This window comes from Sceloporus occidentalis, unplaced genomic scaffold, assembly GCF_023333645.1.
Source record: "Sceloporus occidentalis isolate IW3139 unplaced genomic scaffold, rSceOcc1.0.p SCAF_117, whole genome shotgun sequence".
Taxonomy (NCBI): Eukaryota; Metazoa; Chordata; class Lepidosauria; order Squamata; family Phrynosomatidae; genus Sceloporus; species Sceloporus occidentalis.
Window position 1 is genome coordinate 357138 of NW_028317097.1, and position 144179 is coordinate 501316.

At 40.4% G+C, this 144179-nt stretch overlaps 3 protein-coding genes across 3 annotated transcripts; 1 reads left to right on the forward strand and 2 right to left on the reverse strand.

Annotated features, from left to right (window-relative positions):
• Positions 1-564: 564 nt before the first annotated feature.
• On the reverse strand, positions 565-12800 carry LOC149282378 (ankyrin repeat and SOCS box protein 18-like). Its single transcript, XM_089498258.1, has 6 exons — positions 12569-12800; positions 7194-7307; positions 5474-5741; positions 1886-2384; positions 1279-1392; positions 565-750 (listed from the first exon to the last, which is right to left on the reverse strand). Exons 1-6 carry the CDS (start codon positions 12798-12800, stop codon positions 565-567), a joined length of 1413 nt encoding a protein of 470 aa, XP_089354384.1.
• A 1766-nt stretch (positions 12801-14566) lies between these two features.
• On the reverse strand, positions 14567-68352 carry LOC149282379 (dynein regulatory complex subunit 11-like). Its single transcript, XM_089498249.1, has 19 exons — positions 68342-68352; positions 67109-67436; positions 66425-66544; positions 61269-61460; positions 59687-59758; positions 42811-43016; positions 33094-33178; positions 31613-31753; positions 28681-28756; positions 28354-28460; positions 28043-28135; positions 27733-27800; positions 26467-26549; positions 26276-26383; positions 23136-23335; positions 17622-17708; positions 15916-16093; positions 15166-15404; positions 14567-14689 (listed from the first exon to the last, which is right to left on the reverse strand). Exons 1-19 carry the CDS (start codon positions 68350-68352, stop codon positions 14567-14569), a joined length of 2517 nt encoding a protein of 838 aa, XP_089354375.1.
• Positions 68353-118655: 50303 nt separating this feature from the next.
• On the forward strand, positions 118656-119765 carry LOC149282380 (atypical chemokine receptor 3-like). Its single transcript, XM_089498288.1, has one exon. It carries the CDS (start codon positions 118656-118658, stop codon positions 119763-119765), a length of 1110 nt encoding a protein of 369 aa, XP_089354414.1.
• The last annotated feature ends 24414 nt before the right edge of the window (positions 119766-144179 follow it).

The window sequence follows — 144179 nt, forward strand, 5'->3', positions numbered from 1 at the left end:
TATGTCTAAAAGGAGTTTACAAATGTCCATGACTTACCAAACAAATTAACCTATGGTCTGTAAACAGCAACCGCACCTAATGCCAATATTTCATTGAAACTAGCTCTCTGCAATGTGACCAGTTATTCGATCCTCCTTTAAATCTAAAGGTTTAATTCTAGAGCTTTTGAATGTATTTGGTTTAGAAATGCCCAGTTCTTCTCTGTATTGGTCATATACATTTTCCAGCTGATCCGGCCCTAGGGTCTTGGACTCAAGATCCAACTGCATGCTGTGAACGCAGAAGTGCATTTTCAATTGTGTAAACTGAATGTAAATTGCTAAAGTGATGTAAAAGAAGTATTGTACAAGCTAAACAATAAAAGCATTCATTGGGATTGATGTTCTTCTATAGAGAGTATATAAAACAATTTAATTTGTATGCATAAAAACATGAAACAACAGGTACAGTAGCAAAAAAGCCTCAGACATCTCAGTCCACAGGTTACAAACACTAGCCACAAACTGCTTACAGGGCCCCTAACTCAGGTACAATATGTGGTGCACTATGGGCATTGTTGTCTCTCAGAGCAGACTCCCTTCATTGATCAGTAGCAGGTAGTCCTGTATCGGTTTGGGGATTGGTAAAAGGGGAATAAGACGATGACAACGGCTGCCAAAATGTCTACGGAGAGCAAAACGGCACAAGTGCTGGAGAGAACGAATGGAGCCAGAGAGGCTGAAGAATCTTGTGTAGAAGTATTGATGAGTCTGGTAGAGAAAATATAAAGATAAGTCAGAAGCAGAGCAGTTTAGTGAATGCAGGGACATGAACTGATGTGTGGTTGTTAGGAAAGCATTTAATAAGACGAAGGAAACAGTGAGGTCCCACCAGAGCTGAAGCTAGGGCTCCTGGGCCTGGGACAGGGCTGGAGATCCTGCCACTTGCTAATGTCACAGGCGATGCAGGGGCACTGCTACCAGTAGTGTTAATGAGGTTGGTCGCAGGACACAATTAAGATTTGTCCAAATCACCAACAATGATGGAGCCAACCTGATTCATATTAATAACTAATCTATTAGGCTCCATTTAAGGTAAAGATCACACTTTTAGGAGGACAGAACAATATAAAATATATTTTTGTAGGTTATTTTCTGATTAGCGAAACAAGGCAGTAGGAAAATCTGTACAGCCCAGCGCACTTACAACCATCCACTACATCAAGTATATATAGTGGCTAAAAGAGTGGAAAGTACTTTACAGGGTAGCGTTATTAAGTGTAGAGAAATCATACTGACTTGGATCACTTCCTCTGAGATCTCCTGCTTCCATTTGCTGCACACCTGTAGGCTGATGTATGAATTGTACAGCAGGGCAATGATTTCCGGAAGTCCAGAACAGTACCGCAGAACCTGTATGATTAAGAGAACGCTGTTAATACAGGAGAGATCTCAGATCTCATTCTTTTGTAACTTTTCCGTGTGCCCAGTCTTACTGAATTCGGATCTTAAACCATCTGCATGCTCTGTTTATTCTTTAGTTCAGCCACGAATAACCAAAGGAGCCACTTGAAGTGAAGTCTGTTTGTTGAACTGGTTTTAAATGTTTCAACCCAACAAGAGTCATATAAATGAATATGGTATACAACCCTTATTTATGGCTGAGGTTAAAGGAATTCATGTGATGGAAATATAATATTTGTAATAATTTCACATGATATAAATTCAAATATAATGGGTCTTACAATGGGTGTCCATGATGTAAAATGCTGAATATTGCGCCGTTGCTATGTATGGTTTATTCATATGATCCAATCCCAACCGTCCCAGTTCTCCTTAAAAATAACCATAGGGATGCCCACAGACACAGTCATGCAGATTTTTTTTGGTCGGTGATAAGCGTTACCTTCCCAAAAGCCTCTGGACAGACACAGCGTGCTCCATGATTGAGTAGGGAACGTACAATAATCTGAGGTTTCTTATCACAGTGTAGCTCAGCGCTTTGCAGTGCACAGCTCAGAGGTAAAACGCCGCTATAATCTGTAGCGTTTACGTCTACATTAGCAGCTAGAAGTAGTTCTACCAGCTTGTGTTTGCCCTCCCTGCAGGCATGGTGTAGGGGTCTCCTTTCTTGCTGGTCTTGGGTGTCTGGGTCAGCTCCCCTTTTTAAAAGAAGACGGCAGATCTCCAAGTAGCTGTCCTCATCTCCCCCTTTTCCCCGACAGGCTGCGCTTAGTGGAGTTTCACCCTCTTGGTTCTTCAAGTCGATCTTCGCACCACGAACAAGATAGAGCTCAGCATGGGATAGAAGGCCAAGTTGAGCAGCAACATGAAGGGGGGTGTCCTGTGTGTCTTCCGTGACCTGGTTTACAATGGCTCCATGTTGTAACAGCAACTCAGCACACCTAAAAGGGATACAATGTAGGAATTATCTGATTCAGTGCCAAGTTTACACAGTAGAGTGGATAAAGAGAAGGAATCTCTCAGGTAGCTCTCAAGCTTTTAATGACAAGCTGGACCCTTTTATGGAAACTTTAGCAAATATCACATTTTATACTACATCTATATCTATCTACAGGTAGATCTTACCAGATCACCCAGAACAGGGTGACCTCATACTATTTGTATTAGAACGTCACTCATCGTTCTAAAGGATAGGAAGAACCTCTGGAATTATACATCACGTTACAAAATGTGTTATCACAAATCTCACTTGATTTGCTAGAAAAGGCAAACAAGTAGTTTTCGAAAGCTTTTTCTACATAATTATGCCATATCCACCTTCATATTAAAAATATTTTTTCATTATTATCGGTACATAATCCTTGCTTTCCCATCTCTTCATGTCTCAGTCTCTTTTGCCAAATGTCAAACAAAGACAAAAGAGCTGAGATCTAAGGAGTCCTGCTGTACAAATCCAAGTTTAACTTAATGTCGCACCAAACAAAACTATAAATCAGGAAAAAATCGAATGTGTTTAGAATGCGCTTAAATAGCTATTGAAAGGTACCTGTAGTCGTCAATTCAAAGTAAAGAATATATCAGGGTTATAAAAAAGCTACTCAGCCCTTAAGGAGAAACTAACTGTATAGATTTTTCAACCCAATTTTTACAGCACAATTTTCTCCGCTACATGATAAAAGCATGTAGGAATGATTTAATTTCCCCATTTCTTTATTTCTATGTTTGCTAGACACCTTGAGCTACATTCCTACCACCATCTGATCAGTGGCTTGTTAAGCAGATGGATGTGAACATGTGCATTGATCCCTAGGAGATGGATGTACTAAGGTCCACTAATAACAATGTAGTGCTTCATTACATAATGGTTTAAATTTAAAACTGCCCTATTCCCCCACTGCATGCCTCTTTGGATAGCGCAATCATGAGTGATACTATAAAAAGGTTGGTGAGTTTATCCATCTAAATTTAAATTCTAATTCAATCTAATTCATTCTATTTAAATTAGGTAGTCAAAGTCACTTTATTTTGCTTATAAGCAAGGAAGGGGATGGATGATGGTGGAAAAGGAAATCTTTCTCTTTAAGTTACTGTTACTGATATAAATAGACAAGGACTTATTTTCTAGGATGTGTAGTTATGTCTAGTAGTGGAAAGACTGCAGAAAGGAGGGCTATGCTTTGCTATTGATGTAATGGCCAGAACAGAGACATCATCAGATCTTGGTCCTCAACAAGTAATAGCCCTATAGGTGAGAGTTACACAGCAAAATGCCCACTCTCCACCAGGAAGAGGGATTCCTATCCTATCCTGTGGACAGATGTCTGCAGCATTTGGCTGAATGTGAAACACTAAGGAGTTGTATACTTGGGAACTGCTGAACTGGGCCTGTGTCCAGTGATGTATTGTGCTGCCCTATGCCGGACTAAACATACACGTGCCACCCTTTCCCATCCAGGCCACACCAGTTCCTGTTTATGGCCCACCACTCCCACAGTAAACTCCACACCTTCTTCTTTTGGTTCCACCCTAAAGATTGAGCTACAGCATTTCCGTTACAGGCAATAAGTGTCTGGAGCTCAATTCTTACCCATTTAGACATTGTTTGTAAACATAAATAGTTTAATCTCAATCCATCTTGGACATAGCACTGTACTCAGGTGGCAGTAAGTACAATCTTTGCCCCATGCCAATGCCATGTTTGTCTACAAACAGCTTATCAGTGTCATCTTTGTCCACAAACAGCCTAACGGTGCCATCTTCCTCCCCAAATAGCTTCTGAGTGCCATCTTTGTCCCAAAAAACCTTTCCTGTGCCTCCTTTATGCCCAAATAGCCTGTCTGACATCTTTGTGCCCAAACAGCTTAACAGTGCCATATTTGTGCCCAGATTGTCATTGTACCCAAACAGTCTAACAGTGTTATCTTTGTGACCAGAAAGCTTAACAGTGCCATATTTGTTCTCAAACAGCTCAACTGGGCCATCTTTGCACCAAAAAGTTTGTCTCTGCCATGATTTTCCCTAAACAGCTTGACAATGCCATCTTTGTCCCCAAACAGCCCTTTTCTGCCATGTACCCAAATAGCCTGTCTCTGCCATCTTTGTGCCCAATCAGCTTAACAGTGCCACCTCTGTGCCCAAACATCTTAACAGTGCTATTTTTCTGACCAAAAAGCTTAACAGTGCCATCTTTGTGCCAAAGCAGCTTAACAGTGCCATCTTTGCCCCAAACCGCTGGTCTGCCATGCTTGTCCCCAAACAGCTTAACAGTGCAACCTTTGTCCTCAAACAACTTTTCAGCAACAACTTTATCTCCAGACAGCTTCCCAGTGCCAGCTTGTCGCCCAACAGTTTCCCAGTGCAAACTTTGTCTCCAGCTTGCCAGCTAACCTTGCTACTGGTTACTGGTTATGCAGTGCCCCTACCCACCCTAAGAAGAATTGAGCATGTCTGTTCAATAATTTTAATGGGCAGAGCCGCTCAATAATCTGTGTGGCCCTCCACTAAAACTACTGAGTGGACAATTTTTCTTCGACCACGTGGGTGTCCTAGCGGGCGGGGTGGTCGCTTTTTATGCCTCCCCTGTAAAGTGCCACCCTAAGCCTAGGCCAAGATACGGCCCTGCTTGTGTCCATTGACCTGGTGTGGAAGGTGGTGCCACCTTGAGGAGCCTGCCTCAAACAAACACAGTGACACTTCATCCATTCCAAATTAGAAGATGAACTTATCCAGACATCCCATACCTTCTATACACTGTAGCAAGCTACTCCCTATTCAGTACAGGGTAAACATGGGCCTTATGACAGTGCCAGCACTGGAGCGCTGACACCACTTTTTAGTCCCAATAAGCCATTAATTTAATTTAAGTGTTCTATGATTTGTTTCTAATGAAAATAAAGTTGGTGACGTGAGCACTTGAAAACAGGTGTTGTATAACAGTTAAACATTAAAGTACAATTAATTTTACTGCATTTTATATGAAAATACGGGTCACACAGAAAGGGAGATGTCAAAGTAGCTCCTCTTTCTGTACCGTAATGAGCCGTTGGTGTTGCAGTAATGCAGCGGACTCAGTCCATCTTCACTCTTTTTGTTCGCATTGGCTCCATATTCTAGTAGGAGTTGGACACAATCCCCATGTCCACCAATACATGCTTCCTGCAAAGGAGAGCGCCCTCCTGGTGCTGCATTTGCATCAGCACGCCGATGTAAGAGGTAGCGGGCACACTCTGTGTAGCCATGGGCACAGGTGATGCACAGAGGGGTGGTGAGTTCTTGTGTGTATTCAAGGGTCCACAGACCTGAGTGGAAGAAAAAGGGAAATTAAAAGAAAGCCAGAGACAAATAGCATGAGCGTGATATAGGAAATTAGGAGTTTTGTAGAACTGGACTGAAACACACTTTTCTCACATGCACTGACTAGTGAACTCAGTAGTGAATTCTATGCCATTTAAATCATTTCATCTCCCGGGCTTAAGGTGGCATTTTTTTAAGAATCAGTGAAGCTCGCCAAGAACTTCTGCCTGTTTACTTATCTGCCAGCTGCTTCCTTGCATCAAATAAGAGCCATAGGCTTTTGTACAAGAATGTAAGAGCTCTGGAAGTTCATTATTGCTATACCTTGTGACCGCGCTCAGTATTGCTCAAGTCGTCAAAGTGGCTTAGCAGCCCTGCAGAGGATTTCTCATTTAAATCCTTTCCCAGTCCCTCACCTTTTCTATCAGTCCCTCCCTAATAAGTTCTCCTTATTTACCAGTATGTCTTGGTATTGTTGATATTGTATTTTCCCTTACATAATACATCCATACATAATATATAATAATAATAATAATAATAATAAAAATAGGAATACTCATCAAGGTACAGGGCGGGTGGATTGACATTTTTTTTTAAAATAAAATTACATTTTTATATATATGTTCCAAACTTTCTCCGGTGGATGAATTTGCCCTGCATAAAGAAAAAATAAAGTGATACTAAATTCAAGAGACTGCATTTATTTATTTTAAATACTTTATTATATTATTTTACATACTAGACATACAAGAGGCAACAAAGTTCTGCTGCCCATGGAATGGTTACAGCGCCCATAACCCTCAGGCACCTACTCATAGTATGGGTAGTTCCCTAGAAGCTTTTCTCTGCATTTCATTACCTCTGCTCCAAACTTTAAAACAATTATTTAAGTAGTGAAGATATTATGTTTTTCTATAATGGCATCGTTAGATGACTAGTAACTGTTTGCTTACTGGCTGGTTTCCCCCTGATTGCCAGAAATGTCAGAAATTTGTAATACATACTGCCTTCCTTCATAAATATCAGCAGGAAGAGTATGGAAGTTAGAGGAATCCATGTACATTAATGGGAAAAATGGGATTCTAAAATACACATTGTATAACTTTTAAAAATAAAAAATATTCACTTATCCAGTTCTGAGTGCCGCAATAACATCTCCATCCCAAACGATGGGAGTTATGTATACAAAGTTATACTGGTGCAAAATTTGAAAAGGGTTCTTCTAACCATAGCAACCAAGGGACTGGACAGTACATTGATTACTATGGTGATAAGACCACATGTCAAACTTTGCACCAAGGCCAAAGTCATATTTTATACATAACTCCATGGCCTGTTCAGCGAACACACACAGCTCAGTGACTCTTGCACATACAAACACACACATTCTCCCTCGCATTGTATTGTTTACTGCAGCTGTAGCGGCGGATACAATGCACATGAATCGAGTTAAGTACCTGTCAGGCCAAACCTTGCTGGGGTCTGTGTCTGATAACACATTTCCCTTTCCCTGACCTCAAACACACGGTCCGCTTGCCTGGCCCCCAGGAGCTGGATGAGGCTTAAGTCTCCTGTCTCCAATGCTGCTAGGAAGATGTCCTCTGGGCGCGACAATGTCTGTGAAGTCATCTCTGTGCACTCATTCAGGACCTGCAGCTTTCTCAGAACCCTGTTCTTTACACCGTCCATCCCTGAAACACCTTCTACACACAGTGCTCTCTAAACACCAGTCTGTTACCTGTGGAGTATTTATAGGGTTGTGCATGTGTGGGAGACATGGAGCGATAAGTTTGACAAAGAACCGCAGGTCACATGCAGACTACACAAAGCTCGTGATTATATTATCGGCATTGTGCCCGGTTCTGAATTCCACTGTAGCTGCATTATAAATATATGTATAAATATACTGCATATAAACAAAGTGTATTGTCAACATGCACATAATGTGATGTACACCAAGAAATATGTATGTATCTAACAACCTGTCATCAAGCTGCAAGTCACAATTTAATCATAGTGGGGTATATTTAATTCATGGCTGACTACCTTATCTGCTGTCAAGTTCTATGTTTCTCTGTTTAATTGATAAGAACCATTCGGTTCATCTACTCTGCCTGTTTTTCCTACTTTAAAGTCCGAAACCTTATTAAATCGTTGGTCTTGTCTTAGATTAGGACAGCCATATACCTACCCCAACTTCTATATGTTACATCTGAATTAGGTATGATTCACCGAACACTAGCAATTAGGTGGAAGTGAGGAATTAAATAAGGAATAATAAAAGACACTATGTGTTAAAATATATTGCCAACTTTACAAAGCAACTGGTGAATATGTCTGGAAAAAGGCGATTTTGGTGCAAATTGTCTAAATGTGGTCTTCATGGTAACCAGCGGAACGGTCCAGTAAATAGAACATTTCATTGGTTGTTATGGTGATAACACCATTATTCATACCACAATCACTTTTTCATACACAGATATCACTAGTGTGTAGACAGCCGTAAGTGAAATTAAGCCAAATGAGTTTTAATACCGTTATTTAAATTGTGCATTTAATAATAAACTGGCAATTGAAAAAAAGCTGATTCCACTTCAATGCAGTGAAAATGTTAGGAGATACAAAGTAGTAATTAATTATATCCATTATCACTTTATGTGCTTCTCAGGTTTAGAAAGGTGGCATTGAAGGAGTGTCCACTGAATATTTTGTTATGTCTATATGATGACAGTTCCTAAAGCTAATCCATCCAATCTATACATTTCATCTGAAAAAGAGACCTCTGAGGTCCCCAAAACATATGTGAATCTACATTTTGCTACTTCCACCCAGTAAAGGCTTTAACTAAAGATTCCACAATATATGCAGGCACACAGGTGTTCACATACCATTGTTCTGGCAGACCCATCTCATCTCTTCTGCTTCAATGGCAATTGTGTGATTCACTATTTCCAGAGATTCCCTGAACAACATCACGATCCCCAACAAATCCCCCTCCATAAAGCAGCGGGAAACGTCAGCATCATCTATAGGGATGCCCCCCCACATATCTGGAGGAGCAACAACTTGCCTCCTTCTTCTTTACTGCCTGTGAAGGTAGTTCACCCTGACCGTGTACATGTAAAAAAAGATCACAACGGGACACATTATTCTAAGCCAGTGTTCCAGGGATAATCCAGGCAGCTGGAGCATTTTTACATACTAATCCACCCAGATTTATTTTTTTGTCATCAAAGTAAACGAGAGATATGAAGGGATGGTGGTGAGGGGGGTGAGTGAAGTCCATCAAGTTCAACCCTTCAACCTAACCTTCCTACTCTTCATCTAAAAGAAGGCAAAAAAAACTAAAATAATAATTAGATAATATAAATATAAATGTACAGGTGAAGGTATCCAACCAAAGGGCCATCTTCTCCTGATGATGTTTGTAATGTTCCAAATAATTTAGAGCTACAACTCCATGATCTCCATTAAGCCTCCATCCAGCTCTAGTGCTGACTCCAGAGGAGAGCTTTCCTGCCAGTGATTGACTACTTCAAGCAGCCATATCAGGAGCAAATTGCTGATTGGCTGGCGTGCTGCAGCTTTTATATAAAAACAGGATTTTTTTTGTGCGAAGTTTGAATAGTGACCTTATCACCATAGTAACCAAATGGAATGGCCCAAGCAGCAGTGAAACTTGACAGGTGACTGTGGCAATTAGAACATCATTCATACTTTACAACAGAATCAGTTATATTTAATGCTGAGTTTTCACCCTCTCCGATTCCAGAGAAAATGAAATGTTCCTATTTTACTGTATTTCATTAAAGTAACACTGAAATGATGAAATTTAGTTGCTATCATATTATAAAGTTTTTTCTTGGTATCTTTTTTGGGGTCAAGCATTCCCGAAAAAAAAACGTTTACATTGCGCGTTCTCTAGTAGATCAAATTGCTATCAAAATTACAACCCCGTTGCAAATATTTATCAAATGCAATTCCGGGGGAAGGGGGGCAAATACATTTTATGGGGCGATCCCTAGAAATACTTGGTTAGTTCCTTTGTGACTTTTCTTCAGGATTGATTTGAAGAACAGCCAAACATACAAAAAACGTGGTCAGGCCAGAATCTACTCAATATTTGGCAGGTCAGGCATCCGTCTGCCACTTACCCTTGACCTTTTAAGATGGGTTTTGCTGATCTAAGGACAGAACAAGGGAGAGTTTTGTTTTAGTCTACAAAGATCCTGCTCCGGTCTGCAATTAGAAATGGAAGGTCCTGAGATATGAAGTCATAGTAAAAAAGTGGAGCAGTAGATGAGTGATTTGTTGGCTGACGCACAGATCTCTCTTTGACCATCATAGTTACCCTGCTGTCCATAAATTTTAGCTCACAGGAATGGAACGCACCATCAGTATGATGAATGGGTCTGTGCACCTTAAGGAATGCTCCTTACATTTTATATTTTATATAACTAGTGTCACGGTAACTCCCTGAGACTTACCACATATGGGGTAGGTTTGAGTTTGGGAGGCGGGCTGTGGCAGATTCATGAGCTTCTCAGTCTCCTCGTATGTCTACAATCACCCTGTGCGCATGGGGGGGGCAGAGGGTGACCAGGAAACCCAGTCTGGTCTGCCCAGTCCAGACTTCTACAGACGAACCTGCTGTATGGGCATAATGCGCCTGTCCGGGACAAACCAAAAAACTTTGCGGATAGAAACTCTGCCCCACGCGTTTCCCCGCCACAACTTACACCTGACTGGAGGACAGCAGGATTCCACTGGAATATTTCGAGCACTTGTTGTTCTCCCATAAAGCCTCCGATCAGTATGCTATTTAGGGACAAGGGAGGCAATTGTGAGAGGCATTCGGGGATATATATAGGGTTTGGGGTCCCCCAGTAAGGGACCAGGGGGGCACCCTGGTTCCTGTACACCGAGACATTTCACAGCAGAGCGCTGGGGAGAGGGGCGCCAGGCAGATGGCCGAAATGTTTCTGTCCAATAAACTTGAGTTTTGTTTCCGATTGATGAGCACTCTGAGCACTCTGGCAGTATTGGAGCCCTGCCACAACTAGTATTTAATCAAAATATATCTTCTAAATATTGTGATTTTTAGTTTTTTAAAACGGTTCTAGGTTAGTTTGTACAATATAAATATTTCAACCAGCAGCATATTAGTCATTTGCGTGAGTTCTAACTCTGTTATCTGAGCCCAATCTACCAGACAAAACACCCTGACTCCTTATCACACTGCTTGCCGTAAACAATTCAATGGCTCAGTCTTAATCACTCAGCCAGACACTCTGACTAATGAATGTCAGAGGAACAGACCTCGGCAGCATTGCCATAAAGAATCCGTTCAGTGCAGTATCACCCAAAACATCACATGACTGACAACAATGGCAGCCTCCAGCTAAGAATGATCAAAATAAGAAAATCCTACCTTACATTACTGTATACAGCGCTGTATTTAGAATTCACTATTCACTGGTTCTAACATATTCTCCATTACACACACATTCATAAATTTTTTCCATCATATAAAGACATGGGGTGCACCTCCTGGCCCCCTTTTTTCCTACCCTCTACAACTAAGCCCTATAGAATAAAATTGGTTTGTATTCCCTTCATTGCTCTTCATAGTAATAGTATTTGAACATTGATGAATGGCACTATTCTTTTGTACCCTGACTATTAATATGGCGTTCTGCACTCTGGTAATCTGCTTTCAGACAAGTACTTAGCCCATTAATGTAGAGGTCCGCACACTAATAAAGCGCTGCGCATGCTGGTACGTCACATACTAATATAGTGTCCTGCTGCTAACATAATGCACAATGTAGATGATTGAAGATAACTCAGATCCCATACACCTCAGAGGCACCAGCTGAATTTATCTGGATTAAAGTCATTTCACGGGGTATATTCATTCCTGTAATGTATCGTATGTAATGATGTTGGCAGAAAAGCTCACACAGTGCCACTAAAACAGCGAAGAGGCGTGTGGCATGCTGGGTGCTGGAGCGAGGAGGTTACAAGAATACCAAGAATTTACAGACATTTGTAATCAGGAGCTGGAAACAGTGACCTCATGTCAAGCACCGTCCAGAGACCGCCGTCCGGCCCTGGGTATTTATAACAACTGGGGAGATGTATCTGCTCATGGAAAAGCTGGCTGGTCTCGGTCCAACTCATAAAGCCCTCCTTCAAAAGCCGGTATAATGTAAGCTTAGAACAGATGCATTAAACAAAAGGAGCAGTCCAATGTATTAAATGCAGACGAGAGCTTAGTTAAGGACATTAGAAAAAGAAACACGTCCTTTATTATATATATAGCCAATCTCCTGGAGGTTTCTAGAGTTAAAGAAACAGTCCTATCCCTAAAAGAATAAACTGTTGAAAAACCAAGCCTTATCCAGGTCCCTACTACAGAGAAAGCATCGATACATACATTTGCTTGTCTTGTTGTATGTTATCACACTTCATGTTGCTCATATCACACAATGAGGATAATGTCTAAAATATATTTCTGGTCAAAAGTTTTAAAAAAATGGTAACAGCCCAGTTGGCAGGATTATTGCCTTTGTTTCTATGGTGACTTTGCACCAGAATTACTTACATATAACCCCCGATATTTTAACCTTACTAGTATAATATACAAAGTAGCGATAATTAATAAGGCCTGTTTACTAAAGATGTCCAACCAGTTGAGGCAATCTCTCAAAAACAACCTTTCATCTTTGGTTTATGGCAAATAGTGTGATAGAGTTTGCATGCAACAGTTTTAAAATGGGCCTGTGAAAGATGATCTCCGTAGGGCCCGCTATGAACTTGGTTTAGTTACCCAGGAGAACGTGTGGTGGGATCCTTGCAGATGGCTCCTTCATCCAGTCATCGTTGTTCAGCTCAATGATGGCATCAACGTTTCTGATTTGTGTTCTGAGCAGCTCTGTTACAGCTTTCTCATCTCCAGAGGCCAGTGAACACTTAAGACTCCCGACAAACTGAGATGTTACGGCATGATCGGGCCTGCAGGCTTGTGGAATCGACTCACGACTGGGTGGTCCGCCATTCATTATTTAGAACTATGTTTGCTTTAGTAAACAAAAGCGATTCAGATTCTGTTTCTCTGATGGCGCCCAAACATGTAGTATGTGTTTATCATTGTGTGATCCTGTTCCTTGTTGCGTACCTATTAAATGTTTCACTTGAGTAAGCCAGTCTGTGTTCTGCTGGTATTTTGGATTGCTGTGTTTGTGTTCTGGCAAGAGCTCTTTTCTATAAATAGAATGAACCACATGACAACAGTACGAAACGGCACAAGGAGGCAGTCGAAAGGAGATGTTACAATGTCTGTTAAAGTATCGAGGCTCTGTTGTATATGGGTTTGGGTTCTGCAAATCCAGATATGACCAATTATGTGGTTCAGGATCAGCGACGGAGCTCTCTGAACTCTGTGCTAAGTGATCAGCGAATGGACTCCTACTCTTTGTACCGGGTTCATTGGTTGCTGATGTTCACAAAATGAAGTGTCCTTCAACAACTACACTGTTTTGGGTCAGTGTCTACTAGGCACTCCTTTCTGGTAGCTCATGTTAAACACCTGGAATTTGTCCTCTCTCTTACCTGCTTGTCCACTCTCCCCTCTCATTAGTGGGGCTGTCAGAAAAGGAGTTATGGGTACACCCATATTCTGCCAAATTACAAAGAGAAGGACACTGAACAATGTCGACAGTTTTGAATCCATATATCTTTGTGTCGGTTCTTCCTGTGCCAAGGGCACAGGGGAGGAAGAGGCAGCCCCCTGTAATCACATACCGCTTATCTCACAGTTCTAATGCAGACTGCAGCTGTTTAACACACAGATACATTCAGGGCTGTCACGGCACATCCATCCTACCCTGCAGCTCCCACCAGATAGACGATTTCTATAGTTGGCTCTTAATATATTTTAAGAAAGACGTTTAGCGATTTCATCAGGACAATGTATTATAAACAGATCTTCCTCGTGTTTCTACTTCTGAATATGTCAATGAAAAAAATCTTTACACCTTGTTGTTTCCAATGGTAACTTAAATAGTACAGGTGCCTTTCTGATTGTGAATACTAGGTTATCATTTAGTTCAAAATAATGCGTGAGAACAAATAACATAACCAATACTTTGTCTATAGCATCATATTTTGGCTACCAGAGTTTTGTTGCAAAGTGATTTTAATTCTGAATTCTCAATGTCCTTTCATCTCTCTTCCAATGTGTAGAGGACACGGTGGTTTTAGAGTGCTGAGACCAGGTTGAGTTAGCATTCTAAATTACAGCTTCTTAGGGATGTCATCAATATGCCTTTTCCCAGGTAGGACATTTTATTCAACACATTTTTTGTTTTCATAATTTGGAGAGGAACATTTATTTGACATTAACATAAAATAGGCAAAGACTGGGAAATGTTACTTGAGAATGTTGTGGAATACATGTAAGCTCATTTACTGAACATGAACCACCTAGCAAGTACACTGCTCTGAATCTGTGCCACTCTGTCAAACGTATATTTGTCAGTTGTATAACCAGATACAGAGGAGGAAATATGGACCTGTAGTTCTGGGACAAAGACATTTACATTTGAACTTCTGCAGAGTATCCCTTCAGACATAACACATTCAAGATCAGGTACAGAAGTACTACGGACATCCACATTCCATAGGGTTGAATCAGTCAATCCAAGAACAGACATCATTGGGCTGCAAAGTCAAAGGTTTAATTTACATTAAGGTATGAAGTTTATCACAGTTTGTCCCCAGATGGGAAAGTGAACGGTCTAATCTCAGGCTCTTCATGGTCAATAGCCTACTTCTTCTTTTTTCCTTTTTTTGCTCCTTTCTTTTTCCCACTGTCTTTCCCTGTCTCCTCCTCTCCACCTGACATTGCTTTGATTCTCTTCTTTCCCAGAGGTGTTTTAGCGTACCATGCCTGTAATCAATAAACAGTCCCAGTTTACATGTTTATGAGTCAGTTTACAAGTGTGGAAAAATGGAAGAAATTGTCTATTTGTCCCCTTCATTATCCTTCAAGTCAAGAGTAGTAGAGAGAATATGCACAATCTTCTATCTACTGGACAGGTACCTACAAAGGAGTGTATATATATATATGTCTCTTTGTCAGCAGTGGCTGAAGGTGTTGGGATATGATGATATACCGTCATTACTGCCCAGACTAGAATGGGAGGTGAGCTAGAGATATTAATACCATAGGAGACACAAACCTCACTGTTCCCTTCAGCTAGATGATAAAGTGGAGGACTTGACTACAGGCTTGGTTGTAGATGAACAACCTAATAGCTTATGTTGTTACAACTGGTTAAAAAAAACTGAACAGCTAGGAGATAGAATGCTAGATTTCCGAACACAGAGCAGGAACACCAGAGAGAATGGTTTTGAGGTCCATACCTTAAATGCTTCCTCCTCCTCCTTGTACACAGGCTCCTGCCGAGACAATGAACCAAGAAACTCTGATGCTACAAGAGGCTTGCGGGGAATCAGCCTTATCCTTCTGTCGTTCAGCACTGTCTCCACTGCTTGGACTATGTGGCTGGGAGTGAATCCATCGGTAACCTTTGCAAGAGCGCTGAAGTTCAGGGAGTTGGTGGCATTGTCCACTTTCTGTATAATCACGTGCTTCCACAAAGCTGAGGAGGAAAAATAGGTGTGAACACAGGGTGGCTTGGGATAAAAAGTTGGCAGAGGATTAAATAAGAGTGTGGCTTGCCTATGGTCAATTTACATTATTTTATAACTTTATTGGTAATTGAGTAATGAGAGCTATGTGGATCATATGTAATCTGGGTGCGTGTTCTGGCCAATAATCTAGTTTGTCTGTCAAGCGTGTAATGGATATAATTCAAATAGTAAGATATGTATCTTGAATACAAAAGATATATTTTCTAGATATTAGAAATAATGTGATTTTTGGTCGCGCTACATGTATTATGTATAATAGATAAATTATTTTCCTGGAGCAGACCCACAACTCAAGTCATCGAGGGCTGCAAACAGACTAGGAATTCTGTATCATTGTCTAAAGAAATCATTAAAGTACTTGTTTTCAGATACCTGTGCTCAGGCTAGCATATCCAAAAACTTGTTTTGCAGCCCTCTTAGAGTTGTGCCCCCCCCCCACGTCCAAGAGCATCTTCTTACCTAACCGTGCTGCATAATCTGGCCTTGGGATCAGAACGATCTTCTTGTATATTTTACAGAAAGGTTTGATTTCAGCATCAAATGGTCTCTGACTGGTTCCCACAATAAGGATACGATCCTCCGATTTTAAAGATTTCAGGATTTTTGGAAGATCTTTTTTCAGTCTCTTAGGGTCAAACTGTGAGAAGAGTAGGGTGGGTTGTGGGAAAGGGAAGAATATAAGAGAAAAAGGTATATTAGATACCATACAAGATGTTATTTAAAAAGATGAGCCAGAGCTCAATGGGCAGCAAAATCAATGCCTAATGAAGCTCACCACGCTTTGGAGTGCTTCCTTCAAGCACTCTTTTATCTTGAATATCTCTGTTTCTCTTGGTTAATTTAACCATCAGACACCAGAGGGCACCAAACCACTGAAGCAGAAAGAATGTCTTACATTGGGATATTTACTAGATTGTAACCCGTTTATGATTTAAGAAGCAGACAGCCTAAAGAACCGAATCAACAGTTTAGTTTGGAGCGGTTAGAGTTATTGGGCCAGAAGCAGTGTGGGTGCTTATATCACAGCTATCTCTACAACATCAGAGTTGTCGGCCTTAAAGCAGAGCAGTTACTTTCATGGGAAAATATTATATGGGTGACTTACCTGAATTAGAAGATCAATATTATAGCTAGCATTTGATGGGGTATTCACAAAAAGGGGAGAATATGGTATTTTTTAAAAACATGAATAAGGGCCACCTTGGCAAATCAAAATTTGGAATGAACCCTGGTGATTTAAATGCAAAACCTATGCTTAAATAACTACCAGTGGTATTAAATCGTTTTATTGTCTGTAGAGCTACATGTTGCACGGCACAAGATGGGAATAGCACACTATTAAGTGTGAACAGTAGAAGTGAAAATGTTAAAATTGAAGGATTTCATAAAACATTATTTTAAAGGCTTGTAGCATCAACACCTTCAGTGTAAAACTCCCTAATGAGCTCTACATAATGTTTCCACGTAGGGATATTAACCACACACCGTGCAAATAAAGGTATTTATGGTAAGGTAAGTATGGATAAGTATTATGTGGGAGCCGAGAAGGTTTATCTAACATTGAAATTGCTTTATTGAGTGACTTCTACCAGAACGGGCAAGCAATTTCCCAGAAATACATGAACGCCTATTTGAAACATTTCAAGAACCTGTTTTAAAAATTAAATCATAAGTATGATAAGATCTGGTTACCTTGGCGAAATTTTTACTCTGGTATGGTCTGATTTTAACTGTTTAGACTCCTTGGCAATTTTTTTTCTATCCTTACATTCTCTTTATATCTCTTGAAAGCCTCAACTGCCCTGTCTATATCTAAGGGCTGTAAGTTAGCCATCTAAGTCATGAATATGTATAGTAAATTCCATATCTGTTCATATATATTTTAGAATTTTTTTTCTTATATTAATGAGATTATGGTATAGTTTATGGAATGATTTTGCTTGTCTGTTTGTCTGTCTTGTACCTGAAAACTTAATAAATATTAATTAAAAAAAAAAATAAAAAAAAATTAAATCATACATGAACATGTATTATACTGGAATATTTACTAGATCAGAACCAGCTTTTAATTTCAGCAGGTAGTAGTCACTTGACAAGCGTTTTATTATTATTTCTCCATAACCAGTGCCCGATGATTTTACATATAGACAGTAGAATACCTGTACCTGTTTCTCTGTCTTTGGCACCTTCTTGTAAAAGGTTTTCTCTGCATCTTCAATCCATATCACTGATGGCTGTAGCTGGCGTGCCACCTGTATGGATCACACAATTACAGGGAACATTAAGCAGGCAAAGCAGCTAAAAGGAATTATTCATACAATACATATTTTGTAATAGAAACCATTATATTTTATTATCGCCTTGGTGGAAGAAGGGTTTGGCAACTGCTAACACCCATCTATTGTTTGACTACAACCCCTACCACTCACAACCTGCCAGAAGCTCACTGGGAGATGGAACCACAACTGAAAATACTGAACTATGTATTAAAAACAAATATGCACTGCTGTATATGACCCTCTTGCATAGCATAATGGTATTGCTAGAGATAAAAGGGCCCAATTGCTCTGCAACTCTTTTCCAGCAGGTGAGATGTAGTGGGTAGTCTCCTGAAGATTGGCTCCATAATGGGTAAATAATACTTTGTACAAGTATTAATTAGTAGACATACCTATTAGGATGTCTTAAGGTTTTGAAAACAAAAATCATAAGCATAACAGCAACCAGGATGTATCAGGAACATGATTCACTTTAAATGAAATTCACAAGAAGGTCCTTTTATAGCCATTTCAAGGTTCTCAGGCACATCATGAATTATAGGATCTGGACAAACGGAGTTCTGCTACTTATTCTTACCAAAATGACTAAGAAAGAACTTATTATATTACTGTAATATTGTAACAGAGTTAAAGTTTTGTCCATATACCTTATTATAGTTTCTGGGAACGTTACGCTCTTACCTAAAATCCTCCCAGCATGCTTTACACAAGTGTGACCACTAGAGGATCTCCTCCTCTCACTTCATTACACTGAACCTCAGAACAAGACACCTGCAACCATAGCCTTCTAATGCTGGTCAACTCTGCGAACCTATGGCACAGCATGGCAAACCAAAATCTAAAAAGTATATAAGAAGGTGTGCTCTAGAATTCATGCTCTTACTAACTAAAGGCTACACAAAAATGGCAGTTACTGATAATAACATAGCTTGCCTTCAATGGAGTGTCTACTGGCCATTTGTTTATGCCACCTCCATCCACTTCTGACACCTCTCCTTGCTCCCTCCACATTCTTTTTAGCTCATTCCTTCTTCATTCCTTTTAACCTCTTTTCCTATCTCACATTATTAACACGCAAAATAGGGTATTGTGAATATCACAGAAATCCATAATCGGCTAACAATCGGTTATATTGCTTTTGCACTCTTTCAAACAAAATTACCAGCTGTCTAAATTGCTTCGACAACGAATACTGGCACAGCGTTTGCTCCTAAGAAAACGTTGATGAGACAGCTGTCCTAAACGCAGATAACCCGAGAAGCCCATGTAGTTATAAAAAGCATGATACTGCACAAAGTGATATAGGAATTGTTTTCATTAAATACAAGTAAATATGAATTATGCTTGTAATATGGTGGCAATTTCAATGAAAACTACATTTTCTAAAAGTTATACAGTTAATTATTCCATTGCACTGGGGCCTGATAACCTCCAGAAGGCACAGTTTCTCATAATGTTAAGACTGGGCCTGACTGCAGGTCTCCCATACTAAAAGCCCAGGGTCACACTTCTTCTATGGTTGCGTGTCAGCAGTCATGACTCCCATCTCTTGTGCTCGATCACGCTTCTTCTTAATATGTCTGCATTTATGTCTGCCATGGACATAGACTCGTGAAGCAACTCTAATTTGAGGGTTGCAGTTAACTGGGCTCCATCTGCTAAGGGAACTGTAACCTCTGTTGCTGGAGATCTATAAAAATCCATTGGGGAGAGTTTCACTAAGGGTGTATTAAATAGCAAATTATATTAACTGTAAGTGGCCTCAAAGATAAACATACTCATACATTCACAAAGGAATACATTCTTCCTCACAGAAACAACCTCGTTGAAGCATTTGGGGCTGGTTGCATTGAATTTATGTCTGGCTGGGTCCCTCCCCAGAATTTTGGGGTTCCTACATTGATAGGTGTTGCCATAACACATCTACATCCCTTTCTTCATACACACACATCCGGGTTTTCCTGATACTGGCTGCTCGGTGTGTACTCTGAGAAACTGTTCATTTGGTTATGTAGCCACAACCGTGAAATGCCAATGGAGTTACAGATCACCTGTGAGTATGGGGCCTATGACACTCTTCTTCAAATAGGTGAATTCAGTGGGACTGCACAGGGATGGACCAGTAGTGATAGGTTCTCCTCCATCTCCTAGTTACATGTACTTGGGGTCTTGATGTCAAGAGGATTTGAGGGCACAGATCCTAAATGGTCCCAAGGGCTATATAATATTTTTCTGAGTGTGAGTGTCAAATTCTCTATGTTGACGGATTAGGAAAAACATTTAATTTTGGAAATGGAGCAACCAAATACATTGAGTTAAGTGGCATTCCTAATCATAGGAGCTATAATGTTGCATGGTTGAAAGATTTTTATGCTATTATTTCTGAATGATCCGGGTATACTTTGCCCCAAGGTAGTCATGTCTCAATATGTCGCACCAGATCTACAATTCCATTTGTACTTATGAATATTTTTCTAATGAAAACTACAATTAAAACATTTTGGTTTGTGCAAGTTTGTTTCTGCAGGGTCTGATTCATTTTTAGCACAGGCTCATAAAAAGAAAATCGGGCCTCCTAGCGAGAGGGCAGTTGTGCTCTTTGCACGAGATGTGACCTCTGGATAAGATGTACTAGGATCATAAAGCTTTCCCAGGTGCGCAAACTTCTTTGTTTGCTAGGGTCATGGAATGTAACCATGGTGCTCCAGGAATTTACAGATAATCTGCAAATTCTCAATACTCTTTACCAAAACGATGTCTTTAGTGCTATATATTTCAGCAGCCTAAATTCACATTTTATCCATGGAAGCAAACCTATGGAGATGTTGGCACTAAATATCTTGCTAGCTAGCTGCATAGATGCCGCTCAATATACTGTATAATATACTACAGGATTGTAAAGGCATTGAAGATGCTTGAGTGGACAATATAATTGATTATTGCTTCTTTGTACATAGATAATTTGGCGCATTCATTATTGCGATACCTACTGAGTGTTTGCACTAGTGTTGTGTGCACAGACTTTGTGTCTAGATAAGTCTCCAACTGAGTACACCTCACATACACACTTTAACTTGAACATTGTTCGAATTTTCATTTTTTTTTATGATTTATGGCAAGCGTGTATGCTAAGTGTTGTCAGATTTTAATTTTGTGTTATTAGAATAGTGTTTGGGTCATGGACATTGAGCAATGAAGGACTGCTAGAGGAAGAACAACAAAGTAAGCACAGATTGGGAGGAACAGAGGAGTAATGCAGGAGGAGGGATGAAGGAGTATAAAACATAATTAAGGATTAATGCTGAGGTGTGTTTAAGGGATAATGGAGGGTAACATGGACAGTGATAAAGGAAGAACAAATAAATTAGAAGATTAATCGGTGATGGAGGAAGAGGAATGAAGGAGTGAAGGAACAGAGGATAAATGAATACATAATAGATGAAAAGAAAATAAGCTGTGTCGGAGGAGTGAAAAGAGGCAGATGGAAGAGTAATTGAGTATGGATGAATAGAAAAAATGCAGAGAACAGATTAAGGAATAAAGCAGGAGATTAGATGATGATGTGACTGGGGTAAATGGATGCTGGAGTGATGGGAAGAAGGGATAAAGGAGTGGTTCAGGTGAATGGATGAAGGTGAGATGAAGAAGAAGTAAATGAAAGGCTGATGGGGCGAATGGGTGAATGAATGATGCAGGTGAATAAATTAAGGAGTGATGGAGAAAAATGATTAAAAATAGGGATCTAGGAAGAGGTCAATATAGGAATGCTTTCCCACATTCCTAGTTTGTTTTGGAATCCAAAATCAAACTATTTTCCCATAAGTATATGCAAGATAAGATAAAACTCCTATATTTTCCTTACATTATCAGTTTTAAATTCATTGCATTTTTTGTTGTAATATTCTCAGTCTTTGCCTGTTATGTCACTGTATCTCATGCCTGCACCCTGCCTGCTGTGGGATCACGTTCCCATCTGGCAGATAATAAATCAGGACTAGTATTTGCCGGTGATGAAGCACACATCTGCTCCAGGCTGTGTTTGGCTAATTAATTATCCTGAAATGTTATAGTATGCAAAACTGGGCATTAAATAAACATATCCCTCGTGTTCCGGAATACTTAGTAACAAAGATCCATGAACTTAAAGCATACTCTGCCTGTCCAGTCGGTGTCATTAGGTTAGGCCACCCCATTCATTCTAATGATCAGGTATGCCTGCCATGAGTGTTTGAGGTGTGTGTGAGAGGATGGAGGCTGTTGGCTGATGGAGGCTGTTCGCACTATTCTGTGTTGCTAGTGTGTAGGAGACATTGATTAGGCTGTACCTGTATATTTAGGTGTATTTATCGGGATCCTCCTTCCATGATATGTTGCTTGCATGCGTTCTAATGCTCATGTCTCTACTAGACTTCTTATCATACTGCCTTGCTGTAAACAATAGACTGTCTCAGTCGTAATCACCCAGACACTGATTCTGACTAATGAAAGTCTTTGGAGAAATGGATTTCCCTCGATAAACAGGACTTTACCATTGTTGTAAGGAATCAGCTCCGTTTGGTGTCTGAACAGGGAAAGTTGTATACATGAAATACCACATGACCGACAAGAATGGCAACCTCCAGGTAAAAGAAGTTCATTGTCTAATGTTAAAATACATTACTGTATACAACACTGTATTAAATGAAACATACTATATCTTTTCAGTTGTATACTATTAGTTGTGTGGAATTTTCCTGGGGGTGTTCGTGCTGTACATACAAATGTGGGTGAATTTAAAGCTTTGACATTCTCATACTGCCCAGGCTTTTACCTATTCTACCTCACATTGCTCAATGTGTAGATTTGTGTCTGTACTATAGCTTTCATATTAGTTATTTGTGGGAAATGATTGGTGCTGCTCAAGCCATACTTGTACTATTTATAAAAGATCCAAATTAATGTTAGTGTATTTAGGTGGGAGTTAAGAAAAGAATGGCTGTAACCAGCTTGTGTGCTTAGAAATGATGCATAGGAGGTTGGCAATAAACATCAGGTAACAGTTTTGTCTTGTTTTAATGTGGATGAATGAATAGTTACCTTCACTCACCAACTTGTGCATTTACATATGGGTAAACTGTTATCTAGAATTCCCATGTAGATATCCCATTCTGTGTTTACCTGTGTGTAAATGGGAGCCTGGCACAGTCTATGCTGGGAATAAGGGTGGGAGTTTACCATTATTATTGCATTGATCCCATATATTTAATAACCATATATCTTTTAGTGATCAAAGGAAGCTGGAGCTGCTGCCAGTATTTATCGGGTCTGTCCGCTTGTATAAGTACATTTTACATGATAGGATTTAGACAAAGCACTCTTTGAGGAGGATATAAAAAGGCTTTTACGCATCCTAAGACATACCTTCAGCACCATGTGTAACATCATCTGCAAGCCACTCTTCCCTGGGTATTTGCCTGCAATGTTAGCAGGTGACAGGTTAAATAGGTTGGCTCCGGTCTCATTACAAATGGCGTGTACAAGCATCTTCTTTCCCACTCCAGCTGGTCCTGCCAAGAGTAGGGCCTTCACCGGTGGAGCCTTCTCATGCACTGAATCACAGCCTGTGGCATTGGGAATAAACAAAAAAGAGACATCTTACAAACTCCCCCCAAAAAACATGCTTCAGGCAATGTGTCTTCACTCGAACAAGCTGTTATGACAATGCTTAGAAAGGTTTGGTTTAACTCTGATCCCCAAAGGAATGGAAGCAGACCACAAGCGTTGGATATCCCAGCTTGAACACAACTATCTCAATTCAAAATGAATTAAACAAAATCTGCAGCTACCACTACAGTATCACAGAATGTACCATTTTGACCAGAATGTTTTCTAACTACCCTTTCACTTTTAACTGTCATTTCGACACACTTATCTAATACAGAGGTATGTAGTCTATCTGCTTCAAAGTTTGACACATAATTTCAGTACTTATGGCCTTTGTCTCAGCTTTAACGTCTAGCCATTCTGGCTTATCTCTCATTAAAAATGTGTTTTCTCCCACAGAAATGCCGCTCCTGGATGTTTTTTTATTATGGTGCCGAAATCTATAGAGTGCGTGAACATTCCAGGAGGTCCGGTGTTTTGGGAAATGCTGGGTCCATCACAAGAAGTACAAACAATAAGACCATCAAGTCACAAGATCATGCATCGCCCCTATTCTGGTTGAACAAAAACTAAACCTCTAGGCCATGTCTGCAAACTTTTCATAATGAATCGCAGCCGTATTATTTGTGGTTTGGCTAATTGTGTTAATTGGCAGGTGTACCTAAGAAAGTGGCCACTGGGTATATGTAACGGGTACAGAAGCTATTGCTCTGACAACAACGTAGTTAAATTACCTCTCACCAGCAATGGGAATAGCAAGTCTCTGCATGTCTGTTGGTTGTAGATTTGTGTTTAATTATGCCTTCATTTTAAGTGGAGGGGTTTTCCTTCACCTTTACCAAACCACAACTCATGTTGTGTGTACTTTACCTATTGTTCTAAGCCTCAAGCAATAAACCAGTATCCAACCTCATGATGAAACAGCTGTCCATGAGTGGTGATCTGGCTTTTGCACCTCTGTCCTGAGCTCTGTTTAAAGGCCGTCTAGTACAGCGTACATTGGCTCCAAGGGATCCATGTATAAAGTGGATATAGAGGCAAAAAGGTGATCATTGTTGACCCAATTTGGGCACGCCTGCTCAGAATCCCTTGCAATGGTGTCAGCCCTATAAGATTTCTGTGGGCTTGTCTGGTGGTTGTAGATAAGTGTTTAATAATCTGCTACCCCCTTCATTTTAAAAGACCATCACCTTTACCACATCACAACTAATGTTGTATGCACTTCACATTCTAATGGAGAAAGCATTGTTCATGTGGTTCTTAGAAAGTGCATGTGTTATACAGTTGAAATTGCTTAACATATAACAGTTAATGCATCTAATCATTAATGCGGGTCCTCTCCTACAGAGCAGCCTGGTAACACCTCTGTTACATGATAAACATCCCGCTTCACATCTCATGTGTTTATTAGCTGCACTGGCTGACACCAGAGAGTCACATCTGCCTCTCATTATCTTGGAAATGTCAAACAGGAAAAATACACTAAGAACTGCTCTCTGATAAAGTATAATATCCTACCCACACCTGACCTGCCCTTCACCATCCACCCCACACCCATGACCCACCAGGAGAAGAGACCCCAAAGCATTCATTTATATAATGATTTGAGCCACGCGGATAAGACTTGACACTTTAACTAGGACTTCAACTGCTGTGTATCAAATAGGGTGTGTATAATGTCAGTACTGTGAGCAAGAATGAAATATTTTTTGGGGGAAAAACACATTCCTTGATTCAGCACATCAGTTGTGTGTGCCAAAATATGCACTTTCAATTGGAGCAGTATGTAAAAACAAATGCCTCCTCAAGGTAATAAATGGACCCTCTGATATGAAGTGGACCTGTTTCCCAGTAATTACCTTACATTACTTGGCAGAGCATAAGAATACTGTATGTTGGGTTTATTTTTTACTTAAAACAAATTTGGAAAATCACTAAAGTATTATATCAACAAGTCAGATCAAGTGGTTGGTCTTTGCTATCAGACAAAAGTGGAGACCTTTGTAGAGGGAGGGATAAATAATGTATCTGTACAAGAATACTGGTATCCATTACACGGTTTGTGGATGTTCTGGGTGAATAAGAAGCATATAGTTAAAAGTTCTGTTTCTAACACTATTGAGGAGTTTACAGAAGTCACTAAATGTTTTGAGCATTTTGTCTGATGAGCTGATGAGGAGATGCCTTGACGTGACATCATCATCAGTGATGTCACTGGCTATTACATGTTCATCCTTTAGATGTTGGGTAAGGAGGAAATACAATCAGAAGGTTTGGTCTGGGGTGACTGGTGTGTGTGTGTGCATTAGTATAGTATAGTAAAGTGTATAATCTTACATTTTTATTAGTATACGTGGGAACTTCCCAGGGTAGGATACCTAGAGCTCTCCGTCTTCTAAGGGATGGCTTCAGGAAGGTGTGAAGCTAATCACACATAGGCCAGGGCTAGCCCAAGAGCAGGGCTAGCCTTTAGTAGGAGGGGAGGGGCAAATAAACATAGGTCCTTGTCTGGAAAAAGGAGAAGTGAAGCCTGTGTCCAACTGAGAGAGATCCCACCCATGTTTAGCAGTGTAGAAAGATTAAAGGTGCAAGCGCCGCCATTTCGGCAGAATTTCCCACTGGGTTATGTCCGCGAAGATGCAGATAGATTGAAGACAGAAGAAAAGACAGAACAAGGTAGAAGATAAAAGATAGAATATGAAGAAGGAAAAGATGTGGAGGTGGTCAGTGGAGAGGGTAGAGAAAAAGTGAACGAGAATGAGAGAGAGAGACAATGTATTTCGCACAGAATTTTACTTATACCCAACATGTTTTCATGCTAAATATTATTGTGTGCCTTCCATAGTGGGTAAATGTAATACAATACTTGTATAACTTGCGTAACGTGTAAGGCTCACCTAGAGGAAGCACTCCGTATAAGATTAGCAGCTGTTTGACATCGCTTAGCGAAGGCATTGGTTCTATGTCAGCCAGGCGCAGGGTGGTGCCCAGGTAGCTGTATTCACCTGCAACAAAAACAGAAATGGTCAGTGTACAGGGAAGAAAAGAATTGTTGGCCGCTTAAACCGGTTGATCTTTTACTTCTTACCAACGATATCTGACAGCTCCACTGGCTTTGGTTTTATAAGAAGGCCTTCTGTGACAAGCTCCTCGTAGAGAGAATCAGTGGTCCTATGACATAAAAATATCACTGGAAATCATGTCAGATCATCTTTGTTTATCTTTATGGCAGGAAACATTTATGTTCAAAGCAGTGGCAAATCCTGGCATAGGCTGACTAGGCCTAAAGTGGCAGTTCCAGAGGGGCATTTCCAGGTGCAGATTACCCTATTGGGTTATCTGGCTCCATGTGCATTATTGAAGTCTTTGCCCAGCCAGCACAGCCTCTGTAGAAAACTTACCGTACAACACGCATGCTTAAAAATTTAAATGCAGCATGCCATATCCCGCCGCTCAGCATAGAAGACAGCAGCTGAGAAGATAAGTGTTCGAGGATGGCCAAAATATGCTACTGGCATGAAAATATTGATTGCTGCATTTAAATAAATTCAACCTTTGGGACATATATTAAGGAAGTAGTTACTAACCTGGGAGTCTGCAGGAGAGTTAAATATTTAAACATTAAGATGGGTCAACAAAACAGTTTGAGTTCACCGTGTACAATATCCAGCAGAACGTTCAACCTGACCTTCCAAACATCTTCTCTCTTTAACTGTGGATATCGTACGGCCAACATTGCTGGCTTTCTGGCATCCATGGCTTTGGTGGAGTGAAGCATGGCGCTATCAGGAGGTGGAAAGTTTCTCTCCTCTAAACTCTACAGCAACTTTGGGTTTAGTGAATACCTATTAAACTGTGTTTGGAATTACAAAAACATGGCTTTCGAGTTAGATTACACTGAATGTGCTCTATAATGGGTAGTGAATGATGAGAATGTAACTGGTCTTGGGAATGTTTGGTTTTCAGGTCAAAAGTGTAAAATATCCCATACTGAGACACAGTTGATTTTGCTACGGAGTTTTCAGCTGCATCAGCAAGCTGGCTGACAAAAGTATTACTTTTTTGCTAAACACAAATTCGACATTTGCAAACAATAACTGCATGTAAAAAACCCACTTTTTTTGTTTTTATTTAGGTCTGTGTATCTTTAAAATCGAATAATAAATGAATATAAATAAATTAATATATTCGGGGGGAAAAAAAGAAAGATTTAACAAGAGAAAAGTTTGAAAAAATTATTTACATGCCACTTGGTGGTAAATGGAACTATGAGAAGGTAATATTCAGCTCAGACTGTCATAATGTACTTATCTGACATTAAGATAATAATAATAATAATACTGTGTTTTTCTACCTGTCTGGAGTCAGATCCTTCTCCTTCTTTTTCTTCTTTTTTCCACTCTTTTTACCTTTCTTTTTTTTCTAAGAAACAAATTGAGACATAACGTTGTACTTTTCCTTTTTGTTCTAAAATGTAATAATATTTTATATACAGTGAAAACCATACTCCGACAGGTGAGATGGCTAGTCTGGTAGTTTCTGCCATCACTAGTGTTATATCAGATTGTGTAGGGGCCAGGCCCACAATAATATATACCTGACATATTTATATATATTATATATACATACACATGTGTACACATACACTGCTTCCTATGTCTTACCTTCCCACCTTTCTTCCCTTTTTTCTTTTTGTTCTTCTCCCTGTCCACTGCCAGCTTCAGGTTCTGCAGCTCCTGTCTCATCAATTCATCAACCTACAGAGGAAGAACCCAAAACTGATGATTATGCACAAGGTAACTTCAATATGCACACATGATTTTCATGCACACAAACTATGTGTATTGCACTTTGTATCATACATGCCATAAAAAAAAGAGGAATGTCAGAATAGAAAAGACGGGCCAAAGGGATTTGGATTCCATAGAAGAAACAGTGACATGTAGAAGACATGGGCTGAGTTCTTCTGGCACACCTGTATTCTGATTTCCTCCTCCACTTCCTTCCGCTTGCTCTCTTTGATGAGCTCCGAATCATGCGTCTGATGAAGGTTCCAGGATTCATCACGATGTTGCCACACATCTGAGGAGAAAGAGCTTGTCAGCATGGTGTATGGGGAACAACAAAGATGATGAATGAAGGAAAACAGAAAAATAGAAGATGAACACATGAGAAGGACAAAGAAAAATAAAAGTGAGAATTAATGAGCTTATAGTGTGTTCCATATTTTTCTATACAGAGCACAACTCCCTATCTACACATTAAGGTGTTTTACTTATGCAAGTATATCTTCTGCACTTACCCTCATATGTCTGGTTTGCAGATGTAATGTTGGGCAGAAATTGGCTTGGTTTCATCCTCCATCCTTCATCTGCTTCCTAGATGAGATGGACCACAAAAGGAAACTATCCAGTATGTAATTTTGTTAAATTGAAAAAAGTGTCCATACAAATTATCCATACAAACAGTTTGCATGTGTTCATGTGTTCACCAACGTGCTTTTGATCACGAAAACAAGCAGGTTGTAAAAACACAGACACATACTTGTACTCTACATACATGTACTGTGTGTCCGAACTACTATTCTAAAGAAATATTTAGTTTTACCTATGTATTAAGAATAGTGGCTTCAGAATTGTTGAAGATCGGTCCAGTAGTGCAAACGTCATGGTAACTCCCTGAGACTGAGGACATATGGGGGTAGGTTTGAGTTTTGGAGGGGGCGAAGCAGATTCATGGGGAAGCCTTTTTCTCAACTTCCTAGTTGCCTCTTATGTCTAAGTCCCCCTGTCTAACTGGCTATGAGGGCTGTTACGAGACTGTCCTTTTCTGCATTTCCCGCTTGCTGCAATTCTGGCTCCACCTGCTGGCTGTGTCGGGAATTGCAACTTACGCCTGACCGCAGGACAGCAGGATTCCCTTGGAACTCTCAGGCGGATTGCCAATCAGCTGCGGTCTGCTAAAACGTCGAGGGGTTGTCACTCCCCCCTTAAAGCCTCTGATTTCCAAGATGTTTGGGGACAAGAGAGGCAAAGGAGAGAGACATCCAGGGATATACAGGATTTTGGGTTGCCCCATTAGGGGGACTGGGGAGACCCTGTTTTCCGTATGGTGGGATAGGGGAGGGACAGATATTATATTTCACGAAAATGAAAGATGGAAAAGTGCTGAGCCTCTGCTTCTTTACTTTAGATATTATATTTCAGCACGGTCTATGTGTATAATGGCCTGGAACTCAATAAAGAGTCTTTGTTTTTACCCTTCATCAAGTCTCGACTGATGTTTGGGCGATGAGCTATTTTTCACTGAACGCTCTGGGCAAAAACGAGAGACTTTAGCGTAGACACTCTGCTTGGGTATTGGAGCTCTGCCATAAGTCATGACTGTGCCTGCCAATGAATGAACGTGTCTTTCAGTTATTTCTTTAAATATCTCTTAGCTTCACATGTTAGGATTGAGCAGCTCCTAGTGCCACCTAAGTGTCTCATTAATGGTGTCCAGAGAACGCTATAATTGCATGAGAGTCTTGTTTGGGTTCAAAATGCAAAGCAGTTCTGCTGAGTCAGCTCCTTGGTAAGCAATAACGCCATGAAAAATTAGATAGGACTCGCCAAGATTGGGGTATTTTGTCATAATGGCAAGATCAGCAATATACTGTATGGCCATATAATGTGATAGAATCCCCAATATTTATGCCTTAGATAATGGTATTCGCTGGATATGCTGGAGTTGTCGTTTTGTTTTGTTAGCTTCACGTGTGCATGCCATTCCTAGCACTTAATATCTGGTCCTATGGTGAGCCCCTTTGTCCACTCGATCTGCATATAAGAATGATACCACCTAGGGCAGTCCAGTTCTTGAATGCATAGCAAATTCTTCATTTGCAAAAGAACCAATAAACTAGAGTGCGACGAGCCAGTTTCACATTTCTGTGCTTTGTTTTGAGCATTTGATGGCTCTCTGTCTAAAATAAAATAGAATAATCTGCACTTGCTTACTCCCTGTGCCTAGAGGTGAACACAGGTAGAGGTATATCACCAACAAGCCCCAGGACCGTGTAACATTGGGACTGTTGTCTTTTTTTGCACAGATTACATTTGCTTTGTGCTCCGGCTCTGGACAACCGATACCGATGGACATGTTCTTCTGTTATGACACAAGTGTCCATTGGTCCTCAGCTTTGTCTCAGCTGGGCCTGCAAATATTTTACAAGCTATTTTCATTTTTGTCTCCAGCGATTAAATGTCAATAGTGGCCTTAAGTTGCTATTATCTAGAACTAAGTGTGACTAGACATAAAATACATGGTGCAAATTGCCATACTGGCTGACCCCGCAATGTCAAGGTTTCTTCTCTAAGCTTAGACAGAATAGGCAAACTCTCACTGATCTTCAGTCTGATAATATTTTTTTCTTATTTTGCAGTCACTTTATAGTACCCTTTGTAAAAATACTTAATTCAACAGGAATATATCTGTCCTGGAAAGGACTAATTTTGGCTACCCAGAGGCAGGAGAGCATAGAGCACTTTGTTAGAACAGTTTAGTAGCTAAAAGCAGTAAGACATAGCCCAAAAGAAACCGCACAGGCATATGTGATGGATTGAGCTATAACAGCATTCACGGTGTGACCTGACATACAATTATTTCTGGAAGAAAAAATCAAATATAGCAGAATTTGTATGGCAATCAGAATCCTAATCATTTTTCAATAATACCCCTCCTGTGTATGGAGCCTGTATTTTGTTATTACTGGGGCCAGAGTGAAGGGAGGTTGGTGTGAGGATTAGAGTAACATGTTGATTAAATGCATATTTCTAGAGATTACCATCAAACTGTAACCACATCTTTTCTCCCTGACCCGCGCGGCCCTCTCGCTCTTTTAGGTGCTTTGGCTCAGTTTCCTTTCACCTCCCCTGAGTCAGCATCTACTCTGCGGGTAGTTTATATCATTAACCCTCTGTATGGCAGACAGAATGCATCGCGATGTTATGCTTAGCCGATTGCAAGGCACAGAATGGCACCATGTCTTGCACAGTGAATTATAAACACAAGAAAAAATCAGTTTTCTTATTCTTCAATTTGACACAATACCAACATTTAACATTTAGAGGTATGTAACTTAAGAGATTTATTTTGACTCGGTTGTCAAGGATGTTTTCCAAGGAAAGAATGATCCATGTGCTTTGGGAATTTCTACATCGGATGTCTCCACGCATTAAGTGACTTATCCTCACCTGCTCCTTTCCTTTTCCCTTCTTTCCTTTGGATTTATCCTTCTCTTTCTTTCCCTTTTTACTCCCCTTCTCCTTCTTGTTTCCTTTATCCTTTTTTTTCTTGGCCTTGGCTTCTTCCTTGGCAGCAATTTCTGCAGCAACCTGCAAAAATGAAGCGAATGCAAGAGAAGAAGGTGACCAGAATGAAGGCTGTGACGTGTGGCATTAGTATCCCCTAGCCAAATAGCTGTAGTACATAAAGCATTATGCGGTTTCATAGAATGCAGAAATACAATCAATGGATTCAGACTTCAACTATGGCTAACAGAACTTACGTCCTTCCCGACGGCATGCCTTTTTCATATAGCACTCATTGCAATACTATTATAAATGTATGAGCCATAGCATTGCTCTACTCCATTTCAAATGTCACCAACAACCAGTACACAAGAGTATGTTCCTGTAGGTCGTGCATTCTTATAAGAATGTAGCTCGAGTAGCTAACTGGAGATCCAGGCTGGATTTAAAGGTTCAAGCACAGTTCTACCGCACAGAACCATTGTGGTTCTACCCCTGACTGTAGGTTGATGGAGAGCAGGCAGCCACAAAAGGATGCTCTACCACAAAGAGGGAATTTTTCGCTAACCTTGATTACTGTAAGGTAACATGAAGTACATTTACTAGCAATTTATTTGCCTAAAGAAGAGATACTTGATCCCCTTTAATTAAAAGCAATTGCGTCTACCAATGGGTTATTGTGACAGATATGTTGTTCTATGTAAAATGTGGTATATAACAGCAGCAAAACATGGAGGTAACACAATAGTCTTTTTTGTTGGTCTGGACAATTGACATTTGTTAAAATTTTTCACAAACAGAATAAAGATATCAAAACCAGAGTCCTAAATCAAATTTAATGTAGACACAGGAACTGGGGTTTCAGAGAAAGGAGCACAATCCTGTGGAGAAGGCTGGACTATGGCTCATGTGGGCGCCTCGGTCCTGGGCTGCATGGTATAATGTGTCACGTTTAAACATTTGATACTTATTATTGCTCCAAAGATCAAACAAAGAACCAAAGTACAAAGACCAGGCAAAAGCGGGACAGGGAGATTAGGATCTGTTTCCATGCAGCAGGAGATCCAGTGACAGGAATAAAAGCACAAAGAGGAGAGCAGTGACTGCAGAAGCCGGAGATGGAAACATTACCAAGTCTCTGGCCTCATTTGCAACCTTTTATTGCACAGAGATACAATGTGACTGTTGACAGCTGCTATAAGGCTGAAAAAGATCAGCTCCTCATAAAGATGGAGACCTACCCCCATTCTGCAACTCCTGGGACTAGCCACAGAGGTGTGTGTGGTGGAACATAGTGGGACTGATGTTGCTAAAAGCTTTTTATAATTTCATTTGTACTTTGATGTTTATTTCCAAAGATTCTGCAGATTTATGCAATAAGGAGAGACGCACATTAGCGATACATTAACATCAGATGTCAGTACCTGCTCTGGAGTCTTCTGAGCAAATATAGCACTGGAACCACCATCGTCTTCATCTGGAAAATCAGGGAACTTTCCTGTTGCATGCCTAAGGAAAACAAAAATGAATTTGGATACTGATGTAGCATGTCTCATCCCTGGAGTGGACACCTCACCAAAATTCTTCATTTTTTAAACTCATTCAAGCACCTTCCATATATACAACATGACTCTCCTTACAGATAATTAATCACTTAGCTTGTTTTATACATTTTAACTGCACTTGTATGATATATATATATATATATATATAATGTATTATGATCATATCTTATTATGTGTTCTTAGCTTTTAAGTTACAACTGGAGAGAGACACAAGCAAGCAAGGAGCCTCAAGGCTGTGCTTCTAGTGGTGGGGACAATGCAGCTTATATGTCTCAAGGAAGAAGGTCCAGAAAGTTTAACAAATCTGAACTGTTGCATAGGAGAAAATATATGTCTGTTATACCAAGTGCAAGAGGAGAGATGTCGCGTGTAGGCAGAATACATGTTAAAAGTCTGGTCATTAGGAGGTGAAAGTGTTTGACATTTAGGTCTACTATGATGGATCTACTGGTTGGAAATGCAGCTGCATCCTTGGCAGGGAACCTTTATTAATGGTTAGAAGTGACCTAACATGACTACGAAGACAGTAGTGAATCAGAGGGTATGCAAGACCCTGGGAGTCCCCTTACTAATTGCAGGGTTTGACATTACATGGTCTGTGATCTGCTGCAGCCCATCTGCTTTGCATGGGAAGTTAGAGGTAAAAGGACAAGAGAGGCATCATTATTTATCATCACTTCACTCAGCACCTCCCTTACTGATCCTGAACCAACATTCCTATCCCACAAATCGATAGCCTTTTTGCAGTATATCATACTCCTGATAAGGTGGCTCAGTTGTGTGCTGTTTGAAAAAAAATAATGATTCACTTTATAGAAGAAATGCATCATATACATATTGTAAAAGTAAATCTTCCAAACATAAAGAGTACTGCAAACTTTCAACATGTAAGATGAGAAATGACCCATTGATTAAGATGCACACGGCACCACCCAGAACTGGAAAATGCTTTACAAATGTGCACTGGCTTTAGTGGGAATGCTGTCCTTTACATATTATAGGATCCGTGGAGTGGACACATGTCAGGAACTTGTAACTGTAGGTCAATCTCAACACCGGCCCAAGTCACCATTATCCATCCAATGCACCCAGCGAAGGTGCAGCCTACTGCAGCAGGGCAATGCATCCATCACTGTAATGCTAATCCTACACCAACTAATCCTGGTCTGGATACTATTCTGGAATTTTAAAATGATTGTAAGTAAACTTCTTAAGAAAAATATGCGTGGGATTACTGTGGTCCAGAGGTTAGGCAGCTTCCTATAATTAATTTGACTGGGATAACCGAATAACAGGTGCTGATAAGTATACATTTGTAACCCTTTTATGCAACAAACTAGACAACAACTGTGTTGTCGACCTAGATTCCCCCAGCAAACGATTCCTCTGATATACAGGCCATGTTTATGTTGAATATAATCAGTATACACCATAGGCAATGAAACATGCTGTAATATAGTTTGTAATTTAAATTGAAGTTATTTTTTAAAGATTGAGAATGACGGGGAAAGACAGAAATGAGACAGGATCTGAGTCTCCCTCCACCCTGTTAATGCTTGAGGAATTACAAGAGATTAAGGGAGATACCTATTATAATCACCATGTTCCCTGGGTGATTCCACCCCACTGATTGCATGCAGGAAGCAAAAGGTTTCTGATATAGATCCCTGTGCCATCATCCCCCCTACACTAATGGAGTCTTGATTTACTGCAGTTGGGTTTTTGTACATCTCCGTCTTGCACTGAGATTTATACTCCGTCTGTCTCTGAGGCCTGCATTTCTTTTCTTGGGATTAGAAACCTGCCCCAGGGTAAATCAAACATGTGAAGAGCGTGAGACATTTAAACTCGAAATTTGATGGAAGATAAGAAGTTTTTGACTCACTGGGGTTAACCAAATTCCACTTGTGTTTTCTGCTAATCTCTATCACCGATAGTAAGAGCTGGGGCTGGGAGGAAAGAGTGCCGGACTGAACTTTTATGGAACCAGTGTCCTTAAAACAAGACATTACATTCTAAGACTGGGCGCAGAAGTCATTCTTTACTGAAACTACAGCCTCTAGGCAATGGTGGTCAAAAGAATACAGATGGAAGCAAAATAAACCTTAAACAAAACCCCAACAAAACAGGATATTAAGTGTAGCCGTGGCTTTGTGGTCAATGGGGAAAGTGATATCAGGGGTGGGCCGCCTGCTCTTTTATTCGTGGTAACTTTCCATGTTTCTGGCTTTCCCTATACAAAGAGGATTAGCGCATTGGTTCCACCTCGTATGGTATACTGAAAACGCAACACAGTGAAAGCGCTCACCCACATAACCCTTTCTGTGCAACATCTCAGTTGAAAACACAAAACGAGAGAAAACAAGAGGAGCAAATTCCAAATAATTCTCCAACCACAGGTGCGGCTCTTTGCAAAACCCACTGCTTTTCTGAAAAGGCTCGATAATACCTTCTCTGGTTAACTGAAAGGAAAACATCCCCCTGGATTAATGAGATTTCATGCCACGTCTGGGGCATTTCCTTCCTTCTGACCATGGCTTCATTTTTTACTTCACTGTTCATTAAACTCACACCTGTAGCAGCCTCCTTCCTGCCCTCCTGGAGCTCTTCACAGGAGGGGCCGCATAGAAGCCCGGCACGCTCAAAGCACCACTGTTAGCCAGTACTGGGCCAGAAATAACACGGCTTCATGCATAGCACTTTTATCCAAAGATGAAATGTATGCTATGCACATAGGACGCACACAGGTTTCTGCATGCCCCAAACTAGACAAATTCTGCATAGAAAACAGTGTTTGGTACGAAATGCAATATTACAGAAACATGCGTAAAAAAATCTGTATGAAAGGTGCCTGCTAACTCATTATGAAACAAAGAGTTCATTTTATCGCATTCGTGGAAACAGGATAAAGCAGGTAGCCACAGCAGCAGAGCTTTCCAAATGGCTTTATTTATGCAATGAACTCTTACACATGCAGATTTACCCTTTGTTATGCAGATGCTTCACATGCACGCTGTACTTTCCCTGTGACACATTATAAATGGCGGTTTCTAAATGCATAGGCATTGTTAGAATGCTCCATTGTACAGTCCACCTGCTGTTATCACACTTAATATATATTTACAGTGACCCAAACACTGAAGATTAGTTTCATGAATCCGGAAGCCCAATAAGTCACAAGATTCTGTAATCAAATCTCAAACATATACCGTATTAGGGTCAAGGTGATGGACTTCAAGGATATGGAGCTTTCTGAAGAGAAGGTTAGAGGAAGCTACAGATGTCACAGCGATTACATCCAAATGTTTACTAAGGAGATGGAGGAACACTGATAAATGACCCTCAGGGCTGAAGGTTCACTACTCATTTACACATCTGACTTAATCATTCTGATTTATCCCTATCCAACTGAGAACCAAAACAGAGGAACTTTGGAGTTTCCGTCTGGACCCCAACTAGACTGCCCCGACCTGTTCATTAGTGTCAAGAAACCTATAAATCTTGATTCACAGAAGCTTCAAAAGGGTCCCTTTCCACCTACAAATCCACTGTCACCCCATAAAGGGCATTCAAGCCAGATGTTGGAAATTCCCCTTTGGGCTAGCTTTAGAAACTTAAACGTCCCGTTTGTGTCACCCAACCAAGATGGTTGTCGTGCTAAATTTTAAAAGCTTCTTATTAGACGTGTCTCAGAATGTGTTTTGTTCTTGCATCTAACAACCCAAGGGATTTTTAAACGATCAAATCTTGCAGAGCACCTCGCTTCAAAATATTTGGGGTGAGCCACAAAGAAGAATTCTATTAATAACACAACTTCTAAGACTTGGATAAAACTGTACATTTCCTTTTGTGGGTAAGACACTGCTGCCTTTTTAAACTAAATTACAATATCAAAAGTTTACAATGTAACCAAATAACTCTCGCCTCAGCCAGCGGAATGTCTGAAAAGTCAGGCATTATACATTGATGGAAGTAATTGTATTGCAATGTCAGTATGATAACAAATTTGGAGCTAATAATGAATAGAGATTTTTATGAACTTTTATACGTCATTAAACTAATGTAAAAAACAAAACAGAATTACACAAAGTACTCTGAAAGGCAAATAAACATCAATTTACCAGTATATTGAATAGAGGTCCTACATGCTTTCCATGTGAAATGGAGCTTCTTTTAAAAATGCTACAAGTAATATTATGTATGGCAGGAAAAACAATCATAGCTGGAATTGGAAGAATTCAGCAGCTCCCTGACTCCAAGAGGTCCTAAACCTAATCAACTCCATAAATTCATCCGAAATAGTTTTTTTACAACGTTTATTCCAACTAGTTTGGAAAACATGGCTCAGCATGTCGGACGGGAGTACAGCCCTCCATAAGGTCATACTTCTTTTTTCATTCTTTCCTTTATCATTCACTTTAATGGGGGAATTGTAAAGTTTTAATGCAATTTGTTGTAATCATTCAAGCTTCCACGCTCCATTCTTTTCTGTACCCTAATGTGTTTTTATTTACTTGAAAAAAGCAATAAAAAATCTATAAAACAAAAAAAATTACCCGTCATGTGGAGAGGGTATTGCTGGGTACACTAGGCAGAGTAAATGTACTGAAATCACATACAAACACTGCAATATGCTGTGAAAAGTAAAGTGGTACTGTAGCATTCTTATCATCATTAATATAAGGCATAGCGGCGCCCCTTATTTTGTGTATTTCACCGTTATAAGTTGTTCTATACCCGGAGTTTAACAGAATAAGCTACTCTGATCAAACACATAGAACGGTGTACCTACAGATGAATACATCCATCTGCACTGTGTAAGAAGCATCAATCGTCAGTGTTTTGTAAAGTTTTGTTTACATTTAAACACCAATTGCTATTTCCTACTTCAAATAAGTGTCTATTTGCACAAAACCCTATGTTTTGGACAGTTGTATTTAAATGATCTATGAGGCTCAGTTTGAAATTCTTGTCTCCGCAGCCCACCACCACGATAACTCTCTCATCAGCACACTTTACTGTGTTTCAAAACAATGGGAGGTTATGATAAACATGAGTTAACTTCTACTGCTGAATACTTTCCTCCAGGATTGTCAGACAGCAGGCCCGTAAGCTGGATGTAGCTACAGGGCTATCATCACTTTCAGCTTGCCAATGAACTTTACAGCCTTCTTCTGTGACATCATTGTTTTAATTTGATCTCCAAAACCAAATATTTATCCAAAAAAAATAAAAAAGTAATGGTCAATGAAAAAATGTCTTATCCAATTGAAATTGTGTTTTTGTTAAACCGATCAAGATTTAAGACAGAATGTTTTCAAGGAACTTCTTGCCATCCCTCTTGAGATGAAAATTAGAGATTTTCCTCTTTTATCATTATCGATGAAATATTTTCTTTTAGAAACACTATTACATAGCCCAACTTTGTTCATTCTGTGATATAACAATTTTATATAAAAAAAACATACTAAAACAGGTGAGGTGAAAAAATACAGTATAGGCTACCAATTCTGCCTTTCTAGTAGGGGGGTTTTATTGAGAGTTCAAATTTCTTCAGCACTTATTGGTCATTGTGAGCCAGTTGGTAATCACTAATGGCTACCATGTGACTTCCATGTTTTCCGATATGGCCACGGATAGTTATTGGATTAACACTGGTAGAGTTAACTGGCTTTGTAAAGCCAAAAACTCCATCTATTTTGTGTACACAGCCATAGCCACATTCTCCCTTCAACAGAATTTTTGAGTCAGATCGCTTCCTAATTCACATCATTTTGGTTTCCACCGACAGATGCTAGGTCCGTAAGACGTTGAGGGATGTTCTGATGAGGATATGCTAGACATGCTTTCATTAACCTAAGTAACTAGGGCAGGACCAGACATTAATTAGATTTGGAGCTAATGTTCTCCAAGGACATGGGGTACTGGATCTTGAATTTCTCCCAGCATAAAGTCACATAGACGAATTAAGTAAACATATTTGAGTGGCACCTCATTAGACGGGGCTGGCGCTGTGCTATCCTGTCTCGCTTATTAGTAGGGGGTAGGCTATGGGCTATCCGGGTTCACTCATTAGCTCTGTACACTAGCCAGCTGGGACATGCATTATTCATTCATTAGTCTTTTCCATTTACAGAAACATGTCAGGAATTCTCTCTCTTTTGTCCTGCGGTTCGTGTTTTCTTTTGCATGAGTACCTATGTAAAGCCTTCTTATTATGCTGTGAGTGTTGGAATAGTTTCGGCATTCACTACATTGTTAACCCTCCAACTGACAAAAATCCACATGTACCAATCCATAAGGATATGTATAAAATATGTAGTGAATATATATTTTTTAACAAAAAGAAGGGCAGAGGAGAGTTTATTAGTTACAAAAGGGTAATTGCTATACAGCTGTCAAATTGAGTTCAGTAAAAGTATAGAGAAACATGTATCTTTATTCCCCAGATATACATATGAATGACATCCTCTAAGTGTCTGTAATAGTGTGGATTTATATCTAGGACAGAAGTATATTATTATAGTGTGCAGAGCTGTTCCTGCCTTGGATTTCACATAAAGCAGTCACTGCAATTCCTTGTATTGTTCATTCATAGATCCAACACAGAAAGCATGTGGATATGGTTTAATGGTCTTTAGGTACTAAAGGTCCAAAGGTTAGGTAATTGAAGGTCTAAAGTTCTGATCACCTTCTCCCCTTTCACTAACACTGAGTGCTGTACATGGTGCAGAGGATAGAGAAAACAAAGGGGTATTGTGCAAAAAGCTGTCAGAGATACGTAGCTAAACTGAAAATGGCAATAAATGACTTTCCCCTTTTACCCCTGATAGTGGTAGGATGGAAGGAAAATGTTCTCTCTTATTTTCCTCCCCGCTTGAAGAGTTGAGGTGAGATGGCCTTATGCATGTGCAAGAGTCGAACTCAAGCCAAATGCTTGGGTGGGGAGCTCATCAAAAGGGAAAGAGTGAAACCTGAATCCAAGCCATAGTCCCATTTTGAGTTTGGTTCTTGTGAACTATTCAGGCTGTGTTTATGAGCCACTCTGTAGGGTGAGCATGGGATATGGCTCGTCCCTGCATTGACTTGTACTATGCCATGGCTGACTTGCCCCCCATAACGGGCTATGAGGTTTAATGACTGGTCTGCATGTCTAGCAGGTGCCTGGGATGCTAGGGACGTTATACACCTTACCTCAGAAGCCAGGAAGTGGGAAAATGGAGGCCCAATAATGCCGAGTGCAAATTGATTTGCCTACCACTGGGCAGTTTATACTAGTAATCGGCTGGTTTGTGCATTGGAACACGGTGTAGTATGTTTTGAAATCCAAGATGTTCAGGTTTCTGGCAGTGTATGTATGTTGCACAGCAGGTCACTGCTAGGTATTTATTTAAAGCTGCACAGGGTTTCTGTGGATTTCTTAACATCTAATAGATGTCACAGCTCTTAAATACAGATTCAAAAGTGGCCAAATAAAGGTATTTTAATTTATAATGATTACTTAGGTATATGGAAACAGAAGGGCTGGGGAGTTGTTTCTCTGAAGCTATGCCCTAGGTAGTTCCATCAAAATTAAGGTGGAATTTGGACCAAGGACTGTAAATCAGAATAACATGTCTTTGCAATCACGCCAAACTGAGATTAATGGAAACTGGAACGTATTTTTCCCAAAAAAGCATCCACCCAGCCTCGTAGGAAACACTTAACCTTTACAGATGTCCTAAAACCAAAGAAGAAAACAGAAACTTAAGACGGATGCTAAGATCATCAATAATTCTCTATTTCTGTAACACAGGGCTGCATGTAGCAAACAGAACACTGGAGTCCAACTGGTGGCCCGTGGGCAACATTCAGAAGAGATGTTTTGATGGCATCCACCCTACATGAAAAGGTACACTGGGTGTACACATGAGCTTGTACATAGAGCTGAAGCGTATAGTCACTAAGCCTGTCACAGAACTAGGTTTACAGATAGGACTCCCAGTGTTTTTTGTGGAAAAGCAGCTTGGTTCATTGACAAGCAGAGACACTGAACTGAGGCCGATCTGCTTCACTGTAGGGACCACTATAAAAGAAAGGTACTTCCCCGTTAAAGTTCTATTACTCTTGACATGCACTCTCCCCCTTCCAACTAATGAGTGCCATTCTGCTTATTCACATCAATACCATGACTGGTGGTGATTGGCAGGGGGTATTTCATGGCGTGCCGGCCCCCATGGTATATGTGCCTTTAGCAAACTCTGATGACTTGAATTTATCCCTTTGATTTTTTTCTATAAAAACTGTAATGCATGTAACTGCACAGCAGGTCTGTTTATAATATAAACAGTCTTTGTTCTAGTATTTTTTGTATTACAGCCCTATATGCGCCTCACAAATTATCTCTGATGGATGGCTTTGCGGTAAATCAGTTCCCCTTGCTCTCACCGAGCCTCTGCAAATAATCAGAAAGTTGATTGATAATTTATTATTCGATCAAATGTTAACTTTCTACATTATGATATGAAGCCAAGTAATGTGAACAAAACTGCTTCCTTTGAAGTGGGTGATATTTTCATTAGTTAGAACTAGCTGTACGTCATTGTGATTACCTAAAGTTTCCAGTTGTTCTTAGGCAATAAAAAAACCCAGTGTGTAATGTCTTTAAGTCAGAGGGTATTTTAAATGTTCTGCATGTATTGCAGTGGAGTCTATTCACTAAAATGTGAGTTTGCAAGTTGGCAAAGATATGCATCAATTGGACAAAAGCCCACTTTGCAAATCCACTAAAGCCAACTTGCATTAGCACTCGTAAAAAATCACCCTCAACTTGCATGCACTTGTCGAGTGGATGCAAGTTGTAAAAAAGTAAGCAACTTGTGGTTTCATTAACCTGTGAGTTACCTGCTAGTTGCAAATGTGAGTTGGAACTAGTTTCAGTTCACAACCATAACCTTGCTTCTCCCAGTTCAACCCCTGCATACAAAAAATGTACAAAATGAAATCAAAAGTGGACCCAAGACCCCTATCAACCAAAGGTAGAGCCAATGATTGTACCCCTCTTGTGCCTTATCCTCACCACACATTTATTTAAAAGAAATGTGCTTCCAGTGTGGGCATGGAAGTTTTCACCCAACTTCCATGCTCATGCTGTTATTGGAAACCTGAAAACTGTAAATTTGCAGGCACTCGTATGCACTCACAAACAACAAGCATTTAAGTAATCATGCAAGTTGTTTTGAAAGCGTTAGGATGTGACGGCATTCAACCACAGTCAAGATTCAACTTCTCAGTGAACAGACCCAAATGTCACCAAAATGGGGGCAATATAGTATGTTTACAATTATGGCCTGGCCTCTAGTATAAGCCATTATGCTTCACTTGATCATTTCTACCTCTTGACCTTTAGAAATAGACATCAATTTCCACTAATCTTTCACTGGCTCTCATTTCATTATCATTGATTTAAATCTTTGAAATCAAGTGGTAATGAGTATGGCCAAATGCTAGTCATGGCCAGCACCTGGAACTCATAGATCTCTTGCTAAGGGCAAAAAAGGAATAAAAAGGAATTGAATGCACATGATTTAATGTTACCTGCACTCAATGAACCACTGCCGAATCTGGTCCTGTAGAGTCTCCTTCAAGTCTAGACCCTCTGTCTCTCGTATGGTGTCTTTTATCTGGACCAATGCAAGCTGATACTCTGCCTCATGCTGTTCTTGGACCTCGGAGCGTATGGTCTCTGACTTCTTGGCGATAACCTCTGCTAAGCTCACCTTGTGAAAGTGAGGAGGTGGCACCTGGAGACAAGCATAGAATGAATAATCAGTTCAATAATAATATTTTTTCTGGTTCCCAATACATTTACTTTTTGCTATGTTAGCAAGACAAACTCCAATACATTCCTCATTTAACAAATACCAATTATCAATATCTTACTAGTTATAAAACTATTTCATAAATCTTTTTAACCAATTTCAGCAACTTTGTCCTATTAGGTCATGCCCAGGGTCTAGTAAATATTATGGCGTACGACCACCCTGGAACAATTCTACCTAACACATAAACTCATAACACAAAACAAGTTAATAATGTAGAAGGACAAAAGACCTTATATGTATAGGGCATCAATACAATTCTTACTTGTCTTTTGATATGGTATACGTGGTAGAAGAAGAAGACTTGATTTATCTAATTTTTTTTGGGTTTTTTTATCTACCGTATCGGGTGCCCATAGAAAACTTGTGGTATCTGATCCTAGCCTTTACGCATGATCCATGCTCTGGGTGAATCCTTTCCACATCAACCATTGGCTTTCTAAGCAGGGCTGTGTGTGCGGAGTATAATGGACAAGTCTGTATGAGCTCAGTGTGATATTGGCCAAGAACATGTGGTTAAAAGTATCAAGGAGGCCAAGAGCTGGCATTATGTGTCTTGTATTTTCCAACCAAATAAGGGGGCTTGTTCTTCTTTCAGATTCACAAGGGCCATACTGCTGTACTTTACTTCTATATATGATAATGTCTGCCCATGTAAGTCATAACACCGCTGCAAACCATAGCTTACTATTAGAATGACGGTCTCCACATAAGCAGAGGCGGATTCATCAGGTTAATATAGTAGGTTCACAGAACCAATGTTTGTTGTATTTGTGTACAGACTGCACACTTGGGGGCTCCAACACCTACACCATAATGACTTAAAGGAAGTAGTGATTAATAGGATTATTGGTTCCTGATGCACTGTTGTTGTTTTTAAGTTTATTCATCCTTTATTTTGTTGATATTTATTTAATCACCAAAGACACCTGCTTTGTAAGCACAATACTTGATTGTCTAGGAGGAAAGCAAATTAGCAGGGAGCTGTAGCAGGTACAGATTCCTCAATTAGGACTCAGTTCCGCCAGCCTTCTTCTGTTCCAAGGGGGTTTGACAAGGAACTGAAAGCTTCCTAACATGTGCCCTTCCCACGGCTCAATCACAGATCCACGTGTTATTGTCTGGATATCACAACATTCATTGCCATTGCTTTGTCCCTGGTTTCCTGATATACAGATGGCTATGACTGTGCTGCCTACTCTTCCCTCTGTGCGCAGCTAGGGGAAAAAACACAAAATAATAAACACGCATTGGACGCATAGCAGCGGCTGCTAATACAATGAAAAAATAACGAACAATAGGACGGGGGACCTCCTCTCATCATTGTTTAAAAGCATGAATTCCCACATACTGTTTTCAGATCCTTTGACATAGAAATTCTCTTGACAGGAGCCAAATTTCTGCATCCGACAGAACGTGGCTAAAGTAGGTGCCAGAATTAACAGCAGCTCTGGTCACAATGGGCTTCCATGAATGAGCTGTTTATATATCGTCTTTGTAAACTGTATTAGGACTTCATCAAAGATAAAATCCATAAATGCGCTTAATAATGGCCATAAATGAATAAAAATGCAATATAAATCCAAGTAAAATAACATATTTTAAATCTCATTTTGTTACTTAAGGCATAACGTCATAATAAAGGAGACTGTAAATCTAAGGAATAACAGAGAATTGCTCAAATAAAAAGCTAATGTCATTTGACCCTGAACAGGATCAGGGATAAGACTATATGTACAAACTGTTGGCCCAAATGGAGACACATCAGAGATTAAAGCCAAAGTGGAGATACCCGCTGATTTTCTCATTCACAATTTCTCATTCATTTGGAATGCGTTCACCTAACTGCTCTCCTCTGCAACTTTTTTACATCTGTAACAAGTTCTTACATAGTCATCTACCCAGTCCCTTAACACCCTTGAATTATTGTTTTAATAAAACCCGCTCTCCAGTCTCCAAAAATATATAATAAAGTTTTCTTGGCCAATACCTGGTGAGGCGTATAGCGTCTTCTCAATAAAAAGCTTCACATGTAAAATTTATAAATATAAATATATATCTTTTTTTTCATTGTTTAACTTTACATAATGTAAGCTCGAGGAAATGTAACCGATCATTGTGTTTCTATATTATAAAAGTATAAAACAGACAATTTGACCACAGAACAGCAGTGTTTGCTTGCTAAGTTTATTTTGTAACGTAGTCACAGTCAGACGGGGAATCTAGAACCATTTTTTTCCACTCCTTTTCCCAGAATATCTGCCACAACCCATTTTACTAAAAAACTGTGTGTTTTGTGTAGAAAAATAAGCACAGTATAATCTGTATGATTTATTTTTTGAGAGACAGCATGTTCGCCGTACATGACAAGCTAATTCTTATCCTTCTTAGTGTATTTTTACAAGCATTATTTGCACCCGCATTTCACAAACTAAATGTCGGATCCAGTCCATAAAAGCATACGCCGAGGACGGGGAAACATGAACTGGGAGGCCGTTTTGGTAATGTTTAGCTAGTGGTTTATGGAATGCTGACTCTTTTTTTTGCTGGTTCCGACATTCTTCAATGTAATTAACCTCCTCTTGCTGGCCATTTTTCAATACTCTCATCAGTATGTGGTGACCTAACCTATATAAATTAAGACCCGAGGCTTTATATATTTTGTAACCGGATACTTTGTATCCTGTGCATCTATACAATAACGTAAAGTGTTTTTTTTCTCCGCTCTAATCTCCGTGAGGTCTGAGATTAATCTTTGCATTTTATGGAATCCCTGACAGTCACGGAGAGCTGCGGATCTTTGGTAGTTGCATATGACTCACTATTTATGTAACATTTTTATAATTTAGAGGACTGGCACACTGAATAGCCCACTGGAATTCATCTAATGTCCCAGATGGGTCAAGAAAATCCACATATTTATCATATAACAGCAGTGTCAGCATTTCTTTAAGCATATTATTTTCACGGTGTGGAAACCAAACGTATACATTACAGTTATATATGACAACTAATTTAAATAGATTTAAATATCCAGGTTTTGAGTAAAATCAGACTCCTTTCTATCTTACTGAAGGTAAATGACCCAACAGCCAACAAACCAAGTTTCTTTGTTGTATTACACATGCCCTGTAGTAGTACTCGGGTCCCGGTATATTCATCAATTACGCTAATTAGATTTGTGATACTTTGAGGAAGACTGGAAACTTTAACCAGTGGAGGGCATACTTGGGCACCCTGGAGGAGGAGAGCCAGGTTGCAGGAGGCACGTTAGCCACAAGGAGGCATGGCTAGTTGTGGATAGGCGAGAAAACATTCTAGAAGTAGGCAAGTCAAGTTACCACTGCAATACCGGACAGTATATTCTATGAATAATAATAACAAGAGTGACATCGTACACCTTATATAATTACTTGTTTGGATATTTAACTATACATTTTTAACTATATTTTTAGAAAGGCATGACATACAGGGCTATAAATAGAATTAATATTTTAGAGCTTCTTAACCAAAGGAGAAATCCGATTGCCTTTTGGAGTCAAGAAGGAATTTTTCCCCCTGATGGCAAAATAGCTTAATTATGGGGTTTTTTTTGCCTTCTTTTGGATTAAGAATAGGAAGGTTAGGTAGAAGGGTTGAACTTGATAGACTTAGATCTTTTTTCAACCTTATGTACTATGTAACTATGTACTATAACACGTGCTTTTTCCGTAATTATTATACCCCAGCAGAAATTAAATTGGTGGCAAAAGATGCATAAATAAACGTTTACCTGTTATTTCTTCCCTTCTAAGTCATAACAGTCATACTCAATACAAAGGAAGCAGTAACAATGGTGAGGAATAATCACAGGTAATATTTGAGAAGTATGTGATAAGAAAAGCTAGATCATTGCTCTATTGGTATAAACATTAAATCTTAATCTAGAAACATAACTCTACTTATTAAGTTCTCTGCACTGAAACATGTAGCAAATGGAAAAATATGGGATTGTGGCCAGTTTGACACCCTATTTATTTACTCAAGCCTTGGAGTCTTATCTTCTTCCTCAAACATTAAAAAGTAGACAGCATGGAAGTAGACAGCATGGCATGTGTTGGTATCATAATTTCCCTGAGAAATAACAATTTCTGTGCCAGTATAAATATTATTCCACGCTTTTTTAAATATTATTTTTTAAATATGTGCTTTTTTCTAAAGTTTTTCTTCTACATCACAATGACTTCTGAAAGTACAGCTTACTGTTTGCTCAAAAACTTTTCTGCGCTTAAATAAAACGAGACTTGTCCATCTTAATTTCAGTAAGGGCTACCTTCCTAATTTTAACTCCACGAGGAATGCAAAGCCTGCGAATGATTACTCCAGTGTTTACTAAGCCAATGGCACTGACCGTGCAATGTTATAATGAAGATGGCTGAGCATTGACCTGGATCCTGTAAGAAAGAGAGGCAGTCATGCCACATGGTAGAGTATTGCAGTGCGAAACCATCTGTACCATCCTGTGATTACATTTCTTTGCAGAGCGCCAGTATATTATGTGACTGATATGGAGAAAATGACCAACAGCAGTGAAACTGACAAGATACAATTTGACGTTACGATCAACATGTTAAAACATACTGGTACAAAAGAAGAAAAGGGCCCCTTACAACCTACTGTAAGAAAACACCCCAAATGGATGGAGATTCTTCTACAATAGGGGGATATTAGCGCATCACTCAAGTGCCTTAAGACAGGATGTAATAGTCCAAACACTATTTCTCAAAGCTCTCCAGGCATCCCTGAGTCCTCTGTGCAAAATAAATTCAGTTTGCTTAACAAGATGAGAAATGTTGAATGGAGTTCACTTAGGTTCACTGCAGTCTGAGGTTGCAAGAGGTCTCCCCTAGCACTGGATGCTTCCCTTCAAGAAGGCACAAGTTGGCCCTTCTAATGCAAATGAAACATCCAGTGCCTTCTGGACTCTTTGTAAAAATAGGGTTGGAGACACAAGAGAGGGAGCGACCTCAAGAAAAAAACATGATTGTATGCAGACTAGTTAAAGGGTTCATTCTCAAAGATCATTACTGAAAGTAATTAAGATTTATTTAAGGCCGACAAGTGGGTTGCGCCTTATTTAAAATGAGTTCACAGAATTTAGCCAACACTTACTCAATGTACTGATATGGCACAGCTGTGATAGTACTGCAATGCACACTTTATTATATGTATTTAAATATATATTTAAAGATCTACAAAGAAAACATTTCACTCTATTTTACAAAAAAAAATAATGCAAACAAAATAATCAAAACTCGAGTTTGCTGGTACAATCAATAATTATATCCAGAAATCTATCTAGTAATCAGATAACTATATACTGTTGTATGGACATTTTGTTCTGTAGGCATTTGTTAAACATACAAACATTATTTAATTACCCATTAACTGGGAAATACTCCGCAATATGCGGTTCTATTAACAGCGACACATCCTGGGTAATATATCTGCTTGAATGAATGTCATATAATGTTGGCAATATGAGCAGACCCCTTAGGGAGGGTATTAACGAGCATGAAAGAAAAAATTAAGGATCCACATTTGCAGCACTGTCAGAATGCATTCCAAACATCATAGAATGTCTCTGTACCTCTCAGGGTAACAGCAATAGACTCTGCAGATGTTAACCCTAGAATCAGTGGGAAAAAAACATTCAGACCTTCTTGGATTACGACAAGGACCGGGTTTAGACAAATTAATGGCGGGGAAGTTTTGTGAAAAATGCATATTGTATATTTGTATAAAAAGAATACCGTGGGTTTAAAATTTGTTTCATATGGTCTAAGGAATTTAAAATCATTTGCGTATCCCATAACATTTGTAATGATTGCATGGCTAGACTGGATACCCCTAAAGAATATTGTCTATCTGGCATCCTTTCTTCCTGTGAATCTACAGTTCATAATGGAATGAAGAAAGATTGGGTAAATATAATCTAATCTTTAGCTGTGTTAGGCTATATAGGTAAATATGGAATCAGCTGGGCATCATAAAGCATCAATGGTAAATAGGCATGTATCGTCTACAATGAGAGCTGAAAGCACATGGGACGCCATTGCTTGTGCTTCAGTATAGAAAGCAGCGATTGGATGTGCTGGCTGGCCAATCACTCATTGTGAAGGTTCTATGGTGCCCTTTAAGCAAGCCTGATTCAAGAGACACCGTATCAAGAGACACCGTATCAAGAGACACTGTTGTAGATAATATATTCCTAAATTTGGGACATTGTTTTGTCCGTATGCATATCAATAGATACATTCAAACCAGCTATAGTGATTTTTTATAATTTTGATATCCTGTTGAAATAGATGATGGATAATAAGGAATAAAACAATGTCTTTTTTTTCAAGAGAACAGATAAACTAAAGACCCCAGAGAGGTTCCTCCAAAGAATGATAAAGTGACCAGGAAGGCAATTTGTGAAGAAAAATATTTGTGAGAATTGGCCTGGTGCATTAAGTAAACGTATGTGGAAGCGCTATGCCATACATCATATCTCCCCACCGCTGCATGTAATGGCTGGAGAGGTGGGGGGGACATGCCGATGCGGGGTGCATGTTAATGGACATTCTCCAAAGTGCAAGCCCAATGCTACTCTTGCATCCGTGGGCTAATGACCCAGAACAGCTGCTCAATCTGCGTGCTGGGCGCAGACAGAGAACATTAAACAGAAGAAGGCAGTTATGGAGGCACATCTCTGCACAAGCAGGAAGCAGGACGAGGGGAACGTCAGGGAGAGATGAAGCCCATTAGCTGTGAAAGCCAAGCGATTAATGCACCCACAGAGACTTCATTAATAAAGCATCTTCAGCCCAGAAAAGCCATCCTTAAAACCTTCGGGGCTGTGTCATAGTGCAGCAGTGTCAGACACTAACAAACGTGCACTATGGACATAAGCTGGCCCCTACAGACCCACAACCAAGTGTTTCTTTCTTATCTGCCTCATGTCCTTCCCAGTGTCAACAATTACAATTGCTATACATTTAAGTGCAAATTGTTCAGAGATTGCAAATGGCAATTTATTATTTGGTAACCTCAACATGATCTGTTGGTAGAACTGCCACGAAGATTTGTTTAACGTTCATTGGATTAAATCAGCAATTACTGTCATGATACGGCCAAAATCTAAACATTTGTTTAGCATTACAAAAGAGTTGTATTAAATACTAGCACGGAGGTAGCATCTTCAGGTCCAGGACAATTTAATTACTTTGTACAAAAAAATCCCTTACATAGAGAAGTTAAAATGTTTAGCATTCTGTTACTAATCAACCTGGCTTATGCAACCAATCAAGTGCGACTATAGTGTATCTATACATTTGGTAGCTATTTCAGTAGTACAATGTATGTATACACATTGTATTATACTTGAGGTGTACATTTAATGGATGACAGGTCTACTTTCACCCACGTATATATCTAAAAAATGATTTGGTTTCTGGATGGTCTTCTAAAGGATAGTGCTAGGGTGGAAGGCTCCATATCTTAAAATCCATCTGAATGGCATCTTACAGAGTCATTTAAGAAATGATCATTACCCTAGTGGAGCCAACTACTATATACTCTGTTACTATTCAGAGTGACATTATTTAAGTACCACGTTAGCCGACACTAGTCCATTACTTTAAGATAGCCGTGTGTGCTGACCTGAAGACTAATTGTTCCTGACTTTATTCCCCATTAGAAATTGTAGATAAGAAGCCCGGGGTAACAAAGAGCTATGGGAAGTAAGCTACTAAAAAAAACAATGAAATCTGCTTTTCTGGGGATTCGCAGAGACCCACAGGTCTGCCACAGAGTTCAGCCTGCTTAACTGAAATAATGTTACATAACGATGTTTAATTAAGTCTACCATTACTTATTGCTTAGGGGTGCATTTAATTATTTAAGTTATTGCTTAGGGGTTGATGAGCTGATAGAGTGTGTAGTGGATCTCATGTAAAAGAGAAAGTAAATGGTACATTCAGAGCAGAATTAGCAATAGGATGTGATGTGAAATGTTGGTTTGTAAATGGGATGGCTCGCACAATAAAGTCCATTCTAGGGTCACATGAGGTAAAAAGCCTGTAGGAACATGAGGAGCCAACATGTTTCCAAATCTAATTAGAGGCAAAAATAAAAGAACATCCTGCAGATTATCTCCAGCTACAAGATTCCAACAAAATGCTTTACAGATCATCAGGCAGTATGGCATTCCAAGAGAAACGTCCGAGGATCAGCATCAGGTATATGATTCCAACTGCAAGCTCCATAGATCACCAGGTGGTATATGATTCCAAGTGCAAGATCCATAGATCACCAGGTGGTATATGATTCCAACTGCAAGCCCCATAGATCACCAGGTGGTATATGATTCCAAGTGCAAGATCCATAGATTACCAGGTGGTATTTGATTCCAACTGCAAGCCCCATAGATCACCAAGTGGTATATGATTCCAACTGCAAGCCCCATAGATCACCAAGTGGTATATGATTCCAACTGCAAGCTCCATAGATTACCAGGTGGTATATGATTCCAACTGCAAACTCCATAGATTACCAGGTGGTATATGATTCCAACAGAAAGCTCTGTTGTTCATCAAGAGGTGTAGGATTCTAAAAGAAACCATTAGCTATAAGATTAGCTACAGGTTATCATGAGGCATCAGAATGCTAGCAGAGTCTCATTAGATGTACCTGGTGCTGATAACCAATGGTTATGTGTTATTTTCTGATGTTCTACTTGGCCCCTAGGCTATTTGCATGTGCTATCAACATTGGTTATATCCTATAGCCACAGTAGAGATCTGCCGATTGTGGGAAAAAACAGCATCTTGAAATAAGCAACCTTTTTTATCAATAAAGTAAATACTTCATATTGCATGGTCCCTCCAGCATCATATGTACTGTAACGCATATGACAGATGAGCGCCCCCTTTCCATTGTAACTTTCTCCTCCTTGTTGGAGTGGATTTATGGAACAGTAAATCCTTTAAATAATTTATATAATTACTTGACTAAAAAAAAGTAAATTTATTACAATAACTTAGAAGTCACACTGCAGTCTTCTTATAAGTATTGCCCACAACTAAGACACAAACCAGAAGACAAAGGGATCAGCCGAGGGTCATAGCAGTAACTGTTTAGGTAATGTGTACCACCAGAACGGTCAGCAAAACTACATCAGGGAGGAAAAAAACAATGCTCTCCAGAGCCTCAAGAGCCATAGAACACCACCAGAAACGGCAAATATGATTTGAATGTTCTGCACAATATCAGTACAACAATCACTTGGCACAATTGATATTTTCTGCAGAAATTCATAATAAAAAAGAATACCAACTGAAAATGACAGAGAGCCCCAGGAGACACGCTCGTAACTGCCTGACTAGCAAGCCAAGAGAAAGTTTGGCTTGCACCATTCTTAAATATTTGAGCATCTGCACAACATGATCTGTCCACTTATGGGAGAATGTGCCACAAAGATAACTGGAAAATGCCTATTAACATAAATAAAGAAAGAAAATAAATGTTATCTGTTCCCAGCTTCATGAGTACAGGGTACAAAGAATACACTTTTTGGACACAAAAGCACAAAACAACTTACATATTCACTCAAAACAATTTTTACCCTTCAATAGTATGTTGCTGGACTAGATGTTTATAGATTTTACACCACCCACCAAACAATTAACACAGCTCTTCTTACAGTCCACACATTCAAAGAGAACTGACCGACAAAGACAAACCGATATATTAGGTTAATAGGGCCCTGCTCGCATGTTTAAGGTTGTTTTGGAGCTCCTAGAGCAAAGGGACAGGGGATTTGGGGCCAAACTCCCTTGTTTCTTCACATCCCCAGGCATTGGTTCTTCCTTTCTCCCCCAGCAGGCCAGATATGTTATCAGGATGCTAGCCTGGTAGCCCCTGTTTCCTCCTTTGGTCCTGTAGAGGAGTAAACGGCTGTGGTCCTGTTGGCAACAGGCCACAAAACTGATGCAAGCTCTAAGTGATTTCACTATACTATACCTGGCTAGATTAAAGAATGGAGCGAGCCAAAAACACTTTATGCACTAAAACGTTTCTGCAGTGTATAAGTGTGTAAGCGTATAAGTCTGTGCCTGGCCCAACTACCTTAACCAACAAAGGTCTCTGGCTACTAAGCATGTGGAGGTCCTCCAGATGGAAACCATATGATATTACATAATATAAATTTTAATGGCCTGTACATAGATAGAAAGTTAATTTGTAGTACTCAAAAAAGCAGGGGCTACTTTTTAACTGTTTGTAAACCACACTGACTAGATCCCTCACATTATGATAGAGCGTACCAGTGGGGGGTGTCACTCTTCCACACAGAGGTCCCAAGTCTCCCTGAAATTCCCTCTCTCTCCTACTTTCTTCGCCAACCGCTTGCATGTTCCTGTCTCCTTTCCCGCAGTTCCTCTTCTCCTTTTGCCTTCTTTTTTCATCCACTTCTCCGTGGTATCAGCTCTGTTGACCAGGCCTCCTGGAGTACTTACGCCAAGGGGCAGAGCCATGGTACGCAACCAGAGGGTGTGTGCCATGGCTTTGCCCTTTTGAGGAAGCGCTCAGTAAAGGCTGGTTAGCAAAGCTGATATTGCTGAGAAGTGAACAGAAGAAAACAGAAGAAGAGTGAGAGAGTGTCAGACAGTGTAAGAGTGAGTGAGAGTGTGGAAGACTGAGTAAGAGTAAGAGAGAGCATCAGAGAGTGTAAGTAAGAGTGAGTGAGAGTGTGAGCGACCGTGAGTACATTTGAAGTAGGGGGGCAAATATAGGATGTGCCCCAGGAACCAAATACTCCAGGTACACCACTGGAGTATACCGCATTCTTTGATTCCCTAAATCATCATATCCACACCGTAACTTCTTTCACTGTTACATAAAATCCAATTTCTTTCCATCGCCCTAGGAAATGTACACAAGATTTTGCCAGCGGAGGAGTAGTTAAGATGGCCCAGCAGAGCAAAGAGAGGGTCTCTGCGTGTTATCTTTAAACACGCAGTATTTTTGATATGTGACTTTGGCTCTGTTAAGAGCAGAAAGTGGGTCATTAAACATAACATTACCCTGTAAATCAAACTGTTCTTCCCCCACGCAAACAGAGGCATAAATATTTATGCAAAGTGTCCATAACATCTAATTTATCAGGCAGATTGTACAGATATAAATAGAAAGTATTCACAAAGGCTGCAGAACTCGAGGGGAGCTCCCCGGCTGTGTACAAGCCCATTATACACAGCGCTGCTGAGTCTCTGTCATTTTCTACTGAAGTGACTATGTATCACGCTATATTAATGCCACACACTGAGTGCTTTTCTATTACATCCTGAGCTGCTGCATTAAGTGCAACACATTAGTTTTCAGCATATGCACATCATTTTTTTCTTTTCGGTTTATATCACACATATCAGACGGTGAAAAATGATGTTGAAAGATGCAGAAACAGATAAGAATAATTACTGTGCAATTCAAGTAACACTTAGTACTTATTATTATTATTTATTGTTGTATATAGCGCCATCAAATTCCATAGCGCTGTACAAAGGGTAGACAGGACATAACATGTAGTATATAACATAGCAATTTGACTACTAACCTTCTTCAGTCCTATTCTATAAAATAAATACCTGGGGGTTATCCAATAAAACTTTAATTCACCCAAATTAGATAGATTGGAAGCTTGTTTGAGCAGTGTGCCTTCACCCTTTTTGTTTCCGGAAGTCCAAATGATTACGCACTACTTGGTATTACCATTGTACAGCGCCGTGGAATACGATGGCGCTTTATAAATCAATATACCATAATAACTAATGGATGACAACCCTATTCACTAATGTGAAGTTGGATGCAAGTTGTATGGGACACTAGTAAGTCCACCACCTGGCTGAGATCCCTGGGGCTCAGCTGTGCTGGATGCAGTAGGGTTGTGCGTTGTCAGAAACGAGCTCAGCCGAAGTACGTCTTCGTTAACACAGTAGCTAAGCGTTAGGGCTTTGTGAGTACACCCGCAGTTGGTATGATTCGACACAGAAATCAACCTTAGTACCTGGCTACTTCGTTTTGCTCACAGAAACCTGACCCTAGGACTCTTATCAACAACTGAAAAGGCTTTCATCAAAGCCCTGCAAGAACATTTAGCATCTGAATACAAAAGCCATTGTTATATTTAGTAATAGTAAAATAGAATAGAGCAAAAAGTTAAAATATCACAGTATTCTTAGATTATTATCATATTAGCATATGTGACCAATCACGTGCGTCCCAAGAGATCCTTTTTAGACCAAACCATTGGTAGTGTGAATAAAATCCATTACTCTTCTTCTAAATGCATATTCAGCAATATAAATAACTATAACACGAAAACATTAAAGTAACATGAAAAGTCTTGGTAAACCTCTGCTCTCTAGCCACACTTCCTTAAAAAAGGTGTCCCTCTTTGGCCATTTGAAATGTCGGGAGGTATGCAATCAGACGAAAGTAACGCTGCAGCTCTGTTATTTATTGCCAAATACGTAGATATTGTTTCACTTTTTTTCCAAGTGACAGATTACACAAATAAAACCAACAGCACCAAAGCCGAAAACATATCCCGCCCAGAAAATATCTGAGGCGGAAAGGGGCAGTTAAATAAATAAGTATCTACAAATATCCTCATTCAATACTACAAAAAGGAACAACACAAAAATATAAAAGGGCCACACAGTTATCATATGCTTTAAAGTGCATACGGAAAGTGGAGGGTTGTTTTAAGTGATTAAAATAATCATTAAGCCACTTTTCTGCACAATATCTCAGTGAGAACAACTATCTTGAAGATTTGTGGCAGGATTAGTATGACTACGTTTTGGGAGAAGTCATTTTATTATCTTTAGAAGAAGAACTGGGGAGAGGTGAACTAAGGACAGCGACATAATAAGGTATGTAGGTTATACCATACATGCTGCAAATTAGCTACGCTTAGAGATCGGGAAAACCTTTGAAACTGACTAAAAAACAAAAAAGGAGAGTTTGTATAACTGTATATAAGGGAAACTCCTAATATACTTTTATATCAATTTGTTATTGCCCTATGGTTTATGTAATATTTGTTGCAAACATCAGATACATAGTAACTTTATAATTGATTTTTACATTTTATGCAAGTACCTACCTACCTATGATCTTTTGCTATTTAACCATCTGGAAGCATCAGAACATGGTAGTGGTGTACCGCGCGCGGGGGGGGGGGGCATGAGGGGCACAGTCCGACCTGGGTGCCACACATTAGGGGGCTAATGGATCATCCTCTAACCGGACCAAAATCAAGGGAGTGGGAGGTCTGTATCCTGCTCGGTAGCGATGCGAGCAGTCTTCTGATGCTGAGCACTGGGATATGATGTCATATGCCCCTGGAACATGGCACCGATTGCATCACACATGACATAGTGTGCAACATAATGAAACATGCTTACACAAAGTACATATTGTCACGAAGTAATTTGGCTTCACAGGAGAACCTCCGTAGTACAAATTATTAGGTACCCTACTGACAATATAAATATGCCATACAGGACAAAAAAAGTGTGAGATTCCCATTAAGGATGCCAAGCGCTCTGCATGTGATACCAACTTCACAACTCTTCTATTAATTTCAAATGACCATTGGTCATAAAATAACCTGGCCTCGATCGCCCATCAGTCACAGAGATTTTAACATTATACCATAACATTATTATTTAATGATTTATATAGCGCCATCATATTCCACAGCTCTAGACAAAAGGTAAGGAGGGCCCTGCTCTGCATATACCATGATTAAGGAAGTAATCTCCGAGAGGGCCGGCAGCACAGCCCGCACAACTGAAAGTTAAAGCAACGCCAGATTTAAATGTAGCCGGGCCGCCTGTATTCATTTGGTCTGACTGCCAGGTGAGAATCTGTTCTCTGACATTTTTATAATAGGCTGAACGGGTAATCTGCTGAGAAATCTAACAGGTTTATGAGGTCTGCGCGTTTGTCACTAACCCTGCACATTCTATTGAATTTTATTGTTGTAAATGCAAATTATTGTTACTTTGACAGAAACTTGGATTGTGGGACACAATATAAATCACCGCCAATGACCTCAAAATCAGAATATACAAATGTGTTGAAGTAACCATATTTAGCTCGCCACGGCCTGTTATACATTATCCCCGAATGCTTCAGTCCGCACGACAAACACGGAACAAGATTCTTTACAGGGGCCTTTTTCACGAGTGTGCAGAACAGGCACGCTCTTTTAGGACACTTTTAGCTGACGTCTGATCTGCAGTTCTTCACAACTATCGGGAAGCACTAAATCAAGTAACACCGTGATAATTACAGCCTTGTCTCATAATGCAGGCCACATGTAATACTATGACTGTACGACATATTTCATGCCTTCTATATTCCTTACCTAGTCTGTGTTTGTTTTATAACATGTGTTGACAATATTACAGTTATTTCATGTGAGTCCCTACGGGGTTTCCCATTTTGAAACATTCCCTGTAGTTTCTGTTTTATTGCAGCGCTGTTCTCATCTGCGGCGTTAAATATTTCTAACATACGTGTTGGTGTTAATTCCAAAGCAACCATGTATTATTATTTTTTTTTGCAGTTACACTTGCTTACCTGCCCCCATTTTGCCTCAGTAAGTGTCAGTGAAAAAATAATTCCACCCTTTTAGTATAAATAACACCTTCGTTATTTCTGCTTCAATACCTCAGCACAAAACACGAACCATAAAATAGTGTTTGGCCTTCTGCGTATCACACGTCCCTCACTTTTCTTGCCGTCCTCTCTTTCTTCACTCCCACCCATTGCCTGTCAGAGCAGATTAATAGCCAGGATAACTCTACCTGGACTGGCCGAAAATGTCCCTCATTCCGGATGAGGTGTGTGATGGGACAGATTATCAGTAAAAGTGGAGCAGCTGCCTCCCAATCCATCATCGCACACATACACACACTCGCTCAGATATTGGCAGCCTGTTATGTGCATCCCACAGGGTTTCTGTTAGGTTTATCTCGCAGCAGGGAGGCTCATAACCTCGGGATCAGCCTCCACTCACAGCTGCCAAACCACTTTCCTCTTCTCACGAAGGCCTCGCACTGGACTGTGCAGGGAAAAGCCGAAATAGTTTAAAATCTGAAGCCTAATCTATGGCTCTACATAAATAAAAGAAAGCACTCAGGCAGGCAACGCTCTTATAGTTATAGTTTGTCTCATAATGTAGGCCACATGTATACCGATGAATTCAAAAACACACGTGTGAGCATGGAGGAAAAGCTCACAGACAGATGTATCCACTGTTACCTTCAACTTTTTGTTGCCGTAAAAATTCTAGAATTCGCGGAAACCACAAAAAATAAAGGCTCTTGACTTGTGTTTTGTCAGAGATCAAGAGGCACCGGGTATTTTGTTTCCATAACAAAAGCAGTAACAGTATAACAAGATGGCGTTGGAGCCCTGTGCAGTAAATGAGTAGTAGGTATAAAACTCACAGGCTACTTGAGGTCTGCGGGTAGAACACTCAGAAGCCTTTACCAGACCAAGTTCAGCCATCATACCATAAATTGTGTGTTTTCACAACAATAATTAGCCTTTGTTTATAATGTTTTATACTATGGTTGCTATGTATTGCTTAAAAAAACTTTAAAAAACTTATAGAAAAGATGGAGCACAAAAAGAAGAAGCCAGTTGGGCTGGAAGTGCAGAACTGGTTATTAAATACTTCCAGGTGCTTTTGGTAAATGTGGAAATGAGTGTAAAAAGTTGAAATTGCAAAGCAATACTACAATACATACCAACCTACCCTTTCAAGAGCTCTATAGTGTCTTTATAATATAATTACTATAGTGTGATGCAGAAAGGGAGAAACGGCCAGAGTGGTTGAGCATAGATAATTTTAATTTTTGGTGAGTCCCATCTACTATTACTGCCTAACATAAAACATGGACTGTTGGAAAGGAGGGAATAGTATTGGTCGGATGCCAACCGTAAAAAAGGCAATTCATTTATATAGGGGCAAGTAAGAGGAAACACTGCACACGTAAGCCACAAGGGGCCACAAATCTATTAATAAACATTTCTTAACCGCTTAATGACAAAGCCTGTACATGTACGGGCTCAAAATGCATTGTTTTCAATGGGTTTAGGGACCGCCCACTGTCCTTAAGGGGTTAAAATAACACTCTCAAAATGAGCATATGTTGTTTTAAATAAAAAAAGGATACACTCCTACTGAAAAGAATAGATGTTTATAAATTCATATATACAACCATATTCCCTGATGGGGTCAGTCCAGAAAAGTTTACAAAGTCCATTCACTAGTCTTTCAATAAATACTTGCTTACAAGGCACAGAATAATAATAATGGGGTCCAACATTTCTTACTTTGGACATCGGAGGAAATAATGTTCCCCTTTGACTCAATCAACATGAAAAGGAGAAAGTGAAGCATACGTGTGGAGCATGAATGGAATGTTTGTGTTGTACTTGGACACTGTAATCTTCATCTACAGAGGCTTGGCCTCCAGTCAACCTACCATGCCCAGGAAGATCATTTCCTCTTCTCTGTGTTGCTTGGTTTTCTTCCTTTGGATATAGCCTTTCCAGACCTGCAGTGCGAACGGAAAGTCAGTAAGAATACAGCAGTAATGGAGGCCGTTTCCTGAGTTGCCACATGAACAAGGATGTCAGAACACGCACAGGAAGGGAATGTGAGGTGAAGAAGGACAGGGATGAGGTTGATTAAAGAAGCATTTTTCACATTATGCTTCCATTATACATATTTTTTTATGAAATGGGTTTATATTGTTTGTTGTGGTTAGCTCTTAATTTGGTTCATGCTTTTAATGTGATAAAACGCAAAATAGACAGCGGCTTCCCCATTCTCTACATCACTAACAAATCGTTGTATTGCAGCATAAGGTGAGCTGTAAACTTAAAATATGCCTTAGTAGAGCCACATTTACAAAACACTGAACCAATGAGTCATTTTGGGTTATTCACTTGTTCAGACTTTGCTGGTGGGTTATGGTTTAATTTCACCAACTTCACTATAGACTGTCAAGGGCCAACCCCAGACAGCTTTCCTTGCAAGAAGGGTTGAACTCTAAGGTATAATTGGAGAGTATAATGAGAGATTCCTTGAAAGCCATCTGATATAACTACACATTATCCTGAGCTAATAGCCCTTAATGCCGGATAAGCTCACTGGGGTTGGCCTGTCGTAATGTATAGTGAAGTCTGGCAGTTGCAATGTTCAGTCCTCCTGTATGCCCCAGTTTAATGAATAACTCGAAATTAGGCTGTTGGAGAAGCCTTCTTCCTTTAGACAAGTAGACTACCAGTAATTGCTCAGCTCACTCATGAAATGACACTGTTTTAAAAGTTTTCATCATAGAAACACAGAAACATAAAGTTTGAAGGCAGGTATGAACCATTTGGCCCATCTAGTCTGCCCCAAACCTTATTTGCTCCTTGGCCTAACTTTATAATCCTCTCACTGTAACATCTACTACATCTGCTGGAAACCTGTTCCACTTTCTCAACACACTTCCTTACGTTACATCTAAGAATCTCAGCCTCTAGTTTAAGACTATAACCTCTTTTTAGAAGATCAGAACATTCCAACTGCATACATGGTTGGTGAACAGTGGGGTTCTGGCCTACTGCTGCTGAGAAAAGCAATAGGATTTGCACACCTGTCTCTCACTCTGCCAGTGAACTCTTCTCCACACTCATACACTCATACATTCCACACATTCACTTCTGAAGTTTGGCTCTCTAACCTTTGTATTAGGTCCCCAGTGGGCAATTATATGTGAGGATTAGGTCAATTAACTATTTAATAATAATAATAATTATCATAAAAATCCCACTACAGGGCTGCCATCACTCTTAGTGGGATATGATTTAAATATCCGTAAAAATATTCACACACTAAGCTGCACATGGCACGCGCTTGCTCTCAACAGCTCTACAACAATGGGTCCATTGTATGTCAAAGGAAAAATAGCATGGTACTCGTGACTGACAGAGGGTTATTGCTGCTGATACAACGTCAAAAAAGAGGTGAAAAACACATGCGATATGTAACACAGAGTGCCCGAGAACCCATCTCACCTTCTGGATGCGCTCTGCAGCCACCTCAGGGTCCAGTGATATCTCTCCTTGCAGTTTGGCAAGTCTCTCTCTCTTCTCTTCTTCTTGTATTTCTTTCATGAACTTGGCTCTCAGACGCCCCTGACGAGCCCTCTCTGATAACTGGATAACACGTATAGCTTCTTCCAGAGACATCGCCTTCAAGGCTTTCACCTGAGAAAAGGACGCAGGAGATGTAAACGCTAATGTCAGAGACCACATTCACAATCAGCCATATCGTATAAGCTATGTAAGAGTCCAATAAGAGATTCAGGCACAAATATCTCCAAAGAAAGAACTATGTGTCCCTTATGTTGCCTTGATGCCTACATCTGTAGCTGATATATGTACGTTAGCTAAAAGGCACTACGCAAATCCTTTGTGCTACATAAATGTAATGATAATATTAATATTAATAATTATAATTATTGTTTATAATATTGTATTAATTATAACAATAATTATAATAATCATAATACATTTGTATAATAATTATTATAAAAACAACAATAATAATTAAAATTAACATACATTTTAATATTTGTATACATTTATAATAAAAGCACATAATAGAAGTGAGAATTAAATACAAGTAGCTTTGAGAGATGTGGACATATAATACCCATATCAGCCACCAAGAAGCATGTCTGTACACACCTTTTACGTCCGTTAGGGAAAAAAAGCAGAACGTCTATTTATGAGTATGTTAGAAGAGATTGATTTGGTTTTTATTAGGACTTGGTTTTATTAATCACGTTTGCTTCACTTCTCATTTCACCCTTTCCTCCCAATAATAAAACAGTGGAAGATATTTAAACAAACTGATTATAAGGAGCGCCTGGAAGATCAGGGATCAAACCGATATTTCCTGTCTTATGCCAGGGGAGTTATTAGTACATAGGATTCCTGAAACAGCGGAGAGAGGATTAATGATCAGCCTGCTTCCCTGCAGTTACAAATCTTTACAAGGAGTCTCACTGACCTGGGCTCCAGACCTCTTTAAACCACTTAACCCCTGCACCACCAGGTGAATTAATGGCTTGTAAAGCACTTACCCATAAACCTAACTCCCTCTTTTAATGAAAATGATTAGCTCATTTAAGAAAAACATCTCCCATAACGTGCCCATCAGTGGCATAGGTCTAAACGCAAGCCCTGCGACCTCACTGCATCTCCCGTACCGTACATATCTCCCGCGTTCATTGCCTGCTGATAAGGCAATATGATTGGTATGCGTGTGCTGGTTGTTTGTCTTGCATATCTGCACATGGCAGCAACATGAAAGGCACTGGCGCATGCATGGCAATAAATACATGAAAGCAAGTTTCCCTACAGCTTTCCCTGATTCTCCAGCAATCGTTTCACCCCAATAGGAATATTCTAAAAAAATCTATGTACAATAAGTACGCAATGATTTTTATTGATGGTTTTTCGCCACTATAATAGTCTGAGCTTCTGCTGCCATGACTATGCTGGCCATGCAGCTAGGAGTTCACACTGCTTTTTGTGGCGTGTTAGTTTCACGTATGTGAAAATCACTGCCGATTTTCCTTCCAATATACGGTAAAGATAGCCTGCAATGTCACTGCCCAACAGCAAAGGCTCCCATGAATTTTTATTAAACGCTGGTAACCGCGAGGGTTCCGGCTGATAATGAGCACCAGATGGGAATGGAGTGAGAAAGTACTTGGTAATAGACCTGGAGGTGAGTGGGCTCTAGTTTTACAAGAGAACTGGCCGGCAGAAAGTCTAGATTAGATAATTAGAGGTATGTACAAAAAATTATTGGGAAAGAGGTCTTATCACCACAGCCTAGTCTGTCTTATGAAGAATTGGCCTGATTGCAGTTTTTGGAGGAGAGACACTATCTCAGTGGGCCAAAAGTAAGCAATCCCCGGTACTCTAAGTCTAAAAACTACAACTCACATCATCCTCCAGCAAAACGGCAAACTAAAGTAGTTGCAGTTAACACGATGTCAAGGTCAAAAGTTGCCACTAACACGAGTAAGATATAGCAGATTTCCATCATGATTTACTCAAACAATGCTGGCTCATAGCATATACAATGTGAAGAATAATGATATTATGCACATTCTGCTTATATTTCAAACATATTTGCTACCCTGCCAGTTTATATACAAAATGCAGGTTTTGGCATCACACATATGCTTTTAGTATAAAGGCTATAAATAGGTTTTCCTGAGCTTTCTACTACAGAATAATAATGTGCATCTTTACACTTCCATCGCTCTTATTTCATTCCAGTTTTGCGGTTAGTTCTCTGCAAGCTGTTATCTGTTAGTGGCGCGTGCAAAACAAACCTAGCCGGCAATTAAGTTATTCACTAATCCTCGAGCTGGTCTGAGTTCACGTCATGATGATGAAAAATACTTTGCACCCCCGGTGACCTCATACTTGTGACACTGAATGGTCCCTTTGACCAAAGCTTCACTGGTTTACTTTTGACGGAGAACATTTGATTACGGGTGAACTTGGTATGAACTTGCTTCTACTGTGTTCACTGACAGCTTTCTTCCAAGTTCATCTTAAGAGACATTAAGATACTGAATTCATCAGCAGAATTCCTATTGATCAACCAAAATCAGCCCCCCCGAGGACAGCATCCTGTTAACCCTTTATGCGGAAGAGTTTAACGTTCTAAGCACCCCTCTCTGGCCCAAGACAAGAACATCAATCTTCAAGTAGAATGCAATAGTGGAAAAAATTAGATAAAAACTGAAATATTTTGAAACAGATTCATTGACTGATTTAAATGTATCACTGCTGCTTTTTTAATCTCATTTTGACCACTGCAATCAATGTAATGATTGCTATTCAATACATTTTGATCGAATGCCACGAATTTCCTCTGCCACACAGAAAATGTGTAGATGTGACTTTATGTTGTATTATAACTCCTCAATCTGGAATCCGATGAAGCTCTGTAACTGTAATGGAAGGTAGGCACATATTGTACCATTTAAGTAGCTACGACTTTGAGATTATAATAATCTGGAGAAAATCAGGGACAGAAGGCATTTGGGCCAAATATCAAAAATCTGAAAATCTAAGACAGGTGGTATGCATGCACCGGCAGATCTGGAATCATTATACCAATTTAATTTATGCCTCTCCAGCGGGGAACATCAGTAAGGTACGGAACACATGCTTCTTCAAAGCTTTCCCTGCGGCATGGATCGGCCCTCCAGCATAACACAAATGTGGAAACACAAAAGCATCCCCCATTAACACACATAGTTTTCCATCTAGTGCATAAATCTTCCCTTTAAAGGGAAACTATCACCTTCACAGCTTTTGAGCATTGATGGATGCTACTCATAGTTTGTGCTTTTTGTTTTTTTTTATTGTATTTTTATTTGTATTTGGTTTAAAAGTATTGAACAATCTTTATTGAGAAAGATGAGATTTGTGGCATAAAGGGGCAGGTTTAGCATATTTATTTTGTATCCACCCAAACCAACCACCTACCACCAAAGAGGAGCAGTAAGTTTGCAAAATGGAGACACAATTTACTATTTAGAGAATCAGATACTTTTTTGGGTTTTGAGAATAAATGGAAACCTATGTGGCCGTTTTAACAAAGAGTAGTTTCTCCAAAGCCAGAAGTACCTTTGAAAACCTCTGGGGATTTCCAGGTCAAACTCTATAAAGGCCAATTTGCTTTGTTATCCAAAAATTGTACCCTAGTGTGCGGTATCAGCGTTGTGTGAAGCTCAATAAGCAATCAGGGCTGTGTAAAGAAAATATGGCGACAACGCTCTATCTCCAGATATATTTGGGCAGCTTAAGGAGCTCAGTGGGGTGTATAGGATGTATTTGTGGGTAAACTTTGTCAATGGTCCATTAGTGTTTAAGTAGTTTAATTAATATTGTTGTTACCACTACTCAATAGCATATATTATTTCTTTTCATTAAGCTATCACTCATATCAGTACCTCGAGACCAGATGCCCTGAAGAATTTGGTACACTTCTTTTGCCTGAAACGACCCATAGGTTTACTTTATTTACATTACAAATTCAAAGTGTAATCAACTGCATTCGTACTCCCCACACCCTGCTCTAAAATGCTATAAATTGTACTGTACATCATAGAAACATAACATTCCATGGCAGGCCAGAACCATTTTGCCCAGTCTGCCCGTTGTCTATGCCCTATAACCCCCAACCCTTAATCAGTTCTTGGTCTGGTCTTGAATTCAGGAAAGCTTTATGCCAACTCCATGTATGTTTAAATTCTCTCACTGTTCAATTTATTTACCACTGTCTCGGTAAAGGCATTGCATAGGAGTCTGACCCTCTAAGATTAGACTATGACCTCTTGTCGTAATGTTTCCACTCCTTTGAAATACACTTTACTCTTATACTTCACTCTGCTGCAACCTATAACAGATTGTGAGCTACCAAGAGCTGGTGTCTTTCTCCTCTTTCTGCACCAGTATCTATCTATCTATCTATCTATCTATCTATCTATTTATCTATCTATCCATGTTAATATTCACTGTCCCCTTGTAATAAGTGATACGGAATCTGGTGACACTCTATAAGTAAATTTAAGCTCAATTTAAATGGATCTTTTTATTGTATTTAAATGTCATATCAATTTAAATCTCTCCTCCTACAAGCTATTTTGAGCTTATTTAGTCTTTCCTAATATATTTTATCCTGAAAGCTGGTCACCGTTTCAGCCGAACTATCTCCAGAATATTGAAATCCTTCTGGAGATGGGGTCTCCAGTACGGTACAGAATACTCTAGATAAAATCATTGCATGACAGCACACAGATGCCAACCTGAGCTTCTGCATGCTAGGTGGACCTAAGCCTCCGGTGGGACAGATACTCTTCTATCTACTCTGGTCCTCCTTGACTGTTTCTAGCATGATGTCACAGGACCGAGCAAAAGAATCCAGGACATAACTTTATCTACTCCTTTCCATTATTCAGTTCTGTCCCAGCAGTGACATGGGGAGAGATTAGAGTGAGAAGTTGTGGGGCCTACTAAAGACTTTCGCTCACTTACTACAAAGCTGAATACATCAGAAAAAAGTGTTTGTTTACTTGACAGAAAAATGCTGATCTTATTTTTGCAGTAATTATTTTTATTATTTTTTAGCTTACTGCGTCCACATCCTTGGCTCCATTCCGCTCCAGGATCCGGGAGAGTATTCGTTCTCGATCCCTTAGCACTTTCATCTTTTCTTTAATGAAGTATCTTGGGATGGGAATATCAAGACATTCCTGGAGGAAACAGAAAGAACAGGGCTGCCGTTGGTGCAATAGTAAATGAATGAAGGGAATAAAAGTTGCCGCAGGACATGCCAGTGCATGGACTTCTGCGCGCTGAGCTAGATTATTGCTATTATAAATTTATGGAGGTTGTATTGAAAACATGATGAAAATAGAACAGTAGCCTAGAAATTGGCAAAAGACATGGACTACTGCTACTTTTTCAATATGGGATTCACATCATGTCTGTCCAACTAATTAATTCCCATCCTCTGTTTTGTGAAATTGCCTCAAAAATTATGTATACAATATATATATTGATAATTTATTTATGCACAGTTCCATTTTTTTCATTACTTTGCTGTTCTTTCTAGCTGAGCTGTTTCTCAGCCTAGGGCCAGCCATAAGGTTTCTAGTCCCCTGGGTGATCTATATCATGCCCCTCCTGAAAAGCTATAAAGATAACATAGTAGCTCCGAGCTGTCCTACAGATGTGGGAGAATACAACTAACCCCCTTGCAACAGCTGATGAAGGTGGAAACTTCATACTACAAGATTATTTAACTCAACACTCACGGGTCCCATTTTCAAATCCTGTAGAATGTCATCAAAGTACTGAAACTCTGAGATCTCCAGCTCCACCAGCTCATTCTTTAATTCCAATATGCGTCCCATCACACCATCCAGCACAGTCCTAATCAACCGTCTCTTCTGGGGATGTGTTATCTGATCGTGTGCCAGCTCCAGGTTACGGAAGATCTGCACATATCGAATGTACAGGGTGCCAAGCTGCTGGGCTACTGCCATGCGATCTTTCTCTGGCTTTGCGGGCACAGCCGCCATCTCCTGCTGGAGGAGTAGCCCGAGGTCCTGCTGGGCCTCAACCCACATCTTGTTGTAGAACCTAATGGCAGAAAGACAGAAGGTGCGGCTAGGAGTATGCATATTAAAACAGAGATCAATGTTTTTCAAAAGAGCTTTTTTTTCTTAATGTTTTCATATGCCTTGGTAGCTATGGCTGAAGAAATAATACAGAATAATGATTTTCATATTACACTATTAAAGTTTATCTAACCAGTTTATATCCAACTTGTAGTTAAAAATGCTTATCTCATCTTACTCTGTATGTGACTTTTATTTATATGCTTCTTAGGAAGTGGAATTTTATAGCACTCAAGTGCCTCAAACTACTGTACATCTCTGGTTTAGAAGCCAAGCCCTGCTATCCTCGGTTGTCCTTTTGATGTGAGACTTTTGAGTCATACTGACTGTGTAGGCCATGCCTGGTTAATCAACATGCCTCATATGCTAACTCATGCTAACATTATACATAACAGGCATCCTTTGTTGCACATTCAGAAAGTTAAGGGGTAAAAAATTTCATCCATCAGAATACTTGTGCCAAGTTAAACTTTTATTGTCGTAACTGGGTATTTTGTTCTAAGTTCATTTGTATTTCAATGTTTGCAATCATTTTATACATTGCTTCCGAAAGTATTATTTATTAGGCTTCCAAAAACCTTATTCTTCACAAGAGCTTTTATTGCATGGATGGGAGTTTGTAATCTGGGGATAAGAAGGAACAAATCATACATCTCTTGGGCACACCACGGGGGTATGCATGACTGCTAAGCCATGCACATTAAGAAGTCCAATGTCCAATGTGCCATAAAAAGGTCCATAGTCCTGTTCAGGATGGAACCGTGTGAAACTGAGTGTGACCGCTTGCATGATTATTTAGTTGCATGCTTACGGAGCACAAAGAAGCACATGTGAAGATCTGTGAAGGCTTCCCAGGCACATGCATACAGATGGTTCATTCTGGCAGCAAATAGTTACCCCCACTGATCTGCTGGGACATGCTTCAGTGAAGAGCTGGGTTACTACTTCACTTTTATGTCATTGACATTTAAAGGTTAAAGATGTCAAGTTTCTGAAGTGTAAGTGACCCTTTAATAAGGTCAGCAGCCAAAAACAATATTTGAACTCCATGTCAGGTAACTCTTTAATCCAGCCTGGAGTTCTGGCCTCTTTGCCACTTTATGTTTGATGGACCTAGGCAACCCTTGCTCTACACATACTTTGCTTAAAGCAATTCACGTGTACTCGGTGCCAAAGTACTCACGTGTACTTTGGTTTCAAAAAAATAGAGCTGCTCCCTGTTTCTTACTTATGGAATCACATTACTAATCATGATAGACGTTATATAATTCTTCTCGGTCTAGTTGGTTTATGCAATAAAGTTCCACATGTTGCGTGCATCCCAGCTGTATCTCACATAAGACTCCACCGCCAGACATTGCGATTTCCGATCAAAGTGGCTAATGGGATGACCAACATAGAATGGTCCGACTAAATGTTCATTCACTGAACAATCTATTTAATGTAATGATAAACATTTTATCGCAGGTATATAACTAAGCCCTAGGTGTGATATGGTCACACTCAGCAAACATTCTGCATTCTTACATCAGGAGGAAAAAGAAGGTCTCGGGCATTGGAGCTCAGGAGCTGCCACCGCTTTAGATCTGTGTACCTAGAAAGAATATGCCACTGCCTGATGATTTCAAAATTCTCCTACTGACCACAGGATGTCATCAAAAAAGAATCCCATTTCCTTGGCGCACAAATAAATAATTGCATTTAATATTTTCACGTCAGATGCTCAAATTATTATTTTTCTCTTTTTAAATCTATATAAAGGAATTAATATAAACAGCAATTTGGGCCAATGGCATTTATTTAACGCCTTAAGGACAATGGGCGGTCCCTAAAAAAACCCATTGAAAATAATGCATTTTGAGCCCGTACATGTACGGGCTTTGTCATTAAGGGGTTAATAATAAATCCATTTAAACGTATGAGATTAAATCCTGCATTTTGGCCATAAAAGTTAAACGGGGCATAAAGACAAAAAGACTAATACAGATGCATTGTGCTATTGTGTGCGATTAGTGCACATGGCAGCTGCACATATCTGAACTCAATAGCTAGGTTGGAAGGGTAATTTATGGGCACTAAACATCCTGTGTTGAGGGGGGGCTGAGAACACATATCTGGAATGGGCCCTGGTATCACCATGGCACCAGCTTTGTTTAAGGATAATAATTAAGCTGGCACTGCCTCAGCTAGGAGGGTCTTTGGGCAGCTTTAATGTGAAGACAACTTGCCCTGCCAAACACCTTCTCTCTTAGCGCTGTGAGGCCGAGAAGGCTGGCTGCTTCACCTCAACGTACCCTGGCAGAGGCGACCTCCTTGGGCACTTTGGATAAATCTTTACCAACATTTGCCCTAGAAGACAATGACATGATTAAGAATACATCCACAAGTGTCACCCTAGAGTCATCTTTCAACTGAGCCATTTGTTGAAGAAAATGGTGACAAATGGCTTAATTCTATGCAATTAATTTTACAAGAATACCAGTGAGAGTGAATATGCAACATGTCTTTTCATAGTGAAGAATTACTGTATTTATTATTAGCGATAGTATCACTGTGTAGTAATTTAAATATGGGCTGGATCCCTTTTTTTTAGCAAAAGAAGAATATGCAGTAAAATAATTCACTATAAGGACAGGATTAGTTATAGATTGTTTATCCAGTGAGAAATCAGATTGCCTTTTGAGGAGCGTTTCCCCATTATGAGACACAATTGTGAAATCGGTTATTAAATGGGGGGGGGGGGACTTTGCCATCCTCAGGAAAAAGATCAAGGTTGAACTTGATGGACTTGTTTCTTTTTTCAACCTAAATGACTATGTTACTATGTATTTGGAGATTCAGCGGGGGAATAAAATCAAATGCATGAAGAGATCTGGATGCTGTTGTGCAGGGAGGACATGTTACCTCTTGATGTATTGACTGCGAATGCCTTGGGCCAGTGACGATAGTAACATATAAGCATTCACATACAAGTTATGCACATGAAGCATCAAATGATTTATTATCAGTAATTTGTTTTGCGCAGGCTGACCTACAGAGGACCCAGAGAAGTCCTGATGAGGTCCAAAACTCTCACACTCTATGGCCTATTTCAATATAATATACCTTGTCCAAATGTATAATTGTCTTTGGCTCCTACACCAAGACCCAGGCTGATATAAGCCAAGGTCCAGCCAACCATTAATGGTTGAAACATCCTATTCACCAATGATATTTCTGAATTTAAAATTGCATTTATGAGCACAGCTAAGCACTACCAGACAGGGCTGAGTTTCACAAAGAACACCAAGGCATGGAGAAAAGCTTGACTTGTGGGTAAGTAACAGAAACCACACGGTAGGAAGGAAAAAGGCTTCAGATGTGGGATTTCAAGCCTGGCCAGGAATGTGCAGCCTAGCGCGTTCTCTCAATGCTTTTATGAATGCACCTGCTTGCACACAACGCAATCTGTGCCACGCCGTGGAACCACCAGACTGTCGGTGCAGTTACTGCTGTTTTAAAAGTATTGGTTTCATGGCACTAAAACCAAGTCGTTATCACAGAAACTTCTCAGATTACCCATGTTATTGACAGCACAAATAAAAATCCTTAAATACTAGTAGTATTCCTGACTTTCACGGACAGGATCAGACACAGATGCCAGACATAAAAAGAAGCAGTAAATGTTGGCATTCTGTGATTCGATACATATTATGTGCTGGCGCTGCTGATCCCACCCCAACTCTGTCAACCTTATACCTCGGTGAACCAGTCCTGGCCACGAAACAGGAGAAGCACAAGCCAGATTGCGGAAGATGCTATTCTACCTACCCACCATACTACCATAATTCCTTAAAGTTTCATGAAATCATTATTTAATCAAGTTGGGTAAATGCTTTAGGTCAGCAGCATGGGGAACATGATGAAGCCAGCATGCTTCTGGCGAAACGCATGTCAGGTTTATGGTAATAATCTCTGGGTTTAGCATAAAAAATGTAATATACGGTCTTTCCCACCCCAGAGATGAAACACTTTTCTTTTTATTAACCTTGGCAGACTGGATGGAGAGCCGAGTTAATAGTACATATTTTTTGCCAGAGTTTATGGTTAATGTCGTTATATTGGTATATAAAATGCAAAAATCTGGTTACAAAGAAAAACCATTAACCACATCCCTTGATCTTTTTAAGCAGCATTATATCCACGGATAAATTGCTAGTCCTTTGTGTTTTAAAAGCGAATTAATAAAAGTACATTTTTATATTCAGATTTTTCTGTTTGTTAACTGAATTCATTTCTGGCATAGAGGTTTATTCACTAAACAGCGAACATCAGGTGAAATGCCGTCCGATAAAAATTCTTTACCTAAACGTATTAACCATGAATTACAAAAGGCAAACCCAGGACCTTTCTGTGGATTTGGAGAAAAGGTGACTCTGCATGGACAGAACACAAAAGAAAGAAGTTCTTCCGGATATTGATATAAATAGCCTTTTCCTTCACATCTATAAATATAACATAAAATAGTTAGAAATTTACAAGCTTCTGCTGCTTTTCCAGAGGTGTTTGTGAACACAGATAATGTAAGCATCGTTATCGCCTGCTAATTATTCAGTAATAACTTGAGTTGACACTTCCAACATTTGCCGTCAGCTCAGAGCCAATATATATTAATCATGATCTTGTTAAAAATCGAAATTATTGGGGATTTGCAGCCTTTTAATACTATAGACATCTTACCATCTATGTAAAATGTTAAAATGTAAGACTGCAAGGCCAAGGTCATACTAATAATATGCAATTATTTCATTATCGCACTTATAGCACTTATAGGGTATTGGTTAAAACTGATGTTTTTTTGAATAGTTAACTTACATTATCATTTATTGCCCCCAATGTCTAGGACATTATGATGCAGTTACATTTTGAATCAGTATACACTTCGGCTTATGGTGTATGTGTGTATATATAATACGTATGCAGTTATGTCCTTTCCAGCAATAAAGAAGTAATAAGTACCTCTGCATCACTGCCTATTATAACCCATAGAAAAGAGCCGTTTAACAGTGAGTGCCCTAATGATCCATAATTTCTCCAGGTTAGACATAATACAAGGCTTATATGCAGGGAAGATTAGTCATAAAGGCTTAATCTACTGATTCTTGCCTATTAAACAAATCTGGCGTGTCGCGGAATTGCTGTAGAATAATGAGGCAGAACGCTCCTGATCGCTAGACACATTTCACCTTTAAAAATAACTCTGGCAAATCTTTCTCGGTTCTCATTGAATTAATGGATGCAGCATGCGTCCCGTGTTCAAATCTCCTCATTCCCAAGAAGGATGAGAGAAGAGTGGAGTCTTACGGAAACATAACCAGCGTGAAGGGCAATGAACTTATTAAAAGCCCCATTGAGGAGTGTGGCTGCAGCACATTAGATCCTCAAATGCCCAGAGAGCCTAGTGGACGGTGTCTGCTCAGTGAAACATAATGTTTTTAGATAGTCTGATAAAGTGCATCAGATGGTTATAGAATTGAGTGATTGTCAGTATAACTCTATAAATCACACCTGTACACCACGCTAGGCTGGCAAATTCATACCATGGAAGTGAACATACTCTCTGCTCACAGAAGTGTGTCAGAGGAGATGAGATTAATGATCATTGGATTTCTTGGTCCAAATGTAGTCAATCTGTTAGGCGAAGGTCTTGCGTTTGGTGCAAAGTGTGCATATGTAGGGACTAATAGCCCAAAACACAGCAGTTTAGTCTACTTTATGCCGTCCACACACGACGTTGGTCAAAAGGATCACAGCTGACACGAGGATAGCTTCATACCCAACATGACAGCATCTTAAGGAGATCAGTGTCTCTTTAAAAAGAATGGTTTTAGAAAATCTTAAGTGCCAATGAATTGTTTGGCTATACGTAGACCTAAGGCACATACCATAGCTTAAGGGTCTCTGTGTTCCCTTAAGTACTCCCTTGGGACTTTTTGGAAGAGCCGGAATTTATCTTGCTGCCCCCAAAACGCATGTGATAAATGACAGCAACTTCTCATGAAGTTACAATTATCCCGACTCCTTCCGCTACATGGTCTTTGTTACACACCAGTCTGCCCGTTCATTCCAAAGGCTGTATGTTCTGAATGAAAAAGCAATTTTCCCATATTATTTATCTGTCATCATGCAGGACTGGAGTGTGTAACTTATGTGATGGAATGTTAGGAGAAGCCTGGTGGGAAATGATGTCCCAGATCATCAGTTACCTGTAAATTCACATCTCTGGCACTAGAATGTCTGCTTTCAAATGTCAGGCCAGCAGACACAGAAGAAGTTTAAACTTTTAGTCTTGAAAGATAGACATCAGGTACCTCTATCCCGAATCTAAATCAAGACCAAGGACTGATGACGGTCTGAGTCTTTCCATCAGGAAAATGGGCAGACCAGATGGGCCAAATGGTTCTGTTTCCATCTTACTAATGCCATGTGAATTTCTTTATTTAAAGTTCTGTTAGTAAATTCAGTTAACCGAGTTATGAAATAATGGGAGCACAGGCAGGGCCCAGTCAGGGTATAAAAGTGCATGACCATTTAGCTCTACACACATAGTGTTATATACAAAACTATGGTCTTAGGCTAAATATTTTCAAATTGCTCCCTTTGCCAGCCCTCCTGTGCCTGGGACCTCCAGTGAGCTCAAAATCCCTTTAATTCCATGCTTTGTGGGTAGCAAATGTATCAGTCAATTTTATTTTTAAATTCTCCTTTTATTTACGTTTACAAATAATTCAATAGAGGGCTGTATACAGTAAAAGAATTGAGTATTAAAGACAAGGTGCTTTTATTACATCTTCTTCCAATGAGCCTCATTTATCTGCTGCCACCTTTTCTGTGCAGTCCAACATACATCCACCAGGGTTCAATACCAACACGTTAATTGGACACTAAATCATTCTATAAATATAAACCAAGCATATAAAGTAAAACTTAATTTTAGCTCTCCTATAAGTTAATGACATAAATGGGTCTTTAAATAAATGTGTATATGTTGTAAGATAAAAGGTCACACATGATTGTTTCAGGAAGATGAAACACATAGAAAGGCTTATGCTGTGAACTATAATTCCCATCATGCTGGAGCTTTACTAGCCTAGACGTTTGCTTTCCTACTAATGAAGTTGTCCTAAAAATGGATTTATAAATAAAATACCATTGTGTACATTTTTTTAGCCACCACTCTAATAATGCATGGCACAAAAAATATTTTTTTTACTTATTTTTGCTACTTTCGTTTTTTATTATCATACCATAAGGGGACAGAATATTCTACTTGTGTCTTTCCAAAGTGAAAGTTGTATAAATTAAGACATTATGAGCTGTTTGGAATGAAACACAGAGTTGGACTTTAAAGCTGAAAGCTTCTCTAAAACATAATTACAAAAAAAAAAATAAGTAAGGGCATGTACTTACCTGTGAGACATGGCTTCTGCATTAGATTACTCAGATTTCCAGGAAAAATAATATATCAAACACTCCAGCTTCAACTGATGAATAAAAAAAACAACAAATCAATGGGGAATTATGGAACTTTTCTATAAAAACTCCCAAAAATCGATGTCATTTATTGTTTATAAAACAGAAGCAGTGGGAGATCGTGTGCTTTTGGTATCACTGTGCTGCTGGAGTTTGTTTGTTGGTTGCCATGGAGACAGGACTCTCTTTGCTAATTAGTAGTACAGGCAACCACGAGACATTGAAAGGGGCAGGAAAGTGATCTATGACTTGGTACACCTTGGTAGTCGTATTATGGGCACCTGGGTATTATTATGGGTGCTGTAAGATAGGTGATTAGGACAGGGTTAACTGTACCGATCCTCGGACTTAAAAGGGTTTTAGAAGGAAAATATAGTGGGGATCGTGTGAATATTCTGCTAATGCAATCAGGGGCAGATACAGTAGAATAGTAATAGTATATTTTGCGCTTATATGCCCTTCTAGAATGCTCCATATTTTCTTGTATAGCTGTTAACCGGGAATTATACGGATACAGATCGGACCCGAAGCATTATTGTGGAATAAACAGTGAATTACGTGGTGTAGTGCCTTAAACTGTACATGTTAGTAGTTGATGCAGGGATCCGGTTACGGGTAACACAAGCTACGGAAGTCTCATCCTTACAGGGGGTGAGTCGGCTTACTGCGCATGCTCATTATGGAGTTACGAACTGTTTCTATGGACTCTTTTCCCTTAGCAACGAGCTGGGCCTAGTTAAATTACTAATAGGGGACGCTAAAATGTCACTTTTTGTTTTACTAACTAACATCACAAATGTTTTGTGGCATGGTGTGTATATTTCTCCTGTGGGCAGAAATAGGAAACAGGGGACTTCAATACAGAGTCCAGTCTTGATCAGTTTTATACCAGATTTTTGTTTTAAATATAAAATGAATATGATTAATGACTTTGAGTTTGTAACTGAAAATGATGCATTGTTCATAAATAGGGTACACTCCATACTATAACTTAAAACCAGCATACATTTTTCATTCTAATACCCATAGAAAAAAAATCCTCCTTTATTTCATGATAAAGGAAGAAGAAATGAAAGTTTTAATGCAGTATATTTTACATCCCTCTGGATAGTGTCCAAAAAGGAATACTTTTTGTTTTGGCGGTGCTTTGCCGTGGCCTTATGTGAGTTCCTGAGAATAGCCGGTTTTAAAATTGGGGAAAGGCATCTGGAAAAACAGGGTTTTTTCTACGTGAATGCATTTATTAACATACGCTACATGCTCTTTGGTGTTTATGTGCACTTTATTGTGGTTGTTAGGGCCCGGAGACACTTTGATATACATTTTGAGATTCTCTGCTTCGTAAGGAGAAGAGACAGTCGATTTGGTTGCCAATGAGGAACTGTACATCTTATAGTGGTGCACTCTGTGGAGAACATTCTGATCTCATAAAAACAGGAGAATCTGAGGTGGAAAGAGGTACAGAGCAATTTTGTTCCAGAAAGAGGGTCTTTCCTGATTTTCAGGCACCCTCCTGGTGTCTCGGGGGTCTGTTCAACAGCCCCACCTTTACAGGCAGTGTGGAGCATGAGCCAGGTGGGGAGATCCTCTCATGTGGCCCTACCACCCGGGGAGGTAAAATTCAGTGGAGGTCTGTGCCTCCATTGAAGCTCCCTCTTGGCCTCTTCGCAACTAGCACCATGAGGTGGCTAATTGGGTACTTCTGGGCTGAAACTTTACTGAACCATATTATGCAATTCTTACAAACATCTCCAGTGTAAGGGGACATATGTGTTCCCTAGGGATCGGTTGCTTCCTAGTACTTGAAATCTAAATTTATAGAGGTTTGTATAATGCCTCAAGTTGCTTGTCAATATCAGTATTGCCATTATTGGGCACACACAGGGTCGTGTCATTTTGGTTGGAACATCACATGCTCGTCGTGTATTGCTTTAGTTGGATCAGTGGTGGTTCCTTCGAGAGGAAGAATGAAAGCCAGAGCTGGCAAAACCAGCTAGCCCGCTCCCAAGTATTGCCTATGGTAATTTCAACAGCAGGTGTTAATTGCCAAATTTGTAATTCATATCAAAATTGGGTTTCCTGGAGACCTGCATTCTATGGTGAATTCCAGATTTCAGCAGTATAATAAAGGTCAAAAAGTGAATGAAATACTCTTGAAATAAAACATTGTATGCACAGCAGATTGCAAAGATCTTATGAAAACACTCAGTGAAGAGTGTACATAACAAACTGTGCTGTAGAGTGCATCATAAATTATTAGAACACCAAATGGATCAACACAAGACTTAATGAAATCCAGGATAGAGGATGTGAGGCTCCAGATGTTCCGTGTGGAAGACAAGAGGCTTTATGCTGAGCATTGTAAATGGATGGGTCCCAAAACATTAGCAGTCTTAGAATTACCTGAACCAATTGGATTTTAGATCATTATATCTCTGGAATGTGCCGTGGACCCATCCTGGCAGCAGAACTGTTTCAGCAGTTATAATTTTCCCTTTGACATCTGGAATGTGGAAATGGGTGCTTTTGGAGGAAAAAAAAAGTGAGTCTGCTTGCCAAGTTATACATGGATTGCAAATCCATCTTAGCGGTTTAGCACTCCCTCTGACATTTTAAAAACTTCAACACAATATAAGATTTTCTTAATAGCTTGTACTATAAAGTATGTTTAATAGCTCATAAAATGTGGACATTGAAAGGTACCCCCAAACGTTAATGTCAAATGAAGTGATACTCAATCATGGCTCTGTAGGGGGTAAACAAAGGAAAATTATTCATATATATAGCCTGGGACAGTGTGCCCTGCTAGCACCCCACTTGCGCTGATCTGTGTCATCAATGATCAATAAGAGTTGCAGGCTACAGGAGCTGGAGTGTTATGAATCACTGTAGTCACCAGGCTCTACCAGGCTGACCACATCAATCATGTTTTCTGGTCACATATCATTTTCATATATTGCTGAGCAACACTTGTAAAATGCTGCCCTGCAGCAGGCCTGGACTGGCCATCTGGCTCACCCGGCAAATGCCGGGTGGGCCGCTGTCCATCATCACTCTATACGCAGCCGATATGCTTCTCTGGCTGGACATTCACAGCTGCATGCTTTGTAAGCATAAAACCATAACATGGAGTCTGTTATATCCAGCGATTTTCTGCATTTATGTCATTAGGTGGCCAACAGCCTTATCCCGAGTCCTGCCCTGTCCAGCAGTATGCAGGTTATTGTGGAAGGGAACCAATTACTTCACTTATGCTTTCAACACCTTGCAGGGCAGCACTTTATCTATGCTGGCTTCAATATGTGAAAGATATATGAGCATACCTTGTAACTTCCCAGGTCACGCTGCCTGGAGCCCTCACTTTTTCGAGGAACGTAGCTTTCGATAGCGGCCACGCTAGCCCCAAATAGCTGCATGGAATTGGGTGGGGGAAAGGACAGGGACTCAGTGGCCCTAAACGTGAAGACAGATCCCAGGGACATGGAGATCCATTAAATTAGCACTTTGTCTGAAGAGTTCCCAGGAGTGTAGATTCCTGAAAACAGCTGAATAGCCTGCCCTTAATATTGGGATAACAGTAATACCTGGGAGCTCCCAGGGTTTGAGACAAGCTAAATTCCCATCAGAAGTAGCTTAATTTGGGTGGCAGACAGCACATTTAAGAAGAAAAAAATAATTTTGTAGCTAAACGGCATGTTGGATTGAATGATGGATTAGATCAAATTGAACAGCTAAAACAATAAAGATCCTTAAGGTCAACTCAAAAAGTTTTTTGGGAGCAGGCATGTACCTAGAGTATTTGGCACCTGGGGCAGATCCTGTATGTGGCACCCTCCCCCTTTAAAACTGCATAACTACTGTCATTATATACTGTGGCAGACATTGATGGTGGTACAGGATAACTGCCATCATTATAAACTGAGACTACGGTGACCACATTAGCCATGTTTTCCAGGACACATACAATTTTTACATATTGCTGACCAGACCAGATAAAGTGCTGCCCTGTAGAATGGATGATGTATAACTGATGGATTGGTTTCCTGCCATAAGTCTATGCAGGGCAGCATGTTACCTGAGCTTGTCATCGATATGAAAAACGTATACATGTACTGGAAAACATGGCCGATGTGGTCACCGTGAGACAGATATTGATGGTGTTATATAGTCATAGGAGTTATGCTGTACCACCGTCAACTAGATTGTAAGTACTTACTAATGCTTTCTCACTCACTAACTCACTCTCAGACACACTCTCTCTCCCTGAATGTCTCCCTACCTTTCCTCTGTCACTGTCACATTTCCTCCTCCACCTCCTCCTCTTTGTTCTTCCTGTTGGCTACCCTTATTCTATCTTCTGGTGCAGTGGGCCCAGATTCTACATCATGACATTAAATCCTGCCGCACAGCATCAGTTGCCGGCACACATCGCAAGGGAGCGGGATCGGAGATCTGTATTAACAGACCTCCCACTGCCTTGATTGATTTTAAGCTGGCTAGAGGTAGATCTTTTGATCTACCCAACTGAGCCTGCTCCTCAAGAGGCAGACATTATAGCCTGTCCCTAAGGGGTTGCACAACTGGTGGCACCCCCCTGATGAGTGGCACCCAAGGCGGACCGCCCCCCAAGCTCCCCCCAGGTATACTACTGTTTGGGAGCCATCATCTATGATATGTTTAAATATGATCAGTATTTATTGATTGAAATAATACCATCATACATTTTGGACTTACAGAAAAGGCTCTGCTCCAACAAGCTTACAATCTAGAATCTAGTTATACAGTATTATTATATTACATAATATCATATTATACATACTGTATATTATATCATTTGTTTGCAAGAATTTTCTCTTTTGCATTTGAGTTGACGGCCACAGGGATCAATGGAGTTCTTAAGCAATTTTCTTGAGGTCTTAATTGGTAACACAGTCTATCTAAGAAAGTCGTAAGCATGAAACTAGCGGTTGCGGTCCGCTAGAATCGTCAAAGGATGCCTGGATGTTCTTCAAGAATTCAGAGCCTATGGAATTCTAAAGTGAAGAGAATTAACCGCTGAGGAACGTAGCGTAGTGTAACTATAAGATTTTGTTCAGTATTATAACAATAGATGCTAAATAATACAGTAGGGGATAGTTGGCAACTATGAATATTTCAAGCTCTTTACTTTGTGGGCACTATTATTCTCTATAAATAACATAAGCGTACTGTGAGAAAATAAAAAGGAACTCATTTAGTGTCAGGTGCCGGAGACAGGATGTTTTTTGGGGGGATTTTTCCTGTTTCTGGTAAACATAAGGGAAGCTTTTGTACAGCAGATGTAGGAGAAATAGCAAAAGGAGGGGGCTCATTATATTGTTTGAACACCTGCTCTTCTCATGAATGCAAAGGGAAAACTGTAATCCCAGTCCATTGACATTATTCAAACCTGAACGGGAGGGATTGAAGTCTCATGATTAAGAACTTCACAGTGGAAACCGCTTCAAGTTTTTAATTATTCTGTGATAACACGAGAGAAGAAAAATGACAATAACTTCCTGTCTTTTACGGCTTCCTGGAGGGTTCCTGTGCGTACAACATTCATCCACAATACTGTAACCAGAACTGCTATGTTATTTACGAGGGATATAAAAAATAAACGTTATGGAAAACAGAATTCTTGGCCTATTTGAAATATAAAACACGCATAGTTTTAAATCCTGAAAAATAAATATATTATTAAACTGATTTGTTCAGTAAGGTGAATTCAAATCACACATTATCCATATAGAACAACAGATAATATGAATTAATTCTGGGAAAACAAAACTTGTAACAAATATTAAGTGGACTTCCATATTATCATAGAATTTTTATTGGCAAATTTTATTTTTCCTTACGAATTGTGTGCAGATGTCATATATATATAAATATATATATAATAACAATGTTATTAAACACAATTTTAGCTTCAGTGCCAGAGGGGATCAGGTATAAAGATTTAATTTCCGAAATACCAAGATTGTGCAGTTGTAAACCTTTCTTTATTAAGAATTTCACCTCCTTTTTGTTGCCAAGAATGTCTGTTTATTAAAAATCTGATTGAAGATTCAGCCGCAGGTTCCTGAATAAAGGTTTCTGCCAATGTCAGGCGTTGTCTCTCGTGCAAATAATACATATGTCATGTTGAGATAGAGGACCGTTTTCGGCGTTCTACATCCTGAGTTCTGCCTTTCTTTTGATTTAGGCCTTTTTTGATCTTTCAGTGCTCACAATAAAAAAAGTAAGTATTGCAGTATGTGGTAATGCATTTTTATTGAACTAACATCTAGTTTATAGGGCAAGCCTTTTCACAATGAAAAAAAAATAACTTCAATGCATCTGAGGGGTTCATTCTGTTGCCACCTAGTCATTTTTTTTTAATTTCAGAAGCCAGGGGTGCTGGTGCTTCATTTACCCAAAGTGAGGAAATTGGGGTGCCCTGCGAAGAGCCACAGTGTAAATTGGGCACTAAATTTACGCTGTGCACTAAATGTAAAATATCCTAAAGGAGGCCCCGGTGCTTAGGGTGGCATTAAAAGAATGTATTTTCCTCACCTGCCAGCCAAGGAGAGTGGAAATAAAAATGCATTGAAAGTCCAAGTACATCCCAAGGACACACAAAGGGAAGCGCCACCATGTTGGATCTCCCTGTGGGCTCCAGATGCACCTAGGGCTTCATGCTGCCTCGCCCTCTAAGCCAGAGTGTGTTTCCCTCTCTTCCGGGTAATACACTTGATCATAGCCTAAAGGCCAAGAAGTTATTTTTTAAAACCTAATGGAGCTTTATTATCCACATGAAGAAGTGCTCAAAAAGCCATAGTGGAACCTGGACCTTGAAAGAGATGGGGGCAAAAGGCACCACAGCCAGTTCCAACAAAATGCTGAATCTTCTATGATCAGTATCTACTGTGACGTTTTCATTGAACATTTAAACCGTGTCTGTGTCTTTCAATACCGTGTGTCTGATTAAAAGAAAAAAAATACATCTGTCTGAAGTTGTTTTTGTCATGAGGGATGTTTTCCTAATGTCATATCCTCTAAGCTTAATAACATTTTTTATATTCTTGGAAGAAAAGTGTTTATTTATATGAATTGTGTTTCCCATCTTAACCTAATCATCTTAATCATCCACGATATTAGTACAAATATTGTTTTTAGTCCATTATCTCTCCCCCTGTAGCTCTGTCCACCCCCATCCTGCCCTTGGACTCTCTCACTATCTATCTTTCAAGCTTTAAATCCCTATTCAGACTCCCAAACGTGACTTACCACTGATTTTAGAAAGGTAAGGATTGGTCAGCAAACAGCCTGCGCAACATTAGCAAAGTGACGTGTTTTAACCCTGTTGCTGATGAATTTAGAAGTTACATAGCAGATAATGGGCAATTTGTTACATTCATTGTTACTCTTTAAGTACAAAGTTTCCTGCCTGTTTGGATTATAATGTATTTTCCATGCCTGCTTCTCCCACGTTTACCAGTCCTTGCCAAAACAGATTGGATTATGCCTGATGCCAGGGACTTCTGTAACTCATGCGCAGAAGCTACGTGTAGGAGCTGTCCATGCCACGTATCTCCTTGCCCCCACCTTTTAAGCCATTCACAACAAATGGGGGACCCCAAATGTGTCCTTGTTCCTATTATTTATCTTTATAACTGTCATGCTAGGTATGGAGCAAAGATAGAGAACATCCAAAGCCAGAAAATGATGTCCTTGTATCCTCCATAAATGGGCCTGGTTGGTTCATGAATGACAAAATCCCCACACTCCAATGGTTTGACAGCTGTGTTTTATTAAATCAACAAGCTTTATGAAGGATGTATATAGCCGAAACATAGCCATTTATTTGATGGTTTAAAGAAGCATTGTTGTCTCAGCACTGGAGTAAATGACTTAATTGTTGTATCTGAAGTTGGAGGGGTTGGCAGATGTCACCCGCTTGGTGGCTTTCACCTTGCCACTCAGTTGATGTGATGCTTACTCCTGAACATGTGGTTATACTTTTGTCATCGCTGGACTGAATAGGCAGGTAACTATTTGCTTGACAAATGAGAAGAGTGTTATAGAGGACTTACTATTAAAACCCCTTGTTTTTCTTACCATTAGAAAGTTCATCACTCCACATTCTTGTAGTCCTTCCCCCTACCCTGTAAACTTCTCTGACCTTTTAATTGGTATACATAGTCTATCAGATCTACTCAACCAGACAATTCAAATAAAACAAACTGTTAAAGTTTGCATATTGGTTGATTATGCGGTATCTGCGTGATGGATCCACAGTCCTTAAACTTATTCTGTCATTAAACATATCGAGCTATAAAACAAGACTCTACAATGCAATGTACAAGGTTAACTAGAGGTTAACTAGTTCCTTATGAGAAAAAATAATATTGGCAGCTGCCTACATCCCTTCAAAAAACAAACACAAATAATGGTGATAATTACTACGGAGCACCACCAGTATTTGTTTATGTAGTATGTGGCCACTTATTCTAAAGCTCTGTACCATGGACATGTTTAACATGGCCAGAAATGGTAAACCACCTTCTTAGAATGACACAGACAACACACCCAATGGCGTTCTTTATAAAGTTAAGAAGAAACATGAAATTATGAGGATTATTCCCTATAGTTGTTCACAAATTACAAATTATTCCACCTCGGAGGCTACATTTACAGAGGTCCATCACAAACTTGGATGAAGTCATGAAGTCAGGTGAATGTTTGGTCAGTATGGGCTTAAAAAGTTTATAATGGTTGGGAAGCCAATGACAAAATCCCCAAAGTACAGTTTTTTTTATGTTCAAAGTCTAAATAAAATTTGATACTTGATTACATACCATCAAAGTAAACCTAGTTTGGGGTCTATCTTGTAATGCTTTAGTATGTTTCCAAAGAAAATGGCATTAGGCAGCCCAGTATTATGTATGCCCTTAGCTTGTAAATTGTGAACACGAACACACTTTTGTTGTTAACAGGTAATTTAAAAACCCTCTGTTTTAGCAAGGTATGGTTGACTTATCTTAAACAGATGAGATACAAAAGAACAACTTGGATGATTCCTTGGAAGCAGCGTTTTTTAAATTTACACCAATTACACTGAATGTGTGTTTTACTGCCAGTTTTTAGAATGTAAAGAACAATAGTACAGTGTATAAGAAAAAAGATACAGGCAAACAGACTCTACAACTACAACAAGAGGAATGAATGATCCCCATGGGAACAGGGCTTATGAAGTTGGTAATTTTGTGAATGCAAACATATGACAGAATTCCACGCATCAAAAAGAAGGATAAAGATGAGTCTGGGATTTGTGTCTCGGTATGACATGTAAACAGGTTTTCAGACTAAAGATTTCATTGTGCGCTAGACCTACAGCCATTACATCTCCAGATGCCAGACTTTGAGACTTTTTACGTAGCTCATCTAATGCACATTCCTTATCCCCACTGTTTTAATTCAAGCACATATATATATGTTATGAAACATACCTCTCATTTGGCATTTCTTTAAAAAAAAAGTGTTTGTGTGCAGTACTGCGTGTGTTTATATCCTGCCATACTAGGTTTATTTTTACATGCAAGACTAAAGACGGGACTCTGCCCTGCCAGTATGGAATTAGAAAGAGTTTCATGACTGAACTTAGTTGATGAATGTATATGGCCTTCACCCAAATTTTACAATTCTACGATAAAAAGAAATTGCTCTTATACAATTAAAATATTTGTGAATTAATATTTCTTAAAGTTCATTATAAAGGTAATGGATAAATCTATATAATACATCATTATATAGAATAGACTGTAACGGAAAATTTTGAAAATTTATATAAACGATAACTGATAAAAAAAAAATATTGGTTCCCGGCAAGGGAGATTGTTAAAGCACATCAAGCAGACGTGCCGGCAGAGGAAGTCGTTCACGCTCATCGCCGCTGCCGGTGAACGTCTGCGCGATGCGCTTGGACAATCTCCTGTGCCGCCACTCCCCCCGTGGGAAGTGCCGGCAGGGGAGGCTGTCTGAGCGTATCGGAGAGTAGGATACGGGTCCCCTGCACCGCTGCGGGGGATCTGTATCCTAACCCTGCTGCCTGCCCGGCGCCCTGGACTGCATGTCCCGGCCGTTGGGCGCTAGACCCCGAATATAGGCCTCACCCCCACTATAAAGACTTAAAGTGGGGGGAAAATGTGCGGCCTATATTCGAGCCAATACGGTATGCTAACCTTAGAAGTATCTGCAGATGTAATGAGGAGACTCCAATAATTTGGATAAAATGAAAAGAAAAAAAATACAGTGCAAAAATTGTATCAGAAATGTTTATATAATGACTTCAAATATAACTGCCAAAAATTGCCCTCTGCAAAGCCAGTAGGGTAATTTATTACACACAAGTAGTACCTATATTAAAAACATGCAGCTTCCAGTATTCATGTAGTAGAATCCAGATAAAGAAAAGATAATTTGAAGAAACAAAATCCCAGACGTATGAATAAACAGCTCAGTAAATGTCCGCATCACGTTATGCCCTACTTTTACTACCGTACTACTTGTGTGTAATACATTTGTTTACTACAATTATATTGACCTATAATATTCTTGTTATTTTTCACATCTGCTGGAGGACTATTAACCTATTGGCTTTGAAAAGCGCAATTATCGGCAGTTATATGTGAGAGCATTATATAAAAAAACACCTATTTCTGGTACAACGGTACATTTTTGCACTGTATGTATTTTTTTCTTTTTGTGTTATTCAAATTATTTGAGTATGATCGTTACACCTGCATATACTTCCAAGGTTAATATTTTTTTTTTACTTTTTGGGAATACTTACGGAGCGCACAAACCACTGTTTTTTATTATTTATATATATTTTTTGTGATAAGGGGCCACCACGGTTCACAGTACAGCTGGTGGAGAGTTAAGCGCCTTGCGTTGTTTTATTTACTTTTATTGGTAAGTGTATAAATGCCTAGCACCTACCCACATGCAATCATAGGAATTTTATTAAAGAGACAATCAATCGTTACTGTAAGAAAAGCTTAAATTCATTCAAACAAAAAAGTCCCTACATCAGATAATCACAGAAATGTACATCATTCTTAAAGTTCAAAAGTGCCTCAAAGGCACATTTTTTTGATTATCTGATTAAGGACTTTTTGGTTTGAATGAATTTAAGCTTTTTTTTTACAGTAATGATTGATTGTCCCTTTAATCAAATTCCTACAAATGTAATATTGATTGAAGTCCCTCAACTTTATTTTTGTATATATATAGGGATTTAAAGAACGAGTTGCATCCAGCCTAGTTAGCGTAATGTATTATATGATTTGCATAAAGTAAGTAACGGCTTGGATCCTTTTATAGACGAGCATCTCAGACTATCTCCAATGCTGTTAAACATTGAGAAAACAAGTACAATTGAGGTGCTAAAAAGTAAGCCCTGTTCCTTAAATAAATTATCTTAAATGTGGACATACTGGAGATCATCTTGGTGCGGCTTAATCTTTATTCCATCTGTTTTAGCTTCCATACAAATCTTGTCCTTACAAACTAATCAGCTTTAGACATTCCCCACTCAGGTTTGGGAACATGAAAAATCGTGCCCACTATACATATTACCATGAAAAGGGTTGACACAGAAGACATATCGTTCCAAAATCCACTCTTTGTCCTATAATTTAAATGGTCTTCTACAGTGTGCTTTCTTACCAGCACAGTCTAACCAACATTTAATGTAAATGGGTCACTTCCGGAGGGTTCTGCGTGCCCTATACATTGACTGAGTAGGAAAACAATATTCTTAGGACTATTGTGTGTCTCTTTCTCTTTTTCACATCACAAGATCCTAACAGGAAATAAGTTAAACCATTACTCATTTGTCTAAATTGCACCTTGTTAAATGAACTGAAAACATACATTTTTCATAATTATAGTCCAGTTGACTTGTATCCACCCCCTCCATTCCTATACATATAAATAATAGCTACATTTGTCATGAAATGTTGGCACGATTCCAAGACCAAGAGAGGACTTTGTTGATTTATATGACACATTTTGATTGGTACACATGGAACAGTTATATGTTGGTGTTGATAATAGTACTCTCAAAGCTTTACTAAATATATATTTTATGCTACTTTCTAAAACTCTAGTACCTTATGTAAGACACTTACCAAAAAATGGGAACAACTCAACTGAGCACAGAAAGCCACTTAATAGCCTTACATATAGTGTATCCAAGCTCGGGAGCATCCCAAGTTTTACCCTAAATTGTGCCATTACAGAGGACAAATCTCAACAGATCAGTCTGTTCTTGTGCACATGAGAAGTATAGAACTGAAATGCAAGTTAAAGGTCCTCTGCCCAAGGTAACCAACAATCGCAGCTATCTATTTCACCCTTTGTGGGTCTTGCCAGTTAGATGCAGTCAGTATCCGTCTAGATACACGTGAGCAAGGAGGACCATGTCTGGATCTCCCTTCTGACTTGGGGTGGACCACAAGAGGTACCCAAACTGAGAGGAGACAGCTACCTAATAGCCATATATATAAATGTAGATGAGGCAACTGTGAATTGTAGAAGACTCAGCTGCTCTGAACTAGGTTGACTACTTCCACCATTTAATTTCTGCGTATTGATGACCAGTCCAGGAAAAAGTACCGCCGTGTAGCATGTTGTATGCATAAACTCACAGAAGGAAATCCTGGAGGGCAGCCCTTTACAGGTGGTAGTCAGCAACATTATTTGTGTCCTGAAAAACATGGCTGTCGTAGTCACCCTAGTCTCATCCACTAACCCGCGTTTTAGTGGTAAGTAAACCAGGAGATGTATGCCTCCATCTTCAAAGTTTTCTTCTTTTTGCCCTCATTTTTCCACATGTCGTCAGTCTCTAGCCCCAGCCTTTATTTTTTTTATGTCACAATTCTAAAGGCTGACACCCTGGGTACAATAGATGTGACACAGACATCCTTGACAATGAGTTTCTTATTTAACAGCTTTCAAAGAACACATTTAGCAAGCTCTAATATTTGTTTTTACATTTCTTTTTTTCTTCTTTTTCTTACTTATGGTGTTTCCCTTTCAGCCATTTCTTAAGTCCTCCATAATTACAAACTAAATAAACATATATATATATATATATATATATATATATATATATATATATGCCATATATAAGCCATACTCTATTCCTCAAATTTAAAAAAAAGGCCAGTAACTCATTAAAACAGTTCCTGTTTAGTTAATTAGAGGTCTTTGTTCAGTTGCAAAAGTGTAAGCGAAATATATACAGAAATATATACAGAGGTAACACAAGCTTTCTTTGTCTTGTAATGGGGGGCATTGTTTTTAAAGACACCTAAAGAAATTACAAAATCTGTGATTGCAAATGTAAGCATATTGTATTATTGAATGAGTAGACACTAAGCATTTTTATCATTTCGTTAATGACATTAACCCTTTCGTTCATGCACAGGCATGGCATTGTGTGTGTTTGGTGGTGAAACTGTTAATGTGTTAACTCATGCAGCTCCTACGCACAAGGTGCAGGTTGTTCCCCCTATCTCTCTCTAACCAGCACCAGATGGGAATCACCTGGAACAGTGATTTATTCCTCCCTCACACACTTACACAAAACCCCACATTTCTTTTTTTTTTCTTTTCATTTTATACACTTTTTTTCTTTTTTGTTACGTAGAGTAGACATGTAGAAAAGGGGCAATTGCCTGATTGCCCCGGGCTGTTTGTCTTTTTCTCCTGGTGCCCGTGTAAGTCGTCTAATCATAACATTATTGCACTAGATGATTGTTGCGTATTTATTGTAAATACTCACAGCAATGTGAACCATTCGAGCGTCTGAATATTCTAAGCTGATTGGCTAAACTCAAAGCCCATATGGTTTTTATATTCAAAGTTGGCGGTTAGAGACTCCCTTCGCATATTATGCCGTGACTCACACATTCTACTTTACAATTTATCACATTAGAGGGTGCAGGTGTTTGAGGTTTAATAACTCTTGGAAAGCACTACTTTGTTCAGCCCATTGGCATAGAAAGTATTATACAGTGTAATTATACCCTGCTTCACTTGGCATTGATGGGGTCATTTTCATCATTTTCCGTTAAATGCACTCAGTTTTGTAGATCGGAGCCTCATTTTCACTAAAGGAGGGGAGCCAAGCTTTGAACGGCTCAAAATACAGCCACGTGAGCGATCCTGGGTATTTTAAGAAACCAAAATTCACAAAATATAGTTATTTATAAATATATTTAACAATTTTGGTCATAATACTTACTATTTGGGAACTATTTCACCATGCCAAACCCTACCTTTTGCCTGCTTGTGCCCTTTGCCACAACAGATGCCCTTTTTCTAGAGATGGGCATTGGAAGGCACAGAAGATCTTGTCTTTAAATGTACACAAAAGTATAAATCTCATTTTTACTTTTTGTAAATTTCTTTTATTAAGAATATTTTGTACATTCATTTTAAATTCTGTGAAGTCTGGCTTTTTGGACAAGTCCAATCACTGTCTTTGTATATACATCAGCCTCTGACTTGGATGGATGGAAGTATTGTGGTTATAAAGTAGACATATCTGTGTATTTGGTACAAGTCTTAAGTTGATGCTACGGCGTTATTTAAAAAAATAGACAGTCATTGTGTTTCACAGACTCGACTTAAAGCTTTTCACACGTCTACCATATGCATTTTAAAACTAACGATGACAGACATTGACTTACATTGTACTGTATAGTACTACAATGCCACACATTACATACTTACTTGGTGACCATGCTGAGTGTGACTTCCTGGGTCTTCAATATGTGGGTAGGGCATGATATCATGACTCCCTCTATCCTTATTCCATGGCCAACTGTGTGACATCATAGGGTGTCCAAAAAGATTATTATGCATACAAAAGATAATGGCAGTCCAAAATGTATGTGGTTAATATATTTCATTAAACACCAAACACCCCTGCTAATGTAATTAAGGGAAACCCCATATATTGATCCTCACCAACGTGTCCATTCATACCGATGCCAATACACAACATAGATCAACTATAGCCAATGTATTGTTCTAAAGGTGTCACAAATGAGGTTTGGATTGAAATCTTTTTTATTCAAACAGAAAATTACAATGTCAAATAAAAAATGCAATATCAATAAAACATAATATTTACATAAATTAGTAAGTAAAATGAGGCAGAGCACTTAGCACACAGTAAATCATAAGGTATAGCCAAATTATCAATAAAAAGAGATAACAATAGCATTTATGATTTGAACCACCAAGAAAAGACTTGGAGAAATGAGACTTTATGTGACAGGGTGGGGCAAATAAGCTGAAAAAAGTGAGTGAGCCAAAAGTGGAGCAGGACTATTCCTTATCCTTCTCCAGACTCTCTATATTATTATTATTATTATTATATATTATTTTATATAGCGCCATCAAATTCCATAGCGCTGTACAATGGGTAGACAGGACATAACAAATAGTATATAACATAACAATATGACGTACAGAAACCACAGGTGAGGAGGGCCCTGCTCAAAGGAGCTTACAATCTAGAGATGGGATGTATAAATGGAACTACCAGTATACAGACTCATTTGATCCTGTGATGGAAGATGTGATAGATGTTATGTCATGTAGTGGTTAATTTGTCAAAAATTGATATTTATATACTTTGCAGTATGATTTTGATACTTTTTCACCCAGAGACTTATGTTTGGTATATGTCAAGACAAAATACGTTACAACGCGCTTTACAAATGATTGCAGTTACAAAATAATGAAACCCTTGTAATTATTATTTCTGATGCATACAATAATACTTAAATAAATACTGATACACACTCTGACAGCCATGTGCACACCCATGTTAACATACATACATACACACAAACCACGAAAATAAATACGCTGACATGCTTATCCATACAATGACACATTAATACAAACACACTGACGTGTACAATTTATACACACCCTGATGTTCATAGTTACACATACAACAACTCATATACACTTATATAGTCACGCTGACCCTTATAATACACATATAATGACACATACATATGGCAGCTTTTTAGTAATGAGGCTTCCTCCCATTTTTATGGTTTTTTTTCTATTGAAGACTGTCTTCTAATCTGGGCGGTAAGTGATGGGGCAGCAGGAGAATTGCACACAGTTGGCCCCCATGGCACAATATGTTAGCCCTTACAAGGAAGAGCAATATGACATAATATAAGCAAGGTAGCCCCCAGGAGCCTATAGGTTCCTCCGTTATGCCTCTGATTTAACATTGTGAATATGGTAATTGCTATAAATAAATTGGTTGTCAGGTCTTCAGTCAAGAATATTTATTCACCATTTACATTATCTGCTTCTAGTTAGAAAATAGACTCGCCTTTTCTGAAACTTACTCTTGTGGTATCTGATTAAGTGAACTACCTGGGGAAACACATCAGACCAACACACAGCATCAGAATGTGTTTTTAATAAGACTTTATAAAAAAAAGAGAAATAAAAAGGTAGATGTTATATAAGTTAAAAGCTGCTTGTATTACTGTATCTTCCTGTATCTTACATCAGACCACTTTAGAATACCATGAATTCAACTCTGGTAGGTCTTTAGATATTTATCGAAAACTGAAACCGTGTTTACATTTCTGTTTTCAATGAACTCTTTGAGACAGCAAGTATGATCCTAATCTCACTTGTCCCATGCATTCTGCTTTACACAAACAATACATTATTGTAATAGTAACAATACAAAAAACTCAACCAAGCAACAATGAAACAAACCTTTTTAAGAAAGGAAAAAAGAATGTGGAATGTCTACAGGAACAGAAAAAAGCTAATTAGCCCCACAAACCAATTCACTACCTGCAAGAGGTATTATTCTCAGCCGCTAGTACACCCCCCCAGCCAGGGTCAAGCCAGGCTGCCTCTAGAAGAATGAACCATAGGGGTATCTAGTAGACTTGGGCACCAGGGGGCTCTTCGTGTTCGTCTTCATACTCGTCTTCGGAGAAAAAATAGAATATTCGCCCGTTCCTGTCTTCTTTTCGAGCGAATATTCGTGGCCATTCTTCGTGGTCGTTTCATCTTCGTTTTCTCCCGGCTGCGTAGCAGGGGTTAATACGGGGTTAAGAACACATCGGAGCAGCAGCAGCAGCAGATGCGTTCGCGCCGTGAAGGTACGTGTGTGCGACTCTATTGGTCGCCGGAAGGGGGCCGGTCTGGCATCAACAAATGAATTGCAGAACTGCAGAATGCACCTCATTCGTTGATGGCAGGCGAGCCCCCTGCCGAAACGACCAATAGAGTTGCACACACGTACCGAGATGTACTGTACACAAAATGACCTAGACAACTGCTCCAAGGAACTTGGCCTCCTTTTTATCATACACAGTCACACATCCATAGATGTTTAATAAAAGAATAGGGATTATTTTACATTTTTAAATTGATTTTGGACCACTTGTAATACATGCCTAACATTTGCTACCTATTTATAATGGCATACTTTGCAACAACCCAACTTTTACTGGACAGGACTGGAAAAAAGCAGGACTGTCCACAAAAATGTTGGGTGTGTTGGCAGGTATGCGAATGGCAAAATGTTGGACAAGAACTAAAAAATAGCTTAGGGTTAATGTACGGTTATGTTTAAGATTATTAGCATTGCACTGTTTTGGTTAAAGATGTATTATGTCTAAATAATAATTTAATTTTAATTTTTATGGGTTTATTGAATTTTATTTTAAAGTTATATTTATTATTATTTACTTGATTATATTTATTTAATGTTGTAGTGCTACCCTACCCAGCTATACCTATGTGCACTAGCATACCTAGTTTAGCTAAATTTGACTGTCCCTGAAAAAGTTGGGTCTGTTGGCAGCTATGTGGATGGAAAAATGTTATAGGGTGAAGTGTGAGTTATAGCGTTAATGCTAGTGAGTGTAGAAGTGAAGGCCAGGGCAAATAACAGGAGGAAAGGTCCTTGTGATTTGTAAATTGTACATGTGTGTGTTATATGTTATATCACTGTGTTATATGTGTTTTTGTTTGTGTTATTGGTAGGTTGTGTATCAGACGGAAAAAAATGAAATGGAAATGGAAAAGGAAATGGAAAAGGCGAATGAGTGGGCAATTGGCAACCCGCTCACCTGTTTCACCCCAGGGCAAAGCATCCAAACACTGTCAGTCCTTGGCGTTTGGGAGCGGACTTACAGAACTCAGACACAAGGCCCTAGCGTAAGCTGGCTACTCCGGCGGAGGTAGCAGGCGTTGCCACACCTCAAACAGACGCAGCCAGGGGGGGAGAAACTACCCTTACCATTAGGGACATTTTGGGCATGAATCTAGCCAGGAAGCGAACTGGCATTGAAGAGACGCTGGCACCACCACCAGCAGCAGCATTGGGAAAGGCGAATGAGTGGGCAATTGGCGACCCGCTCACCTCTTTCACCCCAGAGCAAAGCATGAAAGTCTGTCAGTCCATGGCGTTTGGGAGCGGACTTCCAGAACTCAGACACTAGGCCCTAGCGTAAATTGGCTACACCGGCGGAGGTAGCAGGCGTTGCCACACTGCAAACAGACGCAGCCAGTGGGGAGAAACTACCCTTACCATTAGGGACATTTGAGGCATGACACTAGCCAGGAAGGGAACTGGCAGAGAAGAGACGCTGGCAACACCACCACCAGCAGCATTGGGAAAGGCGAATGAGTGGGCAATAGACGACCCGCTCACCTGTTCCACCCCAGAGCAAAGCATCCAAAGACTGTCAGTCCTAGGCGTTTGGGAGCGGACTTCCAGGGCTCAGACACTAGGCCCTAGCGTAAATTGGCTACACCGGCGGAGGTAGCAGGCGTTGCCACACCGCAAACAGACGGAGCCAGGGGGAGAAACTACCTTAAACATTTTGGACATTTCAGGCATGACACTAGCCAGGAAGCGAACTGGCAGAGAAGAGACGCTGGCACCACAACCAGCAGCAGCAGCATTGGGAAAGTTGAATGAGTGGACAATTGACGACCCGCTCACCTGTTTCACCCCAGGGCAAAGCATGAAAGTCTGTCAATCCATGGCGTTTGGGAGCGGACTTCCAGAACTCAGACACTAGGCCCTAGCGTAAATTGGCTACACCGGTGGAGGTAGCAGACGTTGCCACACCGCAAACACGTGCAACCAGGGGGAGAAACTACCTTAAACATTAGAGAAAAAAAAAATTAACTTTCCAAGCTAAGAGCTGGGTAACCCAACTTGGGCAGTTTGAATTTAAGAAAGGCAATCTGCTCCATCAGATGAGGTGCCATGCGTGAGCGCTGTGGACTCAGTATGTTTCCAGGCATAGAAAACACGCGCTCACTTTGAGCAGTGGTTGGCGGACATGATAGAAGCTGCTGCGCAACCCATGAGAGTGCCGGCCACACACTCTTCTTTTCATCCCAGTAGCTAAGAGGATCAACATTAGGTGCAGAAGGAACTTCACAGAGGTAAAGTTTGACCATTTCAGCAGCACTACTCTCCTTTCTGCTACTAGCTCTGTCAGATGGTTCAACTATACTCCCAAGTGCCTCTTCCCAAAACGCAGCTGCTCCACTCAGCTGTGTTGTTGTGATGCTTGTGGCACTGCTGCTGATGCTGCTGCTAGGAGTAGCAGACCACATAATCTCTTCCTCCTCCTGCACCTCTCCCTCCTCGGACAGCATTCCCATTTTACGCTGCCAGTCACGCACCTTGTTGACCAATTGCTCCCGGTAGCTACTGAGAACATTGAAATTCAAAGCTAGCTTTCCCTTAATTCTTGGATCGCAAAGGCACGCTAGCATGATTTCGGGACTCTCTTCCATGCGTTTGCGAAGGTGTACTTTTAGCAGATCCTTCAGCTTCCTGACTATGGCTGCTACGTCAGGATGTAGAGTGCCACCTTGAACAGCCTCACGGTTTTCAAGGAACACATCCATCTTGCTGCCTAGATGGGAGAACACTGGGATTACCTGGGCCAGACTGGCAGTGTTTGAGCTTAAATTTTCAGTGGCATCCCTGAATGGTTTACAGACTGCCACTAGCTGGGCGATCACTGTCCAATCCTCCCTATTCAATGGAGAGGTAATCCCAATATTGTGCTCTGAGGCAAGATTATGGATTGCCCTCTGCTGCTCCAAAATCCTCTCCAGCATGTCTAACGTGGAGTTCCACCGTGTACTGACATCCCGACGTAGGCAGTGTACGGGAAGACCTGACCTCTCTTGCTCTTCCCTCAAAAGTTGGCTAGCCTTAACAGCGATCTTTCTGCAGCGGGACAGAACTACTGCTGCCACATTAGTTCCTTCTGACATTAATGATTTTAGATTAGACACTAGTAGATGTCTTGAATGTCTACAGTACACTCTACACTAGTATACTATTACTAATACTATACTAACTATAGTATATATAACTGACAAATATATATATAATTTTATATGTATTCAATTATATATATATAATATATTCTATTAAATTATTTATAAATTCTATTATTTAATTTATTTAAGCAGGACAGGCAGTAGGCACTAGTGCCAGCCCAGGGCAAGGGCACCCCAGTGCCAGTGAGGCACTGAGTGCCCTGTCAACTCAACAGCACTACACAGTTGATGACAAATTAAAAAAATAAATATTAAATTAATAAAATTATTATTATTAAATATGATTAATTCAGTAGCACTGAAGTGAGGAAGAGTACACTGTGAGAAATGGCAGGCTGAGGCTTACCAGTCTCACACAGAACAGAACAATCTCTCTGTAACGCTCGGATGCAGCACAGCAGTGTTGCCAAAGCAGTCACAGCGAAAAATGAATGGATCTCTCAGGCAAGCTCTGGTCTTATAAAGGCGCCTTCAGAATTAAAAAAACAGCAGCACAGGCATTGGACGAGACCCTTAGCGTTACGTCACAAGAGTGAGCTGATTGGAGAGACGAGGATCAGCTCACTCCTGTTTGAAATTTTGGCGGCTGCGCGGCAAAAACGAAGAAGATCACGAAGAATCTTCGATTGTTCGTGGTTGTGAGTCTTCGTCTTCTCCTACGTTTTGCCGGCACTGTATTCTCTTCGGCGCGTCTTCGGAACGAACAAAAAACCGGCCTCTTCGTGCTCGTTTACATGAGGTACATAAGGGTCCATGAATATGCATCTCTGTAAATATGGGCCTTTGTAAATACCTGTCAAGGTCTTGTGGACGGGCATTAACTGTAATGTGTTCTTGTGTGCTTAAATTGGGGGGAGATGCGGTGAAAATTATACAGTGCAACATAAATTATATGTATCTAGAAAACTGAATTACAGATCCAGTCTTTTACAGAGCAAAGTCCTTTGCGCTGACCTAAATCCAGAAATTTATTGGAGATGTGATCGTGACAGTGTCAGCAGAGGGTCAGATCATTTACACCTCTCTGGGTCAGACATTAAGATGCATCAAGTCTAACTCATGACAGGCTGAATAATAGTTGCGGGGAACACCCAGAATTCCCCCTCAGGCCAATTAAAGTTTAAGAAGTAAAGAGGGATGACTGCTAAACGAGTTCAATCCAACCTGTATAAACATGGCCAAGAGATAAGATCTAAGCTTCCTGTATCTGGCATTCCTCAGCCTGTTCCCCAAATCTCTCCCTGACCTTGAACTGTGCCTGCAGAGAATGGTGAGGTTAACACTTCCTTTACTGGACAGACCATTAGGTAGACAAATGATCTAGTATGGATAATCTTTGAAAACCTCTGAAAAGCATCATTGAACCTTCTGAAGTGTGGCCTCAGGACATCGAGGACACCAGTATCTGGGATGTTTCATCTCATTTTTAGACATCTCTAGATCGTGACTGGATCTAAGTATCTTCAAGATCATCTCTAGAAAGTAACTGTATCAAAGTAGAGCATCTACCAAACATACTTGTTTGTCAGTATCTTGCACAGTTCCACTTGTTTTTATGTTAACAGACACTTGTTTACCATTTTCTCACTTTTTATCTGTCAAGCCAAATATGTTATTCCAATCCACCTCCCACCTTGTAACTATTATCTTTTAGAACATTCCTCTGTCAAGGACCCATCTTCTAAAAAATTCCAAATTTAGGACAAGATACAGAAGTTAGTATCTTTTGTAATAGATAACTACTTACCTTGTTTGATACTACACTAAATATAGCTGGGACTAGTGAAAACTAGTGCCCCTCACTGCCCTACAATAGCCCTATTCACTAGCAGACCCTGACCTGCACCTTCACCCATCATTGATGATGTCTACATAGTGGCTGAGACCTATAGCCATGTTTCTTATTTATATGCTTTATACATTCTGTGTACATGACCAAATTCCCTTATAGCCCACTTCAGCCTTGGACTGGCCATCTGGCATACCAGGAAAGTGACCTGTGGGCTGCTGGTTGACAGTGCCTCATACTCACCCAATCTGCTACGTCAGCAGCTGATCAGGTGCCACAGTGTGGGGCCGCAAGCTGCATATGCACTACAACACACTACAACTAGCATCAAAATGTAACATGCACCTGTCATAGCAAGTCATAGGCCAGATTTACATCATTAGGCCGGCCCCAGGATTTCATTGCCAGGGCTCACCTCCCCAGTCCAACCCCGGTCAACATATGTAAATAACTAAGGTGTCATGGTCCAGGCCAGGGGGTATATCACCTTCAACTGTAGCTTTCCCTTTCCATGTCTATTTAAATCCACGCATAAATCAGTTTTGTCCTTTTGCTACCCAATTCAACTCTATGCCCCGCAGAAAATGCAATCTTGATCAGGGGAGGTTGGGAATTATCGTTTGTGTTGGTGGAACTGTAAATTAGAATTAGGTTCTGCTAGTGTAGGAAACCTAAAAAGTTAAGACTTAACTTTTATTAATCATTCTTAAACCGCTACAGAGCTTGATTCTACCATTAGTATTAACTTAAATGATCCTACATAAAATAAAACTATCCGTATAACGTGAAGCACACAGAGGGAATCGTGGTGGATTATAAAACAAATACCTTCTTCCCCAATGTTCTCAATGAGGACTACAACTATACCCTCTTTCTTAAATGGGATGGCCAGTAATAGTAATTCTTCACCAATCTGTACAAATGAGTTAAATGCACATAGGAATTTCTGTACTGAAAATTGATTTTTTTCATTAAGTATCATTAAATCAATAACCATTAATATTTAAAAACATAATCATGAATACTTGGATTTGAGTTTTTTCCACATGCTCTCTTTTTCATTGGTGAATGAAATGCAAGGAACAGACTTTAGCAAGTTTGTAGCCATTTTTAGGGAGCTATACAATGTATATAGGTAGTTTTATTTTATGGAGGATCAATTAGGGTTAAACTCTGTAGGAGTTTTAGAATGATTAATAATTAAGTGAAATCTTAACTTTTTAGACTTAGAGACTTAGGTGTTTTTTGATTATGAAATGTTCTAAAAAATATGACTCCCTTAGTTCTATAAATTATTATAAATCTACCAAACAGTTCTCTTGCTGTCTCTGTAAAATCAACCCTCTTATTTTCAACCATTCTTTTGTGCACTCGTTACGAATATGGGGCATGGGAAATGCCAAAGACCCCACGCCCAAGAGCTTGGTCCCATCAGCATGTTTAAATAAGTGACGTTTGTTTGTACAAGCTTTCTGCACAGCACTGTGGCACAGGTTGGTGCAGATACATCGCTGACATTAAAAATGATAAACTGATATTAGTCTTACATTCACATCAGTTTACTTAGTAGCGTATGAGATGGTGTGGAGGAATGCCTTCATTAAGACTTTAGCACTATGAAATCTTCAAAACTTTTCTTAAAAAAATCTGTGTATCAAACCCTGATCCCATTTGCCAAAGGGTGACGCTCGGGGCAGACAGCGTGGGATGAGAGGCTTACATTCTTTCGCAGCTCCCCTGGCATTTTGCAAACTCCCAGTGACAGCAACACAAAAGACCAACGTGAAAACACAATAGCAACTTAACACAAACATAGGCCACTCTACACAGTTCCCCACAACAGAAACAGCTGCGGGAATTCTGTTTAACATTCCTTGGCAAATGCAGGATAACACATATCTTTACATCTACCTTTGAATGTAACAATATTGTATTTTCTTCGTAGTACAACATTTAAAAAAGATATAGAATTTGACACCAGATAAGCACAACATGGCCCGTCCACTCTGCCCCTTTCCTTGGATGGTATAATAGCCGAGTCCCTTTGAAATAGAATCCTATTTGATCTTTTGTTTCCCATTATATTCAAATAGACATATATTTTCCAAGCATGTTGAATTCTTTCGCACTCTGCTTGGAGTTCTCCAAAATGATCCATGACTTTTGACAAATGTTTGGAAGTTCTGCAGGCTTGATAAGTTCACTGGGAGACAAGAAAAAGAAGTGGGTTCCTTCCCAAGGTCATTGAGAAACAAATCCTTTAACCTTTTGCAATGGGCTAAGTGAAGATGTCAGGTCAAGGAACCTAACACCCTCTTTGATAACCTTCTTCCAGCTGACCCCATCTTTCTGACACCCATAGTGAAGCAACTTCCATTCTTCTCACTTTTTTGAAACAACTCACAGCTAGGACTATGTTCTCCTTGCACATCTGGAGAAAATATGTTAAATATCCGTCCTTCTTCTGTATAAAGTTTGTACTTTGGTGCACGGCACTTTAGAGCACTTATGTAGACACACTTTTTGAGAAAAATCCCTAATAAAATGAAATTGTCATTGAATGCATATATTTAGCACTAAAAAGAGATTTCTTTTTCTCAGTAGCTATATGTATACCTACCAAGAACCAGTCTTTAGGAAGAATAGCTAGTCTTTGCGACCCAGACCATTCCGTTCCTCTCTCCTCTTTGATGACATAATGTGACCCCGATGCCAGGTGACCCCGATACGTTCCTGTCTCACCGGGCAGGTTCAAAATAGTTTAGAAAGGGCCATTCTGACCTAGACTGAAGCGGTTGAGGTCGGAAGGGCCTTTTTATGAACAATTTTGAACCGGTGTGAGGAGACAGGAACAAGTGGTCCTAGGGGTCTCCCAAGACCCCTAGAGGCATGGGCCCCATCACAGTTGTGACTGCTGCGACCCCTGTAGCATAATGTATAGAAGCTCAAACACAACTCTCCCTTTAGTGAATAGATTGACAGCCACAATAAAAAAAATAAAGCTATGAATGAAAAGGTGTACAATCACACAAGAAAAGGTGCCATGCCCATAGAATAAAAAAGTCAGGATTTTGCTTGTGAAATATATTGCTTGTGATATATTTTTCATGCAAAATCCTGAAAAGTATATTCCTGATAGTATATAGTATATTTATATAGTATAAAGTATATTGTGATTTGTATACATCCTCCCCACTGGTTCATGAGATGGGGCATCTATACCCCTCTCCCTTTCTGTAATTAAAGACAATTATTTAACACTTTCCCATCCAGACCTTAATTACAGTTATGTTCAAATTTGTTTAATTTTTACTTTTTTTGCATTTGTAATTAAAAAGGGTTTTCTTGCATTCATAACAAAAACGGTGGGCTTGATAGTGTTAAATGTATGGACCTGCTTTCCCATGGGATGAGTTATTGGCATGGAGTAGAAGAGGTCACTAGATATTTATGAGCTGACTCCAAGCTTGGGATTGTAATGTCTGTGGGAGAGCTGGGGATTTACCTGTGATTCGGCACCATTGTACCATGGGATTTTTTTATGAGCAGCTTTAAACCTTAACCATGAAACATATCAGCCCCACCCAATGGTTTTAACCCTGTGACCTCAGGTTGGGGCCAAGTGTTCAAGAATGTCAACCAGTCCTATGTCTAGTAAAACTAAGACCCTTGGTGATGCTCATCCTGGACATATTTGAATTATCCGTTTACACAAAATACTGAAAATGCTAAAATAAATGTTTAAAGGGAAAGTTTGGTTTCCTTGACAGCCGTACCAAAGAAGAATGCATATTAAAGTAGTCAAAGAGTACTTTTAATATGCATTCATCAGAAAAGAAACAAACTTGCTTGAAGTAGTCAATCAGTGCTGCCTCTTAAGGCTCCATCCCCTCCAACAACTACCAACCCTTATGTGGAGTAGAAGGACAGGGTATCTGCTGGAATACGGAGTTGTGTCAGGTTTAACAATATGCTGACACATACACAGTTGTTACTTGTCCATGTTTTGTTCTCCATAAACTCTAGTCACCCTCACTGCTGTTTGCAAACAGCTTGTCCTCGAATACTGAAGATGTAAACCTTCCCACAGAACCCTCCACATTATAACCTTGGATACAGCTGTAGGATTAGACTCACGCAGCATATTTCTGTGCCAGAAAACATGTAACGCTCTCATAACGCAGGCACATCAGAAGCCCCTCTCAACATTATGTCGAGTTGTCTCTATAATATAGAATGTAGAAATCACACTGTTGCATGCTGATTGACTCATTAGCTTTATAGAATCAAATAAAACTATATTGTATCTACCATGTATCTGAGGTTATCTTTTCTGGGGAACTTCTGTGGTACCCTAGAAGAAATTCCAGTAGACCCAAGCACTGTGTTCCTGAGAGTCTTAACACAGCGTAGAGTGCATGCGCTGCTATATTAGTGGAATGACTGCTTGGCTGACAAGGTGCATGCTAGCTCCTCTCACTCATGGCTGGTTGCTGCACACCAGGTACAACACTCGGGGTCAGAGATTAAGAGAAGTGCAAATTTGGAGGTATGTCATAATTTACAGCAGTGCGGAATATAACTGCACTATATAAAACAATAAATAATAATTATAATAATGTAAGGTCAGGAAGAACCGAGAGATCTGGGGGGCTCGGAAGGCCCTAGCTACTCAGACAAGAGGGGAGTATTTGTAAAATCATATAGGACAAGCTCATACAATTTTGGCCATTCAGTCTGCGCTGTTTAGGTCTGGCTTTCCCTCTTGATCAATCATATTTCATGTGTGCTAAGGTCTCACAAGCATGCATGAACCGCTAGCTGTTTATATAGGGTACATTGTTGGTGACACTAAAAAGAACCAGGTTCTGACCCAGCTGAAAATTAGCATGATCTGCATGCCAATAAACTTTTTTTTGATGTATCTTTTGAAGGATGGGTTGAGAGACATAGAAAGTGGTATGTATACAGAGAGGCAATAAGTTAAGCTAGGGGGACACAAGATCACTACTTTGCAAGGTTTGCTCAGCCATCCCCAGATCATGAGGTTACTCTGCTGTTTGAAAGGTCCTATCAAACTCTGAAACAGACATGTCAAGGCTTGAAGGACCAGCAAGAAGAAGGTAGACAAATCCTGATGTGTGAAATGTTTTGTATACACAAGGGAGGTCTGATTAGCATGTATATAAGGTACATAAGTTTAAAATAACAGCCTATATTAGCAAATAAAAGCTTTTTCTCATGCTTTATTTTTCTGTCCAAAATCAGATAACAGTTTTTGTTAAAGGGCACATTCTTACCCAAAAATTCTGTGATTGCAAAATGTATGGTAATAGCTACATGATTTATACTAGGGTAATAAACCCAGAGTATAAATGACTCGGAGACAGAACAGTCCGTGACAGACAGTGGCCATTGATGGCTATAGGGGTTTCACTGTTCTAATGAGGACAAAATATTCATTGCCATCTCCCACTGAGGTCCTACCAATAAAAAGCCTTTGATTTCAGGGGATGGCGTCAACTGACATTACACAAAACCTCTCCTGTAACTCAAGAACTGGCAGATTGACAATGTATATGTTTTCACTCTGCCACCAGACAGACTGCAAGGTCTGTGGCATAGAGAATTGTCTATATTGTAACAAGTTAGAGGGATAAAAGTAGTAGTCATGGTCAGATTGTCGTCTTATTGCAGACAAGGCGAGCTTTGAGGTTCCATTGCTTACTTCCAAATCATTGTTAAATTGAGCTTTAATAACAAGCATAATAAACTCAAGATGGTTTGGCTACACAGGCCAAGGTCAACCCGTGAATGTGCAAAGTTTACATAAAACAAAAATATTATTTAAATGCACACACATCCACATCTAGGTTCACACACAAACACACATCCATACTCACACACACAACTTACTTTTCCTAAAGAAAAATTACCTTTATTTGGTAAGATAAAAGGGGCTTGTAACTACCCACTGGCCTGTCAGAAGGGGAAAAAATCTCCATCAACATATCAGTAACATACAGGCAGTCCAGAACCAACACACAAGCCACATTACGCAATGTAATTCTGCACACTTTGATTCTGGACCACCTGTTTGGGCAGGGTCAGGATGATATGCCGATGGAGATTTTTCTTCTGTAATGGCATAAAGTGAGCTAAAGCTCGAGACACTCCTGAGCGGGGATACACTATTCTCAGTTGGGTTGTTCTCAAGCTTTTCGTATGTAAATACCCAAGGAAAACCTTAGTAGGAGGACCAGTCTCCATATCTCATAGCTTGTTTTTTGCTCATGTCTTCACTCTTACTGGTGTGTGCTAAGTGGTTTTATGGCTTTTTATGGACCATGTGTATAAAGAGCAGTTCTGTAGCGAGGTCCTAAATGTGGAGAAATCACTATGGAAACCATGAACTTCTATGGGCCCAAGCAAGGATTCCAAATGTCTTCATCCTTGAAATGTTGCACGTATGGGGGAGCACAGTTAGTATGGATGTCTCTGTATATGAAAAAGAATGGCTCAACCACTCTTAGGTAGGAGGTGATGAGCTCCACTGTAGCTCCATTTTTCTTTTGTATTATGGAAAACGCTCTTAAGTGTTATTTTACAAATCATACGTTGAATGTATATCCCAGACGTCCCGTCTCTGGTGTTTTAATCCATTGATAGAGATGTGTCTGTCATGCTGAATCACCACTCTCCCTTTTTTCTCTACCACTGTGGCATTTCTAAAAACTTGGGGAATCTCTTCTGCATTTCACTCTTCTAATGATTTTTTCAAGGTCACAGGAGACAACCTTGCACTGATTTTTACTCATTATGTGTCTTATTTAATTATAATCATTTATTTATATAGTTCAAAGAGTTTCCTTCTACAGGGCTGTGCAATTAGGTTTTACATAAAAGTTACATATTTTAGCAGAGGTGAATTTAAAATTAATATGCTTATGAGAAGGGGAAATTAACCAATTATTCCCTTATTAGTCTCTTACAGTCTCCTACAAAGTTTTCTGTACCCCTGATTATAGTGTAAAGCATCTAATCCCAAATCCCTGCACAAAATGGCTTCTGTGAACCTGAAAGGAATAATGTAGAAAAGCTTTCGCTGATGTGGTCCCAAGAGACACTTTATCTGATGGTAATCTGACCCCTGCAGTGCCTTATTGAATTATCATCATTTGTGACTTTTCAACAACTTGTTAAAACCCAGTTACAGATCATGTTGTCCAACCAAGTTATGTTTTACCCCGGGGAATCTGCGCTGTTCCAGCAGTTTGTAGCGTCTGAGATCTGAACATAAGAGAGCTTTGTAAGGGATGCAGGCACTAAAAACAAACCAGGAGTGTCAGATCAAATTAACTCCACTGAAGTGCATTACAGAGCCATGTTTCTGGGACAATAATCTGCAGAGCTACCTTAATAAATTGATATTTTCCTATACACGCAGGTAGTCTTTACATCATGTATGCAGGGGTTGGCACTTCAGAAGTATAAGTTCGGAACCAAATATATATTTAAGTTAATAAATATGCATAAAAAAACAACTTTATAAATGTCATTAGTTAGTTGGTTTACCCACCAAAGCGGCTCTAGGGATCTAAAATAATTAGCGTGACAAAACCCTCCAAACATCCTAAGAGTTATAGTTGTTTTCAGTTTTTTGGCCCATTGACGTGGTTTCACACCACTCATCATCACTTCCTTCATCGCTTAGGCTTGCCTTCCTTCAGAGGTTCTGCATCTCCCCTATGCCATGGTCGCAGCTTTGCACTGCTGCCGTATCATGTTGTATGAGTACTGCAATGGATGCTTGTGCACTAATTGTGGGTGAGCCCACTGGAGCACCCTGGCCAGGCTCGCAAAACCTACTCCAGCAAACCTCACCCTTGAGATGCTGCACGAGTGAGTAGGAGCTCCAAAACTGAGCCAACATCAGTTTGCCAAACCATATCCGGCACATATAGGATGGATTTCTGGCTCCAAGGGCACAACCTGGAAGCATTGAAGGAATTTGTACAAATGTGAAGTGGTTTCATGCGCAAGGAACACCAAGGTCACGCAGGTTTTATGGGTTCCTGACCTTGTGCCAGCCCAATAATAAATTTGCCCTAGACTTCAGTGCATTTGGAAAGTAAAGTTTGGAGAAGCCCCTATGCTGTCCCTCAAATCGCCTAGTCCCCACTTTTGGGATTTCCAGTCAGACGTATCACTACCAGGTACACTACTCTGTGGATTGCATTATGCTACAATCCATTTAGAATACATGGGGGGCCAAAGGGTGTCAGTTTCTGGAGCTAAAACATTCTGCGTCTCATCTTATAGTGAATGACAATTACCAAAACTATACAAGAGTTATCTACACAACACTCCTGTAAGTCAGCATTTGGGACGTAAGTATGGAAAGTCATTTTGTGGGCAGTGTTTTAGGCAAGGATGATGGTTACAGGTAACTTGCCAGGTTTAACCCCATGTTGACAGCCCAGTGCCAGCTAAAGGACATGAGAGGGCCCTGTTTAAAAAGGATTTTTCGTCATGAATTTTCACTTTTCATCTATCTGTATTATGCACATTTGGTGGGGAATGATCACAAATGTAAACTACATTCAGGATATGGTAGATCCACACGCCAAACCCAGCCAAGTTTAAAAAATGATTGTCACAATATGATAACCTATCTTCAAAGAGCCTCTCTGAAGTTCAAATGTGTCATGTTTACACTCGGTCCAAGCAGGAAGAGAAGTCTATATTAGAAATAAGCACTGTCTGCTTCTAACGATTGTTACAGCTTATCTTAGGTATATAAATAGCAACTGTATAAATGACGGATTTGAAATTGAGAACGAAATCTAAAGAAGAATGGATTCTATTGTTGATGGCGGCTGTTTTTTCTGGATGACTGTGTCATGTCCGCACCCTCTGCCTTGATAATGAAAGAGTTGTTTCATTACACTGTTTATGCACACGTGACCCTCCGTATGGAACACTTCAGAGGCTGCTATCGAGGTTCCCGTTTTCACCTGCACTTGACATGTAATTAATAAGTACACGGTTACGCTGCTGCTATCTGCTAAATGGTTGGCAGATGGTTGGCGGATGGTTATTCCTCTAATCATACGCCTCCTGGGTCTGCTCAAACCCGTTCTACAGGTCTACCCATGCCCCTAGACGCCTCTGGCCACTCACCCCAACCCGGTCCCAGTATAAATCTCTTCTCTTTTTCAGCTTGTGTGCTAACTGATATGACCAGCTTACATCTCTTAAAGTTTTAACTAATTTTACGACTTTGCATCTGCAGATGGCTGATGACATATATGACATCACCAGAATGGTTTTAGACAAATGATGTCAGATGACACTTAAATACATTTTAAATGCATGATGAGATGAGCCAAGTAAAGAGAGTAAAGAAAAGAGTAAAGAGCGAGAAAAAAAATCAAAAAAGAAAGAAAGCAACACTGGAAACATGTCAGCAATTGAATCTGATGTATAAAAATTATTTTCAATAAGCCTGTTTGTGAAGTTACAGAACATGGTGAATAAAAAGCATTGATTAGTGTAGCATTTGTCTGGACCACAAATTACAAAAAAGTATATTTTTTTCTAATTTGGGTTTAGTAGCTTTATGTCCCAATTATTAAATATTTTTTCACAACCTTTATCCCCCCCCCACACACACCTCTGAGAAAAGTTCTGCACAAACAGCCACACACTAATAAACCCAGAAGCACACAATGACACACAAACGCATACATACACCAACTGATAATTATCTGCATTCATATACACTGTGATATACTTAAACAGTTCAGTGCATAAGTGTACAAAGGGACACTTCTACATATGCATGCTGGCAATTGACACCAGCATTCCTTCAACACCAAACAAAAGCTCAGCTTTCTCCCTGTTTGGGGCAAGATAGAACATATCCCCACTTAGAGTAGGCCTAGCAAAGATCCCTTTAAAAGGGCCACAAATAACCCAGGGGAGGCCTGGCAACTTGAGGTGAAAGTCAAGTGGTCTCCTAAAAAAGTAGCCCAAACACACTTGGCAGACGGCACATTAAATGTGCCTGAATGGTGCATGAGAAAAAGTATTAAAAAGGGAGCACAGAAATGATCCCTCATCATGTAAATGCTGCATAAGGTTCTTGTCACCCTCTATTGTTATTTCCTGAATTGCAAGTAAAAGTAAGGTTCCAAAATAACTGGACTGTACCCCAGTACCCCAACTGTCTGGAGGGGTACTTTCAGTTCAGGGGGTGTGGTTAGATTGTGCCTGGAGGCGGGGCTTTTCTAATGCCATTTACGTTGCTGGTTGCTCTGTATGTAATTGAACTGAGAGAAGGAGAGGGGGATCCAAAGAGGAAAGGCCCTTCATATAGAGGGGTACTTCGGAGGTATGATTTCTCGAGCACATGGTGCTAGGAGTCATGGAAACAGGCGAGCTGAAGAACTGACATAGAGACACAGGAAGAAGAGCTCGAAAACTGAGATGAACACCTGAGGACAAGGATTCTACATGATAATAATCTGATATCTGAAGATGTGATCTGTCAGGTCTTAGAAGTTGATGTAACCACACGTGGTATTCCATCAGCATGGTGGCCCAACACAAAACTATTACAAACTTCTGGGCTGTGTCTGCTGTGGGACCAATGCACCAGTGTCCATTGTCATGGAATATACATTAATGGCTGTTTTGATCCCATAATCATTGGGTTTTGGGGAAATGTTTGCTAAATTGACTTGTGCTTTATTACAAATAATAACAACGTGAATGAAAACAAACAAACAGAAAAAAAGACACTCTGATACTAGTTATTCTATTGCTGTACAAAGTTTCATCCTGATGATTTTTGTTCTAGAGTTTATTCACTAAAAGGGGAGTTGTGGTTTTAACTCTCTCACTTCTGTATCCATTATGAAGAGCCAATATTGTCAGGTTTCTGTGGGTTGAAGGGCTGATCTGGCTCTGTATAATGCATAATTCATGGGTGAGGAGGCTTTGGGAACTCTCACAGTTTGCCTATACATTATACAGGGCCAGCCAAACTCCTACCCCAGCAGAAGCTCACTGACAATGGATCTTCATAATGTATAGTAAAAAAGGAGCTGAAATACAACAGACCCAAGTGCTACATTACAAAGGATAAAGTAGGGGGTTTCTCGTTCTGTTATTCTCTTTAGAACTTCTTACGCCCAGACAGACCCATCCCCAGTTTTATTATTAGTATAGAGACTTGCTCCCAAACCACAGGGCAGACGGCAGTGAGAGGGGCTAGCGGACAGATACCCTCCTCCTTCTTAACCCGGTTTAGCTGCCGTGCGGGATAGCTCCCCCTAGCGGTGTCGCGCTGCACCTACTATATATACACAGGTCAGGCCGGCTGCGTGCTCATAGACACGGGGCAGCGGGAAGTGCGAGCCGAGCGATCCTGTGCGCACCGCAGACCACGAGCCGGGTAAGCAGAGTGATGATGGACACGAGTGGGGTGCAATACACCCGTGCCACTTTACCCACTTCTCACCCGGGCATTGGCAAAACAACTCCCATTATAATCATTCTGTCACCGTGATGATGGGAGTTGTAGTGCCATTACTCCCTTGATGTCTCTGTTAGTTGTGAAGTTTATACGGGAAGAGTTAATCATTTCGTGCCACAGGGCAGGCGGCAAGTGGGGCTTCAGGGAACAGACGTTGTTCACCCCGTGGGCAGCAGGGGCAACAGGGGCAGGGGATGAATCGATTTGTTATTGATTTGTGAGCGCGGAACGGATCTGCTCAGCTACCTGTCATTATATACATGTGCCCGACTGTTACTAGCCATCTGTATGTACACGGCTATCTGCCACTGTCTGTTACTAGCCATCTGTATGTACACGGCTATCTGCCACTGTCCTTTACTAGCCATCTGTATGTACACGGCTATAAGCCACTGTCTGTTACTAGCCATCTGTATGTACACGGCTATCTGCCACTGTCCTTTACTAGCCATCTGTATGTACACGGCTATCTGCCACTGTCTGTTACTAGCCATCTGTATGTACACGGCTGTCTGCCACTGTGTCACTAGCCATGTGCCCGATTATCAAGTAACTTTCACTTCTAGTGTGTCTATGCTGTGGCTTGTGGCTTGTACAGCTGTCTGTAGTCTGTGACATTTATATGCATGTTCCATGTGGAGCCATGTAGTATGTGACGTGTACGTGGCTGCCCCTGTCTCTACTACGTGATATTTACTGTTCTGTATATAATAACACAGATGAGTAACTCCAGGGCTTTACTCCCGAGACTCTTTCTTCTTCCTCTTGGACCTCCATGTCCCCAACTCCTGACACTACAGGTGTGGAACCGGTGGAGAGCGGACTGGTGACAGCCGTGACACCCACTGCCCTCCTCTGTCCTGTCACACGGGTCACGATAATCTCTCCAGTATGTCCCGTACGACCTGTAGCGATGCGGCGCTCCCAATACCTTCATTATTTTCAAGGAAAGTGCTCGTCCTTGGCCGGTGAAATCGTGTGTATCGGTGTTACCGTCAATGTTGCCCAAGCATTATTTTTATTCCGTTTTCCATTAACAATATTATGTTTGTTGGTTTAAGGTTTACCGACAACTCCATTCTCACTTTCTCTTACGTATATCTCTATAATATATATATATATTGTACCCATTATCAAAGCTCAGACTGGGAATAGTCTACCTCTCCATGTCAAGGTTTTAAATACAAGAGAGATAACCGGAGAGTATTCTTGTATTCTATAGATTTCAGGGTGTTTGCCAGACTAGCCGATCCCGGTCGGTACACATCTACCGGTCGGTACAAATCTATATGTGATAATAATCTGTGATTACCGAATTTACCGCATTCTATGTTTATTTATAGAGATTGTAATTAAAGAGTGCTTTGGCCTCTTGCCCCTAGAGTGTTACCACCTATATGAAGAATATGATATAAGATACATACGATATAAGGTCTTGTATATTAAAAGCAGTTTGATATGGATGCATATACAGCGATAATGGTATACCACATAATGACTGAATATTATTATTATTATATCTAATAAGTAGGGATATATATATCATCGGCCGTATGTTTGCCATATCTAGTTGCCCACGTTCACATATCTTTTTTATCTATAAACCGATTAGTGTTTTAAATTCGGCACCCCCAAAGAATAATGTATAGAGCAGCTATGCAGAGTGCTTGTGTTTTGAGAGCTGGGTAAGCTCTGTGGCTGAGTATCATGGGAGTTGTTTTTCAGCAAGCTATTTGGGCTACCATTCCATTAGAGTGACTAGTCAATCACGTCTGTTAGATCAAAACACTTAGTGGATTTCTTTTCCGTGCCAAGGGCGTGTTGCATTCATTGTTCAGTATTGGAAAATAACTCTTTTTTTTGGTTAAAGTTGCAGAGTTTTTTGAGGAGGGTGTTGGCGGTCACTTTTTAGTTCTTTCCTTGGAATTGTTTTGCGGGGGTCTCGGAATGTGTAATTGGCTCGCTATCAGTTTTTTGCAAGGTCTCCACGCTGTTCACACACAGGGCGACGCTGGAGATATGGTGACAGGTCCTGGTCGTGCGAGGTTACCGCGGCTGTGTACCTGGACAAATTGCTTACTAAAAGACCTGATAAGGGTCCGAAACACAGGGAAATTCTGGAGGGTGGCGGGAGGTCAGAGCAAATAAAGGGGGGTTTCAGCTCCAAAGTGGGAAAGCACTTCTCAGCCTTATAAAGACTACTCCATTCAGAGATTGGATCTGTTGTGTGTTGGTGAGATGTGATGAAGTGAGCGGGTTAACTAGAGAGGCCAAATGCTATTGTCTGAGTAAGTCTAAATATTTGGACAGGTAAGCAGGAGGGCTGCAGTTTGCCTCCGTTAAACTATACTGCAGGTACTTTGGGGTCATTAACCGGCCTCCCTTCCAACCCAAGCGTTGATCACCATGTGAAAGAATGGTCTTTGTTTTGAGTTTATATTGTCCTTCATTGTAAGGTAGATGGGCTCTTTGTTCGCTTACATGTTATATACAAACTTGCGAGCACATGATCACACGTGTATAGAAGCCGGACGCATAACTAGGTGCTAAAGAAGACTGAATTATACATGCTCCGGTGTTGGCGAACCCCAGGAGTCCTGGCACCTTTTGATTTCACAATAGCCCATTATCACGGTTTATACGGTGTCGCAAAAGCCCTGGAGCTCGCAGCAGAGAGAGCGCTCGGGGCTCCGTCCGAGATCACTGCACGCGTTTATTTAACACTTCTTTGGCCAGAGGGGCCCGGAACAAAAAAAAAGCAATTTGAAAAAAAAACCCGGAAGGAAGATTTTGGGGAGAAATGAAAGGAAAACGGAATAACAAGTGCAGAGTGGGAGAGGCCAAGAAAAAAAAAACCTAAAATGAAATGAAAGAGAGCGAGACAGCAGGGGAGAAAGCCGGAGAATAGCCGCTGAGTTTCTGGGAGTTAATAGATGAAATAGACTTCCCCAGGGTGCCTTATTACCCTAGTTTCTGGGAGGATCCGCTTCTAAAGGGCAATTAATGACATTTCAGGAGTCGATGTAGAAAGGTAAAGGAGAAATTGCTACAGAAACACCCCAGCGGGGGGGGGGGGGTGTCTTTAACCCCTCGGGTACCAGCAGATCCATGCACTTTGAGGGGGATCTATAAAGTTTCTGCAGGCATTAAAGCGGTTAAGCCACACCAAAAAAAATGTGTACAAAAAAGTGAATGATCACGCAAAAAAAAAAAATTCCATCAACGGAAATCAGAGTTTTTGTGACAATTGCAAGAAAAATAATCTGCCTCCAAAAAAGCTGGTTATTCTGTTTTTTTTGGGTTTTTTTACGTGCCATTATTATTATTATTTATTGTTTTATATAGCGTGCCACAAATGCGTTTTTTGTGCTTCCATGCCTATATAAATCACCCCATTTTATCACTTTATGGCCCCACTTTATGGCATTCAAAGGGCTGACATTATAAACGTAATGTATTTTCAACATTTGCAACGATATTTAATCTTTATAAATAATGCACATTTATTTAATGATTTATAACTTTTTTTTTAATAATATTTGATCAATTCCATACAAAGCAGAAAATGTTATATTTGTAACACTTTTCTATAAACTGAAAACAAGTCCGTCTGATTGCAAAAGCTGCTCTAACAAAGCAGGGATTGTTCAGGTTAGGTGGTCACGGCGTATCCTAAACTAGCCATTACCCAGGGGGCCGTTCTGCTATCGCACAATGATTCTTTTCCTCGTCCCTTCCGCAGCTGACAATTATTTCCTGGTGTCAGACAAAGCAAACACTTAAATAAAAAGGTCGGGTGATGACGGTTCTGTCTTCTGAATCGGCAGTCATTCTGCTGCAATTACGCAATTAAAACTATAACGTAGCCTCTTTTAAAAAGAGACTGTTGAGCCCTCTTTCTATTTCAAAAGGAGTATCCCTTTATATAAAACGTTCTCTGTTTGCGTTTAGTATTTCAGGGCTGTTATTTTGAAATGCTGTTAGAACAAAGGATTACGTTGTGATCTCTCAGCCGCTCCGGTTTATTTTTGTTTAGAGATCTGTGTTTTCCGAGCAACATTTCTGTGCAAAGTGCCGTTTGATGACTTACCGAGTGGTCCGCCTGTGCCGTCCATGTTTAGGAAAATGAACTTGGTCGGGCGGCAATGAATTCCTAATCTATAGTGTTCCTCCTATAGACAAGACTATCATTTATATTGATTAATATGGAAAAGCCCACCCTATGCAGTAGCCCAGAATCAGATCAGGATGCCACCGGCCCTTAGACACCTCCCGGCACAATTAAGGACAGGTTATATAAAGAGGGCACAGTGCTATAAGTGGTTGTTGTGGCCCGTGCGGCGGGGTCCTCCACTTGCCAAGGGGGCTTAGCCGGTAGTGATGGCTGTGCTGTAGATAATGGCGCTGTGATATGCCTATATTTCTCGTAGAGATAACATGTTGACTAGTAATTCGGAGCGATCGGCATCAGGGGCATAATGAAATTGTGGTTAAAGTCGTATAGTATGAGTTAAGGGGAGTTATTTCATTATTTACTGATGCGAGACATGAACATCTTTATGTCTGTAACATATAGCGTTTTATGAATGGAAAATCTTAGATCATGGCTGGGATTTAAAGGCAACAGGGAATAAGAATTATTAGAAAAGCACGCAAACTGCCTGATGAATGAAACAATAGTGCGGCCAGGGCCAGGAAGCACTTCATTTAAAATGTATTACAGGTGAAATGTATTTTATTACAGCCTTTGTTTGCAACACCTCTTATAACCTCTATTAACTCTTACAAGGGGTCGGGGGCATTATCGGTTATATTGTATCTTAAATCGTATATTGCGCGATGTGCTGCGTAATCCCACATTGTGTATTTTTCGGCGTTGGGCGTAAAGGCGAGGGCACATTTTTTTAGGCAATGTGATCTGGTCTGCCGAGTCTAGACACATTTATGTTGGGTTTAGGATAGAATGAGCAGATGATTCCTTTAAGTAGGGATACGTATAAAAATGCTTTATGCAGGGCAGTAATGTTTAACACAGTCCTGGCCACTGGGTTGAGAAGCCATCTGGTCTTCCTAGTTTAGGAGCTGGGAAAGACTGCATTCCTGCGGACTAATGCAAAGTAACACTAAACAGTAGGCACCTGCAATAAAATTTTAAGAGCCGTGGCTCCTAGGATATATCCAGCCCCAGTTCCTAAGTCTAAGGGGAAATATGGAAAACCCAGTAAGTCCTAAAACAGATGAACATCAGAGGAAACGACCTTAGTGGGCTACTTCAGCCTCTCCAGCCTCTAGCTGAGCGACATGGTTTAGTACACGCGTGTGATAAGAAGGGGAGCCCTAAAATATTAACATTTAGAGCTACAGAGAACCTGCAAGGCAGCAGATATCTACTGCACGAAAGCTATGCCTGTTCTTTTTTCACGTGGTGTCATTGACTAAGGACACAGGCATATGGCACCAAATATTATCACCCTCAACCAAAACTCCTGGCAGTGATGAAGAGACACGTACACCCATACACTCCAGGTGCCATTGAGGAATGCAAAGGTACCCCCATTTACCAACCAGGTAGGGTAGGGTGACCAACTTGTTCCAGGACTCATATAATTGTCCATGAGTCTATACATCCCACATACTGCATGGCAGCACTTCACCCGTCCTGATCATCAATATGGAAAACATGGCCAACGTCACCCTGAGGAAGGGGTCTACAGATACGTAGATCTAGATATTAACTGCTTCCCCAGCTACCTTGCCCCACTTTGCATTTATCCATCAGGGGGTCCTTCACATTTCAGAAAACCGTTGCTTGAATATCAATCAAATATCTAAATCCACAAACGGCCACGTGATCCGTATCATTAAGATCTGCCTTGTTAGTAGTCATTTAGGGCTGAGATTCTGCTTGTGTGCCTTAGATGATTGCCCTGTAGAAATCTGTTAACATATAATGGGAATTCCCATCACACGTTTTGGGTATTCTAGAGATTAAACAGTAATGAGCAATAGCATAATTACTCCAACCGCTGCTCCCTTCGGTGGGCAAGTTGCAGGATCCTTTCTACTTGTAATGGCCAGGAAGAATATAATCTAAAAGGTACACAGTATGCTTTCAAGATACTATCACGCTTCCCTAATCTAATTTGGATAAACCTGTTTATCTGGACCTCTTTTGAAGGTCACTCACACAATTTGATCATACTTAGCCATTGCTGGCAGATCAGCTTTCCTTTGTCTATGAAACACCTATAATCCCACCTGTATTGTTCCAATGCATTGAGCTTGTGTTACAGAACAATCTGATTGCATTACCATAAACCTGTCCTCTCTCTCTCATGTTAACTATGAATTTCCTTTTCTAACGATTTCCTGATTTTTTTTTTTTTAATCCACTAACTAAACGTTTCCGATCATTTGCACTTTGTGTATGGATTATTTGATATGGATAAAAGTGTTAAAAGTAGTCATGAAAGCTAAATTATCATTTTCCCACATGTGTTTTATTTTGAGGTCCAGAAATTAAGATGGACACCCCCGAAATTAGGGGATGATCGTAAAAAAATAAAAATGCATTGTGCAGGGCAAATTGTTGTAATACAGCCCTGTGGTATGCATTTTCTATGATTGTTCCCATTTAAAGGAGCCATCTGGTCATGGAAATGTTTCTTGTAGGGTTGGCTCAGTCACTGCTACCCGGATAAGGACACCAAGTGGTCACCCTGCCAAATATACATGTTTTGTCTTGCTAATATAAACCAGATTACAGTACTACATGCTAACTAAATATCTGTGGTCTTTACTGCCGCCATTCATTTTAATCTTCCGTTCTACACAAGTCCATGTTGACAATGAATTTCATAGTCTGTTGGACCTCAAAAGATGAAGGTGTGGCCCGGCCACAAATAAATAATAATGGAAGCCATGGTTGGAATCACTCAGCAGGCACTTCCGCCATTAAAGCTGCTGTGCCAAGCCGTGAAATGTCTCGCTCTCTTCTCTTGCACTGGAGGTTTATCAGCAGGCTATGTGTCAGGTCAGGAACTTTGAATACCGGCGTGACTTTGCCTATTGGTGTCTCCTTTTTCCAAACATTGAGGAGCATAACACCTCCTTCCTTAACCGAAATCTCTACTTAATGAAGAGATACAGGGGAAAATACATTACCATTAGGTGCGTGTCTGAACGAGAATATTATATAGCACCATCATATTCCACGGCTGTGTACAATGGGTAACAAAATCATAAGTGGCGCGGCACCTAACAATTTGGATTTACAGAAACAAAAGGTGACCTATCAATCAAACAGGGGAAAGAACACAATATATCGATACAGCCATACCACTGTGATATAGGGACCATGCTGTTAACACATTGTATCCCAGAGCATTATTTTCTTCCTTTGATATGATGTAATCACTATACAGACAAGGATCTGTAATTAGACAAATCACCTTTCACAGCCTAGATCCGTTAGACAATTGCGTGTTTGTAGGGGTGGTGTTCATTTCTATTGTATGTGTGCAAAGAATTAATGCCGCTGAACCCCCCCACTCCTCCCTCGCCTTAATCTGAGGCTTTCCAAGTCAAACAGCTCTTCTTCTCTCGTACAATCTTTCAGGACCTAATCCACTGGGTACACAGGGTGAGGCGTGCTGAGGATCTGTCGCTGGGGTTGAAATTTTAGGATGCTGTCGAGAGATACAGTGGATCACCTCTTGCCAGGCTTCAGCTATACTGCAGACCCATTATAAATGCTAGACATGAGATCATTACCTTTGGCAACGGTTCATACAATTTAGTAACTTGCAGACTAGACAGGTCTATAGGAAATCGGGCCACTGTCAACAGCAGAAAAGGCACTTCAGGTCGCTGTCGGATCTTGGTGAATGGCAGCTAAGCCATTTATACTGATTTTAGCACCTATACACTGCATACGAATTAACCCTTTGCCACCTGGTTGAATACCACTACTCAAGCTCTTGATGTGTACTACATGTGTTTCTGGTTTGGGGGATGGTGTCTTGAGCTGAGGCACATATGGTTATGGATTGTTTAGCCATTAAATGACACAAAAAAGCAGATATGGGCTCATTTCAGGATTATTTCCTGTTACTTGTGATTTTCATCAGTGCCGAAATAAACTGAGGGAAGATGCTCTCTAATAGAAAAGCTAACTGGTTATATTCTTTTACCCTTTAAGGGTACTTCTGGATGCTTGTAAAGTTATAGTGCTGAATCAGATTTGTCTAGATCAATTAACACACAGCCAACGTAAATGATAATAGCCTTACTAGAAGCTGATCCCTGCCCGGGCTATGAGTGGCCAACAGCCAACCGGATAGTCTGTCCTCAGGGCTGAGGATTCCCCTCTGTGATTGAAGCATATATTGTGTGGCTTCCCCAGTGTCAGTGTTTTGAAAGCCAAGCACCATGTCGGTGTGAGCCTGGTTCCCAGCCAGCAGGGGCAGCTGTAAATTACGAATATCGAGAGGAGGTGGAGGGGCTCAGTTTTTTTCACATTGTCTTTCTCTTTGATGTCAGTCTGAGGTGAGCAAGCGAAGAGGAGACAGGCTGTAGTGTATGTCTGTGAGTATGTCTATATTGTCTTTAACGTACGCAATCTGAACTTATCTGTGCACTAAAACACTTCATATTTGGGACTTTAGTGGACTGCACACAGTGTATGTTGTGTGCTCAAAGGTTAGGGCCATGAGGGGTCATGGATTGGACTTGCAGGGTAGAAGAAGACTGAATGGTAATCTATTACGAAAGCTAATTTTAGAATTGAGATGTTGGGATGGATGCAAATTAGCTTATATGGATGTTTTTATGTTGTCTCATGATGCGTGTGATTCCATGTAGAGAATCACTTGGCATCCTGAAGCCCCTCGAACTACAACACCCAGGAGTGCCCACAGCACCCATACGGTCGTAATGTTTACCAATTTAAACTGGTTTTGTTATCAGACTGGAGCGGTGTGTAACGGTTGAAACGATATTGGTTTCTCCATCTAATCTGCCCGCGGCATTTGCTGTTTTGTATGTTTTGCACCGTTGTTGAGACATTTCTGGATATCCCCGCAGACACATCTATGGGTCCGCTGTGCCTGTAATATTTGTGTACGAAGCGTTGTATGCATCAGAAATTTGTATTCTTTAAGTAGTAGGTTCTTCTGGGTTAAGTATGAGCTTGCAAAGACTCCACCTGATGGCAGTCTTACAACGGGTTAAATCTATTCATATTAATTCATACACTAATTTATATATGTGTAATTTCTTAAAAATTGGTAACTTCTATGCCTTTTCCTGCCATTTCCATGAGAGTTTTTGAATATTGAGCAGTGCTTCTGAAATTGTCAACTCCCAATACTTAATATTCTGCCGAGATTCCAAGTTTAAAATTACAATTCTGCATTGATGTTCGCTGTCACCTGAGGGTATTTATGTCACTTAAGGATTATTGGTATGTTAAAGTTTCCTGTGAAGAATGGAAGTTCTTCCGGTAACGAAACACTTTTTTTTCTTAACAATTAACTTTGTGTCCTTTAAGTCATGGTATGAAATTGCAAGAGGGGTCAGTGGTTAGATTAGGGGGTAGTAGGGTCATGTTCCCTGGTCATTGTCTTAACATTAATTATTTATGTATAGTCTTTGTTGAGATATACTTGTGCTTTAGGATTTTTTTCTACGGAATGCATAGTCCCAGATAAATAGACCTGTAAATATTTTTCCTTAGTTGCTGCTATGAAGTGCATGATAAAATATAAATGCTGCTACATTTTGCCCACCCGCTTACATTGCTCCATACATATTATCCACAGTGTATCATTCTTATAATTTATCTTGTTTTTCCACAGATTTTTGTTTACTGAACCGCTGCAAAAATGAGTACATTCGAACTTGCAGCAGCCATGGACTACTTGGAAAGCACCAACTCGAGTGATTTCAACCTGAACTGTACGAATGGGGATTGCATCATCCTCGAATCCTTGTCCTGCCCTGGCACCGTGAACAAGAGCGCTCTTCTCTATACCCTCGCCATCGTCTACATCTTCATCTTTGTAATGGGACTATTGGCCAATTCAGTAGTTATCTGGCTCAACCTCCAGGCCAAATCCACAGGTTATGAGACTCACTTATACATTTTCAATTTAGCCGTGGCAGATCTGTGTGTCCTCCTCACTCTGCCTGTCTGGGTTGTGTCCTTGGTCCAGCATAAACAGTGGCCAATGGGAGAGATGACGTGCAAAATAACGCATCTGATTTTCTCCATCAATCTATACAGCAGCATCTTCTTCCTCATGTGCATGAGCGTCGATCGTTATTTATCTGTGTCCCTACGGGGAACAGCTGGACAGTATCGAAGAAAGATCGTAAGAAGGCTGGTCTGTGCCCTTGTCTGGCTCGTGGCATTTGCTGTATCCCTTCCAGATACATACTACTTAAAAACAGTATCCTCCCCAATCACCAATGAAACCTACTGCCGTGCCATGTACCCCGAAGATACCTTCAATGAATGGCTTTTGGGAATGGAGCTTCTTTCTATTATGGTAGGGTTCATTATTCCATTCCCAGTCATTGCAGTTTTCTATTGCCTACTGGCTTGGACTTTGTCATCTTCATCATCTGCTAGTGACCAAGAGCGACGAATCAGTGGACGGGTAATAGTCTCTTACGTAGTGGTCTTTATGGTATGCTGGCTGCCATACCATATGACAGTTATGTTGGATGTTCTGACTTTTCTGCAGCTGATTCCATTCAGCTGCCAATTAGATAATTTCCTTTATGCTGCCCTTCACATCACGCAGTGTTACTCCCTCCTTCATTGCTGCATCAATCCAATCCTTTATAGCTTTATCCACCGGAACTACCGCTATGAGATCATGAAGGCCTTCATCTTCCGCTACTCCTCAAAGACAGGACTTACAAAGCTCATTGACTCTTCCAAGGTTTCTGAAGCAGAATATTCAGCTGTTGAACAAAATCCAAAGTGAAGTGCTACATTCAAACTGGCTGCCTTCACCCCAGTTTTTATGGACTGGGCTATATAACACTAAAGTGGGTCAATCTTATTCCTGCCAGTGCTGGTAGCTGAGAGAATAGTTCTTCGACCCAGGAGTAAGGCTTCACGCCTAAGTCACCAAGAGACCTTAAGCAATACATGAATTATTTGAATCAAGGACTTTTTGTTACTATTTTAAAACATTCGTCACTATAATGTACTCCTAAATTGGGACCAACATTGTTATGTTATTGAGCACTGACACTAGATCTTATCTCACTCACTTTTGTATTTAAAAAAAAATCACTGCATGTTTCTTGTTTTAGCCATAAAATGGTGTAATTTAGCACAGTCTGTCTCCCTCTCAGTGTCTATACCGCACAATACTGTAAGCGGAGACCTCCTAGCACAAACGCTTAGATCTAGTGACCTCCCAAGTAATGAGGTCACATAACCCCACAGGGTATGCCCATCTTGTAGATATTGTCAGCCACTACCTTTGTATTATATGTAATATAAAACCTTCTCCAAAGCCCATATATATTTTTCTATAGCTTATTGTATTTAAAAGCCACTTTTTTAAACTGGCGTTACTTTGTGTTTGAAATTCAAATAGTCATTTTATATATCTGTATATGTAATATCTATATATATATTTTTGAAGTGGTAATGATATGCGAGAAGAATTGGAATTGCTACTTTGTTTATATGTTCCTTTGATTATTTGTGAATATCCAAAAGCTCTTTAAACATTAAAGTTTTGTACAAACTTTCACTTTTGTGGTTGTTTGACTGCGGCATGTATGGTGTGTGTCCAAAATAGCAAAGAATTATTCAACAACCCAAGCTAAGCATCAACAGGAACGTTGTGAAGTGCACCTCTGATCACACTCGGCCTCAAATTGTTGAATCCCATTTTAAACCAGCATGACGTAACACTGAGGAATGGTGTATGTGAATGCTAAATAATGGGACAGAGCATTAATAAATAATTTATGAATACATTGCAGAGGATGTGCTTGCAAGATGTATCCTTTTTGACTATTAAGATATTCATCAAATGAAATTATATAACATTCACTAAAGAATCAATACAATAGATGTTGCTACTTAACCCCTTTGCTCCAATTCCAGCCTTCCTTGGGGCACCGTGATGATAAACTCTAGGGATACATGTTGCAAAACAGAAGATGTTGACTATGGATTCTTTCCTATTTCTGTAAAAATCTTGTTGGAACTTCAGTGCATTTTACAACATCCTACATTATGCATAGATTCCTTCCTTATATAAGGTCAAAAAACAAGACTTTTCTCATTTTCCTCTTCGGAAGTGGAGTCAATGCTAAATGACTTACTTGTGCATCTTCGTTATATGCGGGAGGAATTTAAGAACAAGTCTAAGACTTTTGGCCAAATATGCCATATTCCTATACTGTGGTAATTTGTTATGCTTCCAAAGTATGGCTATTCAACATATCCCCCAGTTTTTCATACACAAGATGGGGATATCAATAGAGAAGTAGAAGTGAAGCATGGCTTACCAGTCGTAATCAACAATTCAGAGAAAGCACTTCCACTAAAGTCTGTATAAGAACAAGTTACAGTGTTCTCTGCAGTGAGATAGATGTTATCACGTACAGCGATGAAGAATATGATGGTGATATATAAATCAATAAATCATTTATTATAATAATACAGTTGCCTGCGTCTGGCAGGGACTTAAAAACTCATGGGAAAGGCACACATGGAATATTCAGAGGATTCACTTAATCTCATTTATTCATTGATTTCTGAAAACTACGTTAAGAGGTTGTTATTAGGAGCCTAAAGTGGAATTAATGCTGGAAGGATAATGTAAGAAATGATAGCGGAGTCTTTTCCATCTACGTCCTGTCTGTCGCCTTGCTTCTTGGTGTTTGCAGTAGCTCTTGACAGCCTCATATACGCAAGTCACACTATGCTCTGAGTAAACAGACCCTGCTTGTAATGTCTGGTTCCCCATGACCCTGGAGCACCTTGCTCATAACTGGACTTGCTGGAACAAGGCTTCTCACTCAGACCTGCTCCCAGCCCCCTCCCTAGTAATGAATTCCAGACGGACAGAGGGAGACAGAAAGGGTGGGGGAAATAACACACACCTCACCCCACCTCGGGCACTAAAAGGTGGGATCTGCTGGATGACATCTAGAAATATTTTGACATGGACATTGATTGGGAAGTCACAAAGTCATGTTCTGGGAACAACATAGGGTGCACGGAATGCACCTTTAAGATACTACGCCTCTGTGTGAGGACCCCTAGAGAGAAAGAAATGGGACCTCGCAGAATCTAAGGGCATTTCAATGTATGTGATCCGATGTGCCCCATAATTAGGACTAATAAAATAAAAGTTCATAGACAGTTCATAGAAAGCTTTGTTTAATGTTCTTTGAATCAAATATGTGCTGAACATATGCAGAAAAACCATTGCCCGGTATTGCTAGGATTGTTGATGGTTCACTGTAAAATATATTTCAGGGCAATTATAAGTTCAACCAATTCTTAAAGCCAGTATGAGATTGAAATAATAGAATAACTACGACTATTTTAGGATGATGTCAGTATGATATAAATTATAGCCAGAGCATAGGTGCAATCCCTAGGATATGCAGAACTGGACAGATCAAATGATCAGAGGGACATTGAGGATATTATGGAACTAGAAAGGAGGGCTAGAAAGGATTTTAGAATAAAAACATTGCATTTATATACGCTAGAAAAACAGCATCTTAGGTGGGATATTATAACATAGTATGAATATATCCAGGGCTTATATATAGAGCTCTCCAATCACCTGCTCGTTAAAAGAAATAAAGAACAAGAGGTCACCCTCTGAGACTGGAAGAGTGAAGATTTCATACACAACAAAGGAAGGCATTCTTTACAAAAAAGGCAATAAAGATATGGATTTTACTGCCAAGAGAGGTGGCGCTATCAGATACGATGGATACCTTCAAAAAGGGTCTGGGTATACTTGTATTAGATAAATATTAAAATAATAAAGTGCAAAAAAGAAAAATGATATGATTAATCCCAGATGAGCTCTATCGGCTCTTAAACTTCTGCAAAAAAGTCGAAAATATACCTGCAGCAATAAAAAAGCCCAGTAGGAGGGAAGGCAAGAGTTTTATAGAACCCTGAATGCTTTGTCAGGAAGGGTTTTTAAGGATACAGTGAAGAATTTATATAGACCACATGGATTAAATGGGGGATCGTCATGGCAATTTGACACCAGCCAAGCAATCCATTAAATTCATTTTAAACTCCTTTGAGAGCCCTCCAAACTTTTTGTCTCCGTAAATTGAAAATGGGATGCATTCTTTGTTGTGGGATGGCTTCTAGTCGTAGAATGCTGGCGCTATATGAATCAATAAAGAGTTGTACATATATACATATAATCATGCCTGGCATGTATAGTAGAGTGTAATGTGTGCTGTTATGGTAATCTGTGTAAAAATACTTACCTCACCACCATTCGGTCCAAGGTCTATTTTGTGTTCCACACTCTTCCTTGTACCGAGATGTACAATGTCACCTCCCAGCACTCCCTAGCTACCAGCCCACTGTTTTGCTACTATTCTAAAAGAAGTGCACACATGCCATTCAGACTTCCCAAAACATGGCCATCTCAGTCAGGCAGATGGCCATCAAAGTCAGGGTGACCACATTTCCTAATCGTGGCTCAGGGACAGGGGTGTAGCTTCAACTGACGCGTATCAGCCATGATACAAGTGAATGCGAATGGAAAGTAAAAGAAAAGTACTAAGTACTGCATGTTCACATTATATCTTCTTAGTTGATTAGATGGTTGGCTCAGGCCCCAACCTGCTTTCTGGCACATACATACATGTACACCCTCTCTCTCCTTCATACATTGCTACACTCCTTTGCACAAATCCATGTATACTTTCTCCCACACATAACTATACTTGGACTGTGGCAGCAGGGGATGCATGGTAAAGCGCCATCAACATTGATTACAGTCAATAACAGCACAATACTTTTGCCGGTACTTTACACCAGAAAAGGTGGCAACTCTGTTGGTACCTTTTATACTATTGTATGGCTGTTTCGCCGTTTGATCAACAACTTTTCATTTCCAGGACCGATAAATATCTGACAAAACTGGAGACCCATTTGGTCCAGGTTTATTAAGTGGGTCCAATGGCAATGCAACTGTATGAGTTTAGCTAAGTAAGCTTCTTCATTTTCTCGTCTTTTCTATATGAGCAGACTACATGGGCCAAGTGGTTCTTTTTTGCTGTCAGATTCCATATGTCTATATGAACAGTTGACGTGGGAGTATACAAATATGCCATACCCTATTCACATCTCCCAAAAGTACTTAGGAGGCCCACAGAGATACACGGTGGGATGCATAAGGGTTATATCCCCCACAACGTTTACATATTTACATAACACCACAGCTCGTTCAAAATAGACTTTACATTTATACGCTTCCAAATGCAGAACATTGATAAGCCAAGGTTTGAATCAAGTCAACTGTGTTTACTATTTAATTCCAGATTAGCTCTGGTACAAATAAGTCCCTGAAACAAAAAAAGTGATTTCACTAGTATGTTCGCCCATCAGGTTTACAAAGACATATTAGCAGCTACCTGTTTTTTTCTTTATATGTGTATCTACTAGCTTCCAGCAGTAGGATAACAGCTTTGACCGAGGTGGAGTACATCGCTTCTGATAATGTTTGTTTCTTGGTGCTTACTGATGCACAACAATCCATTTAATCCTTGTTATGAGCTACTCCAGACCGTGCATCACATTCCTCAGTCGTTTTTGGTGGCCTTCTCTTGGTGCTTAACCTGTTGAAATGTAAAGTGGAAAATACATCATTAAGAAGTTGTGGATACAGCAACAATCTTCATAAAAACAATTTTTGTGAAAGATCAATCACACAACCTGTACAAATCTTGTAAACAAATGTTTTAATGTATTTTCTTGGCTTCTAAATTCCTCCCCATATACTATTAGTATATTATATAGGATTAAATATCCAATACTCCCAGTGCTGTTTTATAGTGGACCATATATACTTAAACCAAGGGCAAAATAGTCCATGCTTTTTATAGTATGTTGGAAAGTACTGTACTTTAATTAACGCTATTTTCCATTGATGCTGTCCAATGGTATGCTACATACAAGAGGTGACCCTGTCCTCAAAAAAAGTCTTTGGGCAGGACCCTGTGTCTTAGGGTGCCAGTGACTACAATGGAATCTTAGTCATAGACCAATAAAGGGTTAATATCTGAAGGGCCTCTGGGTCAGCTCGCTTAAGACGTTTCCGAGTATGCTCAAGGTAAATGTTAAAAAAAGAGGTGGGGGGATTGTTTGCCATAGGGGATGTAGTGTTTGTGTGTGAGTGAGTTGTGTGTGTATATGGGGGTGGGGGGTCCTTTGCCCAGAGGGTTTTTGTCCTTGGTCAGGCCTAATACAGCACCCCATACAAACACTCAGTGCTGTACCTAAAAGCGGTATTCCCTCTGCTACTTGTCCCTGCACCTTAACATAGCTGTCATAGTATGGGGGTCACGTTTACTCTATGATCCATTTGGGCAGGGGCTTGTAGTTAAAGGAAGCAGACATGTTTCTGCTTTAAGGCAACTGATATTAAAATCATTATTATTTATCGCTTGTTACATTTGTTTTTTAATGAGTAATTGTAGTAATTAGTAGTACATATTAATTGGTTTCATGTCTTATTGTCTCCCAATCTCATTCCAAAAACCAAAAGCAGCCAAAACCACCAAAGAGATGCAGCAAGGGAAGAATTAATGTAATATTAATGTTCATGCATATCTTAAGGGAATTCATGCATCATACAGACGTATAATTTATATTAGATTTCTATTACTATAATGCATCAAATCAAACAAGTATTGTGTCTTATAACTTGTTTTTTTAAACACTTGTATTATAGTTGGACCCCCTAAATATTTTCACTGAAAGCATCTAAATATTTGGGCCCCTTCCTGCTTCCAGGGTTTGCGGGTTTAAACTGGGCCCTTGAGTCCCATCCAGTAAAGAGCAGACACTATAGTTTTTGATCTGTTGTATTTAATGTGGTTTATGATAACCCATGGCCGTGTTGAAATGATGGGACATATACCTACTACCCAGGGCTCACAAATTCCCCAGGCGCCCATAGTGGTGTTCCCGTGGGCCTTCTCTGAATATGCTGTCTTCTTTAATTTTATTTAACTGATAACCGTAAGGAGACTGTGAGTGTTTGGTGGCCGAAGTCAGGTGCAAGCGGCATTTTATATGAGATGCAGTTCAGAGTAACAGAGCCAGTAACAGTAAGTTACTAAATGTCATTCCCATAATGGTCTTGTAGTGGCTAGATGGGGCAGATGTTTGTGGCAAACAATAAAACTTCACAGCTTCATGTTGAGTATGGGGAGCTGTCCCAGGATTAAAGACAGACATGGCTAGATCTTTATTTTTCGTGATAGCACTATATGGAAACTCCCTCCATTTTGTAATTATACTTAATTATGAGGCTGGGTGCACAACTTCCTCCAGTTGCAGAAAAGGATGCTACAGGTTATGGTTTTATGCTGTGTAGCTTCACTCATCACCCTTATGCCCATGGCTAATGGATCCCCACAAGGCAACCCTTAAAGAATGCTCATTTCCTGGCCTGGAAATGAGGACAGCGTTAGCAATGGCTGCAGGAAACCAGTCATTAAATAGGCAATGGATGTGGCCAGGACGCTTACAAAGCTTTTGTATGGTTTGTGACTCCATGGTATGAAGACATCAGATGGTCTTTCTCCAGGGTCATGGGCGAATAATTAGGTTTGTAATTTTCATCAGACATTAAGGGCAATACATTAACTATAAATATATATAACACATAGATTGTGTCAGAACCTACCCCGTTTTACACAAAATCTGGATGTGGTTATAATTATTAAATGAGCTGAGGGCTGCCATTCATTATGATTCCTAGTCAAACCGTGCATGAGATTGATGAGAGTTATTGTCCACTAGCGACAGGAATGACTTGTGGATATTTCATTTTCACTCGGGTTGCTTTCACCCAGCCGCAGTCAATGCACATTATCATAGCTGTAAAATAGGAACTAATGGCCAGGATGAAGGAGGCAGTTTCGAATCCAATGTTCCTTTGTACGCCTCAACAACACAAGCTAAGAAAGAAACCTTTGTTATACGCACAGGAACATTTGAAACCTATTACTGATGATAGGTAATGTTAACATAAAACTGGCAGGAGGAGGGGGCAGGAAAAATTCCCAATGTTAATAAAAGTGCCAGGAAAAAAATATTATGGTTAGAATTTGGGGAAAAAAACATTAAAGAGATAAATATACAGTAGTTAAGTTTGAGATCAATACCTGGCTTGGGCTTGCAGATCAGAATCTCCTTCCATCCTTGGGTCTTTACAAGGGCTCACGGGATCTGGAAGGTGAGTCGAGCTTGGCTCCTGCTTGGCTCATTGAACAGGGTAGGAGTCTATTTTACCTAAAGCTTAGTTTATGCCATGCTTTAGCCCGCTCATCCCTTCTAGACAGAAGCATGTTTTTTTTACAAAGATGCCCATTTCATACGATTTAATATTGTATTGTTGCTCACTGTACACATAACACATATATGGCACAAATTGTTTAATTCTACCATAGCTGACATTAGTCTTTTCTGTGACGGTCATCTTTATGTGTAGGCACTGTGTGGTAATTACACTAAACTTTCCAAAGAAAAAGGATGGCACAGAGGCCACACCAGTACATACCGAATTGAATAGAATAGACAAGGTTTGTGGCAGGTGACCCATTATTGGGGTGTTTTTCAAGGACGCTCTATAATGTGTTTTTTCAAGATCTCAAATTTAAAAATGCATTTGCACATTCACCTTCCAACCTCTCTTTCATTGTAACCTCTTAATTTTCAGCCAGTTTAGGAGTAGTGTTTGTCACTCATATTTCTGTGAATGGCCGGTACTTGCTGGTGTGTAGAGGTTGTGATTCTTACTCTCTGCCGGTCTTCACCCCACTCCATTAAGGTCTGCTCCAGCTTCTCTTTGAATTTTTCCTATTCTACATAAGTGGTTGCTGAAGTTTATGTGCTAAATTTACATGGTATTTCCATCAAGGTTCTTCAGATGTACCAGTAGACAAAGAAGTGAGGAGACTTAATTACATAGCATATAAACAGAAGGACACTAGGAGCCATCGGTGAACAATACAAGAGAACAATACTTACTTTCTCTTCACGTTACATGCAATTAAGTTATTGCATGCTTGATTCATTATATCTGCAGAATATAAGGTTCTATGACACTGGCAGCCCTCTAACATAGGGATATTACCTTCTACAAAAAACATTAGGATCATACTCATTTTGACGTGCACTGGCGTAAATGTAAGACAAATGGCACGATATACTACATGAGATTGTGGTACTCATAACTATACAAAAAAAGGCAGACTTTCTTTTCCCTTTAGATGTACATGCTGTAAAATTATTTATGCACATCACTTAGCAATAAATAATGTTTCTTCATGCATTCTTATTTTGAAGAATTTAAAGCATAGGCCTGACCCATTTCAAGGCAGCAAAACCCTTCCTGTATTTTATAAGGTGGCCTCTGCCTCTCACCAACTCATCCCCTGTCTCTTGCCTGGGGGCTAATTCATCTCCGAGTTACTTAGTAACTGATAGATAAATGGGATGTTTCTGGTATAGTGTGTACTTATTCATTTTCTTTAAATACTATAATGTGAAGCACATGCCAAGATCCCTGGCTTGTCTTTAACCCCTTCCTACTCCATTTTTGTTGATTACTTACCTTAGGTCCAAGGAAAGATATTTTTAGTACAAGATCTCAAATAGGCAGGTATACCCAGGTATACCAGAGAGGCAGATGGGAATTTTTAAACCTTTATGAGGGCTCAGTGATGTGATCATCAGGAAATGTTCAAAATCTGACTATATGCAGAAGTCGCCCATGATATTCAACACCTCCTTGGCCGTCGATAACAACAAACGAACCAATTCATGTCCCTTCGTTCTGACTCGTGTGTGTCACGTTATTACTGGTGGTAATGGTGCATTTTGGAAACTCAGGCTGGCCACCCATAGGGTCCCTGCAAGTAGGGTATAATGCATTGGAAGGGCATACATTTTTGCATATATGTACATTTAATCATTCTGCTAAAATAAGAAATACTTATACTTATTGATGCTAAATTACGAATATTGATCAAGAATTCTCGATGTTTTGTCTTCACAAATATGACTTAATGTTTTGCTACATGAAAGTTTTATGGTTTATCTTCATATCTTTCCTTGGACTACACATATAGACTTTCCTAAGACCCTGTAATATACCCATCTGAAACGGGTGAGAGCTTATTAAACTCTGATTCATTCACCTATTCATATTCCTTATCTTGTGCAATATACATAGGGCTGGGTTAACATAGTGCCCTAGGCAGGTTGCCTAGTACTAATCCCCAGTAAATATGCTCAGCCATAATTGTTAGTGCTTTCTGATATTTAGGGATCCTAAGCGGTAGGAATCTAGTTAAGCTGAGTGCTGCCAAAAGCATTCTTATGTGAGTATTCACAAGGTCCTTCAGGAACTGCCCTCCTTACACAGCTTATTTACTGCTCCTATGGATGTCTGGATTACTTTGCAATGTACAGCACCAGTTAGGAGGCCTCTACGGAATTCTTTCATAACCTTAAATGTAAATCCAGCCTTTTTTGCCCTGACATTTCTGCGAAAAAAGAAAACTATGCTTCCACACTGAAGTCTCAATCAAGCTATATCTATAACTCATAGAAAATATACGTACATACAGAAAAAAATAATTATTCTTAAACCAAAAAGTCAGATATTCCTCAAAAAAACAATAATAAAAAACAGGCAAGGCCAAGAAATGATTGCATTGATTCAGTGAGATGAACGTCTGTAGGATATTAGAATTCTCCTCATCGGACTGGCAGAACCACCAAATAACTACTTCTCCTGACTGTATGTGTAATTTATTGCCTGGGGCAGGGCTGAGGATTAAGTGAATAGTTACCTAAAATTCTTTACTTATGGTTATGATGTGATTCTGCTGACTCTCTCTGTCATTATTTTGGCTCTGTAATTCTCATCTGCCTTCCTCTATTTGAGGCTGTTTGATTGCCTGCCAGCTGTTTCCAGTAAAATAAATCCATCATTTGATCTCAATAAGGAGAATAGTATGGTCCTGGGATACAGGAGCTGTTGGTAGCTTCATTAAAACCATCTGAACGGATGTAGAAGGCTCTCCTTCTGAGCTGATGAAATGTTCCTGGTTCAGAGCCATCATTTCTGGGGAGTGGGATGCCAAGTGCTTCAGGAAACCAGAATGCTGGTCAGACACTACAGATCTTCGATCTTCTGGACTACCAGGAACACAAAGTTTGTTGTTGAATACAACTTACTTGTTCAAAAAATATCATTGTTCCAAGACCCAATGACTTTTTAAGTTAAACATCAAGGACTCTTTACTTATTAAGAGCTTGGAAATGCTTCACCAGTCTAAAGATACAGTAATGGATATAGGACGATTACTGTAATATTCATGTTTAGTGTTAGGACATTGAAATGAAATATGTTAAAAACAGCTGTCTTTTTTTCATTATGATAATGATTTCATAAGCTTCCATGCAAAAGCTGTTTTTATGTATTATATTTCAGAAAGCTACATTTTGTAGACCTTCCAAACCGTACTTGTTCCTGTATATAAAACCTCCCGTAATGTCTGTGGTGACTTTTTTTTTTTCTTTCTGTGCATATGAACACCTACACCTTCTCTAATATTAGAAAAGCTGAACTCTGTTGCAGAGGTCCAGTGTTTTTAAACATTTTGATGAAAATATCTGATGTTTCTAGAGAAACAGATATGGAAACGCAGTTAGTTTAATCACCGCCGGAATCAACAAAATGTTCTGGCTTATTGGACCATGCCATTGGCTGACCGCCAATAAAACATTTTATACAGAACCCCCATTATATTACAGACAGGGTTGGCACCCATCTAACCCTTTTTGAAATCTGAACGTTAGTACTTCACCAATCTTACATTCTAAGCACAAGATGCAGGTAGCAAAATGTGTATTGGTAATTAAAATACAAACACACAGTATGTCAAGAAAACACAATTAAATAAAATATATTTTATGGTTGGTTACAGGGGACATTTATGGGGACAAATCATTGCTGGAGACTGAGATCTCAAGGAGGGCACTGTCCTTATTAGATTCAAGGCATCTGGTAGCCCTAAATTAATAGGGAATAAGGGGCATTGTTTGGATCATGCAACGGACTCCAACCTACATTAGAAATAAAAATATAATTTTGGGAACTAGACTGAATATTTAACCCCTTGATTGCAGGGGACAGGGCACATTTTGTTTTCATTGTAACATCACAATCCCTGATCCCTGCATAGTAGCAGTGATCAGGCTTTTTTATCAGCATGCCAAGCAGTTTGTCTCATAGTAGATCTGCTGGTCTGTTCTGTTCAGAGTACATCAGTGCATTTAACATGAAATGTGCAGGGTTCCTCTTTAACATAAGTCTTGTGTGTTCTGTTATTTGTGTGAGACTGAGGTCAGGTGTGTGACGGTTTCCGTAGCCTTCTCTACACTACATAAATGTTGTGGGCTGTGTAGCTGGCACTCTAACCCTTTTTGATCCAGCTATGTATCATGTACATACTATAGATGGCAATCAAAGGGTTAATTGAACTCTCTCTCTCTCTCTCTAGCCAGTAGCATAACAAAAAATAATTTTGCCCCCCCCCCCCGCTAGACATATGATTCAGTCCTCCAAAGCTCATCCTCCACACAGACACAAACAGTAACATACTTATACATACACACACTAACATACTTACACACACACATACTCACACACACCCAGTAACATACTAACATACTTACACTCAAACGGTAACATTTTCAAACACACGCTAATATTTGTACACACTAACATATACACAAAATTACAGTCACATATTCATATAATAGCTTAATTAGGCTTTTGGATCAACAGCAGGAAGGATAAGTAGAACGGCTGAACTTGATGGATGTTTTTTTCTACCTAAATTACTATGTTACTATACCTACACACGCAGTAACATACTTACACACAGTAACATACTTCATATCCCGGCACTCGGTGTGCTGATCTTGAGGGACATGACAATTAAATATTTGTGGCAAAAATTATGAATCAGACTAAATTCTATTTGAATAAGGAATTCTGGGAAGGTTTTTCTAGGAAAAGGTTCTAGACATTCAGCACTAGAATGAATGCTGTTTCTAACCATGCGCTTATTTACAAAAGTGTTAATTCAGCAGACACACTTCAAATAAATCTAGAAGACAACATTCCTTAATATAATAAACTGAATAGGACCTACTGCAGTCTGCATATAATATAGCAGACAAATATTTTTACAGTAAGATGTTGGAATAACTGAAATTCTAGCTTTGTAATTTTGAGTTCCGCAGTACATTGTGTATTTTTATTCCCATTTTAACAGGATTGTGGGCATGGGGTTTTGCTTCTTGGTATATCAGTGTAAGTGTACAGGTCACGTAGTGAGTGAAATTTGCTGTAGATGAAATCTAAACATTTTGATTGTATTTGATATATTAAACACACAGCATGTGGAATTGTCTTTATTTCTATAGACAAGGATGATATTTCTTTGCATTCCTGTATATTTTTCTTGAGTTGCTCTCTATCCCATATTCCCCTTTATTTAATGCCAAATGGTCTGAAAGGGTGTAACAGTGTTATGCAGCCTGTAAAATCCATTGCCTGCTACAGGAAATTGGAGAACCTTGGAAAATCTGTGATGTGCAGAAAAAAAAGAGTATCCACTATCCATGCAGAGTTGCTTTGTTTTTTTGTCCATGTGATTATCAATGACGACTTGCTTTGGAGCAAACTACCTGCTTTAATAAACATCCTCATTCAAACTTATATGGCAGGTACAGTCCCATCAATTACTCTACACCCCTCTATAGGCTGTATTCACTGTGCAGAATTTGTGAAATGGGTATTAGCCATGCACAAAATGGCATCGGTCACCATACCTGGAAAACTGAAGCTCCTGGTATAAACTTACTAGAAAACATTTCAGGCAGCCTTTTATCATTGGTTCATGGTTGAGTTGTTGGCTAACACCGCTAGTTCCGGCTCTCTTCCTGTTTATTAAGTGTGAGCCCCAGCCATGCTTGTGACTCTGGGCATCTCCATAACCTGGCCACAATGCCTTCTATAAAGAGCTAGAAGGGGAGAGCACCAAGATAGCAACCATTGGTAATTTCTTAGTTATTGGGCTAGAAACCTTAACCTGGGATCAGATGCGGGAAATGTGGCTTTGTCCCTTTTAGTAAGGGCCCCACTTGCTACTTACTTGCTGCAGTGTCATTTTTGTGTTTATCTGTACCATACAGCATGAATATAGTACTTGTTGTGCTTTGTGTCAAAAGGATAGATAGCCCACTTGGAGCATGTGCCCCCTCTCTTGGAGCAGGGGTATTTGCAGAGATGCAGACAAACTCCATTGTGGGAATATAATCAGTGATGGCAGAGTGAGGTTCCTATTTACTGTTGTGAGAAAAGAATCTGCCAGCAAGGAAAAGAAAGACTCAGAGCATGACTTGGAAGCTGCAGTTACAGGAAAAGAAGTCCTCTGCTACTACATGCTTGGATCTGTGTGTATTGAATTCAGAGTGTGTGTAGGTGTGTATGACTGTGTGTGGTGACATCTATGAATGAATGCTGGTACCTATAGAATACATCTGTGTGTATATGCAGGTATGTGCAATAAACTGCCTATGTATATATTGGTAAGGAAAGCCAAGAGAAGAAGAAAAAAAGAAAAAGCATGAATATAAGACTACCCTATAGGGAAAAAAAGTTTTATTAATATTAATTCACATGTAAACTATTTTTGATGATTGAGAAAAATGCATTTTTTGTTTTTATTTCCCTTATTTGCCAACCTGACCCCCAGTTATGCACATCTGCCCCATGGACTTATATGCCCCCCTATATGCCACTCTGTCCCCCTGATATGCCTTATATCCCCTATATGCCACACTGCCCCCAAAATATGCATTATACCCCCTATTTGCCACTCTGCCTCCCTGATATGCCTTATACCCCCTATTTACCACTCTGCCCCCAGATATTCTTTATACCCCCCTATACCCCCCCAAAACTTACCAATGCATCCCTAGACTTGTCCCCCGTGAAGTGGTGCACCGGAAAGTCATGTCACGCCGGCGCTCCGTTATAAAAGCCCCATGCAGATGTCTACCGGCTGCCAGAGAGGAGGATCCTGCAGCGCTGCAGGGCATCTGGATCTTAGTGTTGTAGTCAGACCTCTATTTGAGGTCTGATTATAAGATGACCTTGAATATAATCACGCAAATACAGTATATTCTTTTATCAGTATTGTCCCAGTGCCCTACCTGACTTTGATCTGCCCTTGTCTGCATTAATATGTGATGATTTACATGTTAAACTAATTCGGGGATCCTGATCCTATGCCTTTTTATAGGCATGTTTACCTTCAATAAACTCAAAGATGATTGATATTTGCGAAATTGTTTTCAAATCAATATAGGTATCACGTTTCATAACACTGAAAGTCTGTGATTGTTGCATTCTTTACAAATTACACATGCTTAGAACTCTTTGACCCTTGATTCCGCTGAGCAACCCTATTGAGGCTCAGGAACAGACCTGATTCACTGGAAAAAAGTAGAACGGGAGAGTATAATAATATAAACAAAGAAGCAAAGAATGCACTTTTGTACTCAAATATGCACTGTGTTTAATTGTGCAGATCAAATATCTAACAAAAATTCGAGGGGCCAGGTGGGCTTCATTTTAGCTATATCAGATACCCACAGCACTTCTTTATATGAAGCCCAGAATGGTTGTCACGCATCAATGTAATGCTGCCTTCAGTTGTATATGCATGTGTGTATGTATGTGTGTATGTGGGGATATGGCCGCGAATGCACAAGGTTATGCATCTGAAGTGGAGGCATGTGTTAGCATGTGCCTCCTCACGTCCTAACAATAATAATAACAATAATAATAAAATGCATACCACACAAAAACGTGGTAAGTAACATTCAGTTTTAAATTGAATAAGGTTGAAAAAAAGTTTATAAACTTTAACATTTCTCAGTTACTGAGTTAATTTAAAAGAAAAAATCCATATGAAGTAAATTTAGTCTGAAAGGCATCAGATTACTCCTGACTCTGACTTTTCAATCAACGTACAAAGCCATATTTGTTCTCATTGTTCAGAAATGGTACTAACACCTTCTCAGAGGGAAATTACACCTTAACTCAGATGTCTTTAAAATGTGCTGTTCCTTTTGTTCTGCTGAATTTTAATGTTCTGTAATTAGATGCGATATTAGATACATTTTCCTAGTACTGCTGAATGCCTGAACCTTTCCCAAAAAGGATTATTTATCTTTTTTCTAAACCAGAGGGTACCAGGCCATCTTGATTTGAGTTGTTACTTGTTGATCAGTGATATATATTAGAGTGAAGACGCAAACATCAGATGCAATGAAAATGTTTTAGGTGTTAATGCTACATGATCACTCTCATGGAGTGATTGGGCAGCAAGGGAGGGTCAGGGCCTCTGGCAACTGAGACGGAATTAAGCCTCCAAAGGATCGATCAAAAAGGGTTCTGTTTTGCTGTTGCTGGTCTGCCCATATTTCCAGTGAGACAGCAGTGGCAGATTCCAATCTCCATGATTGTGGTGAAGTGAGGGCATTTTTCAGCCATGACTTATCAGGCACGTCACTGGTCTTCTAGGAACATTTTTGTACCTGGTATTTCTTCCGTTGACAAGGAGTTAAGCCACTGACCTCTGCTTCTCTCGTTAAAAGTATATCCTGAACAATTACACTGAAACACAAATTGTGCGTGCATAGGTACTTTTCATAATTTAGGTTGGCTATGCCACAAGCTGTTAATGCATTTTCATATTTTGCTTACTTTTTGTTGTTCATACTATAAGATATATATATATATATACTGTAAATGAGAATTGTTTTAGAAGAAAGCCCTTGTTGAGGGACTTCCCCCTCTGTAAAGTAGAACTTCCTTACATTACCTCTAAGCCTCTTACTCTCTATTTTTTAGACTATGACATCTTGGTCTACCATTGGTCTCCTTTCAAATGAGCTCGCCATTCTGTAATTAATTTAATCCTTTTAGGTATTTAACTGTTTCTATTGCATCCCCCTCTCTCTTCTTTACTCCAAGCTATACATATTAAGATCTTTGCTGATAATTTCTGTCCTGCAAACCACTTACTATTGTTGTAGCTCTCCTCTGAACTCTCTCCAACGTGTCAATATTCATCAAGAACTGTACACAACACTCTAGGTGAGGCCTGACCAAAGATCTGTAAGCATAGAATGTGTCAGCAGATAAAAAAAACATTCAGCCCATCTAGTCTTCCCAATTTCTGAATAATTTCACTAGTCCCTGGCCTTATCTTATATGTAAGAAAGTCTTATACCTATCCCATGCATGCTTAAAATCCTCCACTGTATTCAATACATCCACTATGTCACGGAAGCCTCTGTTACCTGACATAATAAGTTCAGTGGTCGGAGTAGCTAAGGACTTTAGTGGATTTACACATTTGGGTACCGAGATCCGTTACACACTACCCTCTCAGTAAACTAATTTCCCAATACTACTTTGGAACATTTGCCCCTTTAATTTAAGACAATGCCCTCTTGTGGTGGTAGTTTTTGTTCTTTTAACCCCTTAATGACAAAGCCCGTACATGTACGGGCTCAAAATGCATTGTTTTCAATGGGTTTAGGGACCGCCCATTGTCCTTAAGGGGTTAAATAAACTCTCATCCTTTATCATGTTGATTCCCTTTAAGTATTTCTTGCTGGCTATATATGTTAAGATCATTTAACCTCCTTTACGTTTTATCCTGTAATACATAACCATTTAGTTGCCCATTTCTGAACTTTCTCCAAAGTATCTATATCCTTTCGGATACAGTCTCCAAGTGAGGTCTCACCAGTGCTCTGTACAACGGCACGAAGTCTTCCATCTCTCTGCATTGAATGCTTCTCTGCAGTGGTGTATTTAGGTTTTGTGCTGGCTTGGCCTGACTAAACTCAAGCGCCTCCTAAACTTAATTTGCCCCATGCCTTCCTGCCCAGGCCACAACTCTTCCACTATAAAATTTCCTCTTTAGGCTCCACCTCTTCCTCTCTGTCGATTAAGCATACATAAACATGGATACTGAGTACCTACTTGTATATTCGTTGTTTTATCTATTATTTTAACAGATAATTATTTAATTAATATAATGAAGAGTGTAAATTCAACCAAGAGTGCCAACTCTGTCCAAACAGCTTAACAGTACCATCTTTGTCCCCAAGCAGCTGACATATTTGGCCCAAGCAGCATTTCTCTGACATCTTTGGCCCCAAAACAGCTTAACAATGCCATATTAGTCCCAGAACAGCCTGCCTCTGACATATTTGTGCCCAAACAGGTTTACTGTGCCATCTTTGCCGCAGACATCTTGTCTCTGCCATGTTTGTCCAAACAGCTTACCCGTGCCAACCTTGTCCATGCTAGGAGCTAAGTGTTGTTTCTTCCACTCTTACTTGTAGCCTCTCAAAAAATTCATTCTTATTAAAGTATTTTGCAAGTGCATTCGTTTCTCTGCATTAGGGGAGAAGGGGAGAACATTTGGCGAGTCCCTGAGCCATGGTAAGCTATTAAATGGTGCTGAGTAAGAGAGGTCAGAGTCACATATAATACACTGCACCACCATACTATATAACTGAGCCCCGCTCAGGAGAGGAATAACAACTAATGTAGAGGGATGGTGTATCTGATCTGATGTCAATGTACAAAACTGCATTATTTAATAATTCATATAATGCAAAAAGTTGTTTAATTACCAGTGAAGAGGAAATATTTCCCCTAACTAAAATGTAAATCTTAGTCCATGTGCTGCTAAACCTTTAAACAGAGGGAATGCAATGAAATAAAAGCCCTTAATGTCCTTAAGGACCCAAGAACATCTGGTAGCCCAAACCCAGGGACAAAGCTACAGTGTAACCAGCCGTAAAGGTTGCATCAGACCATCCTGACTGTGTTGCTAAATCTTCGTCAAAGATCACTGGGCTCCTACCATGGATATAACCCTGTAAATTACCAACCCAGTCATGTGTATCATACATCCACTGATTTCGGTAATTCCAATCATGTCATGTTGTTCATTCATGGCTACGGTTTCCAGCTGCCTTAATTTACCTAAAAATGTTAATGGACTACTAATACTAGTCACCCCATTGGGCTACCATAAACCTTCTCTTCAACCTTCTGGTCTTGGGGGAAATGTAAAGCCAACTGGCCCCCAGCCCCCCTCCTTGCACACACACACACACACTTACTGTGTGAAAGCCTGTCTTCAGAGCAGCTCGGTGTGAGCTGCCGTGCTACTACTACTCCTGTCTCTCTGTGAAGAATTTGGATCAGCCCCGAATGCAACTGCCCCCCCCGGTTACATTACAGTCTACTAGTCCACTTACCCCAGGTTTAAGTCCCAATACGGAACTGTGGGGTAATGATGTAGTGTGCAGACACATTACATTTTAGTTATACAGCACCAGCTACATAGCTCCAAACTCTCAGGGTTTGATCCCTGCCTTGCCAGTTAAGTGTCTCATTTCTCCATTCAAGAGAGCAGCATTTGGCCTTACTGCTCATTGCCCAGTTGCTGCTTATTCCCTGCCTGTTTCCCTTGTTTCCCCGTGTTTCTCAGTATGTCATTCAACATTAGTAGGGGTGATTGAAATGGTGAACCGATATTAGATAAATGTGCTGAGAGCACAGGGACAAATACCCATGAGAGTATAACACCAGGGCCCCCTTCATTATATATAATACGGTATATATAACAGTATATTGGAAAAATAATCTCACTGTTACATACATATCACAGTTTTGATCTAAGTTCACAGGCGAGTTAGCAGAAGAGATGTAGTTTCATTTCCCTCACCTCATTATTGATTATGAACGCCCAACACAGGCAGATTTCTCCAGCCAAAAGGGCTGATTGTGTAATTCAGTGGGTGAGGAGACTGAAGAAATCTCGCTGATTTCACGATGCATTATTGTCACGCGCGCCGCGGTACCTACCTCTGACGCCAGGGCTGCCTCGCCTGGTCCCGACTCCTCCGTCGCTGCGGTTCCCGCCGTACGCACACGGCAGTGTCGCGGTCCCGCCTCCTCCACCTCGGCTTGGATCGCGTCTACTTGCCGTGGACGCGCCGGCACGTCCCCCACGCGTACCGAAGAGGACGCGGTTATGACGCGGCGTAGGTCCGCATCGGGCGTACCGCTGCGTACACAGCGTACGCAGCGTACGCAATCTACGCGGCGTACGCAATCTACGCAGCGTACTCAGCCTATGCAGCGTACGCGGCGTACGCAACGTACGTAGCGTACGCTGCACAGCCGTTTGCTATCACTCACCTATTTAAACGCCACTTTTCTCTCCTGTCTTCACCCGTTCAAAGTGTAATACTTATTGGGTGTGCTGATTGCTTTATATTATCTCGATTTCCTTGTGTACCGACCTTTGCCTGATTTTGACTACGATTCTCGCTACCTGCCTACGACCTCGGATCTGTTTACCCGTTTTGCTCCTATTCGGCCTGCCTCGACCTCGGATACGTTTGACCTTGCTGCCTGCCTTTGCACTTTTTGATTACGGACTGTATACTGGACTTCTCTACAGTGCTTATTTGCCTATCTGCATAGTAGGATCCTACCTCTCTCCCTGATCCCGTGACAGTTTTGAACGGGTCTTTAACATGGATCCCGCGGATATGGCGCGGTTGCAAGCCCGCCAAGACCTACAGGACCAGCGTCTGGCGGCGCAGGCCACCCAGCTACAGTCCCTGGAACAGAAGGTGGATGCCATGACGGACTTGTTGCGTTCTCTGACGTCTCTCCCAACTGTGGGAACACCCCATCACAGAGACGCTCAGCACGAGGACACAGGTGCTGTTACCAGGCTCCCTCTGCCAGACAAATATTCTGGAGATCCGAAGGAATGCCGTGGCTTCCTTAATCAATGCATGCTCCACTTCCGAAACCACCCCCAGGCGTTCCAGACATCCTCCAAGAGGGTCTCGTTCATCATTTCGCTGCTCAAAGGTGATGCCTTACTGTGGGCTTCTCCCCTCGTGGAGCAAGATTCATATCTCCTCGAGGACTGCCCTGCTTTCATGGAAGCCGTGCGGACTGTTTTCGATGCGCCAGGCCGTAAAGAAACAGCGGAGTCTTCACTGCTTGACATTCAGCAAGGCCGCAAAACCTTGGCTCAGTATACGGTGGAATTCCGCACCCTAGCCCATGAGACCAACTGGGAAGAGGGCGCTCTCAAAGCCGCCTTCCGATGAGGCCTTAATGAGAAGATCAAAGACGCCCTCGTCTTCCATGATACCCCTGCGGATCTTGAGGATCTCATAGCCCTATGTCTCAGAGTGGATAAACGTATCCAAGAAAGGGCGAACGAACACTCCCGTGGGAAAAGACCAGGACCGCTCGCCTCCGGCAACACAAGGCCTCCGGCTGCCACATCTTCCTCCTTCGTGGTCGACGAACCCATGGAAATAGGGACAGTGCGCCATCTCACTGAGGCCGAAAAGAAACACAGACGGACACAGGGGCTCTGTCTATACTGCGGCCGAGCTGATCACCTGTTGTCCTCCTGTCCCAGCAGACCAGTAAAAGACAACGCTTAGGTTGCACCGGAGAAGGCAACCTAAGCACACGTCCTTATTCTTCTCCTCCCGCTACACGCCTGACAGTGCCCATCTCCATCCGTTGGGAGGACCACGTTGTAGCCACCCGCGCCTTCATAGATTCCGGGGCTGCGGGCATATTCATGGATCACCAGTGGGCGAAGGAACACCACCTACCGCTTCGTAGCAAGACAGCTCCCTCCCTGGTCGCTTCCGTTGACGGCTCCCTTCTGGGATCAGGACTCGTGACACAGGAAACCATACCTCTGACCCTACTGGTAGGGGTAACCCACCAGGAACAGCTCACGTTTGAGATAATCAAGTCTTCTCATGCCCCTCTAATCTTGGGACATCCCTGGCTGCGACAGCACAACCCACACATCGATTGGGTAAAAGGAGACATACTAGCGTGGAGCAACTACTGTCAAGAGTCCTGTGTCATGCCTTGTCGACGACTCAATTTCGTTCTCGAGATCGCACCCACAGATCCCAAGACCATAGTACCTAGACACTACTGGGAGTATCTGGATGTATTCTCCAAAAAAGATGCAGAGAGGCTACCACCACACCGTTCCTACGATTGTGCTATCGATCTGTTGCCTGGAACCGATCCACCACGGGGACGTACTTATCCCCTCTCCGAACCGGAGAACAAAGCTCTGGAACGATATATCCAAGAAAGCCTGGACAAAGGCTTCATCCGCCCATCCTCTTCTCCTGCTGGAGCTGGATTTTTCTTCGTGGCCAAGAAAGAGGGTTCCCTACGACCATGCATCGATTATAGGGGGTTAAACCGTATCACCATAAAGAACCGGTACCCACTTCCTCTCATCACGGAGATCTACGACCTCCTGAAAGGAGCCAAATACTTCACTAAGCTAGACCTCAGGGGTGCTTACAATCTGATCCGTATCAAGTCCGGGGATGAATGGAAAACGGCCTTCAACACCCGCTTCGGGCACTATGAATATAAAGTCATGCCCTTCGGGCTATGCAACGCTCCTGCAGTATTCCAGTCCTTCATAAATGACGTCTTCAGGGACATGCTCTTATCTCATGTTATCGTGTACTTGGACGATATTCTCGTTTATTCTCCAACACTCGAAACACATCGACACCACCTACGTGCTGTTCTACAAAGGCTATGGGAGAACGGGTTGTATGCCAAGGCTGAAAAATGCATATTCGAGAAGACATGTCTGCCCTTCCTTGGCTATATCGTCTCATCCGAAGGGCTTCACATGGATCCTACCAAACTCGAGGCCATCACAGCCTGGCCCCTCCCTAGAACACTCAAAGCCGTCCAAAGGTTCCTGGGCTTTGCTAATTATTACAGGCGATTCATCAGAAACTACGCTACCATAGCAGCCCCTATTACCGCCTTGACGAAAAAAGGAGCCGATCCGTCTCAATGGTCCACACACGCCCGACAGGCGTTCGAACGGCTAAAACAAGCCTTTGTCTCAGCTCCCCTGTTACGTCGGCCGGATCCTACCAAACAGTTTCTCCTGGAAGTAGATGCATCCGAAACCGGAGCAGGGGCTGTCCTATCGCAACGTCATGATCAAACCACAAAATATCATCCCTGTGCCTTCTTTTCTAAGGGTTTCTCCGCAGCCGAACGGAATTACGACGTCGGTAACTGTGAACTCCTAGCCATCAAAATGGCACTTGAGGAGTGGCGCCACCTTCTAGAGGGTACAGAACAACCCGTGGTCATCCTAACAGACCACAAGAACCTGCTGTATATCGAGAACGCCAAGAGATTAAGCCCTCGACAAGCACGGTGGTCGCTGTTTTTCAACCGGTTCAACTACTACATCACCTACAGACCAGGCTCCAAAAACATCAAAGCTGATGCCCTCTCTAGACAACACGATAACCACAGGGATCAGCACATCAACGAACCCATCATTCCATCCACACGTCTTGTTGCCGGTCTGTCCATACGCACGATGAGCAGGATCCGTATGTCCCAAAGGGCCATCCCATCTTCTGAACGTCCTCCTCCGGGGCGTCTCTACGTTCCTCCCGGACTTCGTACGGCTGTTCTTCACTGGGGACATAAGTCCTTCCTCGCTGGTCATTCTGGGTTCCGGAAGACAGAATACCGCATCCGCAAGTCGTTCTGGTGGCCATCACTCACCAGAGACGTCCGAACATATCTTGCCGCCTGTCACACCTGTGCATGCCAGAAGACCTCTCGGAGTCGACCTCAAGGTCTCCTGCATCCTCTTCCCGTTCCCACGGCTCCCTGGACACACGTGTCGATGGACTTCATCGTGTATCTCCCCAAATCACAGGGTAACACGACAGTCTTGGTGGTCGTCGACCGTTTTTCTAAGCAAGCTCATTTCGTCGCCTTACCTCGCCTGCCGTCCTCTTCGCAACTTGCCGATGTTTTTCTCAATCACATCGTCCGTCTTCACGGTCTTCCGCTCCACATGGTGTCCGATCGCGGTACACAATTCATATCCCGCTATTGGAGACACCTCTGCCAGAGACTCGGAATACAGCTCCACTTATCGACTGCGTATCATCCGCAGACCAATGGACAAACCGAAAAGACTAACCAAACACTCAAACAGTACCTGCGTATGTTCAGCACCGATAGCCAGGACAATTGGTCGTCTCTCCTGCCGCTCGCACAGATGACCTATAACGGCTCTCTGCATGAGTCCATTGGATGTACCCCGTTTTTTGCCGCCCTGGGCTATCACCCTGTCATACTGCCTCCTCCGTCTTCTCGTTCCTCCTCCATGGTACCCGCGGTCGACAAGCGTGTATCTGACATGGACGCTCACTGGAAGAGACTCCGAGAGGTTCTCCTGAAAGCCCAACTTCGCTATAAACGTTTTGCTGATGCCAAGAGGACTCCACCTCCGGACTATCAGGTGGGCGACCGTGTCTGGTTATCTACGCGACACATCCGTTTGCGGCAACCTTCCCGGACCCTGGGGCCTCGTTTTATTGGTCCTTTCCGCGTTCGTGCCAAGCTCAACGACGTGACGGTGTCCCTTGCCTTGCCACCTACCATGCGGATTCCGCGGTCCTTCCACGTCTCCCTGCTGAAACCCTATGTTTCCAATCGGTTTACCGTTCCCGTCAAGCCTCCAGCCCCGCTTGCCGTCCATGGTCACGAGGAATATGTCGTCGACAGAATCCTTGATTCCCGTAGGGTTCGTAACGGCCTTCAGTATCTCGTGGCTTGGAAGGGGTACGGTCCTGAGGAACGGACGTGGGTGCCTGTTCGCTTCGTTCATGCTCCCCTTCGTGTCGCTCGGTTTCACGCGCTCCACCCTCTTCGTCCGGCTCCGTCTCGCTCGGGTCGCGCTCCTGGAGGGGGGGGGTACTGTCACGCGCGCCGCGGTACCTACCTCTGACGCCAGGGCTGCCTCGCCTGGTCCCGACTCCTCCGTCGCTGCGGTTCCCGCCGTACGCACACGGCAGTGTCGCGGTCCCGCCTCCTCCACCTCGGCTGGGATCGCGT

Coding starts and splice junctions, on each gene's coding strand:
- LOC149282378 (XM_089498258.1), bottom strand. CDS start 12,800: ATGAATGGCGGACCACCCAGTCGTGAGTCGATTCCACAAGCCTGCAGG. Junction 5,742..7,193: donor AGCAAGGTTTGGCCTGACAG/GTACTTAACTCG, acceptor TCTTCCACTCAG/GTCTGTGGACCCTTGAATAC. Junction 751..1,278: donor TCTCAGAGGAAGTGATCCAA/GTCAGTATGATT, acceptor TTTCTCTACCAG/ACTCATCAATACTTCTACAC.
- LOC149282379 (XM_089498249.1), bottom strand. Junction 59,759..61,268: donor CTGCAGAGCGCATCCAGAAG/GTGAGATGGGTT, acceptor TTCGCACTGCAG/GTCTGGAAAGGCTATATCCA. Junction 15,405..15,915: donor AGATTATGCAGCACGGTTAG/GTAAGAAGATGC, acceptor TTTCCTCCTCAG/CTTTGTGGAAGCACGTGATT.
- LOC149282380 (XM_089498288.1), top strand. CDS start 118,656: ATGAGTACATTCGAACTTGCAGCAGCCATGGACTACTTGGAAAGCACC.